Source organism: Amphibalanus amphitrite, unplaced genomic scaffold, assembly GCF_019059575.1.
Source record: "Amphibalanus amphitrite isolate SeventyFive unplaced genomic scaffold, NRLGWU_Aamphi_draft 001485F_arrow, whole genome shotgun sequence".
Taxonomy (NCBI): Eukaryota; Metazoa; Arthropoda; class Thecostraca; order Balanomorpha; family Balanidae; genus Amphibalanus; species Amphibalanus amphitrite.
In genome coordinates, this window is record NW_024882978.1 from 50414 (window position 1) to 154178 (window position 103765).

The window sequence follows — 103765 nt, forward strand, 5'->3', positions numbered from 1 at the left end:
CATGACACACTGAATAGGAAAAATGCACCTGTGACCCCTCTGTGTGCCCCTGAGGTCATCTCAGGTTATGAACGGTCGCCAGCAGTTTTTTGGCTATAGCTTTTGATAGAGACGTGCTAGAGCGGTGAAAACACGTCAGATGTGTTCAGCTCGACGATACGGATCGACTGATATGCAACATGACCCTTTTCGGTCAGGCCATGACCTTGACCTGAGGTCAAATTTTCAAAATGACCTTTCAAGGTCAACAAATAGTTCATTCGACGCGTCTCGACGAGAGGAACACGATGCTGGCAAAAGTAATGTCATGGCGCTTATGAGTCAAAAGTTATTGACGAAAAAACGTTTTTCGTAAAAACGGCTATTTTTGGAGTTTTTGCCCTCTGGAGGCTAAACCGTTGACCTGAGGTCAAATCTGAGAACATTACCCAGAAAGGTCTGTAAAAGGGCTATCGAATGCGCTTTTCCGCGGCGCTGTAGCTCTATCGGTTCCCGAGATAGCCGTTGGCAGTTTCCAAAATGTTGAAATAGTCAACATTTTACCTTTGGTGTTTACCTTTGGTTGTCCGGTCAATTGTCAGTATGCCGATGCCGTTATACTTTACTTTCGCAGGCATTTGGGGTTGTGTATTGTGTAAAGTGAGTAGAAACACGGTATAGGGGATGATGATGACATGCTATAAATTGTAATGTACTCTCCGTTATAACGATGGCCATAGGCCTGGCTGATGGTGCGATGGGCTCAGCACGTATCGCTGAATCAGCGAAATATTGCCAATGCGTACACTGCACTCTGCACTCTGCAGTGAAGCCTTTGTTCCGTTTAATCGCATAAACGAACGTTCAATAGCTCAGGTCACTATGTTTATGTCGTTTATGTGATGTATCGTTTACGTGATGAGTGATAAAGTGTTCCGTGTTCGTGATAAGTGGAGTAGGTCTTCTTACAGGCGGTCCCGTATCGACGTACATGCGTCTACCTACTGGAAAGCGGAAATAGTGGAACGAACGGCGCCAATGAGGAGCAATAGATGATGTTGCGTCATGCGTGTCGATCGTTTATATTTTGGCTGTAGTGCGAGATGTCTGTAAGAATCTTTGTTCAAAGTATGGAGCAGCCTGTTCGTCTTGTGGCGCAATACGGTGTCCGCAAGGCATTGTCGAATGTGTCCCCAGTCCCATCGACTATTTGGAGTCGCGAGACGTGAAAGACCCGGTAGTCGTTCTATGTGGAGGTTGACACTTTATTGCATGCAATTTCTGAGAAATGAGACCCTTAATTGTCCTCAAAATACCCTGGACGGTAGCCCCAGGTAGCTATTTAAAGTCACCGGTCGGGTCAGCGAGTTCGCCCATGTTAGCGCCGGCTAAAAATGCGCAGCAGTCAGGGGCGGATCCAAGGGGGGGGGGGTCACATGGGTCATGCCCCCCCCCCTTGAGGCCCGGGGGCCCAAAGACCTTCCAGGGACACCACCGGCCTATCAGGGGTATCACAGTCCTGACAGGGGCACCACAGGACCGCCAGGGGCACCACAGGCCTAGCAGGGACACCACGGGCCTGGTGCCCCTGGGCCCTGACAGGACTGTAACGCCCCTGACAAGCCTGAAGTGTCCCCTGCAGGCACGTGGTGCCCCTGACAGGCCTGAGGCGCCCCTGCAAGGCCGGTGGTGCCCCTGGCAGGCCTGTGGTGTCCATGGCAGGCCTGTGGTGTCCATGGCAGGCCTGTGGTGCCCTTGCTAGGCCTCTGGTGCCCCTGACAGGCTTGTAATGCCCCTGGAAGGACTGTGGTGCCCCTGGGCCCTGACAAGCCTGAGGTGCCCCTGACAGGCCAGAGGTGCCCTTGCTAGGCCTGTGGTGCCCCTGGCAGGCCTCTGGTGCCCCTGACAGGCTTGCGGTGCCCTTGGAAGGACTGTGGTGTCCCTGGGCCCTGACAAGCCTGAGGTGCCCCTGACAGGCCCGTGGTGCCCTTGTTAGGCCTGTGGTGCCCCTGGCAGGCCTCTGGTGCCCTTGCTAGGCCGCTGGTGCCCCTGGCAGGCCTCTGGTGCCCTTGCTAGGCCGCTGGTGCCCCTGGCAGGCCTCTGGTGCCCTTGCTAGGCCGCTGGTGCCCCTGGCAGGCCTCTGGTGCCCCTGCGCCCGGAGAGGACTGGTGCCCCTGAAAAGTCTGAAGTGCCCCTCGGCAGGCCCGTCGTGCCCCTGACAGGCCCAAGGTGCCCCTGCGAGGCCGGTGGTGCCCCTGGCAGGCCTCTGGTGCCCCTGGCAGGTCTGTGGTGCCCCTGGCAGACCTGTGTTGACTGGTGCCCCTGCTAGGTCGCTGGTGCCCCTCACAGACCTGTGGTGCCGCTGGGCCTTGACAAGCCTGAGATGCCTGGCTATGACAGGCTCGTGGTGCCCCTGATAGACCAGTGGTGCCCTTGCTAGGCCTGTAGTGCCCCTGGCAGGCCTCTGGTGCCCCTGCTACCCCTGCGCCCTGAGAGGACTATGGTGCCCCTGAAAAGCCTGAAGTGCCTCTCGACAGGCCCGTGGTGCCCCTGGGCCCTGACAGTCCCAGGTTACCCCTGCGAGGTCGGTGGTGCTTCTGGCAGGCCTCTGGTGCCCCTGGCAGGTCTGTGGTGCCCCTGGCAGGCCTGTGTTGACTGGTGCCCCTGCTAGGCCGCTGGTGCCCCTCACAGGCCTGCGGTGCCCCTGGAAGGACTGTGGTGCCCCTGCCCCTAGGGGTGCTCATGGGCCCAACAGGCCCGTTGTGCCCCTGACAGGCCTGTCGTGTATACTTGCTAGACCTGTGGTGCCCCTGCTTCCTGGCAGGCCTGTGGTGCCCCTGGCGGGCCTGTGGCGCCCCTACAAGGCCGTAGGTGCCCCTGACAGGTTAGTGGTGTCCCTGGAAGGACTTTGGTGCCCCTGACAAGCCTGAAGTGTCAAGGACAGACCCTTTAGACGCCGTCACGCCAGGGTCAAGTTCGTCGGACTGACAACGATTTGCTTACCTGATAACGTTCCTGGTAAGTACTCATTACTCAGCGTCCACACTCCACAACATATATACATAGCACATTCATATATACTTGCTTACAATTGGTAAATGTGGTTTGTGGCTAAGAGGTAAGATACTGACTAAAAATAAAAAATAAAAATAAAAAACTGAAAATGGGGGCACCACCAAAATGAAGTGGACGAAATCCGTTGAGTTTTTAATTTTGGGTATAGGTAGGGGCACCACTTCGATTCATGACCCTCCCCTTGGAGTTTTCCTGGATCCGCCCCTGGCAGCAGTTGCATCCAACGCCCCCTTAGACCCACCCCATCCCACACCACATCCGCTAGGCCCAAAACTCGAGCCCGGTCCAATTCGTACCCGGGGCACCCTTCCAAATCCAGGCGGGTCCGCGGCCCGTGTGTTTCTTATAGGTATCTTGGCCCGTGTTGTGTAAATGTACCGGCCCCGGGTCGATGCCAGACCGGTGGTAGGAGCGCCGTCACGAGACAGATCAGCACACCACCGCATTGCCGCCGCCGTCGGGCGCTGTTGGGATCCCTCTGGAGCCCCAAATTGAGCCCCTCGCGTCTCGACCCTCGACTTGACAGTGACACGCGGTCGCCTGGTGCTATCGACACCGTCGTGACTGCAAACAAAGCTTGCACCATTGCACTTTGAGCCGGCGGTCTGCACTTGGGCATACATGTAGATTGCAGAGTCGAGCGGGGGGAGTCGGGAGAGGGGTGCCTCCGCCGCGCGAGTATGACCTTATTTGGTGTGAGCTGCGCCAGCCCGGCCTCGGATGTTCGAGGTCAATGGGTACGGGCTGCGACAGCTCTGCCGGCGGGTCAGAACTAGAAGGGCTGACAGTCGACACGGAACAGCCTTGACTCGCATTGTCGGCCCGGGAGACGGGAAGCGAGGGCCCGATTGTGGCATGTTGAATTAGGTTGTTTCTGGGTCATCGATGACTTCGGTCATGTTGGAGGAAGTGACTTCACGGAGGTCTGAGGATTGAGTACGGAGCTCTGTCACGGTCGCTGTTTTTTATCAGCATGCTGTCGGCTTTCCCATATAAGAAAGTTATTGCTGGCGCTTCTTTGGCCTCTCTTTGGTCGAATGAATAGACTATAGTCTATTCATTCACGTATACGAATTCACGTATACGTGAATTCGACCAATGACGTGCCAAGAAACAGCAGCATGCTCGCAGCCTGCTGATAAAAAACTGCGACCGAACAGCGCCGGATTCGTTCTTCGCCCCAGAGACGCGATTACTCTTATATGATTCTGATCAGTGATCATTGACCAAAGTCAAAGTGTACCTATATATCATCATAACCGTACCTAGCAGTAAGCACTAGAATTAGGTATATCATCTGTAGAATGCAGAGCCAGACAACCGAACCGACACGCCACCTTATTCGCTCTCTCGGCTAACCGTCTTCCGGTTTCAACAGTCAGCAGCCACCGATTCCCCCCAAGGAAACACCGTCCAATTTAGGTGCGCGGCTCTGGGCCACGGGCGCACCCTGGCTCTCCAATTTTGGAGGAGCCTGAGACGGACAGGGCTGGTTTGAAGACGGTCGGACCCAGGTAAGGCAGCCGAATATCCGGATGTGTAGGAGTGCCGAGTGGCCGATGGCAGACATAGGCGGCGGAACGGGGAGGGCACCGGGGCACCGTGCCCCCCTTTGATTTTGGCATTTTAACATTAGCCCTATGGGAGTTGCATGGAAAGAATGGGACCAAAAGTCGGCAGTGCCCCCCCCCCCCCTTAATTGAGGGTGTTCCGCCGCTACTGATGGCAGAACACGATGAAGATGCCACTGGCCCAGGGAGTGAGGGGTAGAACGGACAGATAGCCGTTTTGGTGGATAAGGTAAGCCGCCAAGGAACCAGGCAGGAATGACAGTCGTTTTGTCGGTTTCGACGTACATTTGGAACGGTTTTCCTCAAGAGATTTTCATCATACGATCGTCCCATGCAGTTGCACGAACGTTATGCATGGACGTTTTGCCGAATTAATCGGTAAACGTACGTACCCTCTCGAGAAAGAAGCGTAGGCTAATAATAAAAAATCGAGACTCGACTGGAGCCGAGTCACCAATGTGCAAATTTGCAAAACGGCGCACATAACTAATGACAAAACCAATAAACTCGGGAACATTATTAGCAGCATTTATATTCATTCATTATTGGTCCGGGACTAAAAGACGTTCGACGCTCAGGGCCCAGTACCATTTGTTCCAACTGGGCTCCAGGTGCAGTAAGAAGCGGTTCCACAGTACAGCATTCAGGGTGTGATGGGGGCAAGTAATAAACAGTAATAAACAATAAACCATGAACCCTGCTGATGACCGGCATCCAGATGACGAGTACACGGTGACACAGCTGCACGACCTGATGATTCATCAGCGAGGAGTCAGGAGTCACACGGTAGGGTGTGTCTGTATCTGTTTACTGTACTGCTGGCAGTCGTACCCTTTCATCGGCTGATGTGCAACTAACTAGGCAACACGATTATCTGCAATTACTTCATGCTTGTTGCCGGGCCAGGATGGTTTGTAATGCATTGGTAAACCGTGTTCGGTGACCCGATTTTATTTCATCGGTCACCGGGCGCGAATCGAAATATTTGGATTTTGGGGTCGATTTAAGAAATAAAAGGGCAGGGCATGGGGGAGGGCTGATGGCCTCAATTATCCCCCAAACTTCTTTCGGCAAGAGGACTGACGTTACACTGATTACGAATCGTAATGATGATTACGATAACCCGCGACCGCGTCCCTTTGGCGCGAGTTCTGCCCGCCGATTGGCATTTCCGCCAAGGTCCCCATTCGCTGGCCAAGAACTTGTCGCTTTTTCGTCAGCACGCTCCTACCAATGAGGTCTTTGAAGCGGTCGTAATTTTGCCATTGTGATGTAACGTAGTTGCTGTATGTAGGTCACGTATTTCACGATATCAATATACAGTTGATTGTAACCAGTCATTATGAATGAGCATTCCGATCATACCTTCCCACGTGCCCACAGCATAACTCTGGAATTTTCTAGTCGGCTACGAACTTTGGCGGTTTCTAGACGTATCTGGCACCTTCCAATCGCACGTTCTGGCAGGGCGGCGCCAACGGACCAATCACAGCGCTCCGTACAGTGCAAGTAGCCGTCTGCCGTGCGCCGATTGGTCTGCTGTCGTCATGGTGACGGTCAATGAGCTGTCTGCTTCCCGAGTTTTCCGAGGTGTTATTTAGCTGGGCGGCGAGTTCGCAGGTCAGAATTTGAAGTTTGGCGACTGGTGCGTTAAGTTCACGAAGAGCGTCTGAAACTGTGGATATAGCATAAGCTAACAGGTAAGTCCCCGTTGGGGCACGTCCCGATCTCTTTCCCGGTGTGGCCCTCTGAGAACAAGCGTTCCGGGGTTTGGACCGGGTAACCAACTTCAGCGGGGGCGATTCTGGCTTTTCCAGTTTTTTTTTCGGTAGCTTTTATATTATTCTTTGGCCCTCGCAATCCAATACAGCCGCGATGCGCGATTCGTTGTGCCTACGGAAGTTATAAAACGCCATACACGTAACACGGGAGTCTTGAATCAGGCGTTACTGTTACGCTGTCCGAGCTGGGACCGATAGCAACATAAAACGGATTAAATCCAACTTGAGTGGAGGGATAAAATCTGCAAATTTTCTGAGGATGAACTTTTGTTGCGGTTGAATCGGGTAGGAGGTGTTCGAATATTCCTTGACGTGATGTCCTGTTCTATCTATTCGACTCACGGTCCCGTTTCTGTCTTTCCAGAATGGCGAAAGCTCCAGCGATTGGAATTGATCTCGGGACCACCTACTCCTGTGTGGGAGTGTTCCAGCATGGCAAGGTGGAAATCATTGCCAATGACCAGGGTAATCGGACGACGCCCAGCTACGTGGCCTTTACCGACACGGAGCGGCTGATCGGAGATGCCGCCAAGAACCAGGTGGCCATGAACCCCAGCAACACGGTGTTCGGTGAGTAATCGACGGCACAGTGGAGGATATTTGTATTCGTGAATAAACATGACTGTTATATGGAAATTGGCCGATTTTTTTTCCCGATCGGTTATCACGGCTGAAACTCGGTTGTTAGAAAATTGCGAAGTTCTTCGCGGTTGAATTGCTACACATTTGCCCGTGTTAAAATGATTTTGAGTGGGGTTTTTTAAAAATATATTTAGCTATCTGATTATATCACGGTCATATTTATCGGTATTAATTGTGATCCTCTCAATTGAATTACGGTTACGCGGACTGAAATAATTTAGCCGGACCGTTAGAAAAGATCGAACTTGTCACCGTTTTCGGCGATTCTGACCCTTGTTTCTCTGCTTTTCACAGACGCCAAGCGGTTGATCGGCCGGCGATTCGACGACACTGCCGTGCAGTCAGACATGAAACACTGGCCATTCAAGGTCATCAGCGACAGCGGCAAGCCCAAGATCCGCGTCGAGTACAAGAACGAGGACAAGACGTTCGCGCCGGAGGAGATCAGCTCGATGGTGCTGACCAAGATGAAGGAGACGGCCGAGGCGTACCTGGGCAAGACCGTCACCGATGCCGTCATCACAGTACCGGCCTACTTCAACGACTCGCAGCGTCAGGCGACCAAGGACGCCGGCGCGATCGCCGGTCTGAACGTGCTGCGCATCATCAACGAGCCCACGGCGGCGGCCATCGCCTACGGCCTCGACAAGAAGGTCGGCGGCGAGCGCAACGTGCTCATCTTCGACCTGGGCGGCGGCACTTTCGATGTGTCGATCCTTACCATCGAGGACGGCATCTTCGAGGTGAAGTCGACCGCCGGAGACACTCATCTCGGTGGCGAGGACTTCGACAACCGCATGGTCAACTTCTTCGTCCAGGAGTTCAAGCGGAAACACAAGAAGGATCTCTCGACCAACAAGCGCGCGCTGCGTCGTCTTCGGACGGCCTGCGAGCGGGCGAAGCGGACTCTGTCGTCGTCGTCACAGGCTTCGATCGAGATCGACTCGCTGATGGAAGGCATCGACTTCTACACGTCCATCACCCGCGCCCGGTTCGAGGAGATGAACGCCGACCTGTTCCGCGGCACCCTCGAGCCGGTCGAGAAGGCGCTGCGTGATGCCAAGATGGACAAGGGCTCCGTCCACGACATCGTCCTGGTCGGTGGCTCAACGCGCATTCCTAAGATCCAGAAACTCCTGCAGGACTTCTTCAACGGCAAGGAGCTCAACAAGTCTATCAACCCCGACGAGGCTGTGGCGTACGGCGCTGCCGTCCAGGCTGCCATCCTGCACGGCGACAAGTCTGAGGCGGTGCAGGACCTGCTGCTCCTGGACGTGACGCCCCTCTCGCTCGGTATCGAGACGGCCGGAGGCGTGATGACCGCCCTCATCAAGCGGAACACCACGATCCCGACCAAGCAGACGCAGACTTTCACCACGTACTCGGATAACCAGCCGGGTGTGCTGATCCAGGTCTACGAGGGTGAACGAGCCATGACCAAGGATAACAACCTGCTGGGCAAGTTCGAACTGACCGGCATCCCACCGGCGCCGCGCGGCGTGCCGCAGATCGAAGTCACCTTCGACATCGACGCCAACGGCATCATGAACGTCAGCGCGGCCGACAAGTCGACCGGCAAGGCCAGCAACATCACCATCACCAACGACAAGGGTCGCCTCACCAAGGAGGAGATCGAGCGCATGGTCAACGAGGCCGAGCAGTTCAAGCAGGAGGATGAGGCCCAGCGGGAGAAGATCTCCGCCAAGAACGCCCTCGAGTCGTACTGCTTCAACATGAAGTCGACCGTCGAGGATGACAAGGTCAAAGACAAGATCTCCGAGTCTGACAAGACGACCATCATCGACAAGTGCAACGATACCATCAAGTGGCTGGACGGCAACCAGCTGGCGGAGAAGGACGAGTTCGAGCACAAGCAGAAGGAGTTGGAACAGATCTGCAACCCCATCATCAGCAAGCTGTACCAGGGCGCGGGCGGCGGCGCCCCCGGTGGTATGCCCGGTGGGATGCCGGGAGGCATGCCCGGCGGTGACGCCCCCAAGGGAGGCGCCGGCGGCCCGACCATCGAGGAGGTCGACTAAACCGACTGATCGCTGGCTGATGAGGGTTCTGCTCACTGTCCGTTGCCGTGAATCTGCGGCCTGCGCTTTCCAATTTATCGTTCATTGTGTATCGCTCGTCATTGCTTCGGCCAGTGGCCTCATTGTGGTATATGCTTGTCCCAGAAGTGATATATTGTTTCGCATATGTGGAAATCTGAGGTGAAATACAGAGTTGTGAGTTATGTTGGCCTGTTTGCACGAACAAGGGGGTGGGGTAATGTTTAGCGGTGGCATAGCGCTGTCAGATCAGAGCCGTTTACATGCAAACGTTTACATCGGGTCGGTAGATAGTACGAATGAACTGAACAAGAACTGAAGTCGCTAATCGCTGGATGCATCCGATTTCCGTAATCGCTAATTAAGATCTGATGATCTAAAACACACGGCGCATTTACCTTGATGAGTGAGGTCACACCCTGGGTCACCGACCATGCCATGGGAGTAGTTGACTTATGCGGTCAGGTGAACCAGCAGTGATTTCGGAGATTTACTAGGTAAAGGGTGGCGCAAGATGAAGTACACGGACATGTAAGATAATGAAGATGCGGCACGGTAATCCTCAATAGCCAAGTCATTCGTAAATTCGATACGCAAAGGGACTGCCGGGCATGGTGATGGCGGCAGTTTCCAAATGTTCTTTTCTAGAGACATTTTTCATACTTTTTTGTGAAAGTCTTCAAAGTCTTCGGTGACGAACGCTACCTATTTCAAACGATTGAGACATATATCACGCAACTGCGACAAAGCCATTTTGAGCTTGCTGCCGGCGCGCGCGTTGTTGCCGCGCGTGAGGCTCTGGCGAGGAACTCAGTTGCTTAGCATTTGTTGAATTAATTTTTTTTTCAAGGCTAGTGACTAAAGATCATCAGAAAAAGCAATCGGTATAAGTGGCCGATTTATTTTGCATATTACTGTCGCGACTCAAAGGTGAGTTTCAAAGCAAAATGAGACTGAAATGATGGCAGATGTGGCTTAAATTGTAATTGCTATTTATTCCATTAAATATGGCTCCATTTAATAAAATTATCCTAGCATAAATTCCATCGAAATGTCTGAAAAGATTGGTGACTTGTGTTTGTGAAGCTAGGGCTATCAACACTATGAAAGCATGCCAATTGCCACTTGTGCTGCTAATCTCGTATCTACTTGCCACCTTCCCCGTCTAGGTGTCTCACTTGTAGTGAGTCACTGCAAAGTCGCAGGTATTCTGGGCTATCAATAAGCAAAGACTTAACCCGCGCCCCAGTGGCGGTCTCGGCCAACTTCGCCCTAGTGAGGGGGGCATATGTTACCACCCACCTCTAACTCAAAAACTAAGAGGGCTAGAAAGACGCGGTAAAAAGCAGTCGATAGCTCTCAATACGTACGTTTGAAAGTATTTCGGTCATTTTTCACCTTAGAGCAATATTGGGGTCACCAGAGGTCATCAAAGGTCAAAATTTGTCAATTGTCATTATATTTTTCAGAAAACATGCCGCTATCTCAGGAACTATGGTAGCTAGAAAAACGCATGGAAAAGCAATCGATAGCTTTTGAACTCTTCTTTTGAAAAGGTCATTTTAAATATTGTCCTCAGGTCAACGGTTTAGCCTCCAGAGGGCAAAAACTCCAAAAATAGCTGTTTTTACGAAAAGTGTTTTTCGACAATAACTTTCGACTACAAAAAGCCACGACATTTCTATTGCCAGAATCGTGTTCCCCTCACCGAGACGCGTCGAATGAACTATAATTTGACCTTGAAAGGTCAACTTAAAAATTTGACCTCAGGTCAAGGTCATGACCTGACCGGAAAAGGTCATGTTGCATATCAGTCGATGCGTCTCAACAAGACAAACACAATGAGACCATCCCCAGCGTTCTATCTCTTTCCAATCGCGAGTTATTGGCAAAAAACTGTTTGTAGCCTCAAATGACCTCGGATGACCTTTCTAGAGGCTATCAGCAAAAATGACACCTTGGTCATCACGAGTGGACTAAATCATTGTGATTCTGAAATATTTGGACTGTTCCTATGCGTACACACGGATCTAGAGGCATTTTCATTTTTCTCCATTGACTTGTAATGGAAAGGTCATGCCACTGACCTGACCTTAGGTCACGGATATAAAAAATCCGAGATATACAACTTGTACGCTCCCATAACAGCATGCAATCCACCAAGTTTAAAACCTTTCTAACAAACACTGCAGGCTGGACATGATTGCAAACTTTTTTTTAAGGCTTGGTCAGTTAACTTGACCTGGTGACCTGACCTGACATGACCTGGGGTCAAAAATTTCACACATTGTCCAAAATTGATGTACCAAAAGCTACCCCAAGCGGCGCGGCGCTACGCGCCGCGATTTTTATTCACACGCGAAAAACGCGACAGGGTGGTAACATATGCCCCCCCCCACTGGGGCGAAGGTTAAAGTCAAGTGCTTACACCAGTAAAACGCCTTTATCGGCGATGAACGAGCGAGCGGAAGAAAAACAAAAATACAAAAAGAAGAACAATTGGTTTGACCTTTCTGGAGATATAGAAGCGGGTTGTGCATGTGCGCACATGCACAGTCTCTCCCACACAAACGTCCGCAAGTCACCTACCTCGTCGGTTTCTACCGACATGCCAAATTTGAGCGCAATCGGCCCGGTCATTCCTGAGATATAGAAATCGCCCTTGCACGTGCGCACATGCTGTAGCAGCCCAACCTTAACACATGCAGATGAATTATCTGATAGAGACCTAACTGTGTACCAAGTTTCAATTCAATCGGCCCAACCGTTGTGCCGTTATTGAGGTTGCAATTTTGGGGGTTCTTAAAAATGTCCAACTTAACCACGCGCCACGTGCGGTGGTTGGCAAGAACGCTTTTGAAGAGTGTCCCTTCGGCCGGCCGGCCGCTCATACTCAGGATTTTCCCTTAATTCAGTATGAACTCGCTCGCTCGCTCGTAATAAATAGATCAAATTGTCATCAACAGCTCTAGATACCGTAAGGTGGGGCTATTTGAGACAGTGGGGCTATTTGAGACAGTATTTAAAATCGTTATAAAATAAAAACCGTTTGAAATTTATGCTTAATTTTTGCTCAGGCGAATTTACTGCTCGATTCCACACCTTCCTGAGCAAAAATATCACATAAAAATCAAACGCTCTTCATTTTATAGCGATTTTAAATACCGTCTCAAATAGCCCCACTGTCTCAAATAGCCCCACTTTACGGTACCCATTAGATTAGATGTTTGAACTTTGATCACGGCTGTAATGCCTAATAGGAAATCAATCTGAGTCTCAAACCTACACTGTGACTGATGAACCTCTTGATAAGTCTAGCTCAATTATTACGTTGTTTTCAGACAATGTCTGAGGGCGGCTTCTCAGAGCTGGTCCAGCAGGCCAGTCGGCTCACCACCGACATGGACACCGCTGCGCCGCTGCCGCGAGTCCAGCGCAACCTCAAACAGCTGCTGCAGGCTGGAGAGCAGCTGTGGGCGCGCACTGCCCAGACTGGAGCGCAGGATGTCAAGGCGTGAGTGGTGTGGGATGACTGACACGGTGCAGTACAGGACCTCTGACCTTTTCTTTCCTGCATTATATTTCAATTAGATTTTTAAGCTTTCCTTCTGATTTTGTCGGTTCTGGTCATTTCTATTGCTCATTATTGACACATTTAGTGACAGATGTTGAGCATCCATGACAAGTTAGGTGCTTGATCAAAGGTAAATTTATCAAAGCAAATCTCTGTCACCATCACCAGGTCGATCCTGCTGGGCTCCAAGGGCGTCGACCTGCCAGCCCTCTCCATGCGTCTGGATGCCCTGGACGCTTCCAGAACATTCCAGCCGCTGGAGCCTGTTCAGGACACGGACATCGCTGGATTCCTGCGCAACGAGCGAGAGAACGCAGTGCTGACCGTCATTGAACAGTCCCGGAAAGAGGTGGGGACGCTGGTGGAGAGAGTGCACGGGGAGTAGTGGAAGAGTAGTGGAAACGGGATGACAAGCTGAAAATGGCAGAGATGTAGAGGACTTAAGAGAGTGTTAAAAAGGCCATTCGATCAGATGTCTCTGCCAGAATTTTGGGCACGCCAGTATATCTGTGAGACGAGATCGGAAAATGCAAAATGCGAATGGGCGTGCAAACGTCGGAAAATTATTCTGTCAAGGCGGATATAGTGAAAGATCGTGGGTAATACCTGTTAAACGAATCTCGAGTACAAAATATAGTACAAAATTTTGAGGACAAGAGAACGAGTGGAAATTTTAGGGATCTATGGAAAAAACGATAGTAGCAGGAATGTGGGCTGTTCTTTTGTATTTCGTGCCTTTGATCTCTGAAGCATCTGTTTACAATTTTCACCCCACGGCAGACATTCGAGGCGGTGGACCGGGCGCACTACGAGGCGTTCAGCTCGTGCTGGGAGCTGGCCAAACACCGTCTGCTGAGCACGCTGGCGCCCTCCGGGCACGATCTGCTCGACGTCACTCTACAGCCCGAGGTGAGGGACTGATGGCATCATATATCCTTGGGTAGTAGACCGATGTTTTACGTGGTCGTCATATAACCTTCGTGAGCCGAGACTCCGAGCAATGACTGCATTGTGCCATGAGCTTAGATGCATGCTACAAGGAAATCAAACTAAACTCAAACCTCTCGTAAATGTGAACAGACGAAAATGATGCTTCTTAAAAAATATGAGTGATGGCTCCCAGTGCTACTCACCCACGGCGATCAAGTACCTAACTTGCGTTAAAGTGAATTTTCAGCTTTAATTTGACCCTCACCCCCTCTCCCCCAGCTGTCGGTGAGCTCGAGCTCTGGCACGGCCGGCGTGCGTAGCACCCTGACCGCCCAGGAGAAGGCCTACGTGGACACGATTGCCAAATACATCGAGCAGCTGAGCTCGGACGGGCCGCGGCCAGACCTGGTCACCACCTGCCGAGAGCTGATGGCCAAACTCGGAGACGATGTGAGTGGCGGCGGCTCGACATGCGGGATATTTTTTGTTACGCTGCCACTGCCAACTTGTAAATGGGTGATAGTTGGAGTCGTTTTTAATAGGAAATATTTTCGCATATGACCATGTATTTATTTTTTCTTTGAATGTAAATACAATTTGCCTAATTTTTATCGAAATGTTCTGTTCTACTCATTTATTATTTATCCCTCAGTACTGCCAAAAAATCACAGATAATGCAATTGGATTCAAGCCTTTTAGGTGATGCACCTGCTCAATGCTCATTCTGTCAGTCCTACACGCGTCTTTGATTTCAGCAACGTCCGTGGTATGTATCAAAGTGTGATGTTATCTACAATTAGTAATTTTTCTTCTATTCACCAACCAGGTGGCCGTGGAGCCTTGGGACACGGTGTTACCTCTGTCTGTTTCCACCTCTGTGTGTTTCCCTGTCCGCCCGCCAGGTGGCCGTGGAGCTGTGGGACACGGTGTTACCTCTGTCTGTTTCCACCTCTGTGTGTTTCCCTGTACGCCCGCCAGGTGGCCGTGGAGCTGTGGGACACGGTGTTACCTCTGTCTGTTTCCACCTCTGTGTGTTTCCCTGTCGGCCCACCAGGTGGCCGTGGAGCTGTGGGACACGGTGTTACCTCTGTCTGTTTCCACCTCTGTGTGTTTCCCTGTCCGCCCGCCAGGTGGCCGTGGAGCTGTGGGACACGGTGTTACCTCTGTCTGTTTTCACCTCTGTGTGTTTCCCTGTCCGCCCGCCAGGTGGCCGTGGAGCTGTGGGACACGGTGCGCTGCGTCACACAGGTGGGCGTCCGATCAGAGGTGGGGCGCTTCTCCAACTCGGTGCAGGCTGCCATGATACGACAGGCCAAACGCTTCCTCGAGACCAGGTGAGCGGCCAATTAATTCATCGAGGGCTAGCTAACGCCCATGAAATTCATATGGTTGTTAAGTATACAGTTTTGTCAATAATGGTGCCATATTTGTGTCACTTTAAATGGAAGATGGGCGTTTCGAAGAAAGTCGTCGCGTCTTTTCGCACTTTTTCAAATAAGTTTTTCTTGAATTCTGCTGATTTGTCCCCTATGGGTTTTTACCACACCGTGTCTCTTTTATGACGTTATCTTTTAACCCATAGTCACGTGACCTTTGCCCCCCTCCCCCCTCCCTCAGTTATGTGTCGCGCCTGCAGCGTCTCGTGTACAGCCACCTGTCTGTCGCTAATCACGTGACCTCTGCTCCCCTCCTACAGTTACGTGTCGCGCCTGCAGCGTCTCGTGTACAGCCACCTGTCTGTCGCTAATCACGTGGCCTTTGCTCCCCCTACAGTTACGTGTCGCGTCTGCAGCGTCTCGTGTACAGCCACCTCTCTGTCGCTAATCACGTGACCTTTGCTCCCCCTCCCCCTCAGTTACGTGTCGCGTCTGCAGCGTCTCGTGTACAGCCACCTGTCAATAGCCGGTCTGGGCGGCGAGCCGGGCACTCTCCAACTCGTCCAGTCGTACCTGGCCGTGCGCCCGCCCACCGCGGCGCCCGACGACCCGCTGCTGCAGGGCCTGCCCGCCTGGGCGGTCATCTACCACTGTTTGCGCTGTGGCGACCCGCCGGCCGCCCGGCAGGCTGCTCAGCGAGCCGGGTAAGACTGGGAGCAAGGGAAGGGAGTTTGGAAATCTTTGGGGTTATTTGGATCCAATTTTACGTAATGTTCAGTTCGTCTCTTGGGAGTAATTTGGAAAGTGTTTATATGAAGTTATGGTTTTCTTACGTACGGCCGGACAAAAATTGCAGTATCAGGGCCATCTATATCGGTACTGATAGCCCTGGATGCCCCTCGCTTTGATAGATAATAGGAGTGCGGTGCCTATATTTCACCTTGCATGGGCTTATATAACTACAACCACTGATGGCGTTGACACTATCTTGTACGGCTTCATTCACAGGCCGCCTCTGTCGGACATCGCGCGCGTTCTGGCCCGTGTGGAGGCCAGTCAGGACGGCCGGCTGCCGCCCGAGTGTCTGTCGGAGCTACGACAGTTGCAGTACAGCTGTCGGGCCAGCGGTACCGGGGACCACTACACCAGGTGAAGGGCGATGAGGGTGGGGTAGAATGGGGTGGTTGGATGACATGTGAGAGATTATGTTTGAGATGGAATTGGAGGGGAAATGGAAAAGGACGGGGATGGAGACAGGACGGTTGATAGGATGGATCGGGGGTAATGGAACGGACGGAACGGATGACGGAACAGATTCCAGTATAATGGAACGGAGCCAAATGGAGCTGAAGTGGTCAGTTTTATCACCCTTTGGGACTTGGTTGTTGACTCCTGAACCCTGCTGACACCCCCGTCCCCCCAGAGCGGTGTGCTCGGCGCTGGGCGCGCCGGACCTCACCGAGGACACGGTGGAGCGGTCCGCTGACCAGACCGCGTCCACCGACGACTTCCTCTGGATGAAACTGAGCGGCCTGAGCGCGCTGCCCGCCGGCGACGAGCAGCGCGCGGCCCTCTCCCGGCTGCAGACCACACTGGTCGACAAGTACGGTACGTGGAGAGAACGGGTCGGTAAACTTGGTCAAAAGTACGGGTAAAAGTGTGAAACGACTGCTCAGATTTCACGCATGCGGTACCGGGTGAAACAACTTTGTTTACAGTAAAAGTGCGATGCTTGTGACCAACGGGTACCCAGTGGAATATGAAGAAGTAAAATATTTCTTTGAAGCATGGCAAATCTTGGTAATCGTGTAGATTGGAAAACTAAATACCCATCGGTACATGGAAATGACACACAACGTAAACAAATGGTCCACTTGAAGCAGACATATGCAATGCCGTAAGAACCGACTGTTGTCTGTCCAACGGTAACAAAACACGGTGCCCGGAAAGTAGAGGAGCATTATTTTCTAACATTTCTCGTCTCCCTCTCCCTCGGCAGGCGAGTCTCATTTTGACGCGTACAACCAGCCGGCGCTGTACTTCCGCGTGCTGCTGCTCACCGGTCAGCTGGAGGCAGCCGTGGAGTTTTTGGCGCGCGTGGAGCGGCTGCGCGCGCACGCTGTCCATATCGCGCTGGCACTGCACGAGCTGAGTCTGCTGCTGCTGGCCCGATCACCGCAGGCGCCGCTACGTGAGTGGAGGGGAGGGAAGGGTGGCTTGCAGTGGGGGAAATGAGTCATGTGGAACGTAGGGATGTGTAACGGATTTATTGTGGAAGTGGGCCTGAATTAGTGTCTGTGACTCTTGTCAGTGTTGTGGTTTTATTAAAGAATTGAGTGCGAGGGTTTGCAAAAAAAGGGGAGAGCTGCGTCATGCAAAATATATAATGCGATTGGCATCTAAACTGCAAAAAACAAGTTATTTATCCCGCCGAGACGACGTTAGTCACAATTTTCTTCGGCACTCATTACACACCGGCATCAGCCAACCCCTGAACAATTCCCCTGGTTTGTTCTTTGAGCTGTTCAAGCTATCGCCCCGACAAACACCCGCTAACCCTTCCCGCCCTCCCTCTCACGGCAGTGTCGTCCGACTCTGACGCCGGTGGCCGCCGACTGAACCTGGCCCGTCTGGTACTCCTCTACACGCGCCGGTTCGAGGGCCCCGAGCCCGAGTCGGCGCTCCACTACCTGTTCCTGCTGCGCCGCCTGCCGCCCGCCGAGGGCGGCGAGGACCTGTTCGCGGCGGCCGCCGCTGAGCTGGCACTCCAGTCGGGCAGCTACGAGAGGCTGCTGGGAAGGATGGCGGCAGACGGACGGAGGCAGCCCGGAGCCCTCGATAGGTGAGAAATAGACGTCACGGATATCTTTTGATTCATTGGATGGATGGATGAATGAATGCTTTGGGTAGGCGAGCTAATGGAAATATGAGACTTCCATGGATAGGTGAGGGGCATCCAGGGCTGCGGAGTCGGAGTCGGAGTCGGTCGGAGTCGACAGTTGTGACCGGAGTCGGAGTCGGAGTTGGAGTCGATTTTAGAAACCCGAGCCGGAGTCGGAGTCGGTGTCACCGAAAATCTGTCGACTCCGCAGCCCTGCTAGGTCTGCGGAGTCGGAGTCGGGAGTTGGAGTCGGTCGGAGTCGACAATTCTGCCCGGAGTCGGAGTCGGAGTCGGAGCTGGTTTTTGAAAGCCGGAGTCGGAGTCGCCGAAAATTCATCGACTCCGCAGCCCTGGGGGCATCAGTATGAGAGATATGGAACTTCGGGATATTTGATATAACGGGTGGTCAGTATGAAACTGGACAAAATTTGATTAAGCATAGCGTCTCCAATTATGGACAGATTTTACTTATTTTTGGCAGGTGAATACTTCCAGTTATTCTATATAACCAGCTCAGATTTCAACGTTCTGCTATTAACTAGAAGAAAACATTGCGCCGGTAAGTCAGCAAGCGTTCCGGGACCTGTTCGCGCAAGTTTGTGAAAATAACACAAATTACAAAAGTGCTACCATTATGCGTCACATTACGCCATAGGGTGTAACCAGATCTTAAGAATATGTGATCATCGATAAATTCTGAGGACTTGCAGATGTTTTGCATGGTGGGAACGGCAAGATCACCAAGAAAATGCTCATTCAGCACCGGAAGAAACAAACCGGCGCCGTCACCGAACAGTTGGGGCTCTCCTTGTGATCTCTGGGAAGAAATTTTGGAATCTTCAAAACATATGACCAATTAATGTGTCAACAAGCAGGAATCAGGTACAAAAATAGGATAAAGGTGACGGAGGCACAATTTCGTACGCAGAAAACCCGCCTGCGCCGTCTGTCACAGGGTCCAATGCAGGGTAGCAAAAACATGGAGTTGCATATGGACGAAGAATCTTACTTCACCTGCAGTGGCAGCCAAATGCCTTCCATTGCCGAATTTTACACCTCAGCTGGTGGAGACACTATTCCACATGTGGATCGCACCTTCGCTTTCGACCTGAGAGCAAGCATCCACCCGAGATGCCCGTCTGGCTTGCCATGAGTCCGAGGGGCTCACGCGTCCAGTAACTTGACGAGCACAGGCAATGTAAAGGGCGAACTGTGCTATGAAAAGTGTTTGAATGGCGTGTTGTTACCACTTATTGAATCTCAGAACACAGAGCATGATGCTCTGTTAGGTTCCGACCTTGCAACAGCCACAGTACGCGCGCTAGAACACGAAACTTCTTGAGGAGGCTGGGGTGCCCGAAATAACACGTGACATGAACCCACCATGGACCCCTCAGATTTAGCCCATTGAGGATCTGTGGGGGCTCATCAAACAGAAAGTGCATAAGGGAAGGTGGCAGGTCAGCTGAGACGCACAATTGAAGCAGAAAATCCAGCAGGCCATCCGGCAAATCGACCCGGAGGTGCCGCGAAAGACAATAGCGGGGCTGCCAGCGCGCGTGCGCTTGGAGGCTGACAGAGGTCCAGTGTCGCAGATCCATTAGGCCGAGCGTGATTAAAACAAAATAATGGCACGGTAACGCGATTTTCGTTGCTTTCGCTTGAAAACTTTCGACACGGTAACAATTCAAACTTTGTCCAGTTTCATACTGACCACCCGTTAGGTGAGCGTTACTGCACTCGAATAGACGTCATGGATTGATGAAAATAGGGAACAGGGTAGTGAGGCTCCCGGCTCAGGAAAAAGGAGGAGAGAATGCCGTATTGGTAGCATCTACAGGATTACCACACATCTCTACCGACCCCGATTGAGCTTGGTCACCTGACCTGACCTGACCTCTGCGTGTCTCGCTCCAGGTACGACAACTTTGACGCGCGTCCCGTCATCGAGCGGGTGGCTGAGGAGTGTGAGAGCCGCGGTCAGCTCGAAGACGCCGTACAGCTGTACGACCTCGCCGACAAACACGATAAGGTACGACTAACGACACTAATTAAGGTATGAGTACGACCTTATGACAATGGGTCGAGTACGATGCTCGGTCTGCGGGGTACGACCGTGCGATCCTGGGGGATCAACGTTTATTTAAAGTTTCTATAAGCTTATTATTTATTTGTTTCAATGGCCGGCTTGACATGGTACGCCGTGTATGAGATATGCTAGGGGTGCAGCTGAGCAAGGAACGATGCTTGGTCCAACAATTGGAGTGTGCCCCGCGGGGTTCAAGTACCTAACTGAACAGTGAATGTTTTTTGAATGATGTTGGTGTTTTGTGTGGATAGTAACAGTTGCTCGCCCGGCCTATAAGTATCCTTTGGATGGGGAGATCAAGGAACGATGCTTGGTCCAACACTTATACAGGTTGTCCCGGGGAGTTCAGGTAACCTTACATTGTTGAATCCGAGTGTGCGTGTCTCAGGGGCCAGTGCGTCGGTATGAGTGATCAGTGCTCAGTCAGCTGGTCTCCAGTAAGGTACAGCCTGTGCCGCTGTGTCAGTTGTACTGACACCATCTCTCCCTATGTCAGGTTCTGGAGCTGCTGAACCGCCTGCTCAGTCAGCTGGTGTCCAGTACCGACACGGCGCGCCGGGAGCGGCTTCAGGGCACCGCCATCGGCATCGCCCGGCGCTTCAAGGAGCACGGACACAGGGGATCCGCTGAGGTGAGATAGGAACGGGACGCAGGTGCGCCGGGCGGGGGAGGGATCCATCAGGTGGGATAAAGGGAAGTGGGTCCGCTGGGTTGAGAATTGAGATCAAGGGATCCAGGTAAGTGATGAGTGACATTTAGGGCGCCGGGAGGCGGCTGATGTTGATAATTTGAGTTGAAATAGAACTAGACGAGGCATACGTAAATGACATATCGGGTTGAACGGTGGCTTGGAGCGAAGCCGAATGGAGCTTGTGTCTGGTAGGGTGTTAATTTAGTATGAATTCGATGTCAGTGGGACGCTGCAGCTGAGCACTACCTTCCTGATATGCAAATAAGAGTTAACCCTCTTCGCTTCCACTACCCTCTGAACTATAAGGTGACTGACACCCTTCCCGTTCTGACTCTATGACTAATACTATGTAACTTTCCCTTTCTCCCCCCACAGTCTGCCGGCACTCTGTACCTGCTACTGGACCTGATGTCGTTCTTTGACCTGTACCGTCTGCGGCGGATTGACGGGGCGCTGGAGGTGCTCCGTCGGCTGCGACTCGTGCCGCTGCAGCAGAACGAGCTGGAGATGAGGCTGGCAGAGTTCGGGAGGCTGCAGGAAGAGGTGAGAGCGGGAGGGAAAAAAGAGGGAGGAAAGAGGACGTAGAAGAAGTTGACTAGAAAGAAGGATGGCGTCGATGGCGATATCAATAATAATTTCGTAACTCAGCCGAAATTGACTTCTCAGTTACCATCGCTAAAACTACAAATGTACTGTCTTGTCGTTTGTCTGTTAAACATTTCGTATCTTTGTTACGCGCGCGCGCGTAACCATTTTTTGTTACCGCGCGCGCGGTATGAATGCCGCCATGCCACTCATCTCATCATTTGGTCCGCCGCTAAATTACCCCCCTCTCCCCTCCCCCTCAGGTGCGTCGCTGTATGCCCGACGTCCTCCTAGCGGCCATGACTCTGCTCCACTCGGCTCAGCGCGGCGAGGCCGGTATCGCTCCGACCGAGCTGCGCCAGACTGCCAGACTTCTCATCACGTTCGCTGGCAGTCTGCCCTACAGACTGCCAGGCGATACACACGCCCGGCTGGTGCAGATGGAGGTGCTGATGAACTGAGGATAAACTGGTGGGGAAGGGAGGGAGAGGAGAGGAAAGGGACAAGGAATGAACGGAGAGAGGAGTGAAGAGAGAAGGGATTTGAAGTGAGGGTATGATAGGATGGAGACGGGAGAGAATGGAAAGAAATTGGAGGGAGGACAGCCTTTGTTGCTGAACATGTCAAGGGGGGGCGGTGGCAGTGACTGTTTCGCGGAACCTGAATGGGGAATGACCATTAAGAGCGGGAGTGATGGGGGGAGCACTTCTGGGCTTGCATCAGAAAAGTAACTGGCCAACGGAGAAGGGAGCAAGGCGATGGTATACGATTGGAGCGCATTGTCCAGCACACGTGACATTGTGAATGTGAAAGGATGGAATCGAGCGTGTACTTGTTGTCCGGCTGATTTTAGCGGTAAGCTCGTTGTGTGTGCTCGTTCTGTCCTGAGATGGATGACTGTATTTTCGGCCCAGTTCATGTTTGTAACGATGTATGTAAGATGAGGACATGCCATGCCATCTCTGTACATTTCTTGCGCCAGGTCATGGATGTGGTTGTGTCGGGAAGAAAATAAATTTTCAATGAAACCATTTTTGTGCTGTTTGAATACTGAGGTTCAGCACTCCGCGGTTTGTTATGATGCAGGTGGGAGTTCTGAGGAAATGCGGACAGAGCAGCCCAACCTTACCGCCAGGCAATCAGCTAATTGACTCCGAGAGAGGCACCTGACCTAGCCTGCGCCTGCGATCGTTCAGAATTCAAACACGGTCATTCGCATTCAATACACTAGACAAAATGTAGAAATTGTAATTACGGTTCATTTGGAAGCTTTCCATGATTGTTCCATGAAGCTCTAACACACAACAAGAATAGTGACACTTGACAGCCACCGCTCTATGAAACGACGCAAATGATAATGAAATGTACACATGGACGTGGATTGAACATGCCGCAGTGCACTGAAAAGCAGGCACCGAAAAGTAGGCAGATTTCGAAGACCACGGATGATACTCAAGTGATTACTAAATTGATACCAGCCAGTAGAGTCGCATCACACTCTTAGGCTCGCACTAAATAAGACAAAATAACACAATTCATGCCCAAGTAACATAATAACCGCTCGGTAAAAACAATTAATAAACATCAATAAACAGGCAGTCGCGTAAAAATTAACATTGGAATAACGAAACCATCGTTCAATTCGACCCAATAACAAGCCATCGTCGCTCGACATTTGCCACCACGCGAGCTCATAAACAACTCACTAACTCGCCAAACTCACTGTCTCACCAAACTCACAAACTCAGGTGGGCGTCACCGACATACTGGGCGTCCTCTCTCCTCCCTCCTCTCTCTCATCCTCCTCCCTCTCTCCATACATCAGTTCTCTTCCCTCGGTCACTTGCAGTGCTGCGTAAAGTCGAGCCGCGGCCGCGGCCACCTCTCCCCCTTGTGAAACAGCTCGCTCCATTAGAACACCGAGCGTGATTTGAAGCTCGGCAGGGCGATATATGAATAAACGAGCTACGGTTTCTAGAAGGGCTAGACGCACGGAGAGATCTCTTAGAGCGTTGCAGTGATTCCTTATGCCACCGGAAGGAGAGATGCTACCCAAGCCATCAACCCCACAGCCTATTGCGTCATGATTGTCACTTATTCTGCCCACCTCGCCACTCTCGCCGCAGTGCGCCAGCCGTCGCAGCCGCGCCGCGACTGTCGGCAGTGCTCCACCCCACCGTCCGAGTACCTCCAGAAGCCGACATAGAGCATGGGCCGGTAGTGACTCTAAATCTGCAGAGAGCAGTGTTGAGAGGAGTCGGCGACGGGCGGCGGCTGGTAGCGGCGCCAAGTCAGAGTGGTTTAGGGCACCGGCCACCACCGCCGCCCCGCTCTGGGCAGAGCTGGGGAGGTCTGAGTCTCCATCTCCTACCCCACTTTTAAATCCATCACGAATTCCATCGCCGTTTCCATTTCCGTATCCAATATTGTTTCCAAGACCGTTTCCAACAGCGTTTCCACCTCCAATACCATTTCTACCAGTGTTTCCACTTGTGTTTCCCCCACCATCGTCTTTCACTAGTCTACACAGCGGTTCCACCACGGCCGCTGCCAGCTCTGGTCTATGAGCTGCCACACGGAGTAACGACTGGGCGGCCGCCTCCCGTAGCGGCGGCGACGTCAGGCAGGTGGTGAGCTCCCGCACCACGACGGGAGCCACGGCGGCGGCGGACGCGGCGGCACTGGATACTGGAGAAGCGCTGGAGACAGGGGAGGCAGTAGAGGCCGAGCCAGCAGAGGCAGCGGCAGTGGCAGCGGAGGCAGTAGACGGGACAGTCAGACGCCAGAGGAATTGTATCATCTGAACTGAGAGCGTCTCACCGTCCGACGGACGGGGTATGAAGTACCTGACGAGAAAGTAAGTGTGTTAAAACATTACTACGCTCATGAATTTGCGAGAGCGAGAAAAAAATGAAGTAGCGCCTGCTATGGCACGATAAAATCGATAGCTACGAATTACGATTGTTCATCCATATTCCGTAGTAATGACCGTAATTATCTAATCTAACATTTCGGCCGCTAATGTCTCCAAAACCATCATTCTCTTCATCGATAGTCCCTTCCGCCTCACATTCTTTCCGTTTACATCGGTGAGGCGGCGATGTCTTATCTCTCGCATGGTTTCATAGCGATCATATTAACCGAAGGCCTCACGTAGGCCCCAACTCTGTTCCATACCGAAAGTGTGGGACCCAAGCTGCACCCCTCCAGTATCCCAAAATTGTATGCTGGATTGGTATCAGAGGGTTAAATCAAAACCTTCTTTAAAAGGATAAGATTGGAGAATGACCATTCAGACAAGGTCCAAAAATGAGGCATCATAACCCATTATACATGCAGATGTTCATACTCGGTGAAATTGTAAGTGGAATTTGTCCTCGAAAAAAAAAAAACAGCTGAGAATGAAAAATATATTTCATTTGAGTGTCCTTAGTCGTTGCCCATGCCAATCGACAAATGGGACACCGCATCCCAGCGGCCTCCCTCGCGCTTTGAGCACATACCTGTAATGCGGCGCAAACGCAGCATGATGCTCCGTGCCCAGACTCCTCACGAGCTGCAGCACCGCCCAGCGCCACTCTCTGGGTGAGTGCCCCGGCGAGCAGAGCGCCCCGGCCGCGCGACTCACGGCGTCCGCACGAAGGTGGGACAGGTCGCCCGAACAGAGGTGGAAAAACAGGTCCAGCGCCGCCTGTGCGGGAGAGAGACGGGAGAATGATTGTTAGACCCACGAGTGATTTCAACGAAACCTGTACTAGATCGCCGTTCCGTTTTTGTAATGGATGCTACTCATCGATGAGAAATCATCAAATCAGCAATTTCTTCATCAATGTCCGCTGAACGTGTTAAATATTCTAGTACAGCCTTCCCTCGCCTGATACCTACCTCGAAAATGAGCTGCTCAAACGTGTTGGGCACCAAGCCTCGCAGTGTTCCCCTCCCTCGCCCGAAGCTCCGACTCCCCGCGTCCCAACCCACCTCGATAAGATGCGGCCGCGGCGAGGCCAGGACCCAGTCCAGCCGGTTCATCACGGCCAGTCGCTCCTCATCCGAAGCCGGCTGGTACCGACAGAGCAGGCGGAGGACGTCCACCAGCACTGCGTCCGGGAGAGAGCGGCTCCTGTTGGAGAGGGAGGAGTCATCTTCATCGTCATGTTATCGGGACACGTGTAACTGATTGTCCTATTAGGCCCGATCTCGCCAATTTCATTAACCCGCGCCCGGCTGGGGGTCCTGGATTTCCACGCCCTGCTGGGGGGGGGTGTTTGAACACCCCCCCCCCCTTGTAACTCGGCTCCTGGGCCACGTAGCGATACGCGGAAGGCGGCGTTCGAAAGAGCGTCAAAAATAATGACGAAATCACTTCGGTCAATTTTTTGGTCAGGTCAAAGGTCAGGTCACCAGAGGTCATTGAAGGCAAAATTTCGCCGATTTCCAGGTCGAATATCGAAAATTTCCAAGAAGCCAACGCATAACTCGGGAACCAATAGAGCTACAGCGCCGCGGAAAAGCGCATTCGATAGCCCTATTAACGCCCTTTCTGAGTAATTCTCTCAGATTTGACCTAACGTCAACGGTTTTGCCTGCAGGGGGCAAAAACTGCAAAAATAGCCGATTTTTTCGGAAACAGTTTTTCGGCAATAACTTTTGACCCAAGCCTTGTACGAGCTTACTTTTACCGGCATCGTGTTCCTCTCGTCAAGACGCATCGAATGAACTATAACTTGACCTTGAAAGGTCAACTTGAAAATTTGACCTCAGGTCAAGGTCATGACCTGACCGGAAAGGGTCATGTTGCATATCAGTCGATCCGTATCGTCGAGCTGAACACATCTAAGGCGTTTTCATCGCTCTAGCATGCCTCTATCAAAAGTTATTTGCGAAAAACTATTAGATACAATTCGTGACCTAAGATGACCTCAGGGCATAAACAAGGGTCACGGACACCATTTTCATGTTCAGTGTGTCTAAACCACTTGTAATTCAGTGTTTGGGAGTGTTTATAATGTCTTTCGTCCAAAAGAGGCGCATTTCAATTTTCTCCCATTGACTTATAATGGGGAGGTCGCAAAATTGACCTGACCTTAGGTCACCGATATCAAAATTCCGAGATATACATTTTATAGATACTGCTACTCTTATCAATCGCTGAAAGTTTCAAAGCGATCGGTCACTCGGTGTAGCTATGACAGACATTGAAACTTTTTATGAGGTGAGGTCACTTCAAGTGACCTGGTGACCTGACCTTGAATGACCTTGGTCTGAAATTTTCACAACATGTGTAGAATTGATGTATGATAACTGATAAGGTATTCGCGAAAAACCACAAGGGGGGGGGGTGTTCAAACACCCCCCCCCCCCAGCAGGGCGCGGGTTAACTTGAACCTGTGCTCAGTCGGTAGCAGGATTGGAGTACTAAAATGTCTACCAGTGTGAGTGTCCAGTCCAGCCTGTTACTCAAGACGTTGACGGCGACGGGGAAGTGTAACAGCAAATATGAAGTGCATCATCTGTGACAGAGCACGTGGATAATCCACAAGCCCGGCGACAAGTTGCCGGAACTTATGAATACGAGCATCTGTAACCAAAGTGGCGGAAACTAAGGGTCATAGCCCCTGACAAATTAAGGTGTAAAAAATGGAGAAAATAGAGACCAGCTCAGCCCTCACTCTCCTCTCTCGTTCCTCCCGCTCCACTGATTCTCACCGCGAGCTAAGGTGTCGCACCATGGCGCGGTTGATGACGACGCCGCCCTCGGCGGCCAGGATGACGTCGAGCGTCATCAGACAGGCGTGCACCAGCAGGGCGTCATCGGACCGGATCAGACGGTACAGCTCGTCTATGTGGTCTGTGAATAGTGTCAGGGAGGTAGGTAGGGGTGTCAAAACTCGATTTTTTGTCAGCCGATCGAGTCAGCAGCATTGTATGAGGAAGACGACGAAATATTTTTAGGTCTCACGCTTTCTCTCGCTATTACCGATAGCCCTTATCTTACCCTCTCGCAAATATGAGAGCTACAACTGCAACAGTCATTTTCTCTCGTCCTTCAAATGTCCTGGTCTCCCTCCCTTCCTTCCTTTTTCTCTCTTCGTCGTTCCTTCTTTTCATACCTTTTTCCCTCCTCCAAAATTCACTCCCATGCGAATTTAAACAATATGATTTATCAATCTCGTCATTATCTCTCATTTACTCCATTACTCCCTCTCCACTCTACATTCGTCCATTTCCCTTCTTCCTCTCAGTGCTCACCGATATGACAGTTCTGGCTGGTCCTGGGGAACACCCGACACGCCACTGCGGCGGCTCTCTGTACGGAGGGGTGCGGGTCGCGCAGAGCCGCCGCTATCACCGGCTGCGTGATGTCGCCAGAGTCCGGCATACGCGCCAGGGTGCTGTCGGTGAGCGAAGAAGGGAGGGGAAAGGCGAGTGTTAGACTCGTGGGTGTGACAGCTGGGTGGGTAGGTGCAGATCACGATTTATACGGGCGAGACAATGTCCAATCCAGCTGGGGCAATGAGGCAAAACAGAAGTGTCGCTAAATGTCAATGAGCTGGGTACCATACCAAACAATGGTATAAGATCAGACAACAGACAATAAACGATGGAATTAACTACGACTACTGTGAATATATAAACGAAAGGCTCCATAGGGTTTTCTGGCTGGAGCTTATTGACAACAAACTGCAGAGTAACCAGCATCGAGGGATCCATGGATGTAACCCATCGCTACCCCACCGACTCGATCTATCATCTCCTTCACCGATGAACACGTCACTCAAAACTCACCTGACGGCGGCCCGTCGCACGGCCGGGTTCGGGTCGACGGCACACTTGAGCAGAGCGTTGGTCGCCTGGGGCATGATGTCTGGGTTACGGCCCACGTGTCTGGAGGCAGAGCAGGGCAGGTGAGGGGAGGGTCAGAGCGGGCTGCAGTAGCCAGGAGGAGTCAGAGGATCACAGGAGGGCAAGGCATGACAGGCAGGATGGGGACAGGACCAGAGGTTGTCATAGCAAGGAAGAAGATGCACCTCAGACATGAAATCAACAAGTTTGGCGGTCTGAAAGGAGACTGCAGACAGACAACCACATAATAGTCAATACTGGAAGTGTTTGTCCTTTAAATAAAATAACACCTCTTCAAATTTTTATTGCTGGTTGTAGGAAGGTATGAAGCAGGTAGTAACAATGTCAGTCAAGACCAACCAATGGCTCCAACTCCAAGCTCAGCACGGCCAAGACTCTTCCACCCACCTCTGCACCAGAGTCATCACCACGATCCGCGTCAGCGGCTGGTGTGAGGAGAGCAGCTTGATGCTGGGCTGGACGATCCGAGGCTCATCACTGTCCGTGTTCATAAGTTGACATAGCTGCCAGGAGAGTGATCACTGTTAGGTATGTTTTGACAAGCTGTTATGTAGGTTTGACTAGATGAATGCTAAGGAAGGTTTGACAAATTAAGTGAAAATATTTTGTTAACCATGTTGCACATATTTAGTGCGTGTGTCAAGAATGACACATGTCCTCAGTCCATAATCATTCATCGACCAATCCTGATACTTACCATTGCATAATCAAATCCATGATATCTGCATAGCAAAATTACCTGAGTGACAGCCTGCTGCTGCTTTGAAGGGTCCAGCAGCACATTGGGTAGGGACAGCAGGTTAAGAAGCTGCTGATTGTCACCCATGATGCAGATCTACAGCATCACCATCAACTGCAAAAAGGACACGGTGAAAAACTTCCTGACCAGTGTTTACTGTTAGAAATTACAATTAATACCTATATCTACAAATTACAACAGGTCAAAATGAATGCTTTGCATAGAAAATGAGTATTTTGGAACAGATTTCAATTTGAAAACCAGGCACCAGTTAAATAAAACAGAGTTAATAGAACACTCACTGCCCACTGTTCAATAGGTATGTGTGGTGGACATCTGGATAATCAAGGGCAGTTTACTGGGACCACCAAGATCATACAATTTGTAGGCTGGCGCCTTGCACAATAAATATGACAACAAGTAACACAATCATCATCAAAACTGAAACAGCAATCTAATATCGTGACTTGAAGTAATCACAGAGATTGTCCCTAAAATAATGGGTATTAGTAGAGCAGACATCACACGAAGGTTTTCCAACCAAGGAGAGGCACCATACCCGGAGGTGCTTCTTTCTAGGAAAACCTAAACCAACCTAACCTAACCTGACCTAACCTAACCTACAAACCTACAAACCTACAAACCTACCCTACAACCTACAAACCTACAGCGCCTCTCCTCGGTTGGAAAACCTTCGTGTGACGTTTGCTCTACTAATGCCAAGTAATGCTGTACTTCTAGGTAGGTACTGATCCCAGAAAATTATCTCTCATTTTCTGAATGCTGAGCACACACTAGGACACAGACCAAAGCCAAATCAAACAATAAATTGAAATGATGGTCAGGTGTTGAAATTGAAACTCATTCACTGGCAGTTGACACTGTAGCACATTTAAAGCTGTATCAACTATATCAACAGCCCATAGATCAGTTGGAACCAAGGCTATATAAACCGTTGGAACCAAAAACTAGCCTTTTATTGGAATAATCAGTAAATATCAATAGTCACATCAATAAAAAACACAATCACTACACCCACTTCAATTTGCACTGCCTTCAAAATTTACATTTTTTTCCATTTCGGTTCGAGACCTATTGCGCCGACTTCGTCTTCAAATAAAAAGTAAATATCATGTTCGCTTGCAGAAAAGCCGCCTTGAAACCATAGAGATTTGTGTGAACCTCTTTGTCATTGGTGCAAAGAAAAAATATTCGCAGAGTAGAGCGAATGAACGATTGTAAAGCTCATCCCATGAACAGCCTTGGCTTACGATACTTTTCCTTTCGTCCTTGAAATGCTTTTGAAGAACCTGGGGCGGCGGGAAATTTAAATTTATGAACTTTGCCAGTAATTTATCTAAATGGCTGACGACTCAAATTTATTAAAACTGGTTACCGATCTTGGATCTAAAATTGAGGCAACTAAAGCAAAGATCCTAGCCAGTGAGCAAGAAGGAGACAAATGGAAGGCAAACCTTTTGCAAAGTAAGTTCTTTGCTGTTCCGATTTTTGGGTGCTAACGGCTAGATAATTAGAGATGAATATCCCAATTTATAATTGTAATTTGTACTCAAGGCTAAATGTACTGATACTCTCGTGCTATTTTCTCATTTCCAGCTCAAAAGGCATTGAGCGAGCGAAAACTCCAGTTGCTCAGGCTGCGGGTCAGGTTATCAAGTGAAAAGGAACAGCTCGCTGAGAAGGAAGAAAAGTTCAACTCCTGTCTGACTGAAATTCAGGTGAGTGTGCTCACTGCTCTCTCATATCTGCTGTCTTATATCGTGGCTTGGCTAATAATGTAGCTGTCAAAGTAGGTAAATGAGTCAGTTGAAAACAGAAAAAGGGTGTACCACCGTTGCACTTCGATCGTAACTCGTAAGACAGTACATATAATCTGGAAAGACTGTTCCGAGATAGAAGACAATATAATACGGGAACTGGGAAGACGGCCCACGAAAACCGGCAAGACTGTTTACACGGGAAGACGGTTCCTAAAAGACGATATAATACGGGACCATGGGAAGACGGCCCCCGCCAAAACCGGAAAGACGGTAAATACGGGAAACCGGTTCCGAAAAGACGATACTACGGGAAGACGGCTCCCGAAAACGGGATGAGACGGTATAAAACGGGAAGACGGTTCCGAAAAGGCGGTACAACCCGGAAAAACGTTCGAAAAGACGGTATAATCCGGGAAGACGACGTAATACGGGAAGACAGTTCTCGGGTTCCAGAAGATCGATAGGTACATATAAACATCCATGCTTCCGCCACTTACAACTTTAACCTGTCCTGAATCCCTGATAGCTGTGTCTCAGTGCGACCTATTAGTAAAGTAATCTTGAGTGTGACCTGCCTTTAGCATGCCACTAACTCATCTGCAGCGGCAGTGGCGTGGTCTCGCCACGCTCTACCACGACCGTCGTCCGTCAGTCACATCACGGCCACGGTCGCCACCGCGATCGGTCTGACTCAACCCTACCGCGCTTCCCGTACTTGTCTGACCTTTCCCGGTCGTCCTTTCTGCTACATAATTTAACCCGTCTTTATCCCAGTTTAACCTATCGCCATTGGTTCAGTACTTGCTTACTCAGTAGCTCAAGTGCGAGTTGCGACCATTGTATTGTATGTATTGTATGTATCAGTATGTATTTACGATCATGGGCGATCCACACATGGCGTGGCGATTACTGCCCACTGCGAATCCTCTGGCATACGATGCCTCCCTGTTGCTAATTATGACTTTCCTCTCCCCCTCATTCAGTCTGATCTGGCACGGCTGACGTCCAACCGCTCATGGGTGGCCCAGTCTCGACTCCAGCTCGACAGTGTTCGTGAGCAGCGCGCACGGCTCACGGAGCTGATGCGACAGCACGCGGCGGCCAGTCAGACGGCGGCGCAGCACACGGAGCACGCGCAACAGCTGGATGAGCAGCAGCAGCAACTGCACCGGCTTCAAAACGGTACAAACCAATACAGGCAGCTGTTGCTATTCGGTCCGGCTCTGTGTAAAGCAGTTCTGTGTGACTAAAAAGCCCAAGCCGGCCGTAAAATTGGATGATTGATCGACCGGTGGATGTATTTGGCTAGATCTAGGTCGCCTCGGACAGGTGGTCAGGAATAATACGACAGGCACCGCTCGGGCTAGTCATTTTTATTGAAATTTGTATCGTAATTACGTTTTTCAGCCAAGCCGTACTTTCTGTAGCAAGTCGGATGTTTAATGCACAATGCTCCTCATAACAACCATCCTCGCACCAGATACGGCTCCTCTTGGACGATTCCGGGATCTTTGAACAGCTCCCATTCGGTCACCCCCGGTGGTCCTGTTTCCCGTCAGAGCGGGACCGTCTGGAGTCCACACTGCGCCGCGGCGTGGCTCTCCAGTCGGCCCGGCAGCGGACGGCCGTCGCCGAGAGGAGTCGAGACGAGCTGGAGCGCCGCCTCCAGGAGCGGCAGAGCGAGGAGCAGGAACAGGAGCGGGCGGTGCAGCGCCTGGAGACGGACATCGAACAGAAACAGGTGCGGGGAGGGACAGATTTAGAGACAGGCAGGTGCGGGGATAAGGGAGAGATAGAGCAGAAACCCGTCAATGTAAGGATGGAATAGGGTTGCGATATATTATGACTGGGTGTATATTTAATCTTTTTTGTTAATATAATCAGAACTAAGTAATTTATTTTGTCAGGAGCGGAGCTGGACGTAGTAGTTCTGCATAGTTTATTAATGACATCATTTTGGGCTAGCTCATCGAGAGTAGCTTTGAACTTACTGCCGTTAGAAAGCGAGCTCAACTGACTCGTCGATTATCAAAGCCCACATTGTGAGGTACGGCTGACCCTGCCCTTGGTTTGACCGCGCAGGCGGAGATGGAATCTGAAAAGGAGAAGGTGGCCGTCAAACTGACGCGCGCTCGCAACGAGCAGAGTCTGGTAAACGAGCGGCTGAGATCGCTCGAACTGCGCGCCGCCCAGCTGCGCTCCCAGCTCGAGGAGCCGCACACAAAGTGATGTCAGAATGTGACGTCAGATGGAACGGTCGAAATAACGTCATCATGGGGTGATCTCATCGATGAGAAAGGCTGTGATATAGGAGAGTTGTCCGTTGTAGTTGATTGTTGTCTGTTGATACTTTTGTCTGGTTATTTGTCGGTTTATATTTTTGTTGATGATTCACTTTTTTTCGCTCAAACTTGGCGCTGACGGTTTATTGGTGAAGCGATAAATTGTGCTAAACGCACAGTGTTATGCTGTTCTTAGTTTACTGCTCAATAAATTGATGTCGCCTTGTCGGCAAACGACATAGGCTGCTGTTTTTCCATCATAAGGATGTTTTAAACACCTCGAAGCAAGAACACGTTAATGAAACCAATGAAACCACCATTAAATGTACTTTATTTATCAAAACATATAGTCCCGATGGAGCTCCCTCACTGCTCTGAAAATATCTCTAGATTTGGAGACTTGTGAATTTATGGTGCGTTCGTGACATTGTGGTGTTTAGTCAGCTGACTGTAACAACGCAACGGATTGCACGTAAACAAAATGCGCGAGGAGTGTGGGGAATAGGTCGGATAATTTCTATGGTGGGAGAGGTTCAACTTGTTCTCTATAAATTCGAAATTGGTTAGGACGCTGGCTTTTGACAAGTTTGATACTGATACACCCTTTCACTTTACGCTTACCACTGTTCTGCTCAAGTGTGGAAAAACTCAGACAAGAAGCAGAAGCGAAAGTCAAAACTGAAATTTAAATCAAAATGGAAAGGTTGGAGTGTTGCCAATCCTTTTAGTTCATGGTTCTACTACTTGGCCAGACTTTTGAAAGGACTGTACTATCAAAAAAGGTTTGAACTTTGAAGTTATGTCTGTTTCACATCCTCTTCTAAAGGAGCTCAAAAGTAAGTTGTGGATGTTTTAAAATTGACTTCCTCATATTCAACCAACTGGTGTAACCCGTTTTGTATGTTTTTTTACATTATGAATTGATAACAAAGTTTCCCATTTATTTTATGTTTCAGCTGATCCCATAAATGTCATGTTTTCAGATTACGTGCTGACACTGACAAAGGACTCCCAAGAGCGCAATGAAATTCTGGATGACCACCCATCCATGCTTCCATTATGTGAGGTAAGTGGAGCAAGGACTAAAGGTTTGCTTTATTTTTAAGAAGGAAAGGGAAAAATGCACTGAGTACTTTTCCTTTTCCTTTTATCAATTCTTGCTCCCCATCCAAAACATTAATTTCTCTACGACAGGTGCTGGAGAAGATATTCCGAGAAGGTCTGCTGGGCCCTGTGTTCACCCCATTTGGAGCCACCAAGAAGGACTACTGGTCTGTGATGGAGTCAGTGTACCAGGAGAGGAACAGGTCAGTCAGGCTAAGGTCACTAAATTATGTAGGAGGGAAAGTTGGAAACAGTTCAGCCTTGAAGAGAAGCTAGTTTATCACAATTATGCATGAGACTTACTGAGTCAGCCTACCAGGAGGTGAACAGGCTATTCATGGGCATCCTTGCATTGAGCTTCCTTGTCAGCTGGTATGTTCTCACTTAGGTATACTTCGTTACAAAGTCTCTGCCACCCACCACCCTTTTCTCTTACCACCCATTTTCCCCGTGTCGCCAGCGTATCGTCCAGTTTCCACCATGCCGTGGAGGCCGTCCAGAAGAGCCAGCGGGTGCACACACAGCAGGGCCGAGGCCGACTCTTCATACGGTGTGCGCTCTTCAAACGCTGCCTGCACGTCCCCGTTGAATCGCTGGTGAGTACGTGATTCGATATTGGAGTTTCTTTCGTCTGGCTTGCCATATAGTCTGTAGAATTGTAGGTCGATGGTTCTCAATCGTAAGAGTCGATTTCCCATCAACCTCGACCTCCTTTGGCTTTTCTTGGACCTTTCTGTAGATCTTTCTTCGGTGACATGCAGGGCATGCAATTAGCGACGCATTGGCGTAAAAAGTTGAGTCTGAAAGGTCCGCAGGTTACACCTCGGGAGTTCGTGTATTCATTCCCGTTCGAAACGTCCCCGTAACGAGCTACGTAATCATAAGATGGCCTCTCATACATCTGACCATTCCTTACGAAAATGTAATGCTTGCTGACCTGTGTCATCGTGACTTACGATGTTTTGCTGGTAAGAAATTCATTTCTTGCTACATTTCGGGAATATCCGGGCCACTTACATTAAATTACGGCAGTTTGGTTATTTTCCCCCGTTCGTCATACCGGAAATTGAATGTGGTTCAGTTAAATGGACAAACCAAACAAAGAGCCCGAGTAACTGTTTGGTGAGGACCGCCGACTGCGGTCTACCGTCTGCCCACTCCGGTCGCATTAGTCTCGGTTCGTTGCGCTGGGAGGGAAACGGGTAGCGCTGGCGACCGCAGTGTACGGCTTCCGGTGATGAATTGGGACGGTAGGTGGGATGTTTTCATGTGGAACACGCTTCCTTACCACACAACTTATATGCATGTTGCTTATAATTCATGTAGCTTATGCCAGTAACTTACGTAGGAGGTACATTTTGCGTCGGTAATGTGGTAAAACAGGTTCAGTGGTGTAAAGGAGTGTTCAATGTCATGATGGGAGCGGATGTTTGCCGTCACGGTCTTTGGAGCTAACTATTTATCGGGGTGAGGTCATAGATAAGCGCCAGCGTAAAGGCACAGTATTGTCTGTATTTTATTTTTATTTCCGCGTGCTTGCTTTTAGCAAAATATCCCGACCGCCAATATCATTGAATATGTCGACATGTCCATAAGCTCTTTAAATGTTTCCAGCCTGGAGCTACCGTAAAATGATTGTCTGCGTGATTACTGCCGTCACCGCTGCATTGTTTTTCCGAACAATACCCCGTGTCGCTGTAACGCATAGTTGACCTGTGCTGCCACCGTAACGCCGTATTGTGAGCCGCCTCGAATTGCGTGGTTTGTAGCGCCGGGAGTCGGACGGTCGCAGGTTATAGCTCCCGGTCGAGTCAAGTGTGTCTTTGTTCGGCACTCGCAGCTGCGAACTCGGACTGGAGACAGGTCGGTGGACTAAGTCGGCACAGCTGTCAGCAATCGTGGACACTCATGGAGTTTTTGTCCGTGATCGTGACATTTGCATTGTTGTTTACCGTTGGTTCATGTTGATTTTATCGTGCGTTTTTTTGTGTCGCAAAAAAGTTAATAAAGATATACAGGCGTGCTTCTGATAGTATGAGCCGACCGAATTTATTCTAAGCTTGGTAATACTCAAGATATACATTGCAATGCGTTTCAAGCCGGTCCCGTAGCTCAGTCAGTAGAGCGTTGGACTCCGCGTGGTGAGAGCACGTGTCCCGGTTATAACAGGCCGGGTTCGAAGCGCGACGGGTGCTTGACATTTATGGGCCTCCTGACAGGTATGATAGCGGTTGGTGGCAGGCCATAGCCAGGCGAAGTCAGTCAGGGGACCGGCCGTGCGCGCCTATGTGCCCATTTGGACTCCAACTCCCCCCACCCCCCCACCGAGCGACATCTCCCCCCCCCGCATATACGTCACAACGCTCTCCGTGTAACCATACCTTGACCTTTCCCTTCTCACCTGTCAGTACTCTGCGTGACTCCCCAGTCCCCACCCCTCCCCTTTCGTTCAGATCCGCTACGGGCGGGTCTCTGCACTGTATAACCGACTTGACCCCCTCCCCTCCCCCTCCTTCGTTCAGATCCGCTGCGGGCGGGCGTCTGCCCCATACGACCGACGTTACCCCCTCCCCCTCCCCCTCCTTCGTTCAGATCCGCTGTGGGCGGGCGTCTTCCCTGTACGACCGGCGTGACTCTGTGATCGGCCATGAGATCCTGGCAGAGATCTGTCTGTCTCTGCTGCGCCAGGTGTCACTCATCAAATTCCGGTGAGTGGTTCAGAGAGGGGGAGGGAGAGGGTCGGGGTGGGAATGAGATGGATAGGAGGAGTCGGTGGGGGATGGAGGAAAGGGGCGGGTGGGGTAGAGACGTGGGGGGGGGGGGAGTTCGAAGCAAGGGATATTCGAAAGAAGTGAAGGTAAGCATACTAAAGAAGTGAGAAAAACGGTTATTATGCCATTATTTCTTTTTGTGAAGATTAAAATGTCCTGCATGACATTTTTCCAGCATCAAACACGCTTAATATTATTGAAATCAAATTGAAAGAGGTCGTATTCAGTACAGCTACGACCATTTTACTCATGGATCGGCTGTGTCCAACTCCAATCCTCTGCTTGAGGTCCTAAACCTCCGCTGTGCTACCTCTAAAACATGCCGATTGTCGAGTGTTCGCTCGGCCAGAGCTGCTCCGAATTCGACTCCGGTGCAGCCGCGGGCGGGCCGTTGCCAAATCGTCGTGTGACCGCGTACCCCTGCAGCGTGAGAACCTTTCCCGATGCGCCGCCGCCGCTGCGGAGAGTGCAGGGTTTCGGACTGAGCCCCGTGTCTGCAGAGGCAGGGCTCGCAGCCGGTGGTATGGGGGCTCGCTGCAGCATGTAGGAAATGTTTCGGACTGTCGGCCTGTCGGGCCCTGTATGATGGAATGGACTCTGATGTGAATCATATGCTGCAGTGAGTGAGGTTTTTGTGTTCGTAGTGTGCTCAAGGTTACAACGTTTTTTTTTTTAAAGTACGCGTATGTGAAGCGTGTGAGGGAAAAATTTGCACGCTAGTTCACCGCCTCACTGCAGTGCAAGTAGACGGAATCTAGCTTGAACTGAATGTTGCAACAATGGTGTCGTTTGGGTGTTTATAAAAACGTGTTGGCGCAAAATGACCTTGTAGTCGGCGCGCTCTTAAGCCCCAATAAACAAACAATAAAAACGTGTTGAACAATGCTTTGTGTGTATTGGTACGCTTTCATTTTTTAATAATGCGTGTTCGTTAGTTTCTCGTTTACTGTTGAGGTAGCTCATAGCTAACGTAGTTAGGATTGGGAATACAGGAACATAAACGCGTTTACAGGTTTCCCGCAACTGGAGTACGATCGTGCTTTCGCAGTAATTTTATCAACCTTTACAACCTACCACGCGCGAACAGCAGTGTCCCGGCAAAATTAAAGGGACAGTATCATCGAAAAAAAAATCCATGTATGGAGCTGATTTTTTCTTTACTAGCATTTCTTATTTTTCTGAATCAGAAAAACATAGTTTGAGGACCGAACTCGGTGAAAAATATTGCAACCACATTTCATTTTCATGATTCATTTTCATGAGCGAACCACCACTATACAAGCATGGCCGCCAGTTTGGAAGCATGCAAAATTACTACAGAACTGGCGCAGATAATACATTATTGACGCTACGCTTACGCGGTCGTTCTTCTGATTGAGTTGTCCTTAGGGAGAGGTAGCCTTAGGTATTGCCTATAAAAATATAACGTGACAATTGGAGGGAGTGACAATTGGACGTGACAATTGACAATGGGAGAAAATATCACGTGACAATCACGTGATAAACGTCATACATTGGAGGGAGATTGTGATTCAAGCTGGAGGAATTCCTTTGTTGAACCGCTAGAATCCGAAGGAAACAGCGGAAATTGCCTACGACTATTTAATGAATTTAACGGTGATGAATAAGTGCGAAAAACGTTTTGGCTTTATAAAATTTGATGAAATGACCAGGGTAAAAGTTTTATTACTGGCGGTCAATTCAAAACGGCGCAAACATTTAAACAGTGAAGATAGTGAAGCACGATTCAAAGTGTGGTACACCTTTCGTACTTTGAGCGGCGATAGCGGGATAACGGTGTGGAGTTTCGAGGATCGGTCTTCAGTTCCCGGACCAGAAAGGTGGGGCCTATGCAATGTCAAATTTCATCAAAATGGTGATACTGTCCCTTTAACGCCCTCCCTCGCACGCATCATTTGACGTCGCTGAGTCATGACTATGAGCAGACTGTTTGCACCTGTACTGACACCTCCCTTCCCCCTCCCCCAACCCACCTTCTCCACGACAGATTGAACCTGCGTAACGCCTGTTTTCTGGACGAGACCTGGCTGCTGCCGCTCTACCGGCGCTTCGAGTTCGTTCCCTGCGAGAGGCTCGGCGTCAAATTCGGGTGGGTGACGGTAATAATAGCCGGGAAGTTTGCTGGAAAACGAGGCACTTGGCATAGATAAGCCTGGTTATGCTGTCTCACTTTTGTGGGTCACGCATAACGTGATTGCGGTTTCATCATGGTTATTTTCATCTTGTAATTATCGGCTTTATTGTTTCCGAATTCCATTCACTTAACACAGAAATGTTCAGCTCCAGGCCGTAAGATGCATGAATCCCGGACACATAAGGCTTCGTGAGGGTGTCGACGGACTCTCAGCTGAACTGACTGACACCCTCCCTCTCCCTTACCCTTACCTCTAACCCGTCCCTTTTCGTCCGCCGCCGTCAGGTTCTGCAAGTCGCGGGTGCTGGTGGTAGACGTGGAGCCCAACTCGGTGGCCGCCGAGGAGGTCAGTGGTGATCGCCGGACGGGGAGCGGGCTGGGACGGGCGTGGAAAGAGGACTGGACAAGAGGTGGCCATTACGTATCGATTCTCCGTTGACCTTGAAGGTTCTTTAGTTGTGTGAGCGCTAATGACGATAAAGTGGTCTCCATAGCTTCTGATTTATTGCCAACTTTGCTCTGTTATGCCTGTTACCTTAATTCCAGTCATATACTAGTGCTTTCTTAGGCACACAACACCTTAAACGAATTGGGTGACCAACGACGTGTAAAAGGACCGCACATGCTAGCCCCGACCCTTCCACGATCCACAGAGTATCATGTGTAGCATGTGTACTTACGCAACCAACCATGTGTGCCTCTCCCCCCCCCCCCCCGATCACAGGACAATATCGAGCCCGGTGACATAGTGGACGAGCTGTATGCCGAGTGCTGCTACGGAATGCGGCGCGGCAGGGTGTCGGCTCTGCTCAAACTGTACCAGGGTATGCCTATCTACATCAGCGTGGTCAAGGTAAGTCGGGGAGATTCGATCTTGCGGTGGAACTGCAGCGGCAGGGTGGTGAAAGGGGAACTAGGCGGGGGTGGAGTGTAGACTCGAGAGGGGGAGTTATTAGCTGAGTCAGGTTCGGTCGATGTTTAACTGCGTTTGAGGTTCCGCCTGCACATACGCAACCAATCGAAGTGTGACGACGATTTGTAGAGACGAGTAAGTATTTGAAGTATTGCTTCCGGAATTTATAATAATCATCTCGATTTATCGTGTTCATGAGTCGGCTTTTGTTGTCGCGTCTGGTACGACTCTATCGTTTGATTTATCGCTCTCCCTCCCGTCCCTTCGTTACCGTTACACACCCGCTCACACTCTGCCTTTCCGCAGTGTCACTCTGCCACGGGAGACCTCTACCCACCGGCCATCCCGCTGTTGGAGTCTCTCCGCCTGGACCTGGCCCAGCTGACCGCCGCCTACCAGTCGCGGGCGGCGCAGCGGCGGCGGCTAGCCGCCTCTGCCGACCGGCTCGACCGTCTGCCCGACGATCCGGAACCGCCCGACGAGAAGGCGCCCTACTGCGCCGGAGCGCCCGTGACATACCTCGGAGCGGGGTTTGTCGGGAATAGAGGAGACGTGACGGTGATCGAGATGGGGGTGGAGAATGTGCTGAGGAACCAGCCGCAGACGCAACAGGTGAGGATGATGGGAGGGAGAGGATGGGATATGGATGATGGGAGGATGGGAGGATACTAGGGATCGGGGAGAGACGATCGGGAGAGGATACGAGGGATTGGTGGTGTGGAACGAGATGGAAATCTATTATTGTGTCCACTCTGTTTCAATATGATTTAGGTATGTTGCAGTTGTGTTGGACCCGACTTCGTTAGTGAATTAGTTAATGAGTTACTTAAGTAGAATGCTACCTAATTTGTCAGGTAGCTGAACTGAACTGTCCAGTCCGTGTTTATCTAATGTTGCCGATTGGTGCTTGTTGGGCTGTAGTGACGATGCTGATATGTTTGAAGGATTTATAGTGGCACTAATGTCGCTGGTGTCGTCGTTCTCAGGTGCAGCTAGTGCTCGGCGAGATGGGTGTCACACTGGTGGACCGGGCCTCCGGAGAGGTGGTGCGGAAACACAGCTACACGGAGATCGCCTCCTGCGGACGGCGGAACGACCGACTCCGGTACTTCGCCTACGTGGCCGGGTCAGTGACACTCAGTGACTGGGTCAGTGACACTCAGTGACACGTCGTAGTGACAATCAGTGACCGGGTCAGTGGTGTTCCACCGTTGGATCGTTGACTTGTGGTCGGTCTGTGCCCTGTGGTCTATTATGGCCGGGTCCGTCACTCCCCAGTGATCTGTGACCGGGTCGATGACCTTTCCTGATGCGATCAGTAGCCTGTGGTCGGTCAGTGTCTCAATGACTGTGGCTAGTCACCTGAAGCCGAGCTCGTGGTCTTCAGTTATAAGTCGAGTTAGCGATCATCAGTGACACCAGTTGGGACAGCTAGCGACCTCTGTATGACTGTTATTGTCCACACTCCATTCCGGCGCTAACCGATTTACTATCTTCGAACGCCGTAGTGCTCTCGGAATAAGCGCTCTTCTATGTAGTGCCCTTCCCATGTCGTTCTCGTAATGCCAAAACTGTCCCTTTTACACCATTCTGACGTCTTGTTCTCCTCCATCGTCGTCAGTGAGACGTCATGTAACATGGCCCGCTTCTTCTACTGCCACGTGTTCGAGGCGCTGGACGAGCAGCAGGCCAAGGACGTGCTACACGGCATCGGTGAGACCGGGAGCGGGGAAGGAGGGTGGCGGAAGGGGCCGGCGAGGGGCGATTACAGCACTGAGGTTGGCGATTGTTTTGAGATGTTTTGTCACATTGATTCACGAATGGGAGGATTTAGAAACGTTCGTTCGACAATTTCGCTAAGGTGATGGTATGCCTGCTTTGCTATAAAATGGCTGCTTGTGCTGGGATAGGTATCTAGGTTGAGCGTACAACAAGCGACACCTGTTGAGACTTGAGGGACTTTTACATGACCATAGATTCAGCAAGGGAATTCGTTGTAGTTTGAATATATACAGATCAGCGTTATGGGCGCAAAATGACCACCGCAGTCGACGCGCCCGTAAACCCCAATGAACAACAAGAATATATACAGATCCCCTTAATTCCACAATATACTGCAGCCCTTTGACATTACTGGCTCTCTTCTTTCCAGCCGAGGGTTTTCGCAGGACGCATTTTGCCGTGTAGCAGCCACCGAAACTGCACCAAACTTCACACCATGCTGCCTGAAGTACGCTCGAGCGACGGACGGCAGCTCGCACAACGCAGCAGCTCTGAGGAATCTCACGCCGGGGTGGCTCGAACTGCCGGTTTTATACCAGACGCAACCCATAGGTGAAGGAAACGTCAGTATTTACCTTCCTTCTACGCAAGAAGGGGCGACGAAGTCCGTCCAGAGGCTACCTTGACCGGCAGAATAGTGTAACGTGGCGGACGTTGATTGGTTGATGATGGCGATGAAGCGTCATGATTGGTCGCCTCTGGTGCTAGTCCGCTCGAGGGAATGTGGAAAGGACACCAGAGATATCGAAGAAGACCGAAGTAACGAACCATTCCGAGACAAACATTCGAACTGTGCAAAGCAGCCTCTTCGAGTCAAGAGGCATCGACAAAGCGCGAAGCAGCGATAGCGTTTAAACTAGAGTGGTGTCAAGAGTGGGGTGATTAGTTTAGCATAGCTGGCACCATCTTTGCGTAACGGACTCACCGCTGTTGTGACAGTATTTCAGAAGGATGTGACACGGGACATCAAATTCACGACTAGTCACGGGGGCAATTGAATGCGAAGGGTTTAGCTGTGAATGAGAGGCTACTGTGATTTATAACCATTGGTGAAAACTGTGGGATAGACAGATACGCACATTTACACGCACGGGTGACTGATTTTAGGGTCTAGTGACTGACGAAGCTTTAATCGCTGGAAGCTAATAGAAGGGGTGATGCGTATTTTATTTGGTGCATACGCTTAAGAAGCGAGTCTTACACATTATTTTATTTTGGGGTGGTGTGTTTAAATAACGGCTTGTATTAGCATTCCGGGTAAAGCATAGTTTAAATATAGCGGTTTATATTTATTTTTATGCTTGTTAGGATGCTAGGTTATGCTTAGTTGGTTGGGTGTTTGGTGAAATGCATTGCATAATTATGGAACAGTATTTTACACTGGTTTTAGGTTATACATCGCCTTGAGGTGTACACAGCGCCTTACGTGATGTCCCGTTGTACGTTTGCTAAATCCCGCTCAGATGAGGATCATGCGAATTCTGTCAAAGTCAAAATAGCAGTGGTTCTGTTCTTGTTTCGGGAAGTGTATTTCGCCGTCTATTATTAGCCTACTCTGATGTTTAAATTTGTCAATTCCATGTCAAAATCGACTTTGTGGGGTTCTTCGCTAGCCGAGTGCGCTCTTTGGATCCCCAATTGTGAACAACCATGCGCTTCCTGATGTTTCTGCTCAGTAGGGAGCTCCGTATGTTCGGGCTGCAACTTGAAATGACTGAATCTCCTGCCGCCGCCGAGCTGTGACGTCAGAAGGGGTACTGTTCTCGGTATGACGTCACCGAGGGTGCTGTGATATTGGCGATAACGGATAAAACTGTGTGTCGCTCGATCGAGCAGACGCTCCGCAGCTTGGGCCTTGGTTGGCCTTGGTGCACCGTTTTTGCACTGAATTTGATTTCTGAACGTGCTTGCACTTTTCGGCACGATTATAAATCGTCGAAATTGCGTACACAGCGATCACTATATGCACCCCGTGTGTGATAAATCAAATATATGAGTGAAAGCCTTATATGAACCTGTCTGGTGAAAAAGTCCTAAGTCCGGGTTCATTTATTTCGAAGGATATATCTTGTGCCTTACCTTACCCATGGGCATCTCGATCCATTAAATCGCCAAGGTATGACTGATAAGGGCCACGGATCTGTGCAGGGGCCGAGTAAAATCTTGTAATCTTGTAATCTAAAAATAAGTTATCTTGCAGGGGTCAACAGAGGTAAGGTTCATGCGTCGCGATTCATTTCGACTCGAGTCGTTCAACGTCAACAATGACGAACTGGATAACTTTGTGGAACGCAGCTTAGCAAACAGATGCATCTTATCACCCAGGGCTCTAGTGTTGCCTGTTTTTCAGCCAAGGCTAATAGATGGAAGTATCTGTGCCTTGTTTCTGCCTAAATGCTGAAGACTGAGCCGATATTCCGATCATTTGAAAATGTAAAAATTGTCTGTACTTTAAGAGGTAAAATAGATAATCAATAGAAATATGGCGCGATAGAGACGTACAATGGTGTTCGAAAGTAGAAAATACATTCACCAACAAACACAAAATCCCAGAAATTCACCATTAATTTTGATCCAATGCTTTGCCGATTTTTATCTATTTGACGGAAATATGCTCTGGAAACTTACCCAAATATTTAGAATGTTTCGATATAGCGTTTGTAGTTTCAAATCATGAGGTCACATGACACCTTCCGCAGCATATCTATAGCACTTTAGAACAGGCTCGGTCCGAGAACATTTCTTCTGAGGTTATGTAATAAACAGATGCATCCTATATACGGCCTTGGATGCATCACGCTTCTGTGGCGGCGGTGGAAACAGTTGACGGTGTGGCAATTATCCTCAATAGTCAATTCTATACGGTAATATCACACAAAAGCTTTATGCTTAAGTGGCCATCCCACCATAGCATTTGTTTTGAGTTGAGATAGGCAAATTAGGGTCCCTGGCTTGCTGGCAATTGAATTACCGTTTTTGGCACTCACAACCAAGGCTATAATTAGATATCAATATTAGATGTTTGATGTTTGGTGAAATTTAATAGATATTCATATTTGCTCTTTCTGAATCATGCTACATTACCTTAATTCCTATTCATTAACTTTTTTAAGGTGGGAGCTGGGAGGGTTCCTTTAATTTATTTGGTGTGACCAGTGGCTGACCACAAAAAGATTCTTATCTTTTTATCCTCATTTTACAGGTCTTTAAATAAAGAAGATGTCATTTTGCTCCTGGTTTGGAGGTGAAAAGTACAGAGATCATTTTGAACATGGTATGTATCAAACCTACATTTCACTAACATCATAGTTTAAGACATAGGTATATAGGAATAATGATGGCTATGGGTAGAACTCTGAATTTGCTCTCAAATTAAGTAGGTTGCTAGGCATGTAAAATTTCAAAATGACCAGTGTGATGCAGGAATATAACATATTGCTTCATAAATGTTACAAGATACGGATAAGCTTGTATATCGATGACATGAATCATGAATCATGATTCATGTTATCTATGACTTGTAAGTTGTAGGAATAATGATTTAGTTTTTTTTAGTTTGACCTTAGTAAGTTTCCAAATTTGCCTCTTCTGTGCTAATCCAACTGATCAAGGCCTTGAAGGTGCCCTGCAACTAACTTTGAGACAACAGGCTTTACTGGACCACCTCTGACAGAGACAATCCCCCACCACTGTTCGCCCTGGGCCCCGCCAGGTCTGTACGCCTGCTCCGAGTGCAGCCACCCGCTGTTCCCCAGCGAGGCAAAGTACCAGCACCACACTCCGTGGCCAGCCTTCACCAAGCCTGTGTCTGCAGATGCCCTGAAAAGGAGGAAGGAGTCGTCAACAGCGTTCAAGGTCCAGCTACATGTTGTGTTATGTGTGTGCTGCTGCTGCTTGCTTAGTTGTGTTGTTGTGGTATTGCATGAGCCAGCTTACTCTGTGTTGTACCTATTTACTGCATTTTTTCGTTTCAGTAGCAGTTGCAGGGCGGAGAACGCAATATTGGCTAGTTAACTGGGCATGGTTGGACAGGTCCAGTCTGTCAGTGTGTGGTTTGCATGTGTTGGTTTGTGTGTACTGTGCCCATAGTTTGTCCTATCACAGACAGGATTTGCATGCATGTTCTGTTTGTGCTGCTGTCTGTGGTACTCTCAGCTTTAGCAATCTACCGACGACGGCCCGGTTCGAGACCCATTGTGCGATAATTACGGATCGCTGTCACTCGATCGGTCTCGATATTCGGTCTCGGCGACTCTGACCGGGGCGAGTGCCGACTCTGATGACCCGCAGTGACCTTTGTTGATCACAGCTGACTTCCGGCTTCCTTTGTCACTTGTGACAATCAGTCAGCCTTCTATGTCATTGTCAACTGCCCATGACCTACGTCGACCCCTAGTTCAGACAACCTCCATTGACCCGCGGTGACCTTTGTTGATCCATGGTGACCTTATCCCTGGCGACCTTCAGTGACTCCTGACGACCTGACCTGACCTCACGGCGCTGCACCAGGTCTGTACGGCTGCGCCGAATGCGGACACCCGCTGTTCCGCAGCTCTGCCAAGTACGAGCACCACACCCCGTGGCCGGCTTTTACTGAGCCGGTGGCCGATGACTCGCTGAGCAAACTACCCGAGACTGAGCAGCAGGAGAGCTCGCATTGCACGGCGCTGAAGGTAGGAAGGGCTCCCAGGTCCTTAGTTCCAGTGTCGGGCGCCAAAATTGCAATCAGCGCAGGTTATGAGGAAGGTTGCATTTATCTGGTGCGGAAATAAGATTATTTGGCTGGGGATCATTAATGCTTGCTGTATGAGTGATGCCACGCTGGCGACGTGACGGTTTCCTGCGAACGTCTCGAAAAGAAATGCCCTTTTATCCGATGCTCTGAGGTCCTTTGAGGCAATCACTTTTATGACAAGGTTGCGGGTGTCTTGCTGTTGGACTATTGCGTGCTAGGTCACTCTTCCCGAGACCATTGCACATTGTAACTTTTCTGGGACACACCGCATTGAATTGATGTAGTGGACGAAGAGTGAATGACTGAGGGGAAATGATGTAGTGAATGCAGGGATCCCCATTTGTATTTTTTTCAGGCGCTCGAATAATTCATCAGAATTTGCCGTCCTTCCGAATCCCTACACTGTCTTTGAGCACAGCGCCTCTAAACATCCTTGGGCGATCTTTCAACAAAATGGGTGGTTGCGACGGCTTTCTATGACTTAACCCTCGCCGGCCGAGGGGGGGGGGGGCGGGTGCCGCCCCCCCCCCCATAGGGTTTTTTCGCGATAGCTCCGAACACGCTGGCGATAGAGAGCTGAAACTTGGCATACCTGACCTTTGATCCAAGCCGCATCTTTTGACACCAACCGCATTTTTGGGTCAGGTCAGGTCACTGACCTATGACGTCATAAGTGAACCTCTGCACGGTCTTCAGATGTCGCAACTTCGCAACGCCCTCACTGCCAGAGGAGATGTCACAGGGAAATGAAACTTGCAGGATCTAGTATCCATTATGAGTCCCACAACTTGTATATCTCGGATTTTTCCTAAAGGTCATATGAGGTCAGGTCATTTTCGTGACCTCACCATTATAAGTCAATGGGGAAAAATGAAAACTGCTATTCTGGCGCCGGGAACGATCTCCAACTATCTCAAGCACACAGAATCGTGATTTGATGCACTCCTTGCAAGGTTAGATGCGTCACTTTTGCAATGTTGACCTTGCGTGACGTCATTTATGACGTCATCAAGGTCAAATTAGTTTTTCGTCAATAACTCTTGATCAAATTGAGCTAGCGAGTCGGGGAAGGCACCAATGGACTCAGGAAGGCCTGCCGAATCGAATGATATGCGACATGACCTCTTTCGACCAACTTCGTGACCTGGGGGTGCTGACCTGACCTTGACCTGAGGTTAACACCCCAAGTTGACCTCACCCGGACAAAAAGTATATCATTCGACGCGCCTGAGCGAGGTGAACACGATGCTGCCAAAATCGGCGCTCTGCGGCCGTTTTTTGCGAAGTTATTCACCAAAAACTGAACCGTACCTTGGGGCACTTGACCTGACCTCAGAGGTCACCGGTTGACCTAGGACCTTAAAATCGGGTACCAATCTCTGCGTCTCGTAACGGCGCACACGCTCGTTTTTTCCGCGACGCGCTAGCTCCACCAGGGGCGAAACGGCGAGGGGGGGTCGTACCCGCCCCCCCCCCCTCGGCCGGCGCGTATGTAGAAAACCAATAGGTCCGGCGAGGGTTAAGACTGACACGAGGGAAACATTTTGAAAAGAGCTTCAGCACTTGCGGATAAATACGCGTAACCTCTCCACACGGTGTTGACACGCACGCAGCTCTGGAAGTTGTGTGTGCTTTGCTGTCAATAAACGCACGCTAACTATACCAACAGTTGTGCATGCCTGCGCCCCTGTGCTTGTGTCTGCCTACAGCTTAAATTGTCATGTGTCTGTTTCAGCATGAATTTGAATGTTGAATGAATAGCATGCGCTTCTTGTCGATCTCGTCCGCTCGTCAGCAGCTCAGTCTGTCCCATCTGTCCCGGGCTGTCTGTATGTATTTCCGATCATTCGTTCCTCTGTCGTCAATGAGCGCAGTGGGAGAGGAAGTCCGGGACGGAACAGGAACTTCGGTCAGAGGCTAGGGCGGGGAGCTGGGATGGCGACAGGCAGACCAATGCAGTGGTTGCGGAGACAAGCTTCGCAAAAGCGTGACCACGGTCGGCCGGCCGGCCGCTCATACTCGGCAATATCTGCTATGCTACGTAAGACTTCGCTCGCTCCGCTCACTCGTAATCACTTTTCCCAGCTTAATTTTTTCTACGGCACATTTCCTGTGCCGGCGGCTGCGTCCGAATGCTTATACGGATGAGCAAGAGTTCGGGTTAAAGGCAACCAGTCATAGATAAGGACTAAGGTTGTTTTATTGAAGATATTTGCTAGAAGGCGCCAGGCCAGGGCTAACAATACCAATACCGACATTCCGCGGTAAAGTCGGCCAGCCGCGCTCTGCAAACCACCCCCTACACCATTCTTTCCAAGACCGATTCTTGGTCAACAGTAGCCGTTTTCACGACGGGCTATCCGGCGCGTGCACCTAATTTGACCAAATCTGCACCTAATTTCTTTTACAGCAAATATCTTCATTTTATGAATTTATTTCAGTGTTTTAATCGATGATGCTCTATGATAATATGCCAAAGCAGCCATATAAGCAATTAGTACAACCCTAGCTGATAGCTACTGAGAGACACTGAACCTAATTTGACCAAATCTGCACCTAATCTGCACCAGATGTGCACCAAATGTGTACCAGATGGCCGTCGTGAAAACGGCTAATACCACCCTGGACCGTTCTACCGATACCGGACGCTATTGGCCGATGCCCAGCTTAGCCGCGGCTGGTTCAGGCCATGTAACTGCCGTTCGGACTTTGCTGGTATCGGCCGCTGTCTGACTAGACGGCGGCGGCGGGCTGTCCTTAGCAGGGATCAGTTTTCTTGGAAGTGGCCGCGCTATCCGACGGTGACTCAACACAGCGGGTATTCTGCGGGGTTACCGATCCATGGTGTTGTAGCGGCAGACCGGTTTTACCCATTTCTCTGTATGCCGTGCAGTGGTGTGTGCAGGCCCGTGAAGAGAGGACGGTGTTATGTTACGAGTCGTTACGGGTGACTGAAGGTACTGACTGGAGACTAGAGGTGATTTCTGGGAGTCTGCAGATCGAAGGTATAGACTGGAGTCTGGAGATTGAAGATGCTGACTGGAGAGTGGAGTTACTTATTGGAGACTGGAAATTGTGGCCAGGGTCGATTGTAATTCAAGTTTAGAGGCAGTGACGGAGACTCAGTGATGTGTATCTAAAAACACCGACTGAAGACTAGACGTCAAGTGACGCAGTGTCTTAACTCCTAATTGCAGCACGATAGCCGACAGATAGCACAGCTGTTGCTTCACCAGTACCATTGTGGACACCGCCCTACGGGCGGGTGTCTATTCATGCTGTTATGGCGACAAACCGGCTCACTAGGGGCGGCGGCGACGACGCTAGAAAATCCGTTGCAAAGGTAATGGACGACGACTTGAGGAAATTAATCTCAAAGCTAGTGGACGACGACGTCGACGACGATCACTTTGAGGAGACGTTGAAAATGATCAAGGTAATGTACAGAAGGCGTTCGGGAAAAAGACTGGATATCGCCAAGATCCTGGCCATGACGAGGCTGCCGCGGTCTTTTCAGACGGATTTGAGCGGAGAAGTGCCGGCTGCCGCAGTGGACGCCGCCATGGCTGTCTCACCGGATGGCGACCAGGAACCCAGGCCGTTTCAGGCGCTGGCTGCTGCCCTGCAGGCGGTACCACAAACTGACGTCCAAGAGCTGGAGGGCTCGAGGGATGATGTATCCACAGAGGCGAGGGACGTCCGCCTTTGTATCGAGGCCAGTGTCGATGAGCGTATAGCGGCCCTGACGCGAGTGTTGGAAGCACCGGAAGATGATCCTGCTGAGATGGCGGCCGCGCGGGCGGCGCTGGCGCGCTCCAAGGCCTACCCGAAACTTGAGGAGTGGAGACCCTTTGAGGAGATAAACACCAGAGAAACATACAGGAGCGTGCTGGGCGGAGGTGTGCTGCCGAATGAAGAGGCGTGTGTTCTGGCACTGTACCGGGACCTGCTGAACGGAGGTGAGCCGGGGGAGGCCGAGTGCAGCACGTCCACTGGCGAGGACACCGTGGACAAGGAAGAACTGCGGATCGAGCTTGAGATGCAAGAAATGTACAAACGGTGGACTCGTGATGTCTATGCTAATTTGTCCGAGTTTGACGACTTCGAAGAAATATTAAATGAGAAAGCTGACGTTTACACACTTGTAAATGCATCAAAAACTGTCAAAAGGATGAAGCTAGAGCATGTTGGTGTGAAGCGAAACGAAAGCCCAGCTGAACGGCCTGTTCAAGCGGATGCTCTGGATCAACTGGAGGATCAGCTATCTAAAGAAGACAGAGTAAGACTACGAGAAGCTCTGAGAAAGGAAGATAGAAGTTTGTATACCTATACATCCCCGTTTGCCACCAAAGCTGAGAAATTGATCAGCCTTTTAGAGGTGATTGAAAGCAGAACCCAAGTGAACCTTATCATCAAGATGGTTCCGGTTTACTTACGAAGAAGAAGAATAATAAGAAGAAGAAGAGTCGATAGAAGAGTGGAAAACACAAACCCCCAGGCCACCAGAGAAGAGCCCGGGAAGAGCTGCACGAGTGCCCCTGAGGTGGAGGGAATCCGGAGAGCAATGAATCCTCCACAGGCACTGGCTGAAATGGCTTCAGCTGTAGGAAGAGTCCTTCGATGGAGAGAGCAACTGCTCTCCAAGTCACACAGCACACATCGGGCGCATGATTACAAGAAGCAATTTCAAGACGTTTTACAGGTCGTAGACTTCAGTTCACAATGTGGACAAGAATCGTCAGCAAACAGCGAAAAGGAGCACCTGCCAAACTGGGGAAAGGAGGACGGTGAGGCCGATCCATGCAAGCCCAGCATCCAATCGTTCGTGTCAGGTAGCGTGAGCGAACAAACTGAGGTTTATATCACCAAAAATGACCTCTCGTCTTGTAAAACAGTGCAGGCGTTTGACTGGGCGAGTAAGGACGGCTTTGCTATGCCGCATTGGATCGAAGAAACAATTGTTGACCTATCTGCTGATACGTTCAAACATGCCTCTGACATTGACTACATGCTCGAAGTTGGGCCACTGAGCTGGGAAGAAAGGCGGTCGCGGAGCGGCCCTGACAAAAAGCCGATAGATTTTCCGGAACAGAGTGTGTCCCTACCGACGCAGAGCCAGACCGGGGGTTTTCGTGTTTTACAACAGCCCTCGATGGGACCTTCACACCGGATGAGGTCACAAATGCAGCACAGTTATCGTGTAATCCACGGCCTGACTCAAACGATGAGTTGTGTGGTTCAGAGACTGCAAGATGACCCCAACGCTCAAACAAACAGCTCTAGAGAACAGTGTGAGGACGGCAGCGTAGACTCAAAAAGTCCAATTCAGATTGGAACTCTGCAGGCAGCAGAACCTAAAGATGAGCCGGGTTTCGTGAGGGTTCGCCATCTTCAGCGGGAGGGCGACGACTTTGTCGGACGTGAATTCACATTCGAATATATCAAATCACATGTAGCCGCAGCTATGGAAGGACGTGTGAAACACATCAAAGACAATGCCGGGCCGAACATTGAAGTAACCCTCAATGGTGACAGCATTGACCTCGTCCCCTGCCTCCAGTACCCTGAGCGAGTCGGTGACGAGTTTGTGAACCGAGAGCGACCGTCGGGACAGCCGAGCAAAGACTTGGTGGATAGGCTACAGAAGATGCCCATATACCTGGTCCAAACGGGTCGTAAATTTCGTAAATCGTTTTCACTTCTCGAGTCGGAGGTGATCCGTTCTATGACCAAGCCCCAGCGGATCTGTCTGGTCCTGCTCAAACACTGTGCTGCAGTGACGGGAAGTAGACAGTACGCTTGGGTCAAGGAATCCCTGTGCAGCTACGAGCTGAAGACGGCGGTGATGTGGGTCTGCGAGCGACGTGCGCCAGAGCTCTGGACCTGGGACGGGATGCTGGAGTCAATGATGGCCGTTCTCGACTTTCTTCTGGAGTGTGCGGAGCAGGGTGCTCTGCCGTGCTACTTCGCTCCTGAGACCAACCTGTGGAGATCCTACACATTTTTTACTTTTACTTCAGTGTTAAGGCTACGAGTGCAGCTTCCGCGCGCCATTCAGCTGCTGCTGGCTGGTCTGCTGAGCTCGAGCCAGGCGCCGCTGATGCGCCACCTGCTGAACCTCCCTCTGGACGCGCAGCAGATGCTCTGGTGCTGCTGGAAGCGCAGAGTCCACGGCCCCTTCCTGGCGACGTGTTATAGAAGAGGGCGGATCGACCCGCAGCTCTGGGCCTGCGGACTGTACCCGGCGGCGGTGGAGGGCCGCCTCTGGTCGGAGCGGTTCCTCGACACCTTCCGCTGGGAGTCGCTGCCGGCGCGCTGCAGGGAGACCGACTGGTTCGCCGAGCATGGCCGGGACACGGACAGCGAGGGAGAAGAGGAGGAACACAGAGAGGACAAGGACGAAGAGGGAGCTGAGGAAGACAGAAAGTACACAGACAGCGAGGGAAAGGAGGAAGATAGAAAGGACAAAGACGGAGAGGGAGAAAAGGAAGACAGAAAGGGGACGACCGCTGCCCCGCCTGTGCCGAGCCGGACAGCGTGGAGCACCCGCTCACCGACTGCCCGGTCTACGTCCGCCCCCGAGACCCCACAGAAAATGGTGGAGTTCCTCCGGAAAGAAAGAGTGAGAGAGAGAGAGAGAGAGAGAGAGAGAGAGAGAGAGAGAGAGAGAGAGAGAGCGAGAGAGAGAGAGAGAGAGAGAGAGAGAGAGAGAGAGAGAGAGAGAGAGAGAGAGAGAGAGCGAGAGAGAGAGAGACGGACAGACCGGACAGACCAGACAGACTGAGGGAAAGTGAGTGAGTGAGTGAGTGAGTGAGTGAGTGAGTGAGTGAGTGAGTGAGTGAGTGAGTGAGTGAGTGAGTGAGTGAGTGAGTGAGTGAGTGAGTGAGTGAGTGAGAGAGAGAGAGAGAGAGAGAGGGGCAGACAGAGAGAAGAGGAGGAAGAGAGAGTGGCCTGCTCGAAGATGAGCAAAATCGGGAATGTGCTGGGAAAGGCACTACGGTGTCTAGGAGAGTCTGGTCAACGCAGCAACAGAACGTAACTCCACCAGTCTGGACGGTCAGACTACCCAAGTCTCCAATCGGGGAGGCCAGACTAAGCTGAACTTCATCAGTCTGGACGGCCAAACTACCTCAGATTCTAGTGCCTGACGAACAATGGACACACACGAGACGGGGCCAGGTATACTCGACTCTGCCCGGAGACAGTGTGTGAACTGTGAACTGTGAGGAGAGGGTGATAGTAGACTTCTCACAGTCACTGTGGTGGCTGGGAAAACTTCTCTGAGGTGTTTGTGTGCCTCGTTTGTACAATGTGTGTAATGAAGGTTTTCAATTATGTGTATTGTACATGCGTAGGCTGTATTCGTGATTTTCTGCTTTATATTATCCCTGTAATAGACCGGGTCAGGTATTCTCGACTCTGTCCGGAGACAGTGCGTGCAGTGTGTGTGAAGGGAGGGGGCAGGGGACTTCTCACGGAATGTGGACATTCACTGTGAAGTGTGATGGCACGGAAAGCTTCTCTGATGCCCCGACAGGTATTTGTGTATCTATCGCATTTCGCAATGTGTTTGGTTTGTATTGATGTGTATTGTGTATATTACAATTTACATTGTACATTTTTATTGCGTATTGTGTATTGTGTACATGTATGTGTAGGCTGCATTCGTGCTGTTGCTGCTATATTCGTGCTTATGCTGTGAACTGTAAAGACCTCTGTGAATTTGGCAGTGTACTGCCTGCATATATTTGTATGGTTAGCAAAATGAAGGTATGCGCAACCGTCGCAAAATGTACAGTGTCCATAGAAATACAGCGTCATAAAAATAGCAAAAAACCAATTTCAGGAAAGTGGTTCTGGTATGTTTCCTTTGAGTGCAACCAGAGAACGTGACTACTAGCACAATTGGTAGGGTGTGTGACAAAATATAGGGAGAAACCATTTAGTATTATGAATTTTGTTGATTGGTACGAAAAAGGATACGGAAAAGAATAGGGAGGTGCGAAGACGACATTGAGAACGAGTAGCTGAACAATGAGGGTGTACGAGTATACCGTAACGAGTACGAACTAAAACGATGACTGAGGTAGTTTAACGAATATACCCTGGTTTAACGAGCCATTCAAAACACTATGGCACCTATCGAAAAGATAAATACTCATCGGACGATTTCGAACCAAAAAAATGCTGAAGGAACGATCATGAAAATTATATTGCATGGACATTTAGTTGTAAATCTTCTGAATAAATAGTGACTTCGAGTATCGCAGTTTTGATAAATTGGTAGGTAATCAACCTTGTTGACTAGCTGTCGCTCGGTTTATTCAGCATGAATTTGAATGTGGATTAATGATAAGCATGCGCTTCTTGTCGAGTTGGTACTTCCGCCGGTGGCCGAGTCTGTTCCGTCCGTCTGTCTGTCCGGTGGTGTCGGTAGTTCCAATCATCACCGCGGCCTTCCTCTGTCGTCATTTGGCCGCACCGGGAACAGGAAGTCGGGGAGGGGACAGGATCTTGGGTCAAAGACCAGTGCGCAGTAGCAGTGGGGGGGGGGGGGGCTTCCGTAGGAATGGGTGGGGTGGGTGGCACGGGCTGTGTCATGGCATTTATGTTTTCTTCAAACAGATTGCCTATCATTTAATGTAAAACGTTCAGACTATATTCACAATAATGCAACATTATGAAATCCGTCATAAGATATGCTAAGGGATAACAAGAACGGTGTGCTTACTTGGCTTGATTTCCATTGTTCCTGCTGAACTTGTTTGCTAGCTAAGTTGTCATAGAAGCAACTATGATATCACATTGAGTGTTTAAACAATGCGTTACGAGGTAGATTTGGTAGGTATACGTACGATATCAGGTAAGAATGGCGCCGACCCGACTATTCCCCTTGAGTCTACGACCTGCCACCCCACCCCCCCCCCCCCCCCAGCGCACTCACCTGACCTGAGCCGACCTCTGTCCGCCCACTCACAGGTGCTGTGCGGAAAGTGCGGTAACGGCCTGGGTCACGAGTTCATCGGAGACGGCCCCAAGGGCGGCTCGCGCTTCTGAATATTCTCTCACGCCCTCAAGTTTGTACCTCACAAAGGTGAGATTGCGTGTTCATCTGGCGGCGACGGTTTTCTTGTGTTTGAACCCGGAGCTGTAACAGAAGAAATGATGTGAAATGAACTCTGATCTATAAAATCTGATGGCCAATAGTTGCAAACCAAAATGATATTAAAATCTAAATCTTTTCTAACAATATTGAACTCTGATCTATAATTGTAGTGGGTGAGATAAGTATGTAATGTAAATGAACGCTCATATTTTTGTTCTTACTTTGATGTAGTTTCGGTTACACTGTCTGTTTATTTGTACATGTTTAGACGGCACCCAGGCCCACTGAGCAGGATGTTATCGTCTGTCTGTCGCAGGCCGTAACTATCGCCTTATATTGCTCTGCAACCTCATACCTTTTCACATTCATTTATTCGTGGACTTCTTACAATTGACCCTGTTCCTTGAAGTCTTTAATGTTCAAAACCCGGTAACCTACATTACGTCCTGATGTCAAACATTTTCCGGTGTGAGCCGACCTTTATAGAGGTCATCAAACTTGTTGACCGATGTGACCTGACCTTTTCAGAGGTCATCAAGCGTGAGGGCGCTGCCAACGGCACCAGCACGGGGTCGGCCTCCGGTGATGTGAAGAAGCAGTAAGCGGTGAAGATGTGGATTGTGGAAACTATCGCGGGGCCGGCCGGTCGGGCGGCGAGAACGGAAATTGGTGGGCGGACGCTGTCGATAAGGCATGGGTGAGACAACCATGGAGTGCTGACTATCGCACGAACACTGGACGCAAATATTGGTCATTCGTTTACACACGGATCTGAATCCGCGTCAGAAATGACAGTACTAATTACTTGAAATGCAGCCTGCGGTCCACGCTTATAAAGTCAAAGGTAACCAGATTTGTCCGTGATCCGTCACTGGTTCAAACGAAACTGGCAAACCGAAACAAAACAGAAATAGGGAAGCAAATCGAACAAACAAGCACACGGCGGTGGCGGCGCCGGGCGGCTCCTGAGTCGGTGTCGGATGACGCTCAGTGGGCAGACCGCTGCGGCGGACCCACTGGGCCGAAGGTACGCCCCGACCGCGGCGTCCCGGCACCGCTACCGGCGTGACCCGACCGGTCGGCGCCCGGGGGGGGGAGGGAGAGGGGGAAGAGACTGGTATGTAGACGGGTAGAGAAGTAGGGAAGGAGGGAGTGAGGGAGGGAGGCAGAGAGTGTTCTACAGAGGGATTAAGGGCCGTGTGGTGTACTCTTATTTCGTACCTGTGGTGTGGGGACGGGGGAGGGGGCGTTTTGGAGCGTCAAGTGAAATGAGAGGCGTGTCATCAACGAAGGCGCGTGCTACGACTCAGCTACCACGTCACGTTTCTATTGGTGCGATGTTCCCGACATGACGTATTCAGGTTCAGTGAACGTTGTTTGTCGCGATATATTTGTTCTAAGTGCTAAACGTCATTTATTCGTAATCCGGCCCAGCTTTGGAGGGACACGGGTAACAGTTTTCAGTTCTAAGTTTCTCGATACTGATTGCCCCAGCATGACATGCGCCCACGTTCCTCAAGGCGCTGATATCGCTTTTGTTCGTATTCTACTCTGGTGCGTTTGATAGAACGCCTCTTGTTCAGTTTACTCTACGGAGACTGAACATCTGACGTTTTTAGATTGTTTCCTACTTTAGGACGGTGCAACGATATTTGTCAACGTATTGCTATCGCGTCGCACTTCAAAGTGCTACTTTGCTGCTGCGAGACGTTCTCTATCGTGAACCGCGCAGATACTGCGGCCTTTATGCGTGTTCCCGCTCATCACATGCTATTGTGGCGCTTATAAATGTATTTATTTTCGCACGAATAGAAGCGCGAATGTCATGTCACAGCCTGCCTTTGCGTCCGGGGCTCAGGCTTTTTAGAGATGTCCGTGAGACAGATGGGACGGCTGTTCGTACTTATACTTGAGTGAAGATCTGTGTGGTACATACGAGTTATAAATCACTGTTCGCACGTATTCTTACGAACACATCGCTAACTAAAAAATGCCTATTTATGAAGCTCAGGAACGCCGTTTTATTTTATTCCGATCAACTTGTATCGATCTTGCCAGCTCGTGTCCGGACAAAATTTGGTCTGACATTTTTTCGTCGGACAGTTTTTCGTCCGCAGATTTTCGTCCGACTTTTTTTCGTCTCGCATTTTTTCGTCTGTACATTTTTTCGTCTGTGCATTTTTTCGTCTGTACATTTTTTCGTCTGTACATTTTTTCGTCCGGACATTTTTTCGTTCGTATATTTTTTCGTCCGTACATATTTTCGTCCGGACATTTTTTCGTTCAATAAATTTTACGTCTGTTCACCCAAGGTTGAGTGAAAACATACGACAATGCTATTCAACTGTGGAGGCAAATGACGTCATAATAATACTCGGGGCGAAGCAGTGCAGTGCCGAAGGCAATGCCTTAGGAGAGATTACAGGCAATGGTAAGTCAAATATTTTTAGGTTAAGTGGTTGTGTATCTGGCTTCAGGCCGAAGGCCTGAAGCCTGATGCATAACCACTTAACCTAAAAATATTTGACTTACCATTGCTTGCAATCTATTCATGCAAGTAACTTTTTCCTTATCCCTCGGTAGGCAAACATCAGTAGGTAAGGTTAGGTAAGGTTAGGTTAGGTTAGGTTTGGTTAGGTTAGGTTAGGTTAGGTTAGGTTACGTTAAAATTGTAGACGAAAAAATGTCCGGACGAAAAAACGCACAGACGAAAAAATATACGAACGAAAAAATGTCCGGACGAAAAAATGTACGGACGAAAAAATGTACAGACGAAAAAATGCACAGACGAAAAAATGCGAGACGAAAAAAGTCGGACGAAAATCTGCGGACGAAAAATTGTCCGACGAAAATCTGCTGGACGAAAAACCGTCATGGAATCTTGCCAGCTCGATGACATCAATACATCCCACAAGCTGGACGTCTTGTCTGTGCCCGAGTTTCATTCACATCTGAGGCCTGTTTCACTAACAAATAAAGTGTGTAATTACAAAGAAAAAACTTGAGTTTAAAAGAAATAATTACCAACATTTGAAATTTGGATTTCACGAAACCTTCGGGCATGAATTTTGAGTTTAAAATTTGCAAACTTTTTTACAAGAAAAAGTTTGCTAGAAAACACGGGAATCGCAAACTTTCTGTTTCACGAAGACCAGAAACTTGAAAGAAAACATCGTAATTACAAACCTGAAATTCCAGTGGTCCTGACGTTCGGAATTTTGATACTTTTTGTGCAATGATGCAAAGCAATCAATTCTTTAAAACAAATATGATATGCTGAGTCATTATATGCTCTTTTTCACTTAGCACATTCCCTACGAACCAGCTACGAGCAATAAATAAATATCGTCATGTTTTGTCATTCGCGCGCCATAATTGCATTCAACAGTCTTCTGCTGTCAAATGTTTTACGTGTTATTTTCTTTCAATAATAAGATATTGTGAACTATCATTTATACCACTCAGAAACAGCATCATTATTTTTAATTTATTCCTGCAATTTCTGACATGAAAACTAGACATAGTTTGATAAAAAGAAGCAATATCTGTAACATGTTAAAGTTCTTGATTAAAAACAATTTTATTGTTTACAAGTTTATTTACCAACTCTTTTTATCGGAGGTGCCGCTGGTGATGAAGTTTAGTGAAACCCGATTTTACATAGTTTGCAAAAATACTTATGAATTGTAAAGTTCCAACACTTGTAATCGCAAGTTTTTAGTGAAACAGGCCTCAGGCTTGGAGGCGACCGGAGAACCTGTTCGGAGAGCTTGGGAGTTTTCAGCGCAGTCGCGGGACTTCCCCCGATTTTCACAACTCTGAGTGGTTCGTGCTCTTCGCTGGATTGACCCTTCGAACACGGCTGTGTAAAAAAAAAAATAAGACTTATTTGAACGCTGAGGCCGACAATATTTGATAGTCTGTTCTCTCATCCGTACCGGCCACAGTATATGATGCGACCGTCAGTCACTTTGATCCGTGTTATTCGTAGATTTACCTGCCAGCACAATCAACCTTTATGTAGACTCCATCGCCCTCATTGCGCTCTAAAAAGGCCTCACGTCCAGAAACTATCCCTGACACAATAAAAACATTTATAACGAAATTGCAATACCTGTGCTCTGTTTCAAGGCACGTTGTTAGCGGCAACCAGCGCCGATGGCGATTCCTGTATCCATAGTGACATTTTTCGAAGTCGGACGCTGAAAAAAACACGATTACTGAGATGACGCTATTGGAGAGCTCATAGAAACCGTGACTAAGCCCCCGTCGCATGACTTGACCACAACCTACGTCAGCTCTCGTGACGCGCTAATAACCGCTAGCGGCGTGCCGCAAAACAGGGCCCCGATGCAGCTGGATCCTGACCTGCCACCGTCGCGCCATCTGGGACGAGGATCGCCTCACCTCTCACCTCGACGTTGAGGGACCCAATCTGCGCTGGTTCTCACAGTACCGGCGTTGTTCTGTCCGCCGCATTGCCCCTGCCGTCATGCCATTGCAATTATAGCCATGTCTCGCCCTGATCCATCTTGCATGGTCATTTCTCGCGTTTCTTTCCCTGAAAGTCCAAGACTGACACCTCACATTTCGTCTCAGATTTGCATGTCATTCATCCTAACGACGCGTTTCTTTCCCTGAAAGTCCAAGACTGACACCTCACATTTCGTCTCAGATTTGCATGTCATTCATCCTAACGACGAAGCATTCACTAAAAGGCTTACTTTTACCGTCTGGTAGAGCACTTTGTCACAGTCTCGTTTCAAATCCAGCGCCACCCTACCTGACTAGCGCGTCTGACTCCGGCACCAATTGGTCCCTCACGACTTTGTCTGATAGTCAAGCTCCTATCAAAGATCGTTAATGATCCTCCGTCTTCTAGCTGATGGAGGCGACCAAATAAGTCGGAAACAGGATCGTGACGAATAAATAAGCGATAACTAGCACCCTCGCACCCTCGAAAGTCCGCACCACATGGACAAGTTTTATTTATAAATGCGGCTGTGCTGATGAGCGTTCCGCCGCCGGTCCGCTACGGACCGCCGCTCCCCCCGGTCGGCGCCGGACGCCGGCTCACCGCGCGCCCGCCAAAATATATCACAGCTGCAGTCCCCAGCGCGGGACACACTTCACTGTAAAGCTCCGGAGCGCACGCGCGCGCGCGCGCGCGCGCCGCGCCCGGGTGGGTAATAGTAACAACACAAACAAAAGACGGCGCGGCGCGCGGCGGCCGGCAGCCGGCGGCGCACGGACGGAGGCGGCGGCGGCGGCGCGGCGGGCGCCCTGAGAGTCGCACAGGCGCGCGAGCGCCGGCGGCTCACCCGGCGCTCTTTGTATATGCGCGCGCGCACCATCTGTATCTCAGTTTACTCTGGCTCTCTCACAGTTTACGCTCTGTCTCGCTCAGTTCAGGTCCCTGTCCTCAAGGAATTTGTATTCGAACTTGAAGCCCTCTTTCTTGCGCTGGCTCCACTTTTCGAAGTCGAAGTACACGTATGTGCCCTGGGTGGAGAGGGGCTGGGTGAGCTGAGAGCACGCGCACTTAAGCGGGTCGAAACAGAGAAACGGAGGACCTGATGTTTAAGACACGAAACATACAGGCGACAAAATTATCTGATGCTTGATCACAATTGCTATAAAAAATGACCTCCGAGCGAGCACTGATGGTGCACTAGACCAAAACAGGCAGTGGACGTTTTATCATTCCCCTTCTCTTCTGATAGGTAAACGTAGGTGGAAACAAGATGCAAAACCAATACCAAATGACAACACTGGAAACTTCCAGAGCGATTTGGAATAAGTAGATAGCATTAACAGAATGAAAGCAAGCCCACAAGCAATTTTCAAGAACGTATTACCATATCGCGGTAGTCATAGTACCACCTGCCGTACAAAGGCAAAACCGATTACGTTGAGTTAATCTCTGGCCTGTGGCGATGACCTCTGACCCGACGTAATCGTTTTAGCCTTTGCACGGCGGCAGGGTCCAGAAGGGTTGCAGTTAAGGACGGGGACAGTGTGGTCGATTAGCGCCCCCGGCGCACCTGTTCAAACTCGTCGGTGATAACCTTGGGCTCCTCGTGCCTCTGGAACCACATCATGTACTTGGTGTGAAACCTCCACGACTGCTTCTTGAGCGCCTTGGCTGCCAGATACTGCGCCTTCGTACCTGGCAACACGCAGAGAGAGAGACGCCACGGTCAGCTAAAGCGAGAAATGCCTGCAGCGAGAAACAGACAGAAGGGACCAGGGGAAGATTCCAGGGCGGCAGGTCATGAGGTCGTCATGACACTAAAAAGGCCCCGAGTGTGATTTCAATCCCCTCCCCCTCCACAGAAATCGTAAGGCACACCTTGCCTTCAAACCCACGCCCAGCTACACTTTAGCCAGTCTGGTGGGTTCTATTGTCTATTGATTCAATCCATCCTCCCCCCCCCCCCACGCAAGAAAAAAAAACTGCTGGATTAACCTTTGACGGGAAATAGCCCCTTCATGCACAGACGAGCAAACGCTCCTTACCTTCCATATAATAGAAGATAAAGAACAGGGTCTCAACTGACAACTTGAGAAAAAACTCGATGGAATCGCTTCCAGGTGGCGGCACCTGAAAAAGATCATTATGTCACAAACGGTATTCGTGTCCAAACCGATAATTCCACAACTTTTAAACAAAACACAGATATAACATCTGCAGCCATTGTGAACAGTTCGCACGTCATTTTGAGCGAGCGGAGTTCAATTCAATCATACGCCAAACGAAAAAAATATTCACAATCGAAAATCAACTCAGCAATCGACTAAGAACACGCAAAGGTCTACGTAAAAAGACCTTATGCTCAACTGACACGTCTCTACATTCGCAAACAATTCAGCAATCGATTAAGAACACGAAAAGGTCTACGTAAAAAGACCTTATGCTCAAATGGCACGTCTCTACAATCGTCTATTAATGTGGTGATCATTGGTAGCATGTGTGATAGAAGATACAGTCTACGCACAACACAGTTCGTCATCGATAGGCGCGAGAGAAGGGTTTCTAGAAACTTGACGTAAGCTGGCCAGCTGCAGGGGTAGGGTTACTAATGATCCCGATAGGGAAAAGGATGGCGTTCCTAATGACTTGGCGGTAGCAGGGTATAACTGACCTGGGTTGCTGACCTGGGGTGGCAGCCTGTCAAGGGTATCTCTAACTGAACTAGGGTAGTTATAACCCAAGGGTAGTAACCTGAGATAGTAGGTCACGTAAGGGGTAGTAGGGTAATTCTCACTGACCTGGGGAATAATTCTCTCACCGACCTGGGGGTAGTAGGGCGGCGTGGGGTACGGGTTCAAAATTATGACCCTAGAGTAGGGTATTCTCTCACTAACCTGGGGGTAGTAGGGCGGCGTGGGGCACGGGTCCAAAATGACCCTAGAGTAGGGTATTCTCTCACTAACCTGGGGGTAGTAGGGCGGCGTGGGGTACGGGTTCCGCGGCAGATATGACCTCAGCCGTTCCGAGTCTGACGGATGAGGCATGTGGTAGAACGCCGCCTGCCGGGACACACGGGACAGTCAGAGGGCATACAGCGCCAGGCCAGAGCGGTACAGGGTTCACAGGTCTCACCAGCGCACAGGGCGACTCTCCTGCGTCACTGCAGGGTGTGCCCCGCAGCCCGCTGCCTCGTCTGCCTGCAGGGAGGATGCCGACACCCACGTTCCGCTCAGGTCCCTCTGCCTGGCCGGCGCCCGCCTGCGACTGGCAGACAGCGTATACCGGCGACCGGAGCAGCAGCTGAGGGGCGCGGCTTTGGCCGCCGGCCACCTCCGCCACAAGGAGCTTCACCTCGTGGGGCTACAGGCCGGTCCTATCCGGCGCTGAGAGGACGAATAACAAGTCTCTAGACTTACGAATGATTACATGTACGGGTAAAACGGGATGCCACGACACTTTTTCTAACCCCTGCAATGTTGAATTTGACGGCCGCGACAAGCAAGTCACAAAACGTTCTGCTGACGGGGAAGGAAAGATTTAAATGGGCGTTTGACTGTCGCAAACTCAAAAGCCTCCAACTACACGTCATCCTGGTCCGAAAAAGACAAATACCCGTCAAATCTCCACCCCGTCACTCCCATGACGGGATTCGAGCCCGCCTCTCTCGCATACTGTACCGACCTGGAGCATCTGATACTGATAGTCGTGCTCCTTGGTCATGGGCACCCTGCCCAATGGCGCCACACTCAGCAACACGGGAATGTTGGCCTCGTTTGTCGGCGCCGTCGCTGTAACAACACGGAAACAAGAGATACGATGGTTAGAAACCTAATATCGAGATATTGAAAACAAACACCAAGGACAAGGCACAACATTGACGTTAGAACGGAAAGGAGAGGGAATGCATGGTAACCACTAACCGAAGTTACTGCTTGGTGGAGCAGGTCACCTTAGTTCATCAGGACGAAAAAAAAAACTGACAGAGGCTTCGCATAATAAAAAGTTCGCAACCAATTCAGAAAACTCATCTTAACTATAAAAATGTCGGCTCTCACTCTATCGAACCGGTCCATACCATTCCAACCGAAATTTCCGTCATACCCAGGCCCAGTCGTATGATTGTCCACAATTACTACATCCTATTCGTAACCCAGCCATAGCCCAGTCCCATGTGCTAAGCGTCTATTAGCTGCACGACTCTCTCCCTCTTAGCCCGGCAGAATGACGGCTGCACAGGCTACACGGGCTACAGGGGCTACACAGGCTACATAGGCTGCAGAGGCTACATGGGCTACATGGGCTGCAGAGGCTTCATGGGCTACATGGGCTAGAGAGGCTATATGGGCTACAGAGGCTTCACAGGCTACATGGGCTACACAGGCTACAGGGGCTACACAGGGAGAGGCTACACATCCTACACGGGCTATACGTGCTTCACAGGCTACACGGGCTGCAGAGGCTACATGGGCTACACGGGCTTCGCGTCCCACCGTCCCCTTACATTTGCCGATGTCGGCTGGTGAGCTTCTGTCTTGCAGCTGCTGCGAGAGGGATTTCAACGCCGCCGGGTCCGACGGCTGTCGACACGAAAATGGCGTTAGTGATGTCCAGAAGAGCGACCAGCGGCATACATACATACCGACAGTATAGAACATAACAAGACACGAGCTGAGGGACCGGGCTATAGTCAGACGGCTGGTCCACATAATTGTTCTCAGAAGCTGCTTAGGAGGGGTGTGAACAGCCCCGCGGCGGCACTAATACACTGGCACAAAAAGTCGCGAATAACTGGAAAACGCTAGAACCCCGTAACTCCAGGATGTATCGCGGGCGAAAAATCATAAATCTGTCTTCGGCCCAGTTCAGATGCTCTCAAGTCATCTGCCCACGTTAGTCGGCAAGCACCGCACTTTTTATCGGAAACTTCCCCAGCCGCCCCCGGCTATCTGCCCATAACCCTCTCAACACCACCCCCCACGCACCTTCACCTGTTATGTGCGTGATTTTGGGTGTTTGGAGCCGCTTCTTGTTGCTGTTTATGTACTGGAAAAAAACACCCCACACCCACCTTTTCGCCGTTGACCTGGGCCGTCTGTGGCGTTTGGGGCGGCTGTGACGGCGGCTGCGGCGTGGAGGGCGTCTGGGCCGCCGGGGTGGCCGGCTGCCGCGCCGCCGCGGGACTGGGCGCCGCCGGCGGCGGCTGGGCGGGCGGCGCGGCGGCGGTGGAAGTCGCCGCCGGCGCCGGAGAGGACGGTACCGAGACGGCCGACGGCGCCGAGGTCGACACGGTGGTCGACGACGACGCCGGCGTCGTCGTGGTGAGGATGTGCACTGAGGGGCGGGAAAACGGTCGTCAAGAACGGAGGCAGACATATGATCATACTGTCAGAAGCAGAAGATTAATATCATCACAGCTGAACATTCATCGTCTCGTCAAATACGAAAGGACGACAAAAAAAAGACAAAACATTTATAAAAAAGAATTTCATTAAAGCTGAAAAAAACTAACGACCATTTTGCCGACACATGACTTAATTCAGCTCGACAAAAAGACAGCATGCAGCTTTACTGAATCGTAACGATCCGCCATCGCACATCTTTGACGCACGAGCACGAGCGCATAATAAGCGAATGCTCGGCGTTCATCACACAAAACTACGCCGAAACAGGCAACTTCCCACAAAGCTAGAACTTCTACCCATCCCACTGTCACCGTCTCCGCGGTCCCCTGAGAATCTCTACACCTCTTATACGTCTTCCATTGCTCTTCCCTCTCCCTTTCTCCCCACCTGAGGATGCCGTGGGCTGTTGGGAGGCGGCCGCCACGGCGGCAAAGTTGGGCGCCGTGCCGCCGGCCGGCCCGGTCCCCACCGCCGGCGCCAGCGGCGTCGACTGAGACCGGGACGAGCCCGCTGACGGCGCTGAAGGTGCCGATGACGCCGCCGATGACGCTGGGGACAACGAGGCGGCGTCATCGTGGGCACGGAGGAGAGACAAGGTGGTAGGGGTTTGGTGTGATATAACTTACAGCAGAGGGAATTAAACCGTTAGCCATTATTAGAGGGAACGAGGTTCGATCAAAGTAGTCAGCTCAGCTCACTACCGTTACTGGGCATTGCAACAAAAAAAAAAATCGCGCCTGAAAGATGTTAAAATCGTTAGGCCTAACAAAGTTTCAAAAGCTTCGTCTCGCATAGATCCGCTTTAAATCAATAAAGAACCTCGAACAGAAAATTGAGAAACAAATATCGCTTATTACGACAGCATGCACATTGCACATCCTGCCACTAAATGCAACATCGTGGAACTAATCTGAAACTAATGGTCAATGAAACCATATCCGATTATAAAATACATTTCCCAAACCAGTTCCAGGTAACCTATTATCGCTAAAATAAATATATCTTTCTACATTCTACTCTCGTAATCTCGACGATCTGTCTTCCCACCTGCTGTCGCTTTACTGGACGACGTTTGGGAGGAGTTTTGTAACGCCTTGGCCGCTGAGCCGGAGCCGTGCTTCGCCTTCTGCGTTGTCGAGTCTTCCGATACCGATCTAAAGAAAAGGGGAGCAGATGGTTAGCTGACGATGAAAATATGCAGAGCTAAGAACGGACGGAAGAATAGAGAAAGAAAGAGAGAAAGTAGAGAAATGTGCCAGTGAAAGGAGAAAGCGAAGTAAAGCAAGAAATAAGAAAAGAGACAAGAAGGGAGAAAATCCAAGGAAACGAGCGAGGTCATACGATATAATGAGGAAGAAATATGAGATGGGCGAAATAAAGAAGATGAGGGAATAATAACAGCACCGTATTTCCAAATCCATCACACACAGCTTCTTCATTATACCGAGGCTATGTCTACACAAGGTCCCGACTGACTTTCTAACAGGCCTCCTCAGATGGCCTCACGTGACCTCGCAGGCCTTTAATGAACCTCGGTAGATGTCAGACCCCAGTCGGCCGCCTGCAGCCCTTCAGACCTTCAGCCAGGCCCGACTGACCTGCTCACAGACCTTCTGTTGGTATAACACCTTAGGCCCGACTGACCTGCTCACAGACCTTCTGTTGGCATAACACCTTCAGACCTTCAGCCAGGGCCGACTGACCTGACAGACCTTCTGTTGGTATAACACCTTCAGACCTTCAGCCAGGCGCCCGACTGACCTGCTCACAGACCTTCTGTTGGTATAACACCTTCAGACCTTCAGCCAGGCCCGACTGACCTGCTCACAGACCTTCTGTTGTTATAACACCTTCAGACCTTCAGCCAGGCCCGACTGACCTGCTCACAGACCTTCTGTTGGTATAACACCTTCAGACCTTCAGCCAGGCCCGACTGACCTGCTGACAGACCTTCTGTTGGTATAACACCTTCAGACCCTCAGCCAGGCCCGAGTGACCTGCTCACAGACCTTCTGTTGGTATAACACCTTCAGACCTTCAGCCAGGCGCCCGACTGACCTGCTCACAGACCTTCTGTTGGTATAACACCTTCAGACCTTCAGCCAGGCCCGACTGACCTGCTCACAGACCTTCTGTTGGTATAACACCTTCAGACCTTCAGCCAGGCCCGACTGACCTGCTCACAGACCTTCTGTTGGTATAACACCTTCAGACCTTCAGCCAGGCCCGACTGACCTGCTCACAGACCTTCTGTTGGTATAACACCTTCAGACCTTCAGCCAGGCCCGACTGACCTGCTCACAGACCTTCTGTTGGTATAACACCTTCAGACCTTCAGCCAGGCCCGACTGACCTGCTCACAGACCTTCTGTTGGTATAACACCTTCAGACCTTCAGCCAGGCCCGACTGACCTGCTCACAGACCTTCTGTTGGTATAACACCTCCAGACTCTCAGCCAGGCCCGACTGACCTGCTCACAGACCTTCTGTTGGTACAACACCTTCAGACCTTCAGCCAGGCCCGACTGACCTGCTCACAGACCTTCTGTTGGCCCGGCTCTTGGAGCTGGTGGTCGTGTCGTCGCCGTGGCTGTCGCCGGCGGCCGGCGTGTGGTTGTTGTTGAGCGGCGACGGTGAGGAGCCCGAGTGGAGGGAGTTGGTGGGCGTCTCGCTCGACTCCTCGCCGCGCGTCGTGCCGTCCGTCACTCCTACCTGAGGGAGGGAAAGATGAGGTCAGGTACCGTTTGTTTGTTCGGGCTAAATGACGCGTTGACGGCCCCCTTACAACCCGTATACCCTAAGTCAACACCACCCACCACATCTGCAATTTGCAAACTAAACTAATCGCACCGGTCATCGCTATAACGGCTCAACAGACCATGACTTGTCGTATCAACTCTTTCCAAATCAAACGTGTCCGATATTAAAACCCTGGTATTCCGTCACAGCTGTATAGCCCCACATTAAAACCACGCCGTCCTATCTCCGCCACATATCCATACACATCGAATCAGTTCCTGTCCCATCATATATCGTATCCGGCCGTTTTGTCCATAGCTCTCGTATCCGTCCATGCCAGCCACCAGACGCCGCCTATCTCACATGACAGTCGCCTCTCCAGTTATCGTCACCAAACAGTTACCTACACCTCCCGGCCTGGCGGCGTCTTAACCCGCGCCCCAGTGGCGGTCTCGGCCAACTTCGCCCTAGTGAGGGGGGGCATATGTTACCACCCACCTCTAACTCAAAAACTAAGAGGGCTAGAAAGACGCGGTAAAAAGCAGTCGATAGCTCTCAATACGTACGTTTGAAAGTATTTCGGTCATTTTTCACCTTAGAGCAATATTGGGGTCACCAGAGGTCATCAAAGGTCAAAATTTGCCAATTGTCATTATATTTTTCAGAAAACATGCCGCTATCTCAGGAACTATGGTAGCTAGAAAAACGCATGGAAAAGCAATCGATAGCTTTTGAACTCTTCTTTTGAAAAGGTCATTATCAATATTGTCCTCAGGTCAACGGTTTAGCCTCCAGAGGGCAAAAACTCCAAAAATAGCTGTTTTTACGAAAAGTGTTTTTCGACAATAACTTTAGACTACAAAAAGCCACGACATTTCTTTTGCCAGAATCGTGTTCCCCTCACCGAGACGCGTCGAATGAACTATAATTTGACCTTGAAAGGTCAACTTAAAAATTTGACCTCAGGTCAAGGTCATGACCTGACCGGAAAAGGTCATGTTGCATATCAGTCGATGCGTCTCAACAAGACAAACACAATGAGACCATCCCCAGCGTTCTATCTCTTTCCAATCGCGAGTTATTGGCAAAAAACTGTTTGTAGCCTCAAATGACCTCGGATGACCTTTCTAGAGGCTATCAGCAAAAATGACACCTTGGTCATCACGAGTGGACTAAATCATTGTGATTCTGAAATATTTGGACTGTTCCTATGCGTACACACGGATCTAGAGGCATTTTCATTTTTCTCCATTGACTTGTAATGGAAAGGTCATGCCACTGACCTGACCTTAGGTCACGGATATAAAAAATCCGAGATATACAAATTGTAGGCTCCCATAACAGCATGCAATCCACCAAGTTTAAAACCTTTCTGACAAACACTGCAGGCTGGACATGATTGCAAACTTTTTTTAAGGCTTGGTCAGTTAACTTGACCTGGTGACCTGACCTGACATGACCTGGGGTCAAAAATTTCACACATTGTCCAAAATTGATGTACCAAAAGCTACCCCAAGCGGCGCGGCGCTACGCGCCGCGGTTTTTTATTCACACGCGAAAAACGCGACAGGGTGGTAACATATGCCCCCCCCCCCACTGGGGCGAAGGTTAAATTATCCACACCGCGTCAGTAACGCCGTATCGCGTGTCCACCCACCACGGCTAAATATGCTGCGCACTTCACCCGGTATCGTTATCGCCTCATGGTACCCAACCCACGGCGCATCAAACAAAACGATGCCCACTCGAATATAGCCTAGGTCTAGAAAACCCTATCGCACAATGGGGTTTATCAGTGGAACACGCGGCATGTCTTCAAACAAAGAAAGCCGCCCGCACACCATCACGGTCACGGTCTAGTGAGCGTAACGTGCGGGCGGGCGACTGACACGGCGCCTGCCACTGACTAGCTACAGCGGTTTGCGGGGTCGCGGGCGACTTGCGGGGTCGCGGGCGACTAGGTTGGGAGGCTTCGACGCAAAGACTAACAGAGAAATACGGAAAGTTAACCCTCGCCCGTAAACGGCGATCTGCCACCTTCGCCCATGCAGGGGGGGGGGTTGGTGCGACCCCCCCCCCCCTTGGCGTTTGAAAACGGAGCGTCGTAGAGCTTAGCGGAAAAAACCAACGGATTGCTCTCGCCGAGATCTCGCGATTGGTGGTATATTTTTTGGTCCTAAGTCAACATTTGACCTACTTTTGACCGGTCAAAGGTCAAATTTTCGGAAAAATAGACTTTTTTCAACTTTCCGCGGCGATTGCGGCAAAACGGTGGGAGATATCGACTTGAAACCTTCACTATCGTGTTCCTTGATCAATTCTCTATCGTTTGGTATGTATTTCGTTTCCCTAGCTCTAAAAATGGCGCGTTGGGAGCGCCGGAAGTCGGCAAGGTCACAGTCGGCGGCAGAAATTCGAAAAATCAAAATTTAAATTTTTGAAATCTGATTGTATTTTTGGATTTGGGAGGTCCATTTGCTCCCTATAGAAGCTAATATTGCTGCATATTCCCATTGAGGTGACAAGAATTAGCAAAATAGTGGTACGGGCGCTTTTCAAAAATAGTACCGGACGCTGTTCCTCTTGTGACGTCATAGCTCCGTGACCAGACCTGACCCGGTCAAGTTTCTTATACCATATGATAGCCAATACTTGCCCCAGCATGCATGGCAAGTTTCATCACGATCCATCAACCGATGTCCGTACCACCGGCAGGAAACCTCGGGCGTTGGCACTCAGTTTGTGAAAATCCGGCCGGAGGCTGTTCCCTTTGTGACGTCATAACTCCATGACCTGACATGACCCGATCAAATTTTTTTTATCAAAAGATGCGCAAGGTTTGCCCCATAAGGTACCCAAAATTTGGCGGCGCTGCGCGCCACCGTTTTTGCACTATTTCCGAAAAACCTCAGGGGGGGGTTGCACCAACCCCCCCCCCCCCTACATGGGCGAGGGTTAAGACTTATGACACAGTTTTACGATCATCGAGTAGACATCACGTCAAGCCTGCGCGCGTTTGATTAACTTTTGTGGTTACATCCTGGAAATAATTTGCTAAAAAATTGTAAAGACCCTTTAATCAACGCCTCCACACTCCACATCTCCCCTTACTTTCCATTCTAAGCTTTTGGTCGAGCATAACCCTCGGAGAAGTAGCCAGTGATCAGCTCCCTCTCCTAGTCTGGCAGCCGTCAATGAAAAAATCGTGCAGCCGAGGAAAGTTGACCGTCGTCATCGGTCCACATCGGTCGCTCACTCACCACATCTGAATATCACATCATCGGCTCCAGGCTATTCCAGACACCGGCCATCTCCCTTTTCCTACACCCCCGGACTGACTCCGGTCGTCGCTCACTTACCACATCCGACCACATCTCCTCGAGGCTGTCCATGTTGATATCGTCGTAGAGGAAGTCGTTCTCCACAAACGTCGGGTCCTGGTTTGACTCGGTGTAATACTCCACGTCGTCGCGGATCTTTTTCACCTGAAAATGAGGTATAAACATGGGTTACGCTGTGTGTAAACATGGGTATGTGTGTTTGTGTGTGTGTGTTTTTTATGATGTGAAGGGTTTTTTATGGACCAGTATGGTCCGGAATAGTTTCATCTGTGTATCTGTTTGTCTATAAGAACTGAAGGGCTCGACTCGTCGTTCAACTCCATGTAGTATTCAACGGTTTTGTAGTACTCCACAGTTTCTCTACGGTACATGTAGCGTTCTTTTCACCTGAAGAAGAGAAGTCGATATATAGGTGGGTTACCAATAGATAAGGATCTTCTCTGAAAAACGATCTTCTCCTTCGTCTGCAGACGGTAACGAAATATGAGCATGGGTAATGAATGATGTTTAAGTAGGGCCTACATGTAAAAATAAGGAGACGCGTTACCATGATGTCAGAAGGGAATCAGACGCCCATAGAGCCAAGGTCTGATTTAATTACACGCGAGTTACAAAGTTTTCTGTCGGTTAGCGATAAAAAAATTTACCGTTCATCGATGCATATTGAACATTCAATCATCAGTGGATGAATAACCAAATGAATCAAAACTTGTCATGAGCGTATCATCGTAACCTGAGGAGTCTTTATAGGCACTCAACAAAACACTCATCGGTCTGATAAAGGGTATGCTGATATACTCGTATGAACCGACGTCATAAGCATTACACGTATCAATCAACGGAAATCCACGATGTCATTATACCGTGCAATCGTATCCACCATTCCAGAGTATTGATTGCTCGCTTCTTACATAAATAAACAAGCCACAAGCCCATACAACAAAGCAGTGTTAGGATTCTCTCTGTGCCTTTTGATTTCGGTTGGTATACGAACTAGACACGATCTTACCCTGACAGAGTTATCGCCGATTACAATGACTGGCCACCACGAATTACCACCTTACCCTTCTTCCCTCGACAATTACCCTTTTTTGACCCTTCATAACAAAGGCCGGGGAATCTACCCAGCATAAACCCGCCTTCTATTGCATCCCGTCCTCTCCCCGTCGCCCTTCTCTCAGACGTACCGACTCGATGTCGACCGCATTGTTATCCAGCATCCTCAGCAGAGTTTCTAGCTTCTTGATGTGGAACCGGTGCTTCTCAATCCAGTGTTTGAGCTGGTCCAGCCGCTCCGACTTGTCTTTGTCCCGCTTCCGTTTCACGGTGAGACTGTCCATCTCCGCCTCGAACTGGTCGATCTGAAAGACGCAGCGGGAAATATATTAGTCGCCTGCTGGGGTTAAGGGGACATATCGATAGTTTGGAATGATGCATCCCGATGTTCGGTTACTGATTATGGTCCAAAGGATGGACAGGTGATTACGCGTTGTACTGTCCATCCTTTGTACTGTGTGACTCAGTGAGAGTATCAGAAAAGGTACAAATTGCGGAGAAAACGTGAAGGAAGTGTAATGCGACGGTAAATAAGCTAGGACAAAGCGTGATAGGCGTCTGAAGCAATGTGCTAATGTGGACTAAGAAAAAGAAACGTGAAAGTCGATTGTGTGCAGTAGGAATAAGCAACATAAAGTGTTGATTGCATTTCAGCAATATCACCTAAACGATAGTCCAGCGGGAAAAGAATGAAGATTACGTTCAACCGACATCGTTTCATCAATGTTTCTGAAACACGCTACGACTCACGGTATGCAACTTTGGGACTCCAACATTCAACAAATCAATATCGCCGACATGCAGGCGATCCATTCAATAAGTTCGGCTGCATGCGATGGCCCCATTGATTCCGCCGCCAGTTCCCCGGCCCGACCAAACCGACATCAGCCACATACAACAATCGCCGGTCGGGTCGGCTAAAGACAGCGGGCGATGTTTCACCTTTGAGAGCCCTTCCCTCTCCCTATCGTCCTTCCGCGCCCTAGGATAACTAACCAATAGTAATTCTCGCAACTCCTATATCTCGATCCTTCCCAGTTTCCGTATTTCCCCAGCACCTTGCGTGTTTCCATCCGACGTAAAAATTGTGTCGATACACCTGCTGGCCCTGATGCACTTTACACCGACGTGCACCCTACACTAACCTCTCGAACGTCCCGTGATTTCCGCGACCTTTCTCTACCTCGTCCCCTAAAATCCCTTCAGTCCTCCACAGGGTCCAACATATAACATGTTTGTTTGTTTATTGGGGCTTTACGGTGCGCCGACAACTAAGGTTATTTTGCGCCGCCCAATGTAGAACATCTCAGTTCTCCAACTCGGGGAGGGAAACCTGCTGTTAAAGAGGCTGAATGCCTCAGCAAAAGTGCCTCACCAGCTGTCACCCACAGAAATGGTACCCCGTTCATCCAACCACCCAGCCAGCCTGTCACCCTCCTCACCTGCACGTTCAGCTGCTCGATGCTGTTTGAAAGCCACCGGGTGCACTCGTCGCGCTCCTTCTGCACCGGGTCCAGCTTGGTGGCGGCGCCGAGACCCTCCTTGGAGTACGCCTTGGTCTTGGTCTCTCGCTCCAGACCCTTGAAACGCTCCATTTGCTGCCGACGGATACTGAGTGTTACTGGAGTCGAGTGAGGCAGAGACAGGGAAGAGGTGGAGGGGAGAAGCATAGAACAAAGAGAGTGTGAGGGAGGAAGAGAAGATGAGACAGGTACAAAAGAGCAAAAGGATTGAGATAAAAAAGGAGAAATGGAGAAAGAGGGAGGGACTGGGATGAGGAGAGGAGAGAGATCAGAGACAGAGATGAAGACATAGAGAAGTATAAGGGAATAGAGAGGATGTGGTCAGATTGTGGCTCAATAAGCACCACACTGGGTTTGCTCACCGTTTCAATGAGTTTCCGGTGCTCGATGAGGCTGCTCTTGTCCTTGACCTCGGCTGACGCCTGCCAGGTCTTGATCTGGTCTCGCAGCCGCTGCAGCTTCTTGATCTCCTTCTTGAGGTCGGCCTCATACTTCTCCTTCTGGTTGCTGTTGGTGGCGTGGGTCACCTTGGTCCAGATGTCCTCGAACGTCTCCACACCCTCCGTTACCTTTTTCAGGCACCGGTCTATCTCACCTGAGGTCAGGACAGATATTGTGATGATAAAGCTTCAGGGAATATTTACAGCAGAGGTTGTGACTATGAAAATGGTGCTCAAGTTCTCCTCAGGGGATCACATGGCTGGAAATTCAAATAACCATTTGAAACCGAACAAACCAAATGAAAATTATCATTTGGACATCAGAAAAAATGGCTGCTTGGCATCAGAGGAAAAATGGATGCTGCTGCTTGACAGTCTGGGCTTCATTGATAAAGGCTCTAAAACACAGTTATGAATCATAACTGTGTTTTAGCACCTTTATCATCAGGACAAATAGTGACTTATTGACCAGGGCTGCAATCAATTATATAGCACATGCATGAACAAAATAAGTCACTTAATGCAAAAAACTTTCTTTGCAACAGGAGAAGGAGCCTAGGAAATCAGAAGTGCTTCATATACTACTTTTTAGGATGATTCAATTTATAATAGCAGCTAAAGGTTTTTCATATGTTTTACAACCTGCTTTAATAATTTTGAAATAATTGCACAATAAGTGAAAAAGTCATGAAAATTTTGAAGTGTTGAGATTTTGTCCTTATCACCATCTGGTGAAAACCATCCTTATCTATCAGCCAGCGGCATTGCGATTGGTGCTTGGAGGAGGGACGCCTACTGTTAAATAAAAAATTCATGCCTGCTCAAGCCTGGCACCCGCAGTACAGCTACCTACATTTTTATTAGCATCATAAGTCCTTTCATGCTTTATTACCCTTCTTATCCATCCCTCTCATAGCATTACAATGCAAAAACAGCCTTGAAGGATAATTTTGTCTGAATTATCATGGAAGCATGAATTATAATGTGCAAATTTGTGTTCACAATGTGGAGTTACATTCAAGTGCGGATGAGAGAATTTATTAACAATTTATATCTTAAGCTGCAAGATGAAACCAGAGCTAGGAAAAAGCAAAATGTGTCAAAATTTTCAAAAAAGCCCCAATATTTTACTATAGACATATGCACAGGACAAGGAAGTGGAAAAGTAGTTTTGAACTTTCCAATCATGTCAGCCAGCAATGTAAAGAAATGAATAAGAGGAAAATACATTTCAGCTTAAAAGAATGTCCTGCTTAAATGGGATTATGTGGTTCTCTAACAGGTTGAAATAATTAAATGAAAACAAGCTTTCCCCGGAAGCCAATGCGCAACAATTGTCTACAAAATTTACAGCAAAATGTATTGCCCAAATTTACGCGAATAACATGGCATACCTTGAAGTTTCCTTGATGCTGCCATTTTTCATCACCTGCTCTGAGATACACAACTATACATAACATAAAATGATGAGTATCAACAAATATACGGCCGGTATGACCTCCACAACATATGAAAACATGAAAGATGGCTACCAATTTGAAGCCGAACATCCAACATACATAAGACAATGGGCAAGGAATATAGTTTTCACATATACTCTAAAACTGGTATTTTTTTCTTAATTATTTGCTTTTTCATCAATCGATATTAATTGAAAAGCACAAATTACATTTGTTTGAAGAATTATTTGGAAACAAACGTTTATATTTTGCGGATGAACACTAATTCGATCAGCTGAGAAACGTAAACAAAAGACCAGCGGCCGAGAAACGCGTTGGCCGCGTTGCGTTTTTCTACGGTGGCTGCCCGATTGAGGTCGTGGAACGGACGACGGTGACGTAGAAATCGTGTTTTGTGAGGTTCTCAAAGAAGTAATAAATAAAAATAAGAGGCTAGGTACTATGATATGGCGCAACTTCCAGGGCTGCTGCCTGCTCGGTGCCTCGGTGGCTCGGTGGTGCTCCGACCAAGCCAAAGCGTTGTTGCAGTACCCTGGCGTCCCCGGCTCTAGCCTTGCGTTTTTATTACCTTATCGCTTAATTAACTATGGTGAATTTGTGAATTATTTTGCTCAGTTTTCGAATATAAAGCTTATCATTCATGATTCATTTATGTGTGCCGACGACGGGCGTGTAACTACTGACTCGGGAGGTTGGTGCAGGAGAAGAGACGTTTCCTTTTCGCTTGGCTATAGATGTTTCGCCCGTTTGTTTTTCAACTTTTTTCAAATGTATATTTGCTTAATTCCTTGGTATTGGTTTAGTTCGTGACGTAGACATCGTCGCTCTCCTCCGGCTGAGATAACCGGTCGAGCGTACGGTCGAGGCTGCCCGACCGGACCGCGTTGGCTGACCGTCGGTCCCGGTCGCAGGGGGGGGGGAGGGGGGGGCACCACGCGCTCACCACGCGCTGGCATAGCGTGGCACTGTGATCCGTGGCGTGGCCTCTTGTCCCTGGCCCTCCCTGCCCGACCCTACCCAAACCCTACCGGTCGGGGACCCTATCAGTCCGATCAGCGGCCCGCATGCTGTGCCATGCGGCGGCCGCCGCGTCTCTAGGGTCGGCTCATCAGGCAGCCGCTCGGCCGACCGCTCGGGGCCTGCTCGGCCGCTCGGGATCCACCACCGTTTCGGCCGGGTCCAAAGTCGTCCGGAGGAGCTGGCTGACACGGCTCGGCTGTGTCGGGCCTCGGGCGATGTCTGATATATGGTGTACATGTGCTAACGCGAATGTGCCACCGCTGATTTATGTTTGTAAGGCCTTATGCCCTGATCTGATGGGCGATGTCACCCCTCCCGATAACCTGTAACTGTTGCTCCCCTAGCGATATGGACAGTTGAGAGAAGGCTCCGTTTGAGGCTAAAGCGTTCACTGCTATCCGGCCCAGACGACCAAAAATGTTTGAGTGCTTTCGTCGTCGTAGTCGCCGAAATATATTAGCCAGGCCCGTTCGTTTACTGTCTCTCGGACCACCATTGTCAACACGGAAGACGGAGAATAAATGTCAAGCTCATCCATGCGTAAAAAGGTAACTCTCGATGCAATAAACGGTTAAAACGAGTTGAGAAGCGTCTGCCAGTGTCAGCTGCAGTAGTTTCAAATTTCAATCATTCGTATAAACGTCAGGTGACTTCGGCCCTGACTCACGCCGGCGCTGCCTCGCGCAGACAGCCACATCCGAGACTGACGCCGGTGCTCCGTCACATCGGGCGAATCGAGACGAAGACAGACGAGGTACTGAGTCGTTTTGAGCAAACGTCGTGGCGTCATCGGTGACATAAGAACGTGGACGGTCGTGCTACCCGCCACCCGTCCCGTCTCAGCCCTCAGAGTTAGTGAAACACAAGACGTGGTCATGGGATACGGAACAGGGTAGGTACAGATGACTTATGTCAGGTCGTTGGTGTTGCACTGATCAGTGCTCACTGACAGCCTCTTTATCTTCCGGTAACACCATCTACTCACGTGGTTTCCATGACACTTTGGTAGGAATTTCGGTTGCAATCTTAAGCTCAGTCACCGCATGTCTTTTATGAATACACTGCCGATGGAAACGGGGGCAGCTCAAACGCCCCATCCTTAGGCCTTGAATTTTATATTTAGGCAAAGACTCCATCAGCGAACGCATTTCGTCATGCGTACATAGGAGACTCCGCCTCCTAGACCGAGGAGACTCCGCCTCCTACCTAGACCGAGACTCCGCCTTCAGACATTGACATGCGAATGCACATCGCATAATGCAGTGTACATATAGAGGCTAGAGTTTCTCCCGATTCCCGTAAACCTGGACCTGCACCCGTCCCTGGACCTTGGGCACCACAAACACACCTAGACGGCGCTGCGAGTGCTGCGGGCTCAGATCGATACCGGGGCAGTCGGTCGGCCGCTGCCGGACAGAACCAGTGGGCGACCTCCGACGACAGGTCGGTCGGTCGCCGCTGTCGGCACACACCGTCCCAGCAGCAGCTGCCAGCTCTGCGGAGATTAACTAGCTGCAGGGGAGTTCCCGACGCAGGTAAGACGCGTGCAGAGTGAGTAATAAGGAGGGACTTGAGAAGGTTAGGGTTATGACGAGTAGCTATGGACTGGCATTGAGGAAGAACTTTGCTGTTTCAGCTTAGCATTTTTGCACGTAATTGGTGAGCTCTAAAATGGATTAGGTGAAGGTAGGAGTCGAGTTGAGTTGATTTCAGGTAATGAGTAATATGATCCGTCTTATTTACGTGGGTTTTATTGTTATGTTGCCTGTAATTCATCCATTCCATACACATGGATAACTTGAGCCTGTTCAACCAGCAAGCATGTCGAAATTCGGCATAGCCACGGCTCACCCGTTCACTACCAATTCTTGGTGCATAAAAAAACTCCACATTATTGCATCTATTAAGAAATCTTGATTCCATCGGCCTAAAACGTACTGGCGCCATGCGGTACAGCATATATTTCAGGCGTTCACTGCTAACGCCATCTATGGAGCAGCATCAGAAGGCTTTATGAGTCGTGCGGCACAGCATACCTTCAGGCGCATACCACTACCGACATCTATGAACGGATTTAAGAACGAATTAGGGGGCTCGGCGGCGCAGTATCTTTCAGGCGTACATCACTACCGACATGTGTGAGCGGATTTCAAAGCGTACCGAGGTTGTATGCCACATCAACATTATAGATCTTTCAGCCGCTATTTATGGAAATTAGATAACAATGGGCTAGAGATTAAATGTCTAAGTAACTTCCATAGTTAGCTTTAGCCGTTACCTATTGATTCAATTTGGCGATGAAATATTTCATTAACATGTTTGAAAGCGCAGTTTATGGAAGCCTTGGCATTTCCTTTGTCTGGGGCTCCCCATTCCACATTCCGTGCACGCTTTATTGTCAAGACTGCACGGGTCCATCGCTCCGGAAAGATCGTGCCCAGAAAACATCCAAAATGTTGACGAGGCGGGATAATTGCATCAGAATTTCAGGAACACACAACGAAATGTTGACAACGAGGTGGCATAATTACATCAGGGCTTCAGGGGCACAACGACGTTTGGAAAATACGGCGGGATTCAGCACAGTAGGTAATTTTGTGTAGTCTAAATACCTATTCATAAAAGAAGGTACTTACAATGTATGTTTCTAGGAGAGAACATAACATAAATGACTACAGGCTGCGTCTCACTATTTTGTGCCATTCCACTTATTTGTATATCCGTTCGTTCAACCTTCCTTTTGGGCACGTGGTTGTGCAATGCATGTATTATGCACTCTTGCAACCTGACAGGTATCACCCCCTCCCTCCCTCTCTCTCTCTCCACTCTCTCTCTCTCTCTCTCTCTCTCTCTCTCTCTCCTCTCTCTCTCTCTCTCTCTCTCTCTCTCTCTCTCTCTCTCTCTCTCTCTCTCTCTCTCCCTCTCCCCACAGTCTCTCACTATGGACGAGACCCTGAGCCGGGGTGTAGCGGCCGCCCGCTCGGCTCCTCCCCGTCTCTGCGCTGACGGGCCGTCCGCCCCACCGGACCGGTACAACGCTGTGTACTTGGCTCTGCTTCTGGCCGGCGCAGGGTTCCTGCTGCCCTACAACAGGTCAGTGATGGCAAGGGTGAGGGTAAGGGATAAGGGATGCTCAGAGCTCGTGTAGGCAACAACGGTTTGATATTCTTGTCCATGTTTGGGTTCGGTAGGTATGCATTTTTAATATAAATTCTTCCACGCGGAATGCGAATGTTTGGAGGCAATGATTTCCTCTCGTGACGAGTGTTTGAAACTTAAATATTTCAGCTTTCCAGCCCGAGACTGTGACCCCTGACCTTTATCCGTACTGTCTCCTTTGACCCTTGACCTATGACCGTTGACCTTTGACCCCTCTGACCTTTGTCCTCTCGTCTGGACACAGTTTTATTGTAGCAGCCGACTATTTCCAAGCGCAGTACCCGGGCTCCACAATAGTGTTCGACCTTTCGCTCACCTATATTCTGGTGGCGTTCGGCTCGGTACTGCTCAACAACATTCTGGTTGAGACGGTCGACACACATACTCGAATTCTGTTCGGTGAGTGATCCAGCCGCTGGTAGAATGTCGTAGTCAAGCGAGATTGGGGCTTTGATAGAAGCCGTGATCAAATTAGAGGGTCGGGAAACATAATGTAAGGGCTACTGTTTGTTCGTTACTGTTTAGTTTTTCACCTAGTGTGTAGCTGGCTGCTAGGCGACAAGCCAAAGCCGAACACAAAAAAAAATGCGTAATCGTGTATGTCTATGTAGGGGAAGTTGGGGCAATGCCGGAGTTGGGGCAAAGCCGAAATTCGAGATATTTCTAAAACCGTACGACATGGATGCCACGTCTCAGTGATGCTCTGAAGCTTAAGTGACTATAATTATCGCATGTTTGTTACGAGTCGTCATTTGGAATACTTCGGCTGTGAGGGCGCCAAAAGCGTTTTCAAGGTACGTTTCCCTTGTACTACATGCGCCTTTGAAGCTGCATTTCTTACTCATTATGCTACCGTTTGTCTGGCCAATTCGGTCAAGTAATCTTCAGCATGTCTTTGCATAAGTGTGCTGCCTATTTGAAATTTATACAGCACGTTTAACCCTATTAGTGGCAGGGGGGGTTGTTTTTATCCACCCCTCAGGTTTTTCGGGAATATCTCCGAAACCGCTGAAGCTACGATGCTGAAATTTTCTGACTTTTCCTAAAACTAAATTGGGCACATTCCCTGAAAATTTCAAGTTCATAACTTTACCAGGGGCGGCTCCAGAGCACTGGGAATTGGGGGTCCTATTCGTGAAGCGAGTCATTTGGGCGAAGATCACGATGCTGCACCAGTTTTACGAACAGTGAATGAAAGGTATCATGTGATAACATATACAAAGTTATTGTGCATCCTCTTTTGACACGTTTTTGCTATAATAGGCGGATCCAGGCGTCCAAAAAGGGGGGTTATTTTTTACCTCCCAACATAGGTGCCCTGACACCGCCTATGCATGACCGATACAATTTTAGTCGTTCTCTCATAAGAAAATTGTAACATAACAAGACCATTGCCACCCTTTTTAGAAACAGTACCAACAAAAACCTTATTTACTATACTTTTTGTACCCCCAATCTCAATGATCTGTATCCGCCTATGATTTTTGAAAATGCATATTTTTAGGATCCATGTGAATTCCTGGTTCATTCTCTATCGATCGGCAAAAGTTGCGTTAAGATTGGTTTTAAACCTGGCCGTGATAAACAGTCTAAAATGTATCTGCAATTTGCCCGTTTTTACCCCCCTCTACCCCCTATTGACATTTTTAATTTTTTTTTTTAGAAATGTAGATCTGTTGAGCCAAATCGAATGCCGTTTGAATTTTGAAAATCGGCCGGTTAGATCTCGAGATATCAAGGGGGGTCGTAAACAGCCCCCCCTGCCACTAATATGGGGTAGCCAGGAGCCTGCCACTAATAGGGTTAAGACGTCATAGTTAAGTGACCTGACATGAAAAACGTGGTTGATTTCAAATGATCCGGCTTAAATCAAATGTAAGGCATATGAAATGTCAGCCTTCTATCATCAGTGTGCTTTGAGCTACCACAAAAAAAAAAATACAAGGTGGCGGCATCCACCCCTTTTTCTCGGCCGGCGAGGGTTTAAACCTCGCTTCGAATATTGCAGATAGATGCGACCGAAAACAAAGTATTTATCTGTGTCTAGAACGGCCGCTGACTTGTTGGACAAGATCCCCAATCTAATTTGCTAGATGGGAATAAAATATTCGGCCCTAACCCCCGGTATGCCTTAGTGCAACCGGATGCAAAATTCTCAAATATTCGGATATGATACATATATACCCTCGATTTGCCCTCGCGCTAAGTCAATTCTAATCATCACTGTCGCTTTTTTATCCGAGCTGATGTCGCCGCTCAACGGGTTGTTTTGTTTGCTTGCTTGCGTTGAATGGTCATTACGGATTATGAAGGATTATGATATACTAATAGGAATGGGGCAAGTGAGGATATGCACTGCAGTGCAGTGTTTAATTTAGATCACAAAGGCATCATTTCCGGCATCGTGCAGTCACTATCTTCCCCTCCTGCACTGCGGCATCGCTGCGCCCCACACACGGCGTCCTCACTCCACGGCCGGCCGCCGCCCAACTGACCCACTCGGGCGCCGCGACCTGACCGTGTCACTGCCGCGGCCTGCGCAATAGAGTCGGGGCTGGAATCCGGGGGTCGGCCGGCCGGCCGCCTCTGGAGCGGGGGACTTTTTAGTAGACCTACTGTACAGGTCTCGCGGGTTTTAGCGGTAGGTTTTGCACCTAGAAAATTAGTGTACTTCAGGCTATATCTTCGTCGTCTTAAAGGGACTATCCCACCATTAACATGGGGTTTGAGTTGAGATAGCCAAGTTGCGGCGAGGTTCAGAAACCACTATCTATCTAGGTTGCAACTCCCGCGGCCTCTTGGTGTTGAAGAAATTCGTTCTCTTCATTTGAAAATGGGCCTTGTACAAGGCCCTATCTTCAACATGGAGCGACGTTAGTGTGACGTCACCTCGTTTAGTCATTCTGATTTAAATGGGTTTGTTCGTTGAAAAATCGCTTAAAACTTGGTCTGAACTTTGTTGTGGTGCTACAGAGTAAAAAGCATCAGCTTATGACAGTAATTTGCCTGGGGAAGGAGGTAATTTGGGCTGTGACGTCACATATTTGAAGTTGTTTGTGTTTGGAATATGGGAAGCCTAAGATGTTTAATGAAAAATAAATGCCAGAACCGTGTTCCTGGTCATCCAACGATAGGCGTTATCACTAGTGTATTCGCGGCCATTGGGGCTACGTTAGAAAAGAGGAAAACAATTGGCCCAAGAACTTTAAATTATCAGTTAGCATGCATCTTTTCCTTGATATGTAGATAATTTACCATTAATTGTTAGAGAAAATTGCATGTGAAATATTCCATTTATGCTTTTTTCATCGTTTGCATAATATGTTCTTTACTAAGCTAGAAACACTAATTAGAAATAGTTCCCGCATCTCGTCAAGAGCAATAGGAAAGGCTTGAAGTGAATAGAATAATCTAAATGGTTTTGTAATGTATGTGAAGACACTTCTAAAATTGCCTGTAGAAATATTGAAGGCAAAAGTTCAACTTTTTCACAAGACGGATGTCTATAAACCTATTCAACGTGTGACAACTCAGCCGGTATTTCGTCGCCTACAGCCAAGCTTTCCCTAGTGACCGATAGAGGCGCTATATCGATGTCCGCCCGTGCCGCTAACGATCTATAAAGTCGGGCACAATTTAACTGGTTTTAACAACATTTTAGAAGGTGGGATAGTCCTTAAGCTTTTAAATGTTGAAGATGCGATCGACTTGTTGGGTAACAAGCCGGCCATGATCGTGTAAAATGGCTTCATCGTAGATCGATTAGTTTCTGAGATATAACCGGAAATGTAAAAGTGCAAAACCTACCGCTTAATCTCGCGAGACCTGTACATGGGATTATAGGAAGGTTCTTATGTATGTACGTACATCCTTTGAAATGTCTTACCTTATCTTCCTGTATTTCGAACTCTATCCAAACTCTCGCCTCCGTCTCTGTCTCTTGTCTCTCTCTCCTCCTTCTTCCCTCCCCCATCTCTCTCTCTCTCTCTCTCTCTCTCTCTCTCTCTCTATCTCTCTCTCTCTCTCTCTCTCTCTCTCTCTCTCTCTCTCTCTCTCTCTCTCTCTCTCTCTCTCTCTCTGTCTCTCTCTCTCTCTCTCTCTCTCTCTCTCTCTCTCTCCATCTCTCTCTCTCTCTCTCTCTCTCTCTCTCTTCTCTCTCTCTCTCTCTCTCCTCTCTCTCCTCTCTCTCTCTCTCTCTCTCTCTCTCTCTCTCCGTTTACTCGCAGCAGACGGCCCCGTGCCCTCTCCCCCTTAGCAGGCTGTCGGCCACACCAATCGATCTCCATACCCTCGCTCCTCCCGCAACGGTGCATTAGTAACCCGCCGCCAGCTCCGTCCCTCTCCCTCCTCGCCCCACCGCTCTTTCTTTCCTTTCATGTTCGCCCTCTGTCGCGTCGTCCCCGCTTTCCTGTCTGCCTGTTGTTTGGTCGGTGTCATTTGCGGTCTGCGTAACTGCGCCATTGTGCATAACGTTGAATGATGAGAAGGAAGAACGACATTCACTCATAGGTGGTCGTGACACAAGACGTCGGGGCACCCATATTACTGCAACTGCTGCTAACCTTTCTAAGCTGGTATAGCCACGAGCCGTCATCTGAAGGGACCGAAATGCGATTTTACCAGCATTGTCATTCTTCGTTTTGGTTATTTAGAGACATATTTGTGTTATGAGGTTATCGGTGGAGCCAACAAATAAAAGTATGTGCATTTAGTTATTTGTTGGCTCCACCGATAACCTCATTACACATTCTTCGCTTTATTAGCTAATAAGGTATGTTAACCCGCGCCCTGCTGGGGGTCCTGGATTTCCACGCCCTGCTGGGGGGGGGGGGGGTGTTTGAACACCCCCCCTTGTAACTCGGCTCCTGGGCCACGTAGCGATACGCGGAAGGCGGCGTTCGAAAGAGCGTCAAAAATAATGACGAAATCACTTCGGTCAATTTTTTGGTCAGGTCAAAGGTCAGGTCACCAGAGATCATTGAAGGCAAAATTTCGCCGATTTCCAGGTCGAATGTCGAAAATTTCCAAGAAGCCAACGCATAACTCGGGAACCAATAGAGCTACAGCGCCGCGGAAAAGCGCATTCGATAGCCCTATTAACGCCCTTTCTGAGTAATTCTCTCAGATTTGACCTAACGTCAACGGTTTTGCCTGCAGGGGGCAAAAACTGCAAAAATAGCCGATTTTTTCGAAAACAGTTTTTCTGCAATAACTTTTAACCCAAGCCTTGTAAGAGCTTACTTTTACCGGCATCGTGTTCCTCTCGTCAAGACGCATCGAATGAACTATGACATGACCTTGAAAGGTCAACTTGAAAATTTGACCTCAGGTCAAGGTCATGACCTGACCGGAAAGGGTCATGTTGCATATCAGTCGATCCGTATCGTCGAGCTGAACACATCTAAGGCGTTTTCATCGCTCTAGCATGCCTCTATCAAAAGTTATTTGCGAAAAACTGTTAGATACCATTCGTGACCTAAGATGACCTCAGGGCATAAACAAGGGTCACGGACACCATTTTCAAGTTCAGTGTGTCTAAACCACTTGTAATTCGGTGTTTGGGAGTGTTTATAATGTCTTTCATCCAAAAGAGGCGCATTTCAATTTTCTCCCATTGACTTATAATGGGGAGGTCGCAAAATTGACCTGACCTTAGGTCATCGATATCAAAATTCTGAGATATACATTTTGTACATGCTATTGCTCTTAGCAATCTCTGAAAGTTTCAAAGCGATCGGTCACTCGGTGTAGCTATGACAGACATTGAAAGTTTTTATGAGGTGAGGTCACTTCAAGTGACCTGGTGACCTGACCTTGAATGACCTTGGTCTGAAATTTTCACAACATGTGTAGAATTGATGTATGATAAGGTGTACCAAAAACGGCGGCGCTCCGCGCCGCCGTTTTTGAGATATTAGCGAAAAACCACAAGGGGGGGTGTTCAAACACCCCCCCAGCAGGGCGCGGGTTAAAAACAATCACATTTTCCGAAAAAATATTTACCTTAATTATCAGAAGAGCGACCTGGAACTCAGGCCATTTGCACGTCTCTCTAAAAGATGCGCCCGCGTCCTCCATTGACCCGCTAGCCACCACGGGCCGCTCCCTCGCCGGGCTCGTTCCGCTCACGTTTCGTGTTCGCCGCTATCGCCGGACGTGTCTCGTATCCGGGCCGGCCGGTCCGCCGCACGCGCATCCTAGCCGTGCCCTCCGGTTCGCCTCACGCGCATCCTAGCCGTGCCGGCCGGGATGCACGGCCACCGATAGCTGACGGCCCTCCGAGGACACGGTATCTGTCCGTCACGCGCTGAAGGAGCCTCTACACTCACAAGTAAAGGGAATTGGGCCCATCTGAAGGTTTTCGATAACGATGGCCTCACCCGGGAGCATAATGAAGCTCTTATAAATCATGAAAATCAGTATAATTGTTATAGTATAATGATAAGTGTAGTGGTTATAGGTTATAGAAGTCATAAAATTAATGGGATAGGATAATCCATAAGAATGAAAGATAAAACACCACCTCCACCTAACGGGCACTACACATCCTTGAGAAATAATACGAAACATGGGGTGATAATGGTGTTTTGATCTTACTTCTTACAGAGGTCAGACCCATTTTCAGTTTTGATACCTTTGTAAAAAAAATGTGTTTCAAAAATGTGTTCGTAAATGTGTTTGTTTTTCTTCCAGTCGATAAAGGTCTCCTAGATTGTGTGGGACCTATTTTTTCTGCGCTTTTCCTGCCTTTTATTACTCACATGTTTACCCATTGTCAAGTAAAAACCCCTACTACCTATGCCTTAATTCAGCCTGAAATGTTCCTGATACTGTTTCAGCTTATTGCAAAAGGGACGCAAAGAGGCACACCTGGAAGTACCGCAATACCATCTGGGAGAATAAAGCCGACGGTCCTCTCTGTATGGATTCAACATGTTCCACCTGCACGAAATTCGCACTGATTTTCGTCAGCACCTTCACACACACCCATTGCTATGTTCAGAAGATTAAGTGATGCACCTCAATTTCACTTCATTCTAATCTGTGCAGTGACTGTGAGCTGTTTGTATCACTGGCCCTGAGGTGTGGATGCAATGCGTCTGCAATCTCATGCTAACGGCCGCAGGAGCAGAAGGGTTGCCGGCCTGCAGGGTTTGAAAATTGAAAATTGAACTCTTTCCAGCCGCCGCGCCTACCGCGATATTGAGATTCCTCTGCCCGATTCGAATCACCTGGCTCGAATGCTACGTGCAACTTCGGCAACGGTATCTGTAAATTGTCAGCGCATTGTGCATTGGGCACCACCCTCGAAATTCCACCAGTGACTGAAACTGACAAGTTTGTTTTCTGTTTGAAACATTCACGGCAGTAACTGACTCGCAATTTCCTAATTAGCGAAGGAAATGTATCCCATCTCCGTATTCCTCAGCAGTTTCGCCGGCACACATGTATTGTTCTGCTCCTGACCAGGGCCAATGTTCGGAACACGCATTCTGGGTAAACACCACGGCTCAATTAACTAATGTATTAATCTATGTACATCGGCTCATTACACGCTAATACACTGACTGCCCATCAGGCCGGACCAACTGTCCGCCAGCTCATCCCTGAGCTCCCCTTGGCGAGCCAACCGCTCAGCCCCGAGCCCCTCTCGCCGAGCAACCCGCTCAGCGCCTGCCGCCGCCGGCGATGCGCCGCATTATATAGGGGGGCTGGGCGCCCGCCGACCAATCAGCGGCCGCCACGTCACCTACGTCACTGGCCGGCCGAGACTGCAGGCTGCAGCGCCGGCGCACGCTGCCGGCGGCCGATACGAACGGCCGCCGCTCCCCAACACACACCCCCCCTACACAAGAGAGGTGTACGGCAACTCACATTTTACAAGTATGTACAACATTTAACAAAAACATATACTACAATCACTACAACGACATGACCCGCGTACACACACACACAAAGGAAACTTTAAACACGTTCTCGAGCGCACAATGATCGGGTCCACCGAACGCTTCGGTGTCTACAATCTCCGCAGCTCACGAGCCTCCCGCCTGGTACCGTGCAAGACGACGGTTGAGCCACCCGTGCCGCATTCGGTACGGCGCCGGTGGTCTGAGGGCGGCTGGAGGCGGTTCGAGTCCCGCGCCGCGATCCGGGTGGTGCCGTGCGCACCATACGGCGGTCACCTCCCGCGGCAAACTGCACGTTCGTCCACCATACGTCTTCAGGCATTCGTGTTGCCACATCTTGGCTTTACCGGCGCTGTTCCGCACTCGGTAGGTGGCCCCTCTTTGTTCTTTTCTTCCGTGGCCCCACGGGCCCTTGTGCCGCAGGCCGAACTCTGGCTGCCCTCCAGTTGCTGCTCGGCAGTCGCGCTCGTCACCAGCTTCGCGTTCGAAGGGGCGTGTGGCCGGCTTCTTCTGCATCGGGGCCCCTGGAGGTGGGGTGGGCCTTTCTTCTTGCGCCTTCTGCTTGCCGCTCCACTCCACCGGACTGGCGTCGCCTGCGTCGCCGTCGACTCCTGGACGGCTGCTGGCCTGTGCGTGTCTGCCCGCCACCAGAAGTGCTTCGCTGGCCAAGCTGACCTCACTGCTGGCCAGGACGGTCTGCCGGTCAGTTTGGCCTGCGCTGCCAATGCTGGGCGACCCGCCCGCGAGTTACCTAAGTGTGGAACTACCCAGCGCCGAGCCGGCTGGATGACGTCACACCACGGCCAGTGCCGGCGCGGCGGCAGACTGGCCGAGATTGGCATGGTCTTAACTTGGCGAAGAGGCATCGGACGCCAAACTTCTGCTGCAGCTATTAATCACATTTCATGCGTTTCTTCCATGTGTATGAGCTATCAAGTCCTTCGAATACCTAATGTGTAGGTGAGCGTACCTGCATTTAGCAGTGTGTGCTATGCTATGTGGATGGGCACATCCGACAGTCGACACACTGCGCAATGGATTCCGATATTGCTTGGCTGATTCTGGCTTTGTGTCTTCGAACGAACCATTGAAAGGGAGGACGTCATTTTTAAAGGTTGTTAGGTGCACTCAAACGTTTTAAGATAAGCTGATTGAATTTCTGGCGAGGGTTGGTGGAACGCTCTGTTTACAAATGAGTATCTACCTACCTAGTACCTACCTGCAGTGGCAAATAACTGGGTCGCGGTCAGTTAGGCATGATTCACGAAGTCCCTTATCTTTTATTAGACTTATTAAGCCCAATGTGCAACATTTGCGTCTTTTCGCGTTGTATCGGGTAGCAAATGAGAAAATCTGCTTCTTCTCCACAGCCCTCAATTCAAGAAACCGTCCTTTTCCTTATCGCATCATTCCAGAACATAATTTTCAAACATGGGTATCTTCCCCACAAAAAAAAAAAAACTGAAGAAGCAGTTTCCTTCGGCTCCAATGCGCCGCTCGCCCAGGGAGACGGAAGTGTTATATTCTCGGCGGTCCAGTCTGCATTCTGCAGCACACTCAAACTTGGCGGACCCCCAGCACACGACTGAACGATTCGTATTGTTGTGAGTGACTGTGACAATTCACTGGTGGTTTCGGAATAATCAACAGGCGGCGCAGCCCAGTGCCTCTTACAATGAATTACAGTGGCGAATGCACTATTGCAGAGAAGAAATGGATTGAGCAGATGCCCAACCTCGCTGTATTATCAACTAAACATTAGGTACGCTTTACATTTTAATCAGGCAATCATGTAAACAAACGACTTGCGAGTTGCGACCCTTCCGCCTTACATAACTCGGCAGAATGCCCCTGAGTCGGCTAAACTACACTGCATCTCTTCAAACCTAAGTATTTTACAATTTGCCACTCAGCTATGCAACAGGCTTATAATTCACTGCTCAAGTCTCAACCCCTTTTTCCCTATCATCTTTTTGGCACCGTCAATCGCCATCTGCGCTGCCCACTATCCAGCAAATAATCCGGCCGTCTCCAGTTCTGTGGCAGGGGCTTCCAAACTCAAGCGAACTCGCCGAAGTTTCGCCATTCAATGCGCGGGATCTGTACAATTGAGTTTGAGAGCCTCTGGGTTGGCTCGGCGCGCCTGCGCCGCGCCGTTGGTCCGGCCAAGTACGCGAGTGACGTCATGCTATAAGCGTCATCCCCCGACCAAAGTCACCAATCAGAGCCCTAGAATCGACTTGTAGTTCCACACTTAGGGAACTCGCGACCCGCCCTCGCAGTGGCTCGCGTTCTCCGCCTCCGACCCATTCGAGGTCACTGTGACCTCGACGCAGCTGCTGCTGGGCTTCCCGCCCCCGCAACGGCTCGTCCTGGACGGCTCGACCGGGTCCCCCGCATGGGGTCACTGAGGTTGGCCTGTGTCGCCATCGGTCCAGTCCTGCTGACTTGAAGACGGCCCGAGCGGTGCAAGTCACCAGGGCCACTGCCCGCGCGCAAACCTGTGCGCACTGCCTTGCCACGCCAGTGTTCAAGGCCCCCGATCGCTCGCGATGCCCGAGCTTGCCGAGCTGAGGTCGGGATGCGGGCGGAGCCTCGCTGCCCGCCGGCTCTGACCGTATCGTGCACACGAACGACGGTGTAGGAGGGCACCCTTGCCCTGTCCTGTCGCGCTACAATCCCTCGATTGTGTGGGCTGCCCTGCCGTAGGGGTACCGTTGAGAGCAGGTGGGTCAGCCACCCTCCGCTGCCACTCACGGCCGCACTCCGCTGCCGGTGTGTCCCCCCGCTGCCAGGGGCCTGCGTGCGCAGTGGGGCCCCCCATTGTCGGGCTGGCAGGCATGCCCACGGCCGTAGTCGCCGGGGCAGGCGGGCGTCCCGCCCATCGCTGACCCCCACGGCTGCACCCGGGACAGAAAGGCGTCCATCCGCCGGCCTCCTCAGACGGACCACGGGGGCGCTCCCGCCCACTCCAGGCCCGCCTGCTGATGAGCGCGTGGGAAGGACCGCCCCGCCTGCTCGTTTGCCTGTGCGCGCCGCGCCGGACAGTCACGGATCAAGTGGTCAGGGCTGTTACAACGGAAACAGCGGCGCCCGTTACCCCGCCTGTTCGCCTTCCGTGGCCCTCGCCGGGGGTTCCTGGCTCCCGTCCCGTGTCCCGTGCGGTACGCGTCCCGCCTTTCCATCGTCTCAATGCGATGAAGGGTGCGCTGCAACTCTCCAATCACCCTCTCCAGAGCGTCAAGCCGAGCGGTGTCGGGCGCGTCCCGGTCCCGGACCGCCAATACCTCGCCCCGATGGGCCGACGCATGACCCGGAGTGCGTCCTGCTGCTGCTGGAATTTATCCGCGATCCTCATGGCTTCGGTGAGGCTGGACGGGTCTTTTCTAAGCACCCGCGTCTGCAGCTCTTCCTCATGGAGGCCGCACACGAAGCGGCTGACGACGGTCGCGCCACGGCCGGGTCGCCGGCTTCCGCTCCTGGGTACGCCTCTGGCCTACCTGACGCACCCTGTCGGCGAAGTCGCGCGTTGCTTCACCGGGCTGCTGCCGGATACTCGCCAGCTCGGCGTGCGCCTGTATCGCCTTCTTCGCTGTGCCGAAACGGGCTTCCAATGCGGCCACAGTTTGCTGGAGGTTGCCTTGAATATCCTCCGACAGCGAGGCGAAGTAGTCCAGGGCGCCATCTTGAAGCAGGTGACCAGGCCCCGCTGCCGATCTCCTCCGAGAACGTGACCGTCTTCGCCCGGAACCGCCGGTACCACTGACCCCATGATGATTATTTACCCCCGTGAAATTTTCAAAGTTAGCTAAAAATAAAGTTCTTTCTCCATGTTGCGTTACTCTACTGAGCCGATTCAAAATAAAATAAAGTAAAAATTTACTTTAAATGGTGCAACCCAACGAATGCGTGCCCGCTAGTGTCCGACGAACCGTCCTACCGACCGCGCCAGTTGTTCGGAAACGCATTCTGGGTAAACACCACGGCTCAGTTAACTAATGTATTAATCTATGTACATCGGCTCATTACACGCTAATACACTGACTGCCCATCAGGCCGGACCAACTCTCCGCCAGCTCATCCCTGAGCTCCCTTGGCGAGCCAACCGCTCAGCCCCGAGCCCCTCTCGCCGAGCAACCCGCTCAGCGCCTGCCGCCGCCGGCGATGCGCCGCATTATATAGGGGGGCTGGGCGCCGCCGACCAATCAGCGGCCGCCACGTCACCTACGTCACTGGCCGGCCGAGACTGCAGGCTGCAGCGCCGGCGCACGCTGCCGGCGGCCGATACGAACGGCCGCCGCTCCCCAACACCAATTGCGTCCTCCATGATTCACTCACACTCTTAAGCTCAGGCTACACTATCAGCTTTTTTTCGGTTTCTGCGTGATTTCGGTTTCCGCGTTTTTACGGTTTCTGCGTTTTTTCGTTCCGGACGGCCGCCGCGTGGATGGTGTGTTTATAGCATAGTGATGGATAAGTGATCAAATTAATCAATTATTCATGTTAAATATTATCGTGTTTTAACAAATTATAATTAAGTAATTGTTTTAAAGATTTTATAACTAACAAGAATATATTATTGATCATAATCATTTGTCAGATTAATTACAATTATCTTATTTGAAGTAGAATGATGAGTTTTGAAACACATCTTGTCCTTTAATCATGAATTACACCATTTTCATTATTTACATTTGAAACTGTTCCATCGTCACAATATTATTAGCAACAATCACTTCTAATCATTCATCACTAAAACGAAATCCCGCAGAAACCGAAGAAAAGTTCACAGCTCTGAACTTTTTTTCGGTTCCGACTCGTCGGTTTTGCGGGTTTTCGTTCCACGGGACGCCAGACTGGCAGTGTAGCTTGCGGAATGCATTCGCTATGAGGCGAACTTGACGACGCGAACCGAAATCCCGCAGAAACCGAAAAAACGTCGGAATTCATGCTAGTGTAGCTTAGGCTTTAGTAATCACGCGTGCGCACAACGTGCACGGCATGCCCATTGAGCCTGCACGTGTTCTGCACATTGAGCTCTCCGTCCGCACGGGATATTTTCGGCCGACGTCCGACACAGATTGCGCGGGAGTTGTACAAATTGTGCGCCGGACTGAGCAAGAGGCGTGATAATTTCATGGGAACGTGATTTGGCTTAACGATGAGCTTCAGTTATCTAGTTACAGCCGAGGGTACCAAAAGACTGTAGAAGTTGTACGAAGGTTACAGTTTTCGGATTTGACTTAGGAAGATTAGTAGACATAATTAAAGTACTTCAGGTTAAGTAAGCGTGCGGTCAATTCGCATTGAGCCATGTTTGTGCCAGGTTGGTCCTTTCCTGAAGTGTTGCGGTAACATTTTCAATCAGAAGATGGCTATGCCAAAAAGGCACGGGACGAAGTTAATCATGACAAACATGCAATGTGCCGTCTGAAATGGCGCAGCAAAGGCCATGGCGCAGCAGCCTTTGGACTTTTGGACTCTGGAGTAATGTGGGAAAGGGGTCTAACTCGAGATCTCAGGTTAACAATTTTTAAAATAAGGTAGTAAGTTTGACAACTCTTTGCAGCATTCTAAATTGTTTTTTTGAGCGCTTACCGCGTAATGCCTCACAATGAGCGGCGACATTCACCAATTTGGCGATCATTCTGGAAACGCGGAACTGAACAGGGTAGGTTCAGTGAGTAAAATGCGCCCCAATTTCCGCGTGCGGTCCATGGTCCATTTTTTGTTATGCATGTAGAGTAAATATGGCACTGCACCATATATTCATTGCACTAGATTGAAGGAGGAGTGGATTCTTTATTTATTTGACGGTGATACTGGTTAGGTTGGAAAAAGCAATAATTACGATGACATTCCAAGGTGATTGCTAGATCATGTGCTTCTCACTGTTACGGAGTCGAATTGTGAAAAAGCTAGCTGTGATCAAGAAGCCATACTACGTAAAAGTTCAAGTTCCCTCGTGGTGACTTTTTTCCCAGTCTCGATCACGACTGACCAATTTAATCCTTCACGTGTTTCAGCGCACACCAATTTTGACGGGGAGGATGAGCCGGTACCGACTGCTCCCCCGCTGGACATTCTCGACTCCGTGCCCGGATATGAGTCGTTGGGGTTCGACGCTGGTGAGTCACTTCTAATGAGGCGGACAAAATACGAGCTTGGCTGCCATTTCTGGCATCCCAGCGCAGATGTTTGAGATAAGGACGTCACTAAGCTATCTGGCTGTAACAGAGGGTCTCATCACTCACGCTCATTTGCAGTTAATAGGGATATTGCTCAATAGGTTTATATGTTAATTACTTAGGGGCTAATTATAAAAGTAAATGCAAATTTACAGTTAATGATTTAATGTATTTAATTGGAATACCTAATTGGATGTCAGTATTTGGATAAATGTTTGTATGAGGGGGGAGGGACATTTGTAATGGCCCACTGCATGCTCTGTACTCTGTAGATAATCTGGCGGTACCAAAGGTCACAGATCCTTGGACCAAATTTTTATGCAAGCTTGCATCACAAGTCTGCTATTTTCGAACATGCGTATCAAGCGTAATATGTGGATTGGCCATATCACATACTCAGGCTACGTGACATTGGTTGTTCATGGGTTATACTGCCAATAAAGTTAAACTGGATAAATATAGTTTATTTGTAATATGTGATGCATGGAATGCTGCTGGATTATGTTGCAACTTACGAGCTTTTGTTATTCTAGGATGGTTTGAACCCTGACTTATGACCGTTGACTAAAATTTGCTCTGATCATATAGTTTTAATGCAATGAAGGAGACTCTGGGACATTAATCGGCACTTTGTCCAGTCGGGCAACGAAAGGAATGGTCATTGATTAGTGGTCAATGGAAGGCACCTGCCAGTAAGGTGATGGCGGTAAACTTAAAGCCTCTATTTTGTTGCAGGTATCACGTGGAATATACGAGGTATTCCCTGTATGCAGCTCTGTCAGTGTAGTCGTCATCCCGCACGTTTATGTTCCTCACACAATGTGCTCACTGCTCATTTTCATAGTGGTATTCCAATGCCATTTCTTATTCCTTTTCCTTCTTATGTGTATGACTAGTGGAAAACACATGCACATGTGCGTGTGCATTACATGTTGTGTCGCTAGACCCGTTGTGCGCAACTATTCTGACATTTAGTTACTCTCTCAATGAACAACGTTTAACCCTCGCACGACCAGGCCATTTCTCATAACACGAACGACCAGGGGGGGGGGGTTGTTACGACCCCCCCTGGCGTTTCGAAACGGAAGGTCGTAGAGCTTAGCGGAAAAAACCAACGGATTGCTCTCAACGAGATCTCGCGATTGGTGGTAATTTTTTGGTCCTAGGTCAACATTTGACCTACTTTTGACCGGTCAAAGGTCAAATTTTCGGAAAAATAGACTTTTTTTTCAACTTTCGGCGGCGATTGCGGCAAAACGGTGGGAGATATCGACTTGAAACCTTCACTATCGTGTTCCTTGATCAATTCTCTATCGTTTGGTATGTATTTCGTTTCCCTAGCTCTAAAAATGGCGCGTTGGGAGCGCCGGAAGTCGGCAAGGTCACAGTCGGCGGCAGAAATTCGAAAAATCAAAATTTAAATTTTTGAAATCTGATTGTATTTTTGGATTTGGGAGGTCCATTGCTCCCTATAGAAGCTAATATTGCTGCATATTCCCATTGAGGTGACAAGAATTAGCAAAATAGTGGTTCGGGCGCTTTTCAAAAATAGTACCGGACGCTGTTCCTCTTGTGACGTCATAGCTCCGTGACCTGACCTGACCCGGTCAAATTTCTTATACCATATGATAGCCAATACTTGCCCCAACATGCATGGGAAGTTTCATCACGATCCATCAACCGATGTCCGTACCACCGGCAGGAAACCTCGGGCGTTGGCACTCAGTTTGTGAAAATCCGGCCGGAGGCTGTACCTCTTATGACGTCATAACTCCGTGACCTGACATGACCCGATCAATTTTTTTTCGGCAAAAGATGCGCAAAGGTTGCCCCAGAGGGTATTGAAAATTTCAGCCCGCTACAACAAGCCGTTTAGCGTGCACTTCGAAAAAACCTCAGGGGGGGGGGTTGATACAACCCCCCCCCCCTAGGCGTTCTAGGGTTAAGTTGGCAACGTTTTGTTCTCGTTCCCGAGATGCGCTCTCTGAACGCGGCCCCGCCAAGAGCGGACGTTACCTGCATCTGAAAAACTGATCTTTCTGATAAAAAGCTGATCTCAACTTCATGTAGACAAATCAAGTAAGACCCTGGTACCGTAAGAGCAGTGCGACTACGAGCCCAGTGGATAGAGCCTGACCGGCCGCCGTTTGGTGTTTGGGTCGGCTGACTGGTCGGCTGTGTATGTGACACCCGCTGTGTGCCGGCCAGTGTGCGTGCCGCCGCCGTTTGGTGTTTGGGTCGGCTGTGTGTGTGACGCCCGCTGTGTGCCGGCCAGTGTGCGTGCCGCCGCCGCCGCCCGAGGCCACCTGGTCGGAGCCGAGCGGGCCGCCACCACGTGACCCGGTGCACGTGGGCGGCGAGCTGAGCGAGCAGCAGGCGCGCGCCGCGCTGCTGTCACGTGACCGACCACTGCTGCTACGGCCGCGGCGCGGCGCGACACATGAACATCGCCAAAATCAACTACAGCTCGGCCCACCACGTGAGAGCGACATACAGCGCGGCGGCGCGGCGTCCCCTCCTGAAACACGCATCGGCATGGAGTCTGTGTGCCAGGCCAGGCCACATTAAAAAGCTTTGTCTCAGTGTTTGTGTTTTCCTGATGTAGCGGACACAGTAACAATAACAACTAATTTCCTAGCAGTTAGCACACATTCTATGTCGCATGCAACGACTGCAGTTAATGTTGGCTGTGTTGCTTGTTGGCAGGAGTCTCGCTGGCTGTTATTCACACCCAGCATTTTTAACACGCGCAGTGGAAGGGGGGGCGGATTTCGCCCACCCTCCTGTTTTTCGCCAATAACTCGCGCCGCAAGCATAATATCAATGTGAAATTTTGGCTACCTGTCCAGAATTGAATTGCGGATCTTCTCGTACAAGAAGTAAGAAAATCGGTTCACAACTTTTCTAGTAATAGCGGTGTAAAGTCAAACATCCTGCCGCCGCGGCGGCGCGGCAGCGCGGCGGCCGGCGCTAGCCGTTACGCGCCGCCTGAATTGTAGACTGTGCCGGGGCGGGACGGTTCCGTCTTTACATCGCGCTCCTTACCGCTGATTAAATTAGATTCGCGTCAAATTCAGTGAGAAGACTGAGAAATGTACAGGCAATCATATGGTTAAAGAATTTTGAAAATCGGCCGGTAACAACTTGAGTTATGAGTGTGTAAACACAAAATTGTGATTGCCGCGTTTCCCGCGTCGGCCGATGCCGCTTCAGCCGGCGACATCTTACCCTTAGCAGGCTTCTAACTGCCATATTTATTGTTGGATTATCTAGAAATTCACCATACATACTCACAAATGTTTTGTCTTTCGTATAGTGAAAGATTTAAAAAAATCGGCCGGTAACTTTTTGAGTTATCGGCGTGTAAACGCAAAAAAGTCGCTAATATGGCAGATTTGACCACATTTGACCTCATTTGACCTTGAAGATATTGACCTAGGGTCATGAAATTCACACACAACAGAGTTCCCCATGGCCCCCACCTACCCTCCAAATTTCGTCCTTCTAGCTCCACTGGGAGCTGAGATCTTAGGGGGGGCGACATCCGCCCCCCCCCCCTTCCACTGGGCGTAGTACTCGCAACCCTTCCACTGCGCGTGTTAAACAAATGTACCCATATGTTACAAAACTCATTTAAATGATTGCATGTCGGAAATAGTTTGATTTGCTTTCTGCGTTACTGATTGCCGTCATTCTAAGCACATTTTCCTTAAATTTAGGATCGTATACTCGTAATTATACTTATCCGTGCAGATAAGAATGAGTTAAAATTAATAAGTGGTCTGCGATAAATTAAGCTTACCATTACAGCAGCGTAATGCATTGCAAGTGCATGTGTTTGATGATAACCGTTAAAGTTACAATTGCCTTGCAGTTATAATCCACTTAACGCATCTCAGGACTTCGTTAATTAATGCATCGAAACAAGTTAAAACTTCATAGCTGATTTAGTTCAGAAATCGCCTCTCCCCACACCCGGCTGGGCGGCTGGCGCCCGGCCGACCTCAGTGGCGCACAGTGACGCGCCCGCCGTCGGCGCCGGTTTCAGTACGAGCTGCAGACGTTCACCGAGAAGCGTGAGACGTCGTGGACGTTCGTGCCGTACTCTGGCGGCGGGTGGACAGCCCCAGCTGCGGAGAGGCGCCCGAGCCGTGGAGCGTGCCTGCCGAGCCCGGTGAGCCACCAGACCGGGCGCACACGCCCATCACATGCAACCAATTATACATAAAGTTAACCGCTTTGTTTTGCTCAATTTGCATTTAAGGACATAACCGCAGGCTGTTTGAAAAGACGAGCACTATCCGTTAGAATTGTTTTTCCATCGATAACCGAAGAAGGTTCGTTGTCAATAGTTAAAATACTATTCGTTAGAATTGTGTTTTTCTATTTTAAAACAAATCTGAGGTCCCTGACAATTTGGCAAAAGCTGCCTGAGTATACAACTGAAAGTTTTTGCAATTGGAATTCGTTGAAATTTGAGTGATACAATCGTTCCGTATGACGATTCTTGACCGCCTATCATTGACATGCGTTGTTGCAGTGATTGAACAACTTCTTTTGAATATACTATTGAATGTATACATTTGTACACTTTTGAATGTACACATATTTATGTACACTCTCCCATTTCTTCCATACGATATTGGAGGACTTACCATTTACTTACGAACCTGCTCACTTACCATGTCCAATGTGTTCCAGCCCAGTTGTTCCATGACGAGGTGAAGGTCATGGAAGTACCTCACACCGCCTCGGCCAAGGACTGTCATCGGTGCAAGGGCCAGGGCAGCCTCAGCTGTGCAGAATGCCACGGGAAAGGATGGGTGAGTGCCATGGGATCTTAGGTATCGTATTATATAGGCATCGTCAGGCCCATGTCACTTGAGCGAACCATTTTCGGCTGCTGTCATTTCAGCGATTATCAAATATAGCGATTATTGTTCGTTTTTTTTCAGTTCGACCCTCACTGTTAACGTCACTTTGAACACAGCACGAGAATTGCTGTCTGAATTTCTGAGAAAACTGCAGTTGTCGCACATTTATTTCACAGACGATGCTTTATCAAAATTATTTCTGCCTGTATCCTATTTCCCAGACTCGCAGCTCGTATCTGCATATGTTTATAACTCTACGGGGATAGACGACACGTCAGGAAATAATTGAAATGATTAATCCTCGCCCTGGCATGGGGGGTCGATGCGAGCCCCCCCCCCCCCCTAAGGTTTTATATCCTTTCAAAATCACATTTTGTCGACGCATACCTCTACTTTGGACGATATTTTTGATTGACAAAAGGCAGACGTTATCTTCTGCGCCAGAACCTACTTTTAGCTCTGCATATTATCCCGCGCCCCAGTGGCGGTCGCAGCCAGCTTCGCCCTAGTGTGGGGGGGGGGGGGGGGCATATGTTACCACCAACCTCTAACTCAAAAACTAAGAGGGCTAGAAAGACGCGGTAAAAAGCAGTCGATAGCTCTTATGCGTAGGTACGTTTGGAAGTATTTCGGTCATTTTCATCTTAGAGCAATATTGGGGTCACCAGAGGTCATCAAAGGTCAAAATTTGCCAATTGTCATTAGATTTTTCAGAAAACATGCCGTTATCTCAGGAACTATGATAGCTAGAAAAACGCATGGAAAAGCAATCGATAGCTTTTGAACTCTTCTTTTGATAAGGTCATAATCAAAATTGACCTCAGGTCAACGGTATAGGCTTCAGAAGGAAAAAACTCCAAAAATAGCTGTTTTTACGAAAAGTGTTTTTCGACAATAACTTTCGACTACAAAAAGCTACGACATTTCTATTGCCAGAGTCGTGTTCCTCTCGCAAAGACGCGTCGAATGAATTATAATTTGACATTGAAAGGTCAACTTGAAAATTTGACCTCGGGTCAAGGTCATGACCTGACCGGAAAAGGTCATGTTGTATATCAGTCGATGCGTCTCAACAAGACAAACACAATGAGACCATCCCCAGCGTTCTATCTCTTTCCAATCGCGAGTTATTGGCAAAAATCTGTTTGTAGCCTCAAATGACCTCGGATGACCTTTCTAGAGGCTATCAGCTAAAATGACACCTAAGTCATCAGGGTGGTCCAAAACATTGTGATTCTGAAATATTTGGACTGTTCCTATGCATACACACGGATCTAGAGGCATTTTCATTTTTCTCCATTGACTTGTAATGGAAAGGTCACGCCACTGACCTGACTTTAGGTCACGGATATACATACAAATTGTAGGCGCCCATAACAACATGCAATCCACCAAATTTAAAACCTTTCTGACAAACACTGCAGGCTGGAGTGGACATGATTGCAAACTTTTTTAGGCTTGGTCAGTTAACTTGACCTGGTGACCTGACCTGACATGACCTGGGGTAAAAAATTTCACACATTGTCCAAAATTAATGTACCAAAAGCAACCCCAAGCGGCGCGGCGCTACGCGCCGCGGTTTTTATTCACACGCAAAAAACGCGACAGGGTGGTAACATATGCCCCCCCCACACTGGGGCGAAAGTTATTTGAAAAGAATATTTGCAATGCAAGGCATTGGAACGCGCAGTCATTTTAGGCCAGATAGACATCCAATATGAACTTAACTTTCATCATGTGAACTTAAAGAGCAATGTCCGAAGCCGGAGCCGGAGTCTCAGTCGAAGTCGAAGTCACAAAAAAATCCTTTGAATCCGCAGCTCTGCACTCCTCCCATCACGGCGCATACAGGGTGTTTCTGAAAACACTGACAAATTCATTTCTCCTATACCTTTCGTGTTTATTGACGCACACACGTCTTCATAGGCTGTAACTAGTCACCATTGAAAATTCGCATCCATCGCCAATGATCACTATTTGACCCCCTTCCGGGAACCTAGAGCTGGTGCTCGAAGTGACCACCACTTCAGCTCGGGGATGTCTCGGGGTTCATTCTTGTAGGCTCTTTCCTTGACATGACCCCAGAGGTTGTGTCAAGGATGACCTCTGGGGTCATCCTTGACATGACATGTCCGCCGGCGTGAGGTCCGAAGACCTCGGTGGCCACCTGGTGGGGGTGCCTCGGGAGATGAGCCGCCCCCCCCCCCCGAGGCGCTCCTGCAGCCACTGTAGGGTCACAGTGGCTGCATGCAAGGCCATCTATAGAAGGTACAGTCACTCCCCCGCCGACCAATCAGAGACAGATCCTGAGTGACGTCACCCCTGATGCTCGAAAGGGTACTCCATTCCTTTACAACGTAAAAATGACTAACTTCATTTGAAGATTGTTGGTGACACTTTACACACATCGCTCAACCATTGATGTCATTGGACAGTCCAACTAATTTTCTAGCGATAAAAAAGAGCAGCAATATGCTAAGAAATGGCCGGTTTTGAAAATATAGACGATTTAAAACCCTCTGCAGTTGCAGGAAAGCAACGTAAAAACGCATCGAGCTTATATTTTTACTATGAAAAATCATTTTTCAGTAAGTTTTTAGATATGGTATCGATTTATTCAACAACTTCATTACAATATTTTTATTACTTGGAACTTTATTTCAAAATAATATTTTCAAAAATGGCAACTGTTGGCAAGTAGCTTTGAAGCGATTGTGGCGCGCCGCGCCTATTGTCCTGAGGCCCCCATATGATGTCATCAAAAGTGGAGTGACATGGGCCTGGCAGCATGAGCTGGGGCACCATCCTCCTGCAGCACTGCTCGTTGATGGTGTCCACACACTTCCTCTGGAGCGCAGTCAGAACTCCTTGAGCCTGCAGATATCGCTCCGCGGCACTGTGAGGACCTCGCTCGCGTCATCTTCGATTCAGATTGGGCCGATAATGCCCGTGCTGCTCACATGCACCACGCAGTGCATTGGGGGGGTGCAGCTGACGTTAGGCGATCTCGTCTTGGGCCTTATCTCTCCAGATCCGGTTGTTCCGGGAGTTGACCCTGCCGTCAAGGTAAAAATGGGCTTTGTCTGCAAACAAAACGCGCTCCAGAAATCCCCCTGTTTCTCTGCACTTCTGTAAAAAAGAACATTCGCAGAATGCAGAACGAGCGATCTTGTCGGCTTCCGTCAGCTTGTTTGCTTCTACACGCTTCCTTGCTTCCGTCGTCACAGCAAGCGTGTATGGGTATAGCTGAAGTTCCTTTTGAGGATCCTTTGCGCTGTGGAGCTGCTGACCCTGCTTCTTGCCCGAGACGTCGGTGGACTTTTTGTGAGTCATTTTTATCGAGCGCGCAGATTGTTCGATTTTTTTCCTGCCGTTCTGATCCATCTTCTTCCCGAAAACGACTTCTGGAGGTTGCTAACTTTTCCTACTCGGATATATTATCCAGTTAGAGGAAGGATAGTGTTCCTGGAAGGCGCAGTTCCAACTTACAAATGAGCCCAAAAGCGCCTGTGTCAAAACAACTGATCTGGTTTCGAAGTAGAATTGCGCTATGTTAGCCTTTTCCAAGACTATGTAAACCAGGTAGAACGCTCCCGACGAAAAACTGGGGACAAGAATGAATTTAGTAACCGCGACTCTGGGGACCAAACAAACTCAGGTTGCCATGGTAACGGGGCAAGTTTGGCATGAGTACGCATCTAATAACTCATTTTTCAACGAATTGTTTTAGAAAAAAGCATAAGGACTTGTTAGAACACTACAAGAATGAATTGTAGTTTTCGTAACCAACCCGAGTTTTTATCAGACTAGCCTAAATAATATCAAGATCAAGTCCTAAACTGAACGGCTCGTGCTGCTATAGGTTTCCTCTAACGCTCAGGCCCCCAAAATCGTCACTGGCTTTCAGCCAATGAGCGTCGAGTATTCCCGTACGCTGATTGGGTGGGATTACTGCAGTTGTTGTTTAGAATGTTTACGGTGCTGACAGCGCTAGCGGAGGTCTTCACTTTTCGTGATGTTAACCCGCGCACCGACGCGACGGGGGTCTGCGCCAACTTCGTACCGACGGGGGTGGGCGGATGACCGCCCCCCCCCCTGAGATCTTGAGAACGAAGCAAGATAGCGACAAGCGGTAAACGGCATCGGATACGCACGGACAAGGTCTACAATTTTTACAAAGGTCATTTTTAGGTCAAGTCAAAGATGACGTCACAGGGGCCAAAAAGTCCAAATGGCGGCGCTAGATATGGCGAGTTTTTCTCGAATAACTTTCGAATTAGTCAAGATAGGAACAAACAAAGTGCATAATCGTGATCCTCTCGTCGATCCGCATCAAATGATATATATGTTGACCTCGAAAGGTCAAGGTCAAAGGTTGACCTCAGGTCACATGACTTCGAGGTCATCATGTATCATTCGATGCGCCTTGACGAGCTGAACACAATGAGACCATCCGCGTGACTGTATTGTTCCTGTACGGAGTTATTGGCAAAAAACCTTTGGTGACCTTTGATGACGTCACATGACCTTACAGCTGCCCAACAGCAAAACGATCTCAAGCCTGAAGGTTGATCGTATATGAACTCATGTATGGTATATGGGGCCATTCCGACCCCTTTTAGTGGTAAAAACAGCGAGTTGATTTTTCCCCCATTGACTTATAATGGGGAGGTCGAGAAATTAACCTGACCTTAGGTCATCGATATCAAAATTTCGAGA

General features: G+C 49.7%; 8 protein-coding genes and 1 long non-coding RNA gene across 20 annotated transcripts; 6 read left to right on the top strand and 3 right to left on the bottom strand.

The window, feature by feature from the left end:
* Nucleotides 1–6013: 6013 nt before the first annotated feature.
* LOC122373379 (heat shock 70 kDa protein cognate 4-like) lies at nt 6014–9290 on the top strand. Its single transcript, XM_043351365.1, has 3 exons — nt 6014–6325; nt 6771–6976; nt 7343–9290. The coding sequence occupies exons 2-3, from the start codon at nt 6772–6774 to the stop codon at nt 9085–9087; spliced, it is 1950 nt and encodes a 649-aa protein (XP_043207300.1). The 5' UTR covers nt 6014–6325; nt 6771; the 3' UTR covers nt 9088–9290.
* Nucleotides 9291–9681: 391 nt separating this feature from the next.
* Nucleotides 9682–22264, top strand: LOC122373380 (nuclear pore complex protein Nup93-like). The gene is made up of 15 exons (XM_043351366.1): nt 9682–10035; nt 12447–12619; nt 12848–13028; nt 13460–13588; nt 13889–14059; nt 14816–14943; nt 15465–15689; nt 15994–16134; nt 16409–16593; nt 16985–17176; nt 17569–17827; nt 19784–19898; nt 20452–20586; nt 21022–21189; nt 21495–22264. Exons 2-15 carry the CDS (start codon nt 12450–12452, stop codon nt 21690–21692), a joined length of 2397 nt encoding a protein of 798 aa, XP_043207301.1. The 5' UTR covers nt 9682–10035; nt 12447–12449; the 3' UTR covers nt 21693–22264.
* Nucleotides 22265–22463: 199 nt separating this feature from the next.
* On the bottom strand, nt 22464–29923 carry LOC122373381. 4 transcript variants are annotated; one of them, XM_043351370.1, is made up of 9 exons: nt 29902–29923; nt 28835–28948; nt 28483–28598; nt 28018–28116; nt 27481–27623; nt 26938–27079; nt 25210–25351; nt 24735–24922; nt 22464–24077 (listed from the first exon to the last, which is right to left on the bottom strand). In XM_043351370.1, the coding sequence occupies exons 2-9, from the start codon at nt 28919–28921 to the stop codon at nt 22976–22978; spliced, it is 2019 nt and encodes a 672-aa protein (XP_043207305.1). In that variant the 5' UTR covers nt 28922–28948; nt 29902–29923; the 3' UTR covers nt 22464–22975. The 4 variants fall into 4 exon arrangements, with proteins under 4 accessions (XP_043207305.1, XP_043207303.1, XP_043207302.1 ...); XM_043351368.1 differs by having other exon boundaries at nt 29874–29916; XM_043351367.1 differs by lacking the exon at nt 29902–29923 and adding an exon at nt 29808–29888.
* On the top strand, nt 29536–33160 carry LOC122373382 (trichohyalin-like). Its single transcript, XM_043351371.1, has 5 exons — nt 29536–30319; nt 30452–30573; nt 31599–31797; nt 32175–32356; nt 32698–33160. The coding sequence occupies exons 1-5, from the start codon at nt 30196–30198 to the stop codon at nt 32842–32844; spliced, it is 774 nt and encodes a 257-aa protein (XP_043207306.1). The 5' UTR covers nt 29536–30195; the 3' UTR covers nt 32845–33160.
* A 187-nt stretch (nt 33161–33347) lies between these two features.
* On the top strand, nt 33348–43630 carry LOC122373383. The gene is made up of 12 exons (XM_043351372.1): nt 33348–33733; nt 33881–33963; nt 34092–34204; nt 34462–34597; nt 36594–36709; nt 38781–38882; nt 39213–39273; nt 39652–39780; nt 40147–40452; nt 40827–40966; nt 41462–41553; nt 41993–43630. The coding sequence occupies exons 1-12, from the start codon at nt 33697–33699 to the stop codon at nt 42025–42027; spliced, it is 1350 nt and encodes a 449-aa protein (XP_043207307.1). The 5' UTR covers nt 33348–33696; the 3' UTR covers nt 42028–43630.
* Nucleotides 43631–44159: 529 nt separating this feature from the next.
* Nucleotides 44160–57294, top strand: LOC122373386 (methionine-R-sulfoxide reductase B1-A-like). 5 transcript variants are annotated; one of them, XR_006255034.1, is made up of 6 exons: nt 44160–44486; nt 44825–44896; nt 45335–45477; nt 46132–46295; nt 55337–55451; nt 55992–57294. XR_006255034.1 is itself a non-coding variant. In XM_043351375.1 (5 exons), exons 2-5 carry the CDS (start codon nt 44842–44844, stop codon nt 56063–56065), a joined length of 408 nt encoding a protein of 135 aa, XP_043207310.1. In that variant the 5' UTR covers nt 44397–44486; nt 44825–44841; the 3' UTR covers nt 56066–57294. The 5 variants fall into 5 exon arrangements, 4 of the variants coding, with proteins under 4 accessions (XP_043207310.1, XP_043207311.1, XP_043207312.1 ...); XM_043351375.1 differs by lacking the exon at nt 45335–45477 and having other exon boundaries at nt 44397–44486; XM_043351376.1 differs by lacking the exon at nt 45335–45477 and having other exon boundaries at nt 44398–44451.
* On the bottom strand, nt 54552–58813 carry LOC122373387. Of its 2 annotated transcripts, none has more exons than XR_006255035.1 (3): nt 58650–58813; nt 55302–55505; nt 54552–54819 (listed from the first exon to the last, which is right to left on the bottom strand). It is a non-coding gene; the product is annotated as an uncharacterized LOC122373387 (long non-coding RNA). The 2 variants fall into 2 exon arrangements; XR_006255036.1 differs by lacking the exon at nt 58650–58813 and adding an exon at nt 58492–58581.
* Nucleotides 58814–60434: 1621 nt separating this feature from the next.
* LOC122373388 (CCR4-NOT transcription complex subunit 3-like) lies at nt 60435–75986 on the bottom strand. Of its 2 annotated transcripts, none has more exons than XM_043351380.1 (15): nt 75833–75986; nt 74361–74593; nt 73918–74073; nt 72607–72780; nt 71438–71563; nt 67882–68051; nt 66387–66493; nt 65727–65888; nt 65006–65268; nt 64439–64514; nt 63619–63725; nt 62901–62996; nt 61983–62067; nt 61508–61632; nt 60435–60965 (listed from the first exon to the last, which is right to left on the bottom strand). In XM_043351380.1, the coding sequence occupies exons 1-15, from the start codon at nt 75855–75857 to the stop codon at nt 60867–60869; spliced, it is 2004 nt and encodes a 667-aa protein (XP_043207315.1). In that variant the 5' UTR covers nt 75858–75986; the 3' UTR covers nt 60435–60866. The 2 variants fall into 2 exon arrangements, with proteins under 2 accessions (XP_043207315.1, XP_043207314.1); XM_043351379.1 differs by having other exon boundaries at nt 67870–68051.
* Nucleotides 75987–86928: 10942 nt separating this feature from the next.
* LOC122373385 lies at nt 86929–99014 on the top strand. Of its 3 annotated transcripts, none has more exons than XR_006255032.1 (5): nt 86929–86997; nt 94011–94112; nt 96448–96651; nt 98221–98346; nt 98874–98990. XR_006255032.1 is itself a non-coding variant. In XM_043351373.1 (5 exons), exons 1-4 carry the CDS (start codon nt 93589–93591, stop codon nt 98250–98252), a joined length of 405 nt encoding a protein of 134 aa, XP_043207308.1. In that variant the 5' UTR covers nt 93445–93588; the 3' UTR covers nt 98253–98346; nt 98874–99014. The 3 variants fall into 3 exon arrangements, 2 of the variants coding, with proteins under 2 accessions (XP_043207308.1, XP_043207309.1); XM_043351373.1 differs by lacking the exon at nt 86929–86997 and adding an exon at nt 93445–93655 and having other exon boundaries at nt 98874–99014; XM_043351374.1 differs by lacking the exon at nt 86929–86997 and adding an exon at nt 93795–93849.
* The last annotated feature ends 4751 nt before the right edge of the window (nt 99015–103765 follow it).

Coding starts and splice junctions, on each gene's coding strand:
- LOC122373379 (XM_043351365.1), top strand. CDS start 6,772: ATGGCGAAAGCTCCAGCGATTGGAATTGATCTCGGGACCACCTACTCC. Junction 6,977..7,342: donor CCCCAGCAACACGGTGTTCG/GTGAGTAATCGA, acceptor TGCTTTTCACAG/ACGCCAAGCGGTTGATCGGC.
- LOC122373380 (XM_043351366.1), top strand. CDS start 12,450: ATGTCTGAGGGCGGCTTCTCAGAGCTGGTCCAGCAGGCCAGTCGGCTC. Junction 14,944..15,464: donor AAACGCTTCCTCGAGACCAG/GTGAGCGGCCAA, acceptor CCTCCCCCTCAG/TTACGTGTCGCGTCTGCAGC. Junction 17,177..17,568: donor ATCACCGCAGGCGCCGCTAC/GTGAGTGGAGGG, acceptor CTCTCACGGCAG/TGTCGTCCGACTCTGACGCC.
- LOC122373381 (XM_043351370.1), bottom strand. CDS start 28,921: ATGGGTGACAATCAGCAGCTTCTTAACCTGCTGTCCCTACCCAATGTG. Junction 27,624..28,017: donor GTGCGACGGGCCGCCGTCAG/GTGAGTTTTGAG, acceptor GCTCACCGACAG/CACCCTGGCGCGTATGCCGG. Junction 25,352..26,937: donor GTGCGACACCTTAGCTCGCG/GTGAGAATCAGT, acceptor CCTCTCCAACAG/GAGCCGCTCTCTCCCGGACG.
- LOC122373382 (XM_043351371.1), top strand. CDS start 30,196: ATGGCTGACGACTCAAATTTATTAAAACTGGTTACCGATCTTGGATCT. Junction 31,798..32,174: donor ACTGCACCGGCTTCAAAACG/GTACAAACCAAT, acceptor GTTTCCCGTCAG/AGCGGGACCGTCTGGAGTCC. Junction 32,357..32,697: donor CGGACATCGAACAGAAACAG/GTGCGGGGAGGG, acceptor TTGACCGCGCAG/GCGGAGATGGAATCTGAAAA.
- LOC122373383 (XM_043351372.1), top strand. CDS start 33,697: ATGTCTGTTTCACATCCTCTTCTAAAGGAGCTCAAAA. Junction 33,734..33,880: donor TCTTCTAAAGGAGCTCAAAA/GTAAGTTGTGGA, acceptor TCATGTTTTCAG/ATTACGTGCTGACACTGACA. Junction 40,453..40,826: donor ACCAGCCGCAGACGCAACAG/GTGAGGATGATG, acceptor CGTCGTTCTCAG/GTGCAGCTAGTGCTCGGCGA.
- LOC122373388 (XM_043351379.1), bottom strand. CDS start 75,857: ATGGCAGCATCAAGGAAACTTCAAG. Junction 74,594..75,832: donor AGCATCAAGGAAACTTCAAG/GTATGCCATGTT, acceptor TCCTGACCTCAG/GTGAGATAGACCGGTGCCTG. Junction 62,068..62,900: donor CGCCGCCCTACTACCCCCAG/GTTAGTGAGAGA, acceptor GATCTTTTTCAG/GTGCCGCCACCTGGAAGCGA.
- LOC122373385 (XM_043351373.1), top strand. CDS start 93,589: ATGCCTCACAATGAGCGGCGACATTCACCAATTTGGCGATCATTCTGG. Junction 93,656..94,010: donor GAAACGCGGAACTGAACAGG/GTAGGTTCAGTG, acceptor CACGTGTTTCAG/CGCACACCAATTTTGACGGG. Junction 94,113..96,447: donor GTCGTTGGGGTTCGACGCTG/GTGAGTCACTTC, acceptor TGTGCCGGCCAG/TGTGCGTGCCGCCGCCGCCG.